This window comes from Mus caroli, unplaced genomic scaffold (genome assembly GCF_978045245.1).
Source record: "Mus caroli unplaced genomic scaffold, Mus_caroli_1 scaffold_16, whole genome shotgun sequence".
Taxonomy (NCBI): Eukaryota; Metazoa; Chordata; class Mammalia; order Rodentia; family Muridae; genus Mus; species Mus caroli.
Window position 1 is genome coordinate 91,538,439 of NW_028227271.1, and position 144,179 is coordinate 91,682,617.

The following is a 144,179-nucleotide window of genomic DNA, read 5'->3' on the forward strand; positions in this document are numbered from 1 at the left end:
CACCTCACACACAATGGTATTTCCTCTTCTAGACAGTGAGCTCCCTTAGGGCAAGGACTTGGCTTTGAATCGTTACACCCAGGATGTAGTATATGCTACAAATTCTAGTAAACCTCTGAATGCAGCGTGCTCTGAGAATCCCTAATTTGTGCGTAGGACCATTTCATGGCTGTCAATTTTAACATCTCTCAATCTGCACCCAGAGGAATTTCTGATACACAAGGATCAGTGCAAGGAGCCTGTGAGCTGGTTCAGGGCAGTGCCTGGCAACGGGCGAGGGAGCAGTGGTCTTCTTATGGATGGGCCAAAAAACATTTAACTGCAGCTAAGTGCAGCTGCAATAGTCACGACAGCATCAGGTACAGGGGTGGATAGGCCCCAGGTTTCAGCTATGGTAGATGGGTGTTTCTGCCTAGTCCAGACATTCAGCAGCTCCTATGCACTATTCCAGACCCATAAACCCTACTGTAAATTCCTGCGAGATGTCCATGCAGGCTGGGCTGCCCTCCCTCCAGTCCCTTGGAATCCTTCATCTGCATCTGTGCCATCATCCGATTGTCCTGTCAATCACACCCAAGGGACGTTCAGAGTCACTGACCAAAATGGACTCACATTCAGTTGTGCCACTGCATGATACTGGGTTGGGGTGGGGAAGAGGCAGGGCTGAGTCTGTGGTCACAGCTGTCATTCTGCTCTGATATGTCCAGGACAAGAGCTATACACACATATATATCCTCTATATATGAAGCTGTATGACTTCATATCACTTTGGGAAGCAGAAAAGGGGCAGAGGCCTACAAGTCCCAATAAAGGTTCTTGACTGGCATGCTGGACTTGGCATTACTTTGAGGGATTTAAGATTTTTAACTGTTTATTTAAAAAGCAGTTCAAAGCTCAGCAGGTAAAAGCATCCTGCTGTAGGGTGACTTGGGTTCCATCCCTGAAGCCATGTGGTAGAGAACCCCCAAGAGTTGTGTTGACCCAAATATGTGTCATAGGATACTTCACACAGATACATACACACAGACACAGACATCTCTCTTATAATTCTAAGTATCTTCCCTTGCATTTTGGTTTTGCTTCTACCAATGTCAAAGAAGACATGCTGGAAACAAGTGGCTCAAAATGAGTTCTTCTCCCAGCCCCAGGGCTGACCCCAGCTTCCTCAGAAAGTACTAAGCAAGAACATGTGATATGTATGTATACACATGTGTACATGTGCACAACCTACACATCTTTCAGTATCTTAGCTAAAGATGGTACCTTCATACAGCCATTGACAATAACATGTTCAACACACCATGCCAGGTAATTCAAAAACAGCAATGGAAAGTGAATACACAGAACTGAATTGATTATGCTTGAGTGGTGTGTGCCGCCTCTCCCCCAGGTCTGATGGATACACAAACTCTATGGGTGATGGAGTCACAAGGAATTTACTTTCTTGCTTGTGCTTTCTCATAGTTTCAAAGTAACAATTCTTTCTGCTGAAGCTTTAAAGGGTATTTTAGCAGTAATGTATCATTATAAGGGACACTTCCAGGTCCCTAACTGGTTTTTTCCAGTCCTCCTCATCTTAATTCAATGATGCCCTTTCAGGGAGACTTCCTCTACCACCCCGATTACAATTGCACCCACGAACCTCCCTACTGACTGTGCTCTCACGTTAGCACACGAGCTCCCTGAGGTGTGGGTATGGCCTGTGTTGTTCATGGCTGCATCCCTGCATGCACTGCTGGAACAGTACCTGATACACCGTGGGCATTTGCTCTATGAAGCCTGCTGAAATCACGAGTAAAAGCACATCTGTCTTACAAGTTTTACTTTGGTTAACAAGAAACCCTTGATGTTCAGTGTAAAATAACTTTTAAAATGTCCTGTCTCTTGACTGGGAGACCACAAGAGAAGCTGCTAAGCTACGAGGGCTTTCTTCCTGACTCCTAGACCTTTGTGCCCATCCTCCACACACAGAAAATCAAATCCAACTTCAGGAGACTCGGAAACGCTCCCAAAGTCTCTCTAAACCCCAGAGAGAGAGCGCAGCTGGTTTAAAGGATGTTCCGGCTCAGCACAACAACTTCTCGCCCACTCTGATGTCTCAGAGAACAGGCGTAACTCAGACCGAGTCCTTCTCTGGCTCCAGTAACTGGTTAGAGGCTGAACAGGCTTCCCTTAGACAGGACTCACCGCACTGCTTGGAATGGGTTAACTTCAGTATCAGTACCAGATGAAAGCCGGAAAATGTGATCAATAATAGAAAGAGTAAAGCTGTTACCACAGGCAGTGGAAACAAATAATACCTGGTCAAGTGAGTATATCCCTTGCCAGCTGACAGTCTGAAGTCCCCACCTCACGCAGAAAGCAACTACTCCATAGAGCACGCCTGCCTGAATTTTATTCTTCAAAGAGCAAAATAGAGGGAATACTGCACGTCTACTAAATAGAAATCGAATACTCTGTAGCAAAGACCATCCAGCTGGATACGGAACATTTAATCATTAAGACAACAGCCGCAGTGTGGTTTGAGTTTTATTTCAATGGGCACACTTCATTCATTGTCTGAGGGAAACCAGGCTGGCTCTCGATGGGCCACAGTCCCAGTTCTCAGGAAGGCCAGGCTCCGCCACTCCTGCCCTCCTTTACTTCTTGATGTCTTCAGCCTCCTCCGGCTCTCTCTCCTGATGCTCTCGTTCCCACCTCATTTCCTTTAACTCTTGTCTGTATTTCCGTTCAATGAACCGCTTCTGATGGGCCATCTGGGGAAAGTTATCTGACACAAGGAGATATGTTTAATACTTAATAAAGGATATCCATGGGTGCAGAGGACGACAAACAAACACGCACACAGGCACACATGTAATCAGCACCCACACAGAACTGCACTTTATAAAACTGAGGCTAAGGATGGCTTATTTTCTTTTTTTACTCTTTTGTTATACACATACATACACCACAAGTCTGGATTGGCATCTCAGATTCTAATTTCAATATCTGGTGTATGTAAGAGAGATTAAAAACACCAAAACATACAGTAACTTAAAAAACAAAGTCATAAGGTTCTGCAAGATTTCCAAACAGGCAGACGCTTTAAGCAGCATTCTCTACAACGAGTGACTTCAAGGGAGACAGAAAGAAAGCAAGCAGGAATGTGGGGTTTATGGCTTGGAAAAGTTCAGGCTAAAAGCTTCCAGCAAGCGCCACTAGCATAGCCATGATTACATGAAGGAAAGTTTCCCAGAAGAGCAGAACCGTGTCAGGCACAAGGAAAGCCACATTATAAGCCCCCGAGTCCCTGACCAATTCTATCTTTAGTGCACCATAAAAGGCCACAGCTCTCTCTGCACAGGTAAGTCATGTGGATAAGGGAGGGCTGTCACTCAGTGCTACAGATAGGCTATATTTAGTTTGAGACCTGACCCCATGTAACGCTCAGACTCAAGGAAAATCTGGACTAAGATTTAGAAACTCTTCATTTCTCATTTCATGTGCAGCACAGTACTAGTGTGACCACGAGCTAGGAGATCAAGCACGGAATGAGGACATGGAATTGTGTCCTTAGTCAGCAAACACGCAGACAGGGGTCATAAAGGACACCCGCTATCTGGCAACACTATGAGAAAGGACCAGCTCTGCCTGGCCAGCTAAGGACTTTTCTGTATTTCACGCAGGAAGTTGGAGGGGAGGGGGTGTGGCTTGGGACAAAAGCAAGTCTGTTTACTTGTCTGCTCTACAGATGGAATGCGATGGAGTGGGTCTGTCTATATGCACCGGGTCAATTCTTTATCTCCCTTTTCTATATCCCATCTTCACTACAGGCTGGAGACAGGGACAAAGTGGAAAAAGCACTTGGAAGAAAGCAGTAATACTGAGTCCTTACATACTGCATACATTTTTACTTCGAATGCTGTACATACTTAAAAAAAAAACAAAAAACCTTGTCAAATAAATCCCCAGAACTCCATTGTAAAGGCAAGCGTATGCTAAACAGGCCCCATTTTCTCAGTAGATTTGACCGTGTATCTGAGTTTGTATTAAGAAGTTCCACTGTTCAGATCTACCCATGAACAAGCTCTCAGAACATATCCACAACTATGTTCAGAAAAGTGTTATGACATTATATAGTGACAAATGTAAGTGTCTGTATGTTTTTATGTATGTACACATACACTATATAAACAGTGAGAATCCCTTCACTCTCCTGCCCTACACGGCTATGTACTGATGGAGAGAATATTTTCCTTTATTTCAGTACAAGCACTTCCTGTAGCTCAGTATCGGTCTCCAATGGCAGGATTTCAACAGATGCAAACTTATCACACTTGGATATTCAGGAACTGCTAAACTATTGCCACTAAGCCAAATACAGCTCTCAATTGGTTTCTGTAAATAAAACAGACACATGGACATTTGACACCACCTGTGTCTGTGTACCACAATGTCAGAATTTAGTGTAACTGAGACAGATTATGACCCTCAAAGCCTAAATCTGTGCAGCTGGTCCTTCACAGAATGCGTGTGCCGATCCTCAGGACAGCGCTCACTTAACTATTACTGTGCTGCTCCACATTATTGAACTATGCTATTATATACCAAGTAGTCATGAACACTGCAGCCTGTGAGCTGTAGCTCAGAATCCAAGTATCCAGAACCTGAAGTTGGGTTCCTAGAAACGGAATCAGGACCAAAAGGTAGAAACTTCTTTAAGAATGGGACATGATGCCAATTTACTTTCCTGCATTTAAGCAATTCACTCCTATCATCCTCTTGGGGGATGTCTGTCTCAAAATTAGTCATTTTTCCAGTACTGTTTTATAGCTGACTATATGCATCAGAAGTGGGGGTGGACTCTATTGTTATAACTGGAAAAAAGAATCCCACTCTCCTTCAATAAATGACAGTGCATTTATACAAACAATCAATGAAAACATTCTCCAAGAAAGTCAATGCAAAACTCTCAGTGTAGATTCTACAGATGCAAGACCCTGGCTTCTGTCCCCACTAACTACCCTCCCTGCCTCTGAACAGTAAGCCACTTCCGCTGACTTCCACTTGGCTAGAGGCCCTCTAACCTCTCCTGGAACCTCTCTCAAGCTTGAGAATCCTGGGACACTTCACTCTGAGCCTGTGCATTCAGTGTCCCCCACTCCTTTAGCTGGTTCTCGAAGCATTAGCATATTGTGCCCACAGGTTCTTCTGTGAAGCACCAGACCTCGGAGAAGACTGGCCCGTACTCGTGCCTTCAATTTGCCAGCCTAGGCAGCTCTCTACACGAGCAACTGGCACCTGAAGTCCTTCAGCATGGGCTTTTCACTCTTGAGACAATCCATCTTCAGAATTAAATGCACCACAATCTAGATGTTTATTATAGATACTGAACGAACGAACACACACACACACACACACACACACACACACACACACACACGCGTGCGCGCGGGGGGGGTGGGGGGGGAGAGAGACTCACACATGTGAAGTAACCACAATAATAATAAGAAAATAATAAGAAAACCATCAATGAAATATGGCAATCCACAGTAGGAAATAGCATGCAAATATTAAGAAAGACAGAATGGAAGCCACTCTCTATGCTCTCTCTATATATATGCAGAAGTATGTAGTTGCTACCCAACTTAAATAAGATAATGGTTAAAAACTACACAGAGAAACAAATGAGCAAAAAAACTTCCCATGTATATGTTTATGCCTACACAGATTTTTTTCCCCCCAGATAGGGTTTCTCTGTAGACCAGGCTGGCCTTGAACTCAAAGATCTGCTGCCTCTGCCTCCTGAGTGCTGGGATTAAAGGTGTGTGCCACCACACCCAGCTTTCATATTTTTAATTTTTATTTTGTTTGTTTTGCTTTGAGGTGAGCTCTCACGTGGCCCAGGCTCACCTTGACCTCACAGTGTGGCTACAGGTGACCTTGACCCCCTGATGCCCTGAATCTACCTCCCAAGTGCTGGCACTACACAGGCATGTGTCACCAAGCCTGGTTTATGTGACTATGGGAGGATGGGGAAATGTAAACCACCCCCAGGACCACCTTCGGAAACTGCAATCTGCTCCATCCATAGCACACATTCTACTGTGCTCGGTACGGAGGAAAATTATTAACAAATGATCGATCACATTTTATCAAAACTTAAGACACCTCTACTTCATTTCCTTCCATGAAGGAAATGGAGCTGTAATTGCAGAAAAGGAGACAGGCTTACATTTCTCCAGTGCATCCATTGCTGCTCCCATCTCCGCCTGCTGAATGCTGTTGAAGAAAATACAGGTGAGGTAGACTTTCAAGGCTTTCTTCTTCCAAAACACAAATTATTAATGCTGATCTACATATCTTGTGCATAAAATTTCATGTGATTACTTCCATCACACACCGAGTTACACGGCTAGGAACACACACAGGAGCATGCAGAAATGCCTTTCATTTACACAAAGCTCTTTAAAGTATCGGTTCCATACTAATACTGCAACAGAGTCCCTGCCGTTAGATTAGGGCTGAAGTAGTTAAGTCTGAAATACTCCATGTAAAGGTTAACCACAAAAGGTAAAATACAGAGAGAGACACGGGCAAGACAGAGATTATATACTTAATTCTTTATCTTGAAATATGGTACGCATGCCCACTAAGCTCAAGTGATCGGAACTGAAGCATAGACTAAGGTGTCATGCACACCCCAGCACACCTCCCACATCCGCTGAGACTGAACTCAGGTGGAACTGACTCGTTAGCAGCTGATGATAGTGTTCTCAACAAGGCCTGTATGATGGCATGCCTGGCCCAAGGCTAACTACCAAGGGTCTCAGCTGGCTTAGAGGGGACGTTAGTCCTCCAGATTCATTTTGCTATAACTGAAGACACTGCTACACACACTGCAGAGGTAGGAACTTTCCTAAACACAGATATAAACTCCATGAAATTCAGTGTTTTCTTCTCATACCTTGGTCCTTTCCCACAGCCTATTCTTTCTCCCTTGAAATAAACAGCCACAGTGTAGGTTCTCGCATGGGATGGCCCCACTGTCTGCAGAGTCCTGCAATGAAAGAACAGTAATTATGATACAATCCTCAATTATTTTGCTATTATATAAACTGACAAAAACAAAAAACAAACAACCCCAAAACCTTGATTCTTAATGCCAGAAAGAAGAACATAAAAATAACAAGAAGTATGGAAAAAGAATGTGATTCAATTTTGGATTTGCTAACTTAATAAAATCTAGAGCGTTAAAATAGGAAATTAAAAATAAAAAAGTGCATTGTAGTTTTATGTTTTTCTCACATAGGAATAGTACCTGAGGGTTCACAGTTAAGTACATGACCCTTTAAAACAAGTTCTCAGTATGAGTGTTCTAGTACCACAAAACTAACAAACTTTCATTAGGAAGAACTGCGGGCTTCAGTTTGTTATTTTACAATGCTCATCACAGCGAAAAGCAATAAATGAGTAATAACACCTCGAGACACGCCTGAATGGTTTCACCCCCTTTATGGATTCCGTCTAATGTCTAGTACTTCACCTAAGAGATCAGAAAATATATTTAATTTCTGAAACATCTGTGATCATTTCAAAGATATGCTATAATGGCAATCCTATAACACAACCACTAAAAAACAAAGCTGCGGGTACTCTGGATTTAATGACAAGGTGCAGATTTCAAATGTAAAAAACCTGATAACATGGGAAAGGGAAATTAAAAGTAGCCAAGAATGACAATGGAATAAACACAGTAATCAGGAAGACCGTGTGGAGTAACCCTACCATCTTGATAACAAAGAACAAAGTCTCCATGGATTTCTGTGGAGGATTCATGGGCAGAGAACACAGTAATTTCCTTTCTGTTTACATACTCAAAGGTGACTCTGACGGCCTGAGGTGGTACTTGCTCATCAGCCCCGTGTTATATAGAAGACACGCACTGTCTTTAGTACTGACCCTTAGTAATCGCTCTGATGGGGAAAATCTTGGATTCAATCATACGACATAGCTTAGACATTCATTATGCTTATTAGACAGATCGATAAGCTGTTTCTACTTAGGGATTTCTCCAATAAAGAAAATAGTTTTATACTGACAGCTTCTTCCCATAAAGCGACTAGTGTTCTAGCCTCTGTTTAGAAAGCGCCACAAAAGCTTGTCAACTGTTGGATTTTTCTTTTTCTTTTTAATATTTTGGAGTTAGAAAAGTCCAAAAGGAGGGGCTTTCGGGAGGAGCACACCTGCCTCAGTGTGGGTGTTCGAACCCTCTGTTCCCAAAGGCATGGAGGAAACAGGATTGAAACTGGACCTTTTTTTTTTTTAATTAATAAGAAATACATGTATGTGTACGTGTAGGTGTGTTGGAACGCAGTCCAAGAATGGAGTCTGTGAGAATTCTGAGTGCTTGTGAGAAAACTCCAAGAAAACAAAACAAGAGTACTGTGACTTCAAAACACAGAACTCTTGGAATATGTCTGTGTGCTCCTCCCAGATGTAGCAGACAGCAGAGTGAGTTTACTTCAGCTGTTGTTTTTCATGTGCCTCTACAGAGGAAAAACAATGTTTTTGCTACGTGTGGCTAGTCCCTGAGAGCGAGCGCCTTGCTCGAGATTCTCCGTAACCCCAGAGCATAGGCTGTCTGATGCATTGAGTAAAGTTGGCTACTGCATGAGACTTTAGCCCAGCTCGTTTTTAGGAGCCCGCCCTCTCAGGGTCATGCCACCAACTAGAGGTAAACATGTGCAGGTGCCCAGAAGCCAGAGGAGCAACCGATCCCAGGAGCTGGGTTACAGGTGGGTGAGGGCCGAGTGTGGGTGCTGGGTCCCCCTGTAAGAGCAGCCGTGTTCCCAGTCTTCTCCGGCCCACTGAAGCTGGATTTCCGAGCATCCCTAACCCAGCATCAACAGTGCCTTGGGAGGCAGCCATGGACTCTAATCATTCTTTAACTCTGTGATAAACCCCTTCTCAGGTCACACACGAGGTCACAAGTGGAAGGCAACTTTTGATTCCGATTCCGGGAAAAGCAAGGACTTGGGTAACGAAGTGGCAGCAGTAAACATTTGTTCCATTTCTCTCCAGCTTGGGAGACAGCCTTTCAGATAACAGATGTCAACAGGGGCTCCGGGGAAAGTACAGGTAGAACCCAAATATTGCTAGGAGCAGCACACAGTCCGTTACTCATCCATGAAATCAGACAAATAAAAACCTATACAGAAGAACTACTTCATGTTGGGGCCTAAGAGATAGACAGCTCAGGGGATAAGAGCAATTGCTGTTCTTACAGAGGACCCAGGTTCGATTCCTGGCACTCACATGCAGAGATCACAGCCATGAATACATGTTAAAGATCAACACATACCACAGGCACATAACTGCTCTACCTTGACCGCAGTGTATCTTTGTGCCAGGCAGTAGTCAGAGGAATTTACAGATAGGAGAAAGCAGAGACAATCAAGAAGCACCCTCTTACAGCGAGGACAGAGTGCTTTAGGGCCTAGCTAGTGTCACGAGAAGTCCCTGCGTCTTCCATTTAAGCACACGGGTGATAGCTAAGCACCCTGCAGCCGATGGCTGGCAGACGGCGAGCACTCACTTGTATAAGGGGATGTCAGGCTCTTTCCCTTCTGTCCTCAGGGTCAGGCAACACTGCTGCAGCTGCGACTTGGGGTCATTCCAATCCTGATTCAGAATGAACTCCTGCGGGAATCCCCCAAAGCATTGAGTAGTGTGTTTCAGAGCCATCCGAAGCCAACGAAGCAAAGTGTGAGCGCACTGATGGGAACGTGCGCACACTGGGAACGGGGGCACTTACCTTCAGCCGGGGAAAGAAGCAGACATTCATGAAAGTGTGGACGTACTCCAGGTCCTTGTCGATGTACAGCGCTGCAATAAATGCTGAGAAACAAGTGAAACAAGCAGCCCACCGTTATTGACCAGGAACAGCATGCGCTGAGCATCCCTCCTTATCAGTCTTCATATGTGATTACGTGTATATACGTGGGCTAACACGGGTGGCAGGAACAGGATGTGGGTCCTCCACAAGACCCATCAGTGCTTGTAACTGCTGAGCCACCCAGCCCTAAGGGTTATAAGCTTTTAAGTAGTATTTTCACAAGGCTTTTGACTCCTAGACACTCTTTTCTTTTAAGCACAATTATTTTTTTCTTCAAATCAAACAGCACCCTTTATCAGTAAAGCACCAGAAGCACCAACACAGATGTGTGATTAAGATGAAAAATCACAGAGCAGACACCAAACTGCCCTTAGCCAGTGGCTAAGCAAATAGTCTAACGCAGAGGTTCCCAACCTCCTAACACTGCGACCTTTAACACAGTCCTTCATGTTGTGGTGACTCCCCCTCCCCATCCATAAAGTTACTTTCATTGCTGCTACTTAACTGTAATTTTGTTACAGTTAGAATATAAACATATAATGGTCTTAGGTGACCCCTGTGAAAGGCTCACTGGACCCCCAGGTTGAGAACCAGTGGTCTAAAGTCTATCCCAATACTGTAGTGTGGATCAGGGATGAGCCCTGGGACCATAACCGAGCTAATCTCGTGAGAAGGGAACAGGAAATGCCAGCTGTGGAGCACAGACAATGCAGGGGCAAGCACATCCCAACTGTATCCTGACATCCACCACTCATGTGTCCCAGTTACATGGTAAGTTTCATAACCAGAGAAAGAAGTGAGAAAATTCAAAGATTTGACCTGCCCAAATTAAGAAAAACTCAACAAAAACACAAGAATTTATGTAACTGAATTGATAAGGGTCAATTCCAAAGGCGGGCTCACTTAAAAGAATTTTAGCCAAGTGGACAAACGGTGCATTTATTTAAAGGACTGCAAGAACCTTTTATTGAACTAAAGTAGAAATGGCAGTGGCACCCTTCACTTCAGCTGGATTTTACTTTCCTTCAGGTGCCTTGGTCAGACTGCCTTCATAATCCGTAAATAAGTGGGCATACACAGTAGGCTTTAATATTTTACATAATTTCGATTCTGAAAAATACTATATCATAAAAAGCTCTAAGGCCCAGAGATATTCTAGTTCTTTTGAAGTAATATTAGAAATAATAAAATTATGTGCATAATCCCTTAATTAACTATAATGGAATTATTTATGCTTCCAGACCATATCAGAACATGAAAAAGATGGTGTCTGTTCTCACTCAAAACAATAGGTGGCAAATTTGGTATTTAGTGAATAAAATATCGTTTTTTTTTCCTATGTCCCTTTATGAAGAGTGCTGGGTAGCAAAACCAACCAACCAACCAAATCAAAGCCACGACTGAGATTCTGAATGACTGATCTTTACATTGTGTTACTGTTTCACACAAAGGGACTTGATGACTACCCCCGAATACAGATCAAACAACACAAATGTATTATTCACGTGGCTTAGTGAAAGGCAAAAATAAATAAAAAACAAAAACAAAAGAGGTTACTCAGACAGATGTGGCCATCCAAGCATATAATACCAGGAGATAGAGGCAGGAGCGCCCAGGAGCTCAAGGCTACATTAGACTACACAGACATTTCAAGGCTAACTTGAGCTATACAAAACACTGTAGAAAAGAAGTGGAAAAACACAAAAGAGGTCCTTTAGCTATAACAACAGCATCATCACCATCACTATCACCATAAAAAGAGTAAGCTCTAGTGGGTTTAATGTAAACATTGGACCTGCAAGTCAAAAAGCTTCACCCTGTAGGCAGGACTCACATTCCAAAAGGTCTGCCAGAGTCTTGGTTCTTAGGGCCACGGGTCTCTTGGTTTTGTCGTTGGTGATGGCATACTCCTGCATGCCCAGTTCCTCTGCTACCTTGGCTTGCGTTCTGTTGTTCACTAAGGAACTTCGTAACAACTGGTAAGAAGGAAATGGAGTACGGTTAGAAACCACATCAGCTCTGGTCTCTCTCTAGCTCCTGTGTTGAACCCAACCACCACCCGTCACATGTCACAAAGGGACAGCAGACAAGTGACTGTCTGTCTCTATCCTCAGGTGACTGCAACATTCCCCAAATGCTTTAACTGTCTCCTTAATGACTAACCTGCCCCCCACACCCACCCCACTACCTGGATTTAACCAAGCAGTTAGATACCCAATTACTTATTTAGTAGCAGTAAGCAGGATTTTGGGAGGGGATATACAGCAATCTGACTAAGATATGACTACTGAAAAGCTTAAAGCTACCAGGTCAGGAAACATTAAAACTTTAAAAAAATAATTTTACTTAAATATAACTTAAACTCAGTAAATTGTACCCCTTTTGTGTACAATTAATACATTTTGAAAACCTTCCCCATTTTTACTACCACAAACAAACTTTCCATATCCTGAAATATTCAGTCTTCGCCAATGATTACAGGGGTACATCTCCCAATCAAACCTGTGCTTCAAGCTGTCTACAAGAAGCATATTTCAGGACAAGGGTCCTAATTCTGATACGACATGACTTAGGGAAGAGATGCTTCAGTATTATTAAAACACCTACTTACTCATATTGTTATTATTTCAAAGATTTCCATCACGTGCCCTGTATCTCAGTCTTTTCATACTCAGACCCTTTATCTTTATCTATAGTCTGTGTATGTGCTGTGTGCATACATGTGAAGGCCAGAGGATGCTGGGATTCCCAGAGCAAGCAAACCGCGATAAGCCTCCCCACAGGGGTGTCAGGAACAGAACTCAGATCCTCTGCAGGAGCAGCAAGCTCTTTAAACCACTGAGCCCCAGCCCCAGATTCCAATTTATTTATAGACTTCAACCTCAGGAATTCAAAACAGAAATGTCTACCAGTAGCTGGAGACCACTAACAGCCCTCCAAGGACTATTCCGATAGTAATGTTAGACACTGCGCCTGAACATTATACAACAGATCCATTCCAAGTGTCCCCAGAACCAACACTTAACACACTCTGGGTGAGAGATGGGAAAGGAGACGAGGGAAGCAGGCAGATTCCACGATGGAAAGTTACCAAACTTTTAAAAAACTGACATAATTATCCCCGATCCCTAAAACTCGGGGGAATAATGTCCTTGAATCTATGTTTCCTTACCAGGAGCATAAACAAATAGTTGACTTCCTGAACACAGGACAGGCAGAAGCAGCTGGGAGCCCTGCTGGCATTATAGCCGCCACTGCTCCACAGAGCACTGTGTTTATTAGATGCAAGCTTTATGCTCTACGGCTCCACAGTGTCAACAAAGCTTATGAAAATCAAGATTTATTCTCAATGCTTGATAGTGAATCCTTGACAATAGATAAATAAGGAACAATATGTTCTTAATTTGTCTGACAATGATTCATGAAGCAGAAACACAACTTGATCTCCATAAAACTTGCCTGAATTGAATCTTAGACTGTAACTCTTTGCCTGCCTCTGCTCCATTTTCATTCCCAAGTCCCCCTTAACTGCAGGTTTTCTTCAGTACACTAATCCTTTAAAATTAATATATGCATGTTATTTTGTACAATTTACATATAGTAATAACTATACATATAAATTAAAACCCATAAGGAAGTTTAAAAATTAAATGGTCAAATGTGACATGAGTACATGACTCAAACAATAGAAGCCCACGTCACCAACGTCATGAACTCATGAGCTGGAAGCGCTATCTTTCTGTGGTTTGGATTTCAAGTTGAAAGACCCTGCCCGGAGAGGGCAGTTATTCTGGGAGTATGGTTATGTTGAGCACACTGAATCCAGGCTTTGGATAAGGAAGCTCCACATGCTCTGGAAATGGTGTGTTCTTGCCCCAGGACCAATGGGCCCAATGTGAACCTGAGCACACAGCAGTGATGACACCCTGCTGGCCACCAGGCCACAGCGCCACCTTCCAGCCTCACAGCTCCTCCTGCAGGGCCACGTAGTGACTCTGTATGACGGAAGGGAGGCAGAGTAGATAGAGACAAGAGATGCTTGAACCAGCTTTGCTTTAACGCAAGCCCTGGCAGGTCTTAGGGCAGGGACATAGCTAAAAGGGATCTCTGTTAAGTTCTTGCTCAGAGTAAGAAGTCAACGAGGAGAAGGAAACCAGAGACTAACCTTACTTCTGCAGTCCACCTGACTTTGGAACACGAAGTAAAACAAGGTAAGGCAGACTTTGCTCTCTACCTAATCATGAAAGCCCAAATGGAGTTCATTAAAGTGATCATTTCCATCTGTGTCCTCGGCTGAATCCAACCTCAGAATAAATCTATTTGGCAAACCACGGACACAGCCAGGCTGACAACAGAAACAAAGCTGCGAGGTTCTGGGGCTAGCGCGGTGGCAGTGCAGGCTGATGGCTTCACCAGGTTGGTGCTGAGGACCCAGCAGGATCAACAGCATCCTTTTACAGTGCTTCAGAAGGGACCCGCTCCTAAGAAAGCCATACACCAGTCAGCCACGACAATCACCGGACTGATGGAGATGCGAGCAGACGCAGGAACATACAGCTGCAAATCTTACCCAAGCTGTCTAGAGAAGGTCACGTAGGAAACCCCTCTCAAGAACATTCTAGTCAACTTCGATACTGAGGTCTAAGAGGCTTCTCCAGCACTGGTGCCCACATTTCTCCAAAACACCAGGGATCAGAATTTTGAACTCTGGACTAGGGATGCGTGCTTTTTGAAAGGTTCCCATGGATTCTAATGAACACAGAATTTGACCTAAAGAAGACTAGGGTAGTAAATGGGAAAATGGCTGGAGAGGGTTTTCTAGGAAAACTAAACATTGTGGAAAAAGGAGGGACTATGATATAGCAAGGTGAACACAGTGGGAACTAGGAAAAAAAAAAGAGAGCCAGGTGAGGGAGAACTGGTACAAGCAAGGGCAGCAGGAGATGGGAGGAGTTACATGTCCCTGCAGAGAATAAGAAACCCCAGACGCTGATCCTATAACTGCTATTTTCCAGAGGTGTTATCTACAGCCGCCATCAGTATTGGGTAAGGTTTGCTTGCTCCTCAATAATAGGGAAAGGATTCTAGAAAGCTGTAGAATGCCTCTAGATTTTACTTTAATACAAAACCTTCTAGATGCCCTTTTCCTTACTGCCTTCCAAACCCTCCCCTTTACCAAATAGTAATCTGTCCCTAACAGCCTTTCTTGCCTTCACTGAAGTTTAATTTTAAATCAGAAACAAGAAAGAGAAGCATAGTCAAGGCTTTGTAAACCTGACAGAGGGACTGTTGATCCTTGGTGCAATGGCAACGGCCAGTACATATTCCAAATCTCAGATTCTGCCTTTGAGACTTCAAGACGTTCCCTCAGTCTCAACAGAGACGTCTCCTGCAATTACTTTAGACTTAAATTTCCATAAGAACATGAAGATTGATATTCTTCCTTTAACTTTCCTAGATGCTCTTGGTTCTAGGGGGAAGCCATAGTGAAAGGCATAAGCTACCCAAGAGGGCCACCTAGTGTAAGGCAAAGGCACAGACTTATTATTTTGAGGACTTCAATAGAAGACAATAGTGGAGCGAGAGCGAAGTATACAATTAAAATTGACAGTGATATGCCACACAGGTCTTTTATACCGAGAGTGGTGGCTAGATGGTCTCCATTTCCCATGATAATTAAAGAAAAGGCACACAAATGATAGCCGGCAGAATGCAGGTCAGACACGAGGAGCCAAATTATGTCAGTGATAGAGAAATCCTCTGTCAGGGAGGCTGGGAATCTATCTTCTCAGTGCGCTGTTAGATAGGGTACCTGCCTGCCTGGATGATTTATACTCTCCACTGTCGGGAGGCAGCAGGGCAGGATGAGATCACCGCTTCTCAAGTGTGTTTGTAATCCCTGCTCTCTCTCCTACCACCTCGCACTGTTTCTCTAAAACCAAGCAAAACCCTTCCACACGTTCATCTTGCTGGTGCACTTCACCCCGGACACAGCACCTGCCACACAGCAAGCACAGAACTAGCAGCTCGTGCTAGCTCAGCAGTGGAGCGGAAAGCTAACGTCCCACGTTATGGCTTCCCCCTAGAACCAAGAGCATCTAGGAAAGTTAAAGGAAGAATGTCAATCTTCATGTTCTTATGGAAATTTAAGTCTAAAGTAATTGCAGGAGACGACTCTGTTGAGACTGCGGGAACGTCTTGAAGTCTCAAAGGCAGAATCTGAGATTTGGAATATGTACTGGCCGTTGCCATTGCACCAGGGATCAACAGTCCCCTCTGTCAGGTTTACAAAGCCTTGACTATGCTTCTCGTTCTTGTTTCTGATTTAAATTAAACTTCAGTGAAGGCAAGAAAGGCTGTTAGGGACAGATAAGTATTTGGACGTAGGAAGGGAACAAGTTTGCAAGTGTCGTAGGACAGGCATCAGTTTCCTTAGAGGCTCTCTCTTCACACTGACCGCACCAGGGAGCCTTACCCTAAAGAAGAACTTCAGTGTGCAGACAGAGCATCTTCCTTCCCTAGGCATCCCAGTGCACACTTGACTAAGCTGCGGTATCTGCATCTATCTGATTCACATTCCTTCCTGAGTACTCAACACAGGGCAACACTTTTCCTCTACACCAGCACCATTTGGAAGACACAGTTACATTTGCTTGTTTTGTTTTTATTATTTAGAAAGCAAGTGTGTACCCAACCGGCTCAGTGTAAGCTTTCCAATGTGATTAACTGCCACTCTGTGCCTTTAATTACAAGAAGGGATCAATTGCTGTCCTTCCAATGCAATTCCAATAATCTGCACACTTCATTTTTTTTTTTTAATCCTTAAGCATTTCGAAGTAAGTTTCCCGTTCACTTTTGGACATGAAAGTAGCAGGTCGTTTCTCTACAGAGCCCATGTTCTGCCCTCGATGTGGCAGTCCCTTCTGTAGCTCCCTACTCTACCTCTTTACCAAGTCTGTACTGAGAACCCAACATATGCTAGGGACTGTGGGGCTGGAGAAGAACTACAGCACACTCTTACAGGACTTCTAGTCTAATGGGGGTGGGCAAGCTGAAATGGAACCACGCTAGGATATTCTAGCAATAATAGAAAGGAGCGAGGGGTTTAGACGTCAGCGGAGTGAGGGGTCAGTCAGAGCTGCCAAGCGAAGGAATGCTAGTGGATACTCGGCAGCATAAAGAAGTAGGTGCAGAACAGCCTCCAGACAAGAACAGCGTGTGCAAAGGCAACGACAGAAGGATCTGGACCCAGCAGGCTGCTGCAGAGTAGAAAGAGCACAGGCGGGGCGCAGGGCTGAACAGGAAGGCAAGACCACTAAGGGTCATGCTGGTTCTCCAGCCACTTCCCAAAGAGGAACCAAAAATCACGACTCTAGGCTGTGAAGATCATTCACCCAAAGAACCTGGTTGCCTTCCAAAACGATCGGTCCCTTTAGAGGCTGCAGCTCAGTGTCAAGAGGGCCTGCTTATCACATACAAACCCTGGGGTTCAATCTCCCAACACTGGAGACAGAATTCTTCTATATACTCTACCAAAGACAGACTGGAGAGGAGGCAAGGACCAGACCCGATGGGAGAGGACGGCTGTAAGTCAGCCACCAGCACAGGCCCTGAAGCTGGTGCTGGCTCGCAGAATGAATGACGAAGGTAAAGTTGTCAGGATACATATGCCAGCGTTGGGGAGGTGTAACAGGAGACAGAGACAGCACCAAGGATGATCCTAAGGCTTCTGGCAACTGAAGAAACGGAATAACCCTATGGGCAGGAAGGATACTGAGAGAGAAGCAGGGCTCAGGGTGGAAAGGAAAACTTTAGACACCTTGGTCAAAGGAGCCTGCTAGAAATGTAATTCAAGCTTTGCATGTTCTTACACCCTAAGTATCTGAGTAGTGCTATATCCCATACGTATGAGTCTAGAGTGTGAGGAGGGGATCTGGCTTTGGGCATAAGTCAGGAAATGGCATACAGATGTTTTCAAAGTCGCAACACAGAATGAGATCACCTGCGGTGCAGAAGTCAGAGGAAGGGGAAGGTCTGACAAGTGAGAACAGGGACGACGGTTTTGATGGTAGCAGATGGCGAATAAACAGCTAGTTGGTGCAGTTACTGGGGAGCTCTTGTGAAAAGACTCTCGGTTCAAACACATAGCATGGATTAGATTGGGGTACAAATTGATGGAAAAAAAAATGACTTCATGTCATCCCGAGATCTGGGTCTCCTGAAAGATTTCTGCTTTAAACTGTCCATCTCTTAGGCCAAGGACAAAAAGTGCCCTCAAAATACCAAGGAAAGCTTTTCAGAGTAGCAGATAGTGCGGGGGAGATCTGAGGACCGCACTCCTCTTGCAGAGGGATGCTCTACTACCCCGAGCCTTGTATGACCAGACCCACAAGTTCCCATCCTTCACAACTGTAAGTGCTACTGCTTCTAAATGGGCCTCCCGGTCAGTGACATTCTTCCTATAACCCCCTGACTGCTATGAAGAACTCCCTTCAGTAACCCAGGTGATCAGGACTGGGACAGCAGCTTTCTGTGATAGCGAGATTAGGTGGTAACAAAAGGACACACTCCAGAAATACCGGAGTAACCCTGTTAGGACTTGGGAGGACGAGAGGCCAAGGAAGGACACAGACAACTCCTAGTCTCTGATACCCAGTACGGGATGCCTGATACTGTCAGCAACCAATACTTGGGGAAACTTCAAGAACACCAAGGTGGGAAAATATTGTATTCCCTCTTGACACCTGGCACTGGAGCTCAGGACAGAAGTGAGTCTGAAGAGATCTGCTGCAAGTTTCCTGCCAGGAAGGTAAAATTGCTGACCCACATGGAGCGGACTGTCTGAGCGACAATGTATCAGCAGGAGACATGCTCCAGCAGTGACCTCTTAGATGCTGATGTATTTACTAGCTGGAAAGAATAAGCTGAAGATGCTAAGGATGCAGAAACACAGTAGTTAAGAAAAGAGGGATAGGAACATTCAGAATACGGTGTGACAGAAGCCAATGGAGATGCCATTCAAGGAGGGAGCAGCACATCAATGTTTAACAGCCTTTGAAATATGTGCTTATGACACATCATCTCTGTCTTGCCAACAGAGCTGCTGGCACTATTCATTTCTCTCAGAGCTTTCTGTAACAATGCTTTGTAAAACCTCCACATGGATCCTAGTTTTCTCATTTGATACTACCAGTTTGATAAAAAGCTCTAATTTTAAGACAGCAAGGCTGATGTACTCATTTGTGTAAGCTGTACTTCCGCAGCACCCACAGTGCAAACATTTGGAGACCCAGGCAAGAAGATTGCTGTGAGTTTGAACCCAGCCTGTTCTACAAAACAGAACCTCACATCAGAATAACAAAACCAAAGCAATCCCACTGCCAGCTCTGAAGGGATAGTGGAAAGAAGCCAGGCCCTGAACACGCCGCACTGCCCTGAGTTTGCTTCATCAGCTCACAGTGTCCATGCAGTACTGGAGCCTGCTAGGGCAAGAGCATCCGAAAGCAGGCCCCATCCCTAAGACCCTAGAGGATAACTCGGGAAGAGCAGGAGGAGGGGCCTGTTGAAGCACGTATTTTCCAGAGTCCCCAGGTTACCTGGTATGCTTTGGCTCCTTCTCACATAAACCAGGCACTTCTGACATGTATAAAGTCTCTTCTGTAGCTGAGAAGACTCAACACACAACGGACTGCTTTCCTAAGCAAGATGAGAGACACTGGCTCCCCAAAGGTTCATATTTTCTAAAGAGTTCAAAGAAAGAAATCCTTGTCTTTCTCTAAGGGCAGTTAATTTTTAATGGCACTCATCCAGCTCATTTACAACTAAAGAGGTGCTCTTGGCCCTTGTCACAGCACGTGGCAGGTGACAGAAGCTCAGTCCTCTCTCACCCCGTGAGGACTGAGTTGAGAAATACGGCTGAAAATTTCCACCTGAACTCCATGGTCTCTGCCAGTGCCTAACAGCTCAGAGCTGCGATTCATTTCTAGTCAAAGAAAACCACACACAACAATTTAAAAAGTATGGAAGAATTGCTTTTAGCGTCAACACAGTCAAGGTCACACTGAAAAACACAGGGTGCACAACCATCGTCCACCTAACAGAGCCCCAGCTTTCCCAACAGGCAGTTCTCAAGGGGCTACAGAGGGGTTAGTCGGAGGTCTTTCAAAGTCAGGAACTGGTGGACAGGCTCCTCCCACCCTCCGAGGTTTACTACCGACAGGTTTCACGGTAAAACTGGACACAGGAAGAGGAAGCTAATACAGTCTGACTCTGGACGGCACAAGTGAGGTGGCCGATGACTCGAACTTTACCTCTGCACTTCCCTTCCAATTCTGCCCCAGAGACAACGTGGCTCCCCACTGCCCCTTTGCCCATTCATTTCCCTTGTTTCTCTGGACTCAGTGTGAAGGAGTCACTGCACACTGTCTATGTGTATGTCTATACATACACCACTTACATCGCAGAGTATTCCCCCGGGGAAGAAAAGTGACCATCACAGTCACCAAGAGTCACTCACGGTCAAGTGTCCTTCGTGATGGTCCGGGAAATGAATGAACAAGTACTCCGTGGCCACCAGCTGCATTATGGAGTCGCCCAGAAATTCCATCCTCTGATTGTGGCCTCTGAAAAAGAAATACCACTAATAAAGATATCAGGAACTACTTGTGGATTTAAAAAAAAAAAAACAAAAAAACAAAACACCTAATTTTTAAGATTATAACCTAAAAATATAATTTGTTCATTTTGTTTTAAAGCATAAAACTAAATACAGTACCCTGACATCTTCAACTCTGGGAAAAATCTGAAAATGAAATTTAAAAAAATGTAATTTTTTATCTAATCATGGGTATGTGTAGTGTTTGTGTACAGGTGTGTGCACATGAGACCAGAAGATCACCTGATCCAGGTGATTTATTTTGTACACGACTCTAGCCAAACTCAAGCAGTAACCATTCTTAACCACTAATCCATCTCTCCAGCTCCAAAGGGACTACTTTAAGGATAAGTGACTACTAAATTAGGATCAGTGAACAGCACCTGGCCAAAAGCAGAGTGCTATTAATTGAAAAATAAAGTAAAAAAAAAAATATATATATATATATATATATATATATATATATATATAATATATAAACTTGCAAGAACAGAGCCCCTAACTTTTTTCTAAACTTAATATATATGTTATTCAAATCTGGAATTTAATTTTCAAATGTTTACAGAATCTATGTCTTTAATCTTACAGTTTAAAGAGAATTGGGGATTTTCCATTCAAGGGAAGGGGCAAACGTTTCATAGACCATGACCACGCCCACACACTCACACCTATAGTTTTGCTACTTTTCTCAGTTTTTTCTTCCCTTTTTTGCTGCTCTGAGAACTGAACCCAGGGCTTTAAGTCTCTAGCAAAGTTTTTCTGATTTTCAATTTCAATAGTCTCAACAAATTTATCTAAAGTAGAAGTTAGAAAGCTGTATCCAGATGCAGACTGTTTGAAAGTTTTACTAGAAAGCGGTCACATTTTTTTTTTACATCTATGGCATTTTTTTTAAGGTATTACGACAATCATGACAAACAGACCACATGGCCCTCAAAGTGTTTAACTCTTAATCCACGTCTCAGTGTGGACAAAGGGCTTACTTCCTTCAGATCTCATAAACTTTAAGACATCAAGATGCATAGCAATGGAACCCAAAGCTTGGGACAGACAACAGTCCCTGATCTACACCAACGCCTGGCTGCTGTCTCGCCTCGAGATTCCCCTGCAGTGTGTCTGCCCTCTAAGTTCCTCTGAAGGTCAGGAAGGATTGGAACCCCCTCCTCTACACGGTCAGGTAGGGCTAGCTGTGTGAGCACTTTCCACTCACAGGGTCAGGTGGTTAAAGCCCACGGTTCTCAGGGTGAACGCCCTTGCCAGAAGCCGGACGTGAGTGAAGATCACTCCGATCGCTTCTTCAAACTCCGTAAGTTTCTGTAGAACTGGGGAAGTTTCAATAAGTTGCCGATCCGTATTTGGCTCTTGTAGCTTCAGAAAAAAATAGAAATAAATTAAAAATCACAGTTTTTGATACAAGAGTAATTATCAATTCTTAGACACTGTTCTATAAAATTCCATCTCCTGTGGGCAGAAATTTTGGAAATGCCAAATAAAACCTGAAAGCCTCTTTCTCATCTCTTAGAATAGCAAACAAACCTAATATTTAAAGAAGGCTCAAACAATATTTTCCAATCTTCATTCAAATTTCAAGGCCAAGTTCTGTACATAGATAGTTCAAAATCTCTGGTATTAGACTAACTCTCTAAGGAAGACGAAAGCTGAAGAACAGCTGCCATATCCATGCGCGTCAGTGTGTGTGTGTGTGTGTGTGTGTGTGTGTGTGTGTGCGCGCGCCTGCCTGGAGCAGTACTGGGAATTGGTCTTTCTGACAAGTTACTGGTAATGGGAACTGCGGTCTGGGAGCTGCCCTTTAGGAGCCTCTGACTTTGGAGTGACTGGACTACTGCGCATCTTGAACATACTATGCAAACTGTTTTGGCAAATGAGCCTCATTAAAACTGAATTTACTTCCGGTGGATATCATTATTCCTCTACACAGGTGGTGCTCCATGTAACAAGCCTTTAACAACTGGCAAAGAGAAAATTTAAGAAGTATAACTAAGATTAACATTTTCAACAGTACTGGGTAACTCGTATTTTCACTAGAATCTTCTTACAGCGCTGAACTGCCGTTTACTATCATAAACCCTCGATGAACATCTGATCACTAGGGACTACTATTTATGTTAAATACATATTCACATATAACGTGAGACTAAGGGAAATATACATATCTTAAACTAAAGCAGAAAAACTTTTAAAGCTAACCGAGGGAAAGCACGTACTATGTATAGATCTTTTAAATTCCTAAATCCCAAGTAAAAAGCTATCATACAGCACTAAGTCTTTACTGTGCAGTAAATATTATACAATCTGAATCAATTTCTAAAGCCCAAACTAGGTTAAAATTTAGCAATATTTATTTAGTATTTGTTCTACTTTCTTAACTATGCCTAAGATCGCCTCTAACACCACTTTCCGTCCACGGCCAGGCACGTGGCGTGCAAGAACCAGCACTGTGTGAGGCACCCACTGTGTGGAGGGCTGTTCCTCCACAGCCGCAGTTGTCTCCTCAGGAGCACCATCCCCATGCTTGCCCAGCCACCTGAGCACACGCGCGTGCGCAGTCTACTATTTATTTCTGAAATTTCCCTGACGCGCACCATAAAGTCATAGTTCTGGGGAAGAGAGTCAGAGACTACAGGTGGTCAGGGAAGGGAAAGGTGGCCATGGAGTTTCGGGACTCACTGCAGACACGGTCGGTCATACTCACTTGGAGTGGGTGGAGAGGATAATTGAGCCAGACTTCTCGCAGGTCCTGGAAAATAGAATGATGTCTTTAGTGCTAAAGAGAGTCATTGAACACACTCCAAAGCACTAAATAAAATGTCATTATTTGAAATACTGAACTATTTCACATGCTGACTCCAGTCACTGCAAATTCAATAGTGCTAGCAAACAAATTTTTAAAACTGTATTCACCACTCAAACGGTCTGTAGTGACTGTAATTAGCCTATTAAGCGGGGGAGGAAAAGAGCCTTTTAATTAATTAATTTATTTATTTTGATTTTTTGAGACAGGGTTTCTCTGTGTGGCTCTGGCTGTCTTGGAACTCACTCTGTAGACCAGGCTAGCCTCAAACTCAGAAATTCACCTGCCTCTGTCGCCCAAGAGCTGGGATTAAAGGCGTGCACCACCATGCCCAGCCGAAAAGAGCCTTTTAAAACTAAATTCCATGTTTGCTGAACCCAATACACTGGATTACATGACTGTTGCACTCACTGTCACCCCAGACCTGGGGATCTGCAGCAGTGACTGCCACCGTGTGCGCCCTCTGATTTCACTTTATTGTCACAAGCCTGTTTCAGAGGGAGTGGGAACACACATCACGTTCCTAAGCCCTTACAACTCTGAGACCCTGCTTTAATGTGGCTCACATAAATGCTTACTTGAAATATGATAACAAATAAACTTTATGGAAAATTCAGGTGTATTATCTCATGGCTGAGTTAAATCCAGGAGCAGCTAGAATTCCGATTTCCTTGGGGAAAAGTGTTTTTCCTGCAGGTTCAGACTCTAGGGAACCCGTGCCTGGATCTACTGTCTGCCCTTGGTGCTGGGCTCTTTTAAATAAGCCAAAAAAATAACCTGAAAAGAAATGTTTTTCTCAAGTTTGGTTTTTGGCAGGATATAGGAAAATTTAGGATCATTTGTGATATTAGGTGATAAAGGAAATAGAAGCTCAATGGTCCTGAACAACTTCTTAAGAAAGCAAAGAGGTTCTCAGACAATTTAAAGAAAGGGTTTAAATATCAAACCGTTCTTTACAGGCACAAGAAGGGACTTCTGTTAACCAAATCAATAACCTCTCCCCTTTACTCTCCAGAGTGTCAGCATACACACGCACGCACACACACACACACACACACACACACACACACACACACTCTCCCGGTGTTCTCTCCACGTCTTGTTCTCTCCCCACCATGACAGGATGGATGCTTCCCATCTGCCTCTGGCCACCTGTCTCCACTGGAGTGCAGCCCCATCCTTACCGCCCTTCACCCTGCTTCTGTCTGGATTCTTTTATTCCGCTACAGTGACCTCTCATCTAGGCCATGACTGGGAATACCTTATGGGCATCCTTCCCTCACACGCACTCAGGCAGTAACCATCCCTTCCCTTTACACACTAAGCTAGGGAGTGTGCAGGCTCTGGTGAGGAGGCTAGGTTTAATTCTGAGTGCCTGTTGGTAACTTATTTATTCTCCCCAGCCTCTATTCCCACAGGTATAAACTGAAGCTAATCCTAGGACCTCCTTCCAATCGGCCTCTGACAGCACGCAGTGGGTTAGCACACTGAGAGCGTTATGCCCAGTGCGGTCAGGGAGCGCACCACCATGATCAACAATGCCGCAGCAGCACTCATAGGTCAGCTTTCTCTTCCAACCTTTCCCAGTGTCTCCAGAACTCAAGACCCACGTGACACTCCAATTCTTCCTTCTTGCTGCTTCATGTTTTTCACTTAAAAGCACTTGTGATTTCTCCTTGGATGTCCACGGCCACCCAGATTGGTGCAAATTTATGCCACCTTACAACCAGACAATTTCACCCACATCTGTTTCCTTTTATTTATCCCAATGTAGTGCTACATCTAGACTGGGATCCCAGCAACACTATTAATTAATTCTGGGACTATGGCTAGCCTCTAGAAGATGCTCAAGATTGGCTGGGTCACTCATTAAGACAGCATATTGATATTATGTATTAGGTCACTAAGATAAATAGGATACAAGTCTGTCCTCAAAGAGGCCTAATGAGGAATAACAGAGGTAAATAAACAGCTTACATACCTGCACCAGGTCCCTTAACAGTGAGAAATCATCTTAAACTACACCCCATCTGCCCGTTTCTCAGACAGATTAAATCTCTTATGAACAGAAATGGTTGTACTTGAGGTAGGTTCACTGGAGGAGGTCAGGCTACACCACCAAGCTGGGGGGAAGTGGGCCCCAGAGGAGAGGCATCACTCTTTCCAGGGTGTTGAGACAAACCTCCAAAGAGGACTTGAAGAAGACGGAAAATCTAGCAAACCCCAGCGGAGGGTGAGAACCAAACGTCCATCAGTGAGAGGCAGCAAAGAAAATGTCTAAGGATGGCATGAAGACATTGTGGACAAAAAAGGAGACTGACACAGGCAGAATCATCGGGGGAATTTAACCCCAGCACGCAGACAGCGGAGGTAGGTGGCTCTTTGTATGTTCACGGCACCCTGTTCTACACAGTGAGTCCCTGCTGAGCCAGGGCTACATAGTGAGGCCCTGTTTAAAAGAGCAAGGAAACCCCACCAAACCTTCTATATCTTACGTTGTGTAGACTTTGGTGGCTAGAAACCAAATATCTTAAAACTGGAAAGCCTGTCACTCACTCAACACTGAGGGATGATGACGGACAGTTAACAGGCGAGAGAGATGAGAGACCTTGCGAAGAATGCAGGGCAGCTGCAAGGGAAGCAAACCCAGAGTCACCCAGTCAAGTGATGAAAATTTAAAACTGAACGAATATGGGGGAGGGGGCAGCTTAGGGCAGAAAAGAGCTTGAGGTTTGTGATTTAAGGATAAAAATAAAAGCAAAGTATGTTCGAGACTAAAGGTGATGGGGCCAATACTAAACCTGTTAAAATAGCAAGTCTATGGAAGACCCATACCAGGCTGCTCAGAAGCAATTTGAAGAGACACCTTTTCCAATTTCTCGAATGCCAGAGAAAGGCCTGGGTCAGAGATGCTGGGGACCGATGTACAATGAGAAGAGAAAAGAGAGAGAGTGACGTAATGCCTCTCCGCTGTTGCCAGGGCCAGGGGCAACCAGACTGAAGCTCTCTCCACACAGGCAAACGCACCGGGACAGGCCTGGAGGCTTATACAAACTGAACGCAGAGAGTTCTTAGAAAGAAGTCAGGAGAAAGGGCTGGGCTGAGAACACAGACACGGCCAACAGGGACGCTAACAGGAAACAAGGCCTCCTTCCCACGCACCCACAGGCGAGGAGTCAGAGGACCCTCTCTGTGAGTCCTTCTGCCATCCCGACTACATTGCTCTCTCAGCTGCCTCGCTCTGCCCCAGCCCCTAGACAGCAACCATCGGGACGCTGGGCTGCTAAACCCAGTTTCAAACTAAGCCTTCTCTTAATTTGGTTGCACACGGAGCAGCTAACCAACACTCTCAATATTCAGCCCCAGCCTCGGCCGCAAAGGCCGCCTGCCTGTCTCCTCACTAACACAGACACCCTAAGTTATAGAGTCCATCAACCTGCATTACTTGTCTCTGTCTTTCCCCTTTGTGTTCAGCTTATTACATTTTCAACACACACACACACACACACACACACAGAGTTTGCCAATGTTTCAGCCATTCAATAGCTCGTAGATTCAAGCCAATTTGGAAATGTCAGTCAAGTTAAAGGGCTCCAGCTTGTACACATGGAAATTCTGAGGCAGAGAGTTATGTACAACTGAGCCTTACTCAGTTTTACAAGAGACACGAAAATGGATGCCGAACTCCAGCCGTTCCATTTGTAAGATGATGATGCTTGGGCCTGGCTTCTCCGCTCAGACACTTCTTCATCCCGCCCTTTACTAAGTACTCAGCGCTGGGCAGGCCAGCACCACACTGGGTGCTCACTGGGAGTGTAAGATAAGCTCACTAAGTAGACAAATGGGACAGAGAAGTTTAAAGGGAAAAAAAAGTCTGCACACAAGCAGATCCGATTAAGAACACAGGAGAGAGCTGTTGGGAGGAGCCCAGGAGAGGGTGCAGGTTAAGTCGGGACAAAGGAGCAGCGACAGCAGAGGTGAGGGGAACACTTAGGAAGGCAGGAGAAGGCTGCTTGAGCTGCCGACAGAGGATAAAAGCTGGAATGAGGATATTTTAAAATTCGAGAAAAAAGTCCTAAAATACACACCATCTGCTACAGACACAAATCAAGATGCACAGTTGTTTGTGATGTAGGGCAGGATGGGGGCCCGGGGGGCCACAGATAATTCTTCTATTACAAGCAGATAAACATAAAAGCCATCCCACCTCTGGAAAAACAAACTGAACAACTCCCGGACAGACCATGGAGGGCACGTGTTTAAAAGTCTTGACTTTTAACCACACAGAGTAATGCAGTCCTAACACCAGTAGCGTGTAAGGCGAGGGCTTCACCTGGCTCACAACACTGGCACCCTGTGTTCTTCACTCCTCAAGGGCTACTTCATTCAATTGTGATGCCATTTCAGTGTAAAATACAGAGCTGCCTTTCACTTTAATACTACACTGACTTGTTTTGGTACAGAAAGCATTTAGGACGCTCTAGCATATGCAGGAGGAGAAGGGTATCTCTAGCAATATTAATGGCTTAAAACGTTAGTAACGCAAACCATCGTAGAATCTTAAAAAACAAACAAACAAACAAACAACCCTATAATTTGCTTTAGAAAACAAAAGTTCTAGATTATTTATTCACAGGTCCATCAGAAACTCCTGTCTAAAATAAACATTTTCCTCTAGTTTACATAATTTACAAACACAACAAAATAAAACAAATCAGCAACAGACTAATATTGTTAACTCAGCCTGCAGGGGGCAGGTACTCACATACTTAAAAGTGTAAGATCATAATTAACATTGAAAATCTACAGAACATAACAACTCCTATTGTATTTGTAATGCACATTTAATCTAGGAATAATTAAATGATCATTTAAAAAAACATTCTGGGAAAAAAAAAGTCCCAGAACACTCGTGTCCGCAAGAGCTGATGGAGCTGATGCCGACGGACCTGACATCCACCACCTACGGGAGGCTGGCACTTAGTTTTTCCCACAGTCTTTCCAAGAAACAAACTTCTGCACTGATACATAGGCAAGGAAAAGAAGACGGCTGAACATAAATACCGGATCATTAAAGAGTAAGCGTCCAAATAACTGTTTGGCTTCCTCTAGGCTCCCCTCCAAGTAAACAGCTCCTAGATGAAAGGAAGCGGGTGTCAAAAGCAAGGCTGCATTAATATTCAGAGAAAATTACACATCTCTATAAAAAGCAAAAAGGCAAGCTAAACCCAGTCACAGCAGAGAGCCTAGAAGCTGAGAGCAGACTGTTTTAAAGGGAACACTTCCCTGCCCTTAGCTATGTTTTTGTGCTAAAATCCAGACTGCAAATATAAAGTTAATTCACTAAAATGTGTAAGCAGAAGAGGCTAGATATAAACTCTCATGGAAGATATAGCCTATAACCTATTAAGGAGACAATATTAACCATTCTAAAGAACACACTTCAATTCAGTTTCTGTTTTTACAGTGCATGTCTTAAAACAAACATATATGTTAACAACAACAACAAAAAATAGATACAACCAGAAACAGACCAATGAAGGCTTCTGGAAACACAAGCAAGGACAAGCTGCACTTCTAATTTGAAATAATGAAGCACTGGAAATGCACAGAATCATGAACCGTGCGCACTACAGCAACATCTTAACTTGGTAGCAAAATAAACCTAGAGTAGGAAAGTCATACTTTCTTAAAATCAAAATTTTCTGTCTTCAGAATGGCTACATTTCCATATATAAAGTTAAAATGCTAACCTAGAAGGCTTTGATCAGTAAGCATTACTGAATGTATCAATAGCTATAGCTAGATGGGTACAACAGCAACCGTGGCTCTGCCTGGCAGGCACCAGGGTCGCTGCTCCACAGTTCTCTCTGCCCCTTCTCAGGGCAGCTTGGGAAAAGCGTCGGGAGATTCTCGAGGTTCGGTCTCAGAGCTAATCAGTGCAGACTCAGCTCTGTGGAACTCGACTCTGGACCTGGGTGCTGCAGGACGAGCATGACTCTTTCAAGAACTCCCTGGGGCAGTGACACTACCTCCATCTCTGAGAGGGAGTGAAGATCAGGGACTGCATTATCTGCCAGAGACACCTATCTGACAACTGATGGAATCCTGTCTGCTCAAGCCTGAACCCAAACCATAACCCTGCCAAATTATGTGGACAGGGCACAGTAACTCCACGTGATAAACCTTCTGGAAATGCACCTACTTATGAAACACACAGTGCTTGGAAAGAGTGGAGAGATATTAACAGAAACTGATGGTTGACTATAACATTTTATCATAATGTGTATTTCAATTACCAGCTAATTAATTCTCCGTTAATTTCCCTATACCAACAGCTAACAAGATGCTGTAGATATAAAGCCTGGGTGAGAGGTGTCTATATATTAGTCTTCCTTTTCAAAATTAACAATAGTTACACAGATTCAAAACCTAGGATTAAAAAGATTTTTTTTCCAAGATAAAATCAGAAAATCCTGCAAACAATTTAAAATGTGTTCAAAAGCCACACTGGGACATTACTAGCAACTCAGTTCCTGTTTTCTTTTGTGTGTGTGTGTGTGTGTGTGTGTGTGTGTGTGTGTGTGTGTGTGTGTGTGTGTGAGTGGTGTGTGTGTTCACTCCAGGTCGGGAAACGCCAGGCATGAGGTCAGACGCGAAGAACATGGTAACTAGAAAGCATGATTGACTCCCCAGAGACACCAAGGTGCAGACAGCACAACGTGGTGAGCGTCCACGCGATTCAGGAACGAGCACGTGCACTGTAAGCTTCCACGGTGATTTTCATGCACTTTCCAACAAGCTCAACACATACAAGAAACAGATTTGAAAGGGAAATTACCTATCAAGGCTTCAAAACAATTGGCCATCGCATGGCGGAGATCTGATTCTCTACATAGGTCGGGCCCATGGGCATACAGCATAAATCGATCCAGTTCAAGTTTCTATAAAATCCAAAAATGACAAAAGGTGAGAACACTTACCAAAACAGCCCCATACATCACGGAGAAGGGAGCAACGGTGAAATGTACAGGCCTTATGCAGGTTTATCAGGCGCTTAGTCTAACACTCACGAGAAATCCACATGGGTCAGTCCAAATTCCAAGAGTCAGATTTGGGGTCAGAAATGACAGATGTGACTTTTCAAATCGAAGTGCAAACCAAGTATGAGACCTCACTAAAAAAGATGCTGCTATAGGAACATGGGTGTTTGGATTCACTTAGAGGATGCAAACCTAACCCAAGAGTCCAGTCTTTGATCTATATTAACACGCCATGCATGATGTCTGGTACCACACAGAGCAAGTGAGGCTCCTTCACCTCGATTTCCGTATCTACTCGTTCCATATCCTAATATACAATTAAATATAAGACCTTTTAGAGGTAGACCCAAACAAATAAATGCTTCCTTATAAAATTCCTGAGACTTTCATAAAAGGAGAAAGATAAAAATATTATATATATGTATTAAATCTGTTTCCATTTCCATAAAGTTAAAACTTAAAATACTTCCTGAACGCCTGAAACATAATATGGAATAAGACACAAGCTAATGAACAAACTAACAGCTGCAATCTCATCAGTCTTTGGACTAGACATTCAGACTCCATCCATCTCCACTTGGATTGGAATCACTGCTATGAATCTAGAGTATAAAACATATTCAAATCAGTTTTGCCTACCACAAATATAACAGCACAAAGTTCCTTAAAAAACAAAAAAACCCAGTTGATCCCAAAGTGCCAGAGTTTATACTAGACTATGTAAACATCGTCTGTTTCACAGCCTCACTGGGAAAATACAATTGCTTGCTATCTCTAGAGTCTTGCTTGAGAGTAGACTGCAATTCTTCTAGGGTGTGGTGGAATTCTAACTCTTCTCAGCCTTGACTGTCTACATAGGCTTCAGCAGAGCTCGTAAAGGGGGGAGCACTGGGATGAAGCCCTAGGATGCACAGTGGCTGCCAGTCTTTCTCCAACTCCATGCTCCCCAACAGCTGCAGGGCTACTGCCCTAAAAAAAGGTGGGACCACCACAGCCTTCTGCAGGAGACAAACACTCCAGGGAAGAGAACTAGGTAATGTCTGGGGAACTCTGTAAGATAATTTATCACATGTCTGCTTCTACAAAAAGATTTATATTTGAGTATATATTTGGATGTGAAATAAGTAACTTCAGAAATCAAAGAAGAATATGGCTGAAGACACCATATTCTTGGCACTTGGATTCCAAATCAGAGAACTGTGCTAGGATGGATTTGGTGACGTAAGACCATATAGCAATTCCTAAAGGGAGACGCCAGCCAGTCATTCTACGTGGCTCTGGATAGCACCCAATGTGTTATGTAATGGCTTGCTTTCAGGCTAAACCTGGTAAATATCTTCTCCACTGTCATCCCAGTATCTGTAGAATAGTTAAAACAACTTCACTATGGCCCAAAATAGAAAGAAAACGAGGATGGAAAGACTTAAAGTTCTTGGTTACTATGTACTTCCAACCACAAAGCATGTCATACCAGCTAAACACCAAAGCGCTTTTCCATCGCACTTGGACTTCATGCACTATAAGGCTGCTAAGAGCAAGTGAGCTCTTCTTGTTGCTTATAGTTTTTCATTAGGCACTCTCAATTACATCCTCCAATGCTACCAAGGGTGGTTTGCAGAACACCACTGTAACTGCGATAATGTACAACACAACATGAAACCACAGGCTGGAATTTGCTATATTTTGAATATTATTAACAGCCTTACAAGATCAAATCAACAAGCCAGTGACAAAACTAGTCTTTTCCAACTTTTATATCAGAATGAAAGGAACTGGGAAGAAACCACTTAAGGCAAAAGCAAAGGAAAGAAAGCTTTTCCAGTAAACACGGAAACAAGGAACTTCAGAGCCTTCATTCTTTCTGATAAACACAACAGCCTTTAAAATGTGAGAATTTATTGTAAGAACAATGATAAACAACACTAAAAATATCTAGCTGCTACAAACTCATTTACATCTTTGTATGATTTCCATGAACAAAGATCATGAAACCCACTTTAAATAGACTCATGAAAACTCCTAATGTCATTTAATTCTTAAAACCAGCATGTGTGTGGAAGCTAATGCAGATCCCACTTTATATATGAGAAAGCTGAGGCTCTGGGAGAGAACAACTGACCTATAGCCACCCAAGATGCAAAAATAGGGATGGACAAAACCCTAAGGGGTCAGCCAAAATGACCATGTTCCTCTCTGGTATGAGTTACTGTAAAATATCAGATAAAAATGGCAACACCCGGTCAGACCAAGGTTATAGCATCCTAGCATGTGTCTGTTCTGTTAGCCACTCAGCTAAGACAAGGAGGCATGCATACAGCCTAAAGCTTTAAAGCCTAAAGCTTAATTAATGGGATTTGTGATTTGGAGATTCTCAAAGGTCTAAATAAGAAGTATCCCACATGGATACCCAGTTCACAAACTGTCTGAAATATTCTGTTCAGAGCTATAATTCTGCCTGTTAACATAAATTAATAAACAAACATATTATAAAAGTGTTTCATTTCTTTTGCATGGCTCCTGTGTTCCTTTGCCCCAAATGCTTAGCCGTTCATGTCCATCTGTCTGTTTCTTACTCTTCTGTTTTCAAGTTACCTCACAGCTGAGCTTATTAGCTGCTGGTGAAACTCACAAAGGTAACAGACCAAAACAAAGAAACAAACAACTCCACCATGGTCCATAACACCTGACTCCCCAGCACACGATTCACCGAGCTGCAGAATGTGGGCTCCAGAAGACAACGTCAGACTCTGTGATTGCTTCCGATGCCCAACGGTACCTTTGCAAGCATGGCGAGGTGCTGATTCTGAACAATGGCGGTCCGATAGGTCGCCAAGCCCCCTTCCTCCAAGCTAGGAAACAGGTAGTACAGGTGGACACTGCAGGAACAAAGAGCAGAAAAGAGCAGATAAATATGCATCATGAACTCTCTGCAGCTCTGCAGCACAGAGGTGATGATACTGTGCCTGCAACAGATACTGGTCAGCTGCACTGAACTAACCTAAAGAGTAAGTTATTTACGAACACACAGAACCCTAAAAGCAACATTTACTCATATGTGCATATGGATTTCTGTTTAAAGATTTCTCTGGGGGCAGACACAGTGATAGTCATCTGTGATCCTAGCATTCTAGAGTCAGAGACAAGAGGATCACTGTAAGTATAAAGCCAGCCTGGTGTATATGGTGAGTTCTACGCCAGTCAGGATTAGATATTAAGACCATGGCTCAAAAAATAAAAGCAAATAAAAAGATTTCTCTGAAATCTGATAATGATACAATCTGTCACGCTTTTGTGACTAATGAGAGCAAACGTCTAAAAGTCCAAACTTGGGCGTATAAACAGATGCCTTTCGCTGGGTAGGACTCTGGGAGGCCCCCGAGGATAATCCGGGGAAGCCCTGAGTAGCAAGTGTCAGGAATACAGCAGCCAGGAATACAGCAGTGCATGGCATTTGGCAGGTTCTACACATTGATGAGTGAGGGAACTCCAGGGCAAAGTGTGGCCAGGGTAGTAAGCTGCCCACAACACATCTGGACCACAGCTACAGCTGCCTGTTCCCACAGCACTCTCTACCTCATCAAACCTGCTGCCCACCAGAAGAGCTAGTCTTGGAGCTTCTCTTTATGTTCTTCTTCGGAAACAAAAAAAGATGAGAACAGCCCAAGACAGTCCCAAGGGGAGCAGTGTCACCTCCCTTACCGAAAAGATTGTAAGCATGGAAAGACAAAATGCACTTTCCAGTCTGTAACCCAATGAAAAATCTTAGAAAACACACACACACACACACACACACACACACACGTCATTAAAACTACTTGGAAGCTTTACTTCCCTCAAGATTAGAAAGACAGAACAGGATCAAAGGCAAATCCTGGAAGATGAAATGACATTTTAAAATATCATCCTTTCCCTTTCAAATGGAATATAAGCTCTGAAGCATCTAGCCCAGGACCAGCTCATCTCCTGTGGCTGTGAACAACTTTAACACATGCTTGACAGGACAGAGACACCAGCCTTTCATCTTGTAATCTCACTCATTAAGGCAGCGGCAAGAGCGGTTGTCAGGGCCAGAGCCACAGACGTGGGGCTTTTAAGCTTTCAGAGGAGAAACTACACGGCGTCCCAACGCCTTGCTCAGAACTGCTGGCTAATTACAAAGGAGGCAATGCTCAGCAAATGCAATCACTGGGAGGGAGATCGGGCGGGCAGGTGGACGGGGCTAGATGGGGAAGACCTACTTACCTGGTCAGGAACTCAACAACAGCATCTCCCAGGAACTCCAACCTTTCATTGTGATTAATCCTACAAGGAAAACGTAAAGACCAGTTAAGACATTAGGGTCACGGAAACGGCTCAACAGGCAAAGACGCTGCCAGCAAGCCTGATCACCTAAGTATGCATCCCAGGGCCTACGTGGTAGGAGGAGAGAATGACGCCAGACAATCTGTCCATGGATCTCCATACACGCGAATGACATGGATGGACGGACTGACACACACAGCAAATGTAATTTTAAAGCTTTTATTTATAAAACAAAACAAAAAGACAAAATAAAAAAATCCCAGCACATTTACTTTTTTTCCCCTTCTCTTGAAACAGGGAAACACAAGGTTAGTTCACCAAGTTACCCAACACCTTCTAGGCCTCTCTCTCATACCCAAGAGCAATGATTCTCCTATCTTCTCCTGAAGCCACTCAGATCCCACATAGTAGGAAGGTGTAGTGGTTTGAAGAACGGCTGCACAGGCTACTATATCTGAATGCTTAGTCACGGGGAGTGGTACTATTTGGAAGGATTTTAATGATTTGGGGGTGGGGTAGGGGGTGGCCTTGGTGGAGGAACAGTGTCACTGGGGTTTGAGATTTCAAAAGCCCATGCCAGGCAGTGTCTCTCTCTGCCTGTGGATCAGATGCAGCTCTCAGCTACTGTTCCAGCACCTGCCTGCCTGCCGCCATGCTCCCCACCATGATGATAATGGGCTAACCCTCTATAACTGTAAGCCAGCCCCATTTAAATGCTTCCTTTCCTAAGAGTTGTCTTGGTCATGGTGCCTCTTCTCAGCAACAGAGACGTAACTAAGAGAGGTGGGGAGGATGAGGTTCAGCCCTTCATACTATATGGTCCCAACTTTCAAGCTTCAGGCTTTCTTTCCCTAGAAACAAGACTTGAAAACCTTCCAGAGAAGTCAGCTATCACAGTGACTATGGTGAATAGCTCTATACTGATCAGGAGAATCAGAGAAAAGAGAGTGTATTCCAGAAGGGTTACCCAGACAGCATCTCATCTCCTCACCTCCAAACTCAACCTCGGGTCTAGTCTTTTAAAGCAGGCCTAATGTATCTGCCACCTCGGTGGTCCCAGCTATCCTCTCCCACCTGTGTGATGGCCTCCTACTCCAAAGCTCTAGATATTCTCCAAAAGGGGCATGCACAGAACGGTCACTGCTCTCTTTAGGCCAGCCCTTCTCCCTCTGCAGAACTTTCCACTCTGCTCCTGTATACTCAGGTACAGTGGAAATCCACTTTAGCTCTCAAGGGTTCAGGAAGAAAATTGATGAAATTCTGCCTGATGATGCCATGCCTCTCACGAACATGAATGCTCACCTCCCCAGGACACAGATCACACTCTGTTTATATGATGAAGCAACATCTATAAAGAAGTCACCCTCAACACTCATCCCAGTTGATGGCTTATATTTATGTGAAAAGGAGATTCAGTTGGGGTTGTAGCTCAGAGGTTGAGGCCCTGCCCTGCACATCAGGCCCAAGGTTCAATCCTCAGTATTGGAAATGGCATTCAGGAAAGGAATTAGTTGTCAATAATGGGGGAATAAAAGGGGATGGGGGAAAATAAAGAGATGTATCAACTTTCGCCTATGCTGAGAACTTCCTGATCTCACTGATTTCTTAGACTGTAGATGTATTACACTTACAAACCTGGTGTCTAGTCCTTTAAGAGGGCCTAATGTATGTGCCACCCACGCTAGTCTCTCCCACCTGTGTGACGACTGTTCCAGCCATGTGTGCACATATTACACACACAAAGCAGTAGGCCCTATGAACAAACTTCTCACTCTGGCCAAATGGACACCTGCTTAAGGGATGCTTGGGGCTTGGCTGCTGTTACTTTGCTACTCCATTAGCCAAGGGTGACTAGGAGGGTTACATGTTATTTTTTTTAATTGAGCCAAGCAGGGCGGTGTGTGTCTGTAACCCCACACTCAAGAGACTGAGGCAGAAAGGGTTTGAGTTGAAGGCCAACCTGGGCTATTTAGTTTAGGGCAGCACTGGCTACAAAACAAGACTCCGTCTCAAAAACAAAAACAAAACCAAATCAAACATAAACCACCAATTTCCAAAAGTGTCTGCCAATGATTCTTCCTGAAAGCATCAAGTAATAAAGACATTATTTAAACATAGACTCAGACAACCTTAATAGTCCTCTTGGTGTGTGTGTGTGTTCTAAGTTACTCAGTTGTTGTTCTAAGAAGAAATAAAATTCCCAGGTATAAAGGCTCACACCCATAATCCTAGCACTTGGGAGACTGAGGCATGAGGAATGCCCTTAAGTTTAAGTCCATCCTGAGTTACAGAATACCTTGTCTGTCTATCTGTCTGCCCTGGGCATATCTCTCTTCACACACACACACACACACACACACACACACACAAATTTAAAAAGGAATGGTAAATTTTCTAAAAGAAAATAAGTTATACTATGCTATTCTGAGCCATGAAAATAAAAGTCCATTTTCTTTAATAGAGATTTTTTTTTCTGACAATTCAAAGTATTATACAGCAAAGTCTATTTAATGTGAAACATAAAACTCTTAGGAGTGTGGGGTTGTATGAGAAGACAAGCTATATCTGAACTATAGGCTTTATTAGAGAATAACAAGACACCTAGTCAAAGAACAGGAGCTGCTTTAAGCCATATGAGTTTAAATGAGGTCTTACTGCCATAAATTTTACCTTAATTTCTTTTATAAATTTTCACAGACACAGAGACTTTGTCTAGTATTTTAATTACGAGAAACTTGATTTTAACAAACTTCAGTTTGTTAAAATCCATGCTCACAGTACTAAAATAGCTTGCTCAATAGTGAATTTACTATTCATTTTTAAAAATTACCCTGATCTGGCTTTAATTTTTTAATTTCTACATCATGACTAAACTAGCGATAAGTCATAAACCCCAAAATGGGGACTAATTCCACTCTAGCTACTATCATGCAGGTCAGTTCCTAACCCAACAGTTCATCTACAAAATGGACTAAGAGTGGCAGTTTGCATGAGAACAGCCCCCACAGGCTTGCAGATTTGAACACTTGGTCCCCAGGCCATGGAACTGTTTGGAAAGGATTAGGAGGACATGGGCTTTGAGTATCTCTCTGCCACTAACTCCTGTGCCACGCTCCCTGGCTGCCATGCTCCCACCAAGATGGCCCCCCTCTAGAATGGTGACCCTCATATCTAACTCTTTCTTTTATAAGATGCCTTCTGTCAGTGTTCTGTCACAGCAGTATAACAAGCTCAGAGTAAGGTACCGGTGCTCACAGCAGCAGCAAACCTCCTGTCCCTTTCACCATTTCTGCTTTAAGCACCTTCGTTAACAATAAAGCAAGATCCAGGGTGAGACGTCTGCCAAGTAGTAAACACTGTTGTGAGAACTGAACTAGCATGCGTACGAGATTGAGATTATCTGTCACATTTACACCTCCAAATCCAGGGGTGAACACACATTTTTCACACAGTCTCAAGCAGTGACTGGTAGGGTAAATCTATAGGGACCTTGAAAGTCAGGGAACCGCCTTCCCACCTCAGCAACTTCTCCCACTCTATGAGCTGGATTTGAGGGAATGAGAGAAGAGGACACAGCCATCAGATCTTAGGCTTGCTGGACTAGCATGGTCGTGTGGACAATGCTGCAGAGAGTAACAGAGGAAGATACTGACCTTTGGCTTCCACACACACACACACAGGCACAAAGGCATGTGCATCTGTACACATACCTACACATATACCACACACACACACACACACACACACACACACACACACACAGAGCAACTATTGTAAGCCGTAACTTTTTTGTCTTAATACTTATTTACTGAAGTGTCTGTGAAAAGAGTTGGCTACAAGATGAAAGGGGAAGAACAGAGCAGGAACACAGACTTTGAAACCCTCACTGTTGAATAAAGAAAATTAGCAGCCGGGCGTGGTGGTGCATGCCTTTAATCCCAGCACTCAGGAGGCAGAGGCAGGCGGATTTCTGAGTTCGAGGCCAGCCTGGTCTATAGAGTGAGTTCCAGGACAGCCAGGGCTACACAGAGAAACCCTGTCTCAAAAAACCAAAAAAGAAAGAAAGAAAGAAAGAAAGAAAGAAAGAAAGAAAGAAAGAAAGGAAGGAAGGAAGGAAGGAAGGAAGGAAGGAAGGAAGAAAGAAAGAAAGAAAGAAAGAAAGAAAGAAAGAAAGAAAGAAAGAAAGAAAGAAAGAAAGAAAGAAAGAAAGAAAGAAAGAGAAAATTAGCTCTGCTGCATGATCAGAATACGCAAAATAACAAGACAATGGATCACCGGCAGGGCTTCACAAGGCCACCTGGGTGCACTGGAAGCCAATATAAAATGACCGTTACCAACATGTGAGGAAGAAAGAATGCCCGGCAACTCAGACAGCCTGTGGCTCTCCTCATGAGGAAGACATGTCTGCAAACATGGTCCAGGGCCAGCTCACTAGAGCTGCGGCTGGCAGGGGGCCCGCTCAGCCTCTGCTCAGTTGGTAGAAGCTTTGGAGCAGACAACAGCTAAGACTGAAAAGTAAGGCTCAGAGGTAGCAAGTTGTCTAACACAACAGCAGCTCCAGGGCGAACAGGCAGAATGCTGAATGTAGCCGGCCACTCATATGGTACTGCAGGGTGGGCGCAGGGGGTAGAGGCACCAGAAGCAGTCTGGGAAGAATTCAGTGGACCAACGTGCTGGCTTGGTCCTCCCTTCTGCTCCCCTTGATCAGCACTAGAAACATTCTCTCCCCAACCTCTAGCTCGAGATCTAAGCATCAACTCTTACTCTTGGGAAGTGTGCTTCAAAGATAAGCAGACGCTTCCAAGAAGCAGAGACAACTGCATCCCATTTCTAACAGCAACTAAGAAACAAGCAAAGGAGAGGGCAAATAGTTTAAAGTCAACTCAATTATTCAAGTGCACAGTACAAAACTGACCTATCATCCCGAAACAACTGCCTGCCCTATCCTGAGCCCCTTGGCGGCGGTTTGCACAGTTCACTTTTGATCTTCACTAAAGCACTTATCAGAGCCTCTCCTATATAATTCAGGTTTCTAGCATCCTCATCCTACCCTAGGCAATCATGCCTCCCGAGGACTGGGGGTTTTGTGGTACTTGGCTTTGGATCCCCTAAAATACCTGCAAACTGCCTCAGCCTAAAAGGCCCTGGATAAAGGTCTGCTGAATTAAATTTGTACGAAGCGTCTTAAGTCGGGCTTCTGTGGCCAAACAGCTCAGAGGCACAGGCAACAGTCAAGCAGCAGACCCTGCAGCAAGGCCAGGGGGCTCTTTCGGATCAGACACTTGAGGTCAACTCTACATCCACAAAGCCCACAAATCCACGGTAGAAGTCAGAGAATAAGAGAAGCTATTAGTGCTGTCTGCGGTACCACGATTCTGCCTGCATCCTCCGGGCGGCTGCTGTACTCCGCCATCTTAGATCTTAGATCTAACTGCTTTTGCTCCCTCAGTTTTAGATTCTACCTGCTGTCTACTCTGAAGCTTCAAGAAATGACGTATTTCTAAGATTTCAACCTTTTTGTTCCACCTACACCGCCTCTCCTTTTCTGTCCTTCTCCCCTCCCCTCTCGTTCACAGCAGCACACATTCAAGCTCACACTCCTACACACTCTCTAGCAACGGAAGCCAGAGTGTTATGAATACCAGGCATGCACTCCCAGACAGTCACGTCCACACAGAAGGAAGAGGAGGAAGGGAGAGAGGAAGAGGAAAATGTGGAAGACAAGAGCAAGAGTCCTCCTGAACAAAGATGGACTGTACATACAGACAACAGGGGTGGGTGTCATGTGCTTTGTTAGGAACTGTGCAGGCTTCCTTGTGTTAAGAACTGGTCGTCAGGAGCTAGAGAGATGGCTAGTGGCTAACAGCACTGGATGTTCTTTAAGAGGGCCTGGGTTCAATTTCAGCACCCACATGCTGGCTCATTACAGTCTATAACTCGAATTTCAGGAGATTTGACACTCTTCTGGTCTCTATAGGGACCAGCCACATACTTGGTGCACAGACATGCTTTCAGGCAAAACACGCACATAAAATAAAAATTACCAACAAACAAAACCAAAACTGGTCATCTCAGGCCAGTGGATGGCTCAGCAAGAAAAGGCACTAAGTGTCAAGCTTGAACTGGACAACACCACTGGATACCTGGACCCATGTAGTGGAAGGCAAGAACCCGTTCCCTGCTGGCTGTACTCTAACGTCCACACGCAGCACACTATGTGTGTCCTAGTCCCCTAAATGAAAATGTATTAAAAATATAAAAACCCGGTCATCTGGAGCCTATGACATAGGGTAAAACAGAACCAGGGCCATTTTATCTCCCTGCGTGTGACTAGGTACCTCTGAACTAGTTCTTCTATCATCTCAGAAAGAATGCCACAATTGGACACAGACAACATTTCAAACTAGAATTTTAAAGTTCTGCACTGCTTTTCTTTGTACCTCCCGTTGTTTGTTTGTTTGTTTTTCAAGACAGGTTGTTTTGTTTTTTGTTTTTTGTTTTTTTCCCTAGCCCTGGCTGTCTTGGAACTTGCTCTATAGAACAGGCTGGTCCTGAACTCACAGATCAGCCTGCCTCTGCCTCCAAATTAAAGGTGTATTAAATGTGGGATTAAAGGTATATGCCACCATTGCTCAGTTTTCCATTATACCTCTGAACTGAAGAGGAACAAGAAAAATAGATGGAACTAGGACAACATCAAATGGAAGAAATGTGAGTCAAGACAGAAGGAGAACTGGCACATGGGCAAGCATCTAAATTACAAACCTAGCGTCACGATTCCCGACCCCAGCAGTTCTCGTTAGCTTCATCTGTCAGCCTGAACAGAGCAGAGCCTCCACCTAAGAAGTCTGGGCTGAGGGACTGTCCAGACCAGATCAACTGGAGACCATGTCTATGAAGGAACGTCTTGATTGTTAAGTGACGTCAGATGGCCCAGCCCACTGGAGGCAGCCCTGTCCCTGGGCAGACAGTTGTGAGCTGTGTAAGAAAGTTAACTAAATAGGAATCAGTGTGTGAGTGAGCCAACAAGCACTGTTCTTCCACAGTTTCTACTTCAAGTCCCTGATAGACTCCTGCCCCGCCTTCCTTCAATAAGGGACTTGAAAGCTGATACTAATCCTGTCCTCCCCTAAATTGCTTTCCGTCAGACTGTTATTACTATTTTTATTATTATTTTAATCACAGCATCAGAGGTAAAAATAGAACACAAAACTTTTCAAGCAATCGTCTCAGTGCTCCCAACATGTCTTGGGTTTGGGAACATTGGCCTTTTGGGCTGAGCTGCTCAAAGTGATGCAGTGGATGCAGTATCCCGCATGTTTAACAGATTCAGACGCTGAAATGGTCTTAGATGTGTCTGGTCCCAAGCAGTTCAAATAAGGCATCACCACGCTGTATGAAGTAAGACAGAAAGCAAAGCAGTGGAAGGAGGCAGCCTCTGAAGCTACTAGTGCCTTAGCTGTCATCTCCCTACTCAACTAGAACCTGGTCAGAGGGAGTCACAGCCAAGACCAGTAAACATTGCCACCTCCCATTCTAAAAGGGAGCGTCGCTCAAGCAATGTTCTCAAAGGGCTTTTAAAATACAATCTGCTCTACTTTACACACCAGTAACTCTCCCAACAGCAACCACAGTGTCTCACTGGCCAATGAGACAGCAGTCCTACTATTTATTCAGTTTACAGGGTACGTACCACATACCTGGCAAGAAGCAAGCTGAGAGGAGGGGTCACTGTGGCTTACAGTTTAAAACAGATACCGTACATCACTATGTAGAAGGCGTGCCATCAGGAGTGTGGTAGCCTGTCCAGTGGCTCCATCAGGGAGTACTGATGGACAAGAAGTGGGCTATAAGGCTTATTTAGTGTCTCATTTGCTCTAGTAAAGAGCCACTTCTTAAAGGTTCAACAATTTTCCAAACAGTGCCACTAGCTGGGGACCAACTGCTCAAACACTCAAACCTATGAAGGACATTTCACCCTGCAGCCAAAACATGATGTAGATCTCATATAGATTCAGCCCACTTCCTTCCCAGAAAGGACTCAAAGCCAAACAAAAATGAAGATGTTACTAAAGATATTGTGGTGGTTTGAATATGCTTGGCCCAGAGAGTGGCGCTATGTGGAGGTGCGGCCTTGTGGGAGGAAGTGTGTCACTGTGGGCGTGGGCTTTAAGATCCTCTTCTTAGCTGCTTGCAAGCCAGTCTTCCAGCTGGAACTCTCTGCTCCTCAAGCCCCATGCCTACCTGGATGCTGCCATGCTCCCGCCTTGGTGACAATGGACTGAACCTCTGAACCTGTAAGCCAGCCCCAATTAAATGTTGTCCTTATAAGAGTTGATTTGGTCATGGTGTCTGTTCACAGCAATGAAACCCTAAGACATATTTTTTGTTTTATCAAGAAATAAGGGAAAAAAAAAATCAACCAATGGCCAATATCGTTACAAAAAAAATTATATATATACATATATATACATATATATATAATATATCATGGGAAAGAAAAAAAGCTATCAACCAGTATCTCAAAACTTCCTACAAAGCTATCAATCAAGACAGTGTGGCACTGGCAGAGGGTAGACCCACCCACATTCACAGAAGTGAGCCTTTAAAACAATACTCATATCCTTAACAGGGCACCAGGAGACTCCTCAATGAATGCTGTTGGAACAACTAGACACCACGAACAATACAGTGCGGGTGGTCTCTACATCACACAACATCCAAAGTAACTCAGAACGGATTAAAAAATCTACACAAATTATGTAACACTGTAAAAACTACACAAGAAACAAAAGTGTGCGCACATGCATGTGCGCACACACACACATACTATGAGTACATACACAATATTACTACTACTCACACACACCAAAATTTTACACTTAGGAATAGTTTTCTTGGCATAAGCCCAAAATTACAATCAATAAAACTAATAAATCAGAATTCATTAAGATTTGTTTGTCTCAAAGGATATCAGGAGATTAAAAGGCAATCTTTAGAACAAGGAAAGATTTTGTAAATCATGTATTTGATAAGCGTCTCATCTAGAATGTAAAAAAAGTTGATTTAAATTATTAATTAAAAAAACTAAAGATGTGAGACAGCTATGAACTAATATTTTTCCAAACATCCAGTAAGTACAGGCATCAGTACTGAACATCATGACACATCAGGGAAATAATGAAGAACTACATCCAACTAGGATGGCTAGGGTCTGAAAGAGGCAGATGCATCAATACAGACAATTACATAAAAACCCCAGACAAGGCTGGGGCTGGGGCTCAGTGGAAACGTAGACTGCCGTGAAAACACAAGGACCTGAACTCAAATCTCCAGCATCCACGTGAGCAGTCAGGCACAGCTGTGCAGGCCTGCGCCTCACCCAGGGGGATCCCAGAGCTCAGTGTCAGTCAGCCTAGCAAAAGGACAGGCTTTTGGTTTGGCTAGAGAGCCCATCTTAGTACAATAAGGTAGAAAGCAATAGAGAAAGAGCACACACACACACTATGTATACAGGCACTATACTAAACCACACACACACAACACACACACGCACTTACACAAACCAAATTTTTAAATTAAAATGTTTTTAAGAGACATAGGAATACTTATACACTGCTATTGTGAAGTTTTAAAGAAAGTTCCTTAAAAGATAAAACAGTTACCATATGACCTCAAAATTCCATTCCTGGATAAATATCAAGAAAAGTCAAAGCATATGTCCACAAGCCCAACAACCACTGAGTGAATAAACAAAATGTGTTAGATTTCACACCATGGCATATTATTTAGCAAGAGAAGAAATAAGGGATATCTGTTACACACAAATCTTATGCCAAGAGAAGTGAGGTGCAGAAGACACGGAGTGCAGCGCTGCTCACAGACTGTGCGGAAAGGTGTTAGCGAAGAGGTGACGGTTGTTTAGGGCTGGGGAGCCTGAGAGCTACCAGGACTACTCGTGGGCATAGGGTATTGGATTTAATATGAAGAAAATGCCCTGAAATTAGACACCTACAGTTCAAGAATTTCACGAATATACTCTCCAAACCATCTGAAGTCTACACTTGAAGTGAGTAAATTGCAAAATATGTACATTACTTCTCATAAGTCTGCTTTTTAAAAATTTACCTTGAAGGAGTTGGATCATCTTGGCCAAGGCGAGACATGATATTTATCAGAGTATTAATTCCTATTTAAAAAAAAAAACACAAACATATAAATAAATAATTTAAGAGCAATCTTAGAAAATCATATGATATATAGAAAGGAATTCTTCTTACCCCAATTGGACTTTATTTAAAATATGTGACAGAAGTAAGAACATTTTCTAAAATATGTGTCCACGCCCAAAGTGACTGTTACCCAGGATGCATGAGGCACAGAGCGAGGGGGTCACAGAGCCACCAGGAATCAGCCCAAGGATGGGTGGCTCTGGGCCTTAGGAAGCAGCACAGAGCAGACAGTAGTGTTTTACTGTCACCCAAACACACCTTTTTTCCGCATGTGCATGTGATGAACTTTTCTGTCTCCATATTTGGGTTGTCGAATTCCACAGTTAGACAAAGAATTCCTGGCATGGTCAGGATTCATTCCAAAATTTAAATGGTGACTCGGATGAGTCATGGCCAGCTAGAGTTGTAACAAAACAAGCTCAGTTTAAAAACTCAGCCCCGAGACTCATGATACTCCACACCAAACACAACACTGCAGGCAAGCCTCGCCGCTCATGATACTCCATACCAACCACGGCGGGCAAGCCTCTCGGCTCCTCCTTCAGAATGAAATCTGCAGAACTGGGCTGCAAGAGTTTCTAGAACAATCCCAAACCCCACCTGTTCCAGGGAGGATTCCATCCAGGCCAAGGCAGGGAGCACAGGGAGGGTCGGTGCTTTCTCAGTGCCCCATTTGTACTGTGCAGGGTGAGCTCGGCCAGCCTCACTGTGGGCTCAGAGGGATCTATAACAGCACTGCTTACCTGGAGCAGACAACGGTCTTGGAAAGTGTATCCAATCAACTTGTCCAAGTGCATTAGGCATTGATGGTACCGGATGTGATGGGTCAGAACAGGCAGCATCATTGCATGCTGGGGGGAAAAATTCAGTATGTTTAACTCTATAAAAATTCATAGAAAACAGCATTTATTCTACAACAAGTAAGAACTATTTTCTCACCCAACTCCATCTCATAAAGTCCTGAAGCAGTTTACTGGCTATGTGGCAGCCTGCAGAACTGTCTGTCAGGGTGCTGCGCTACAGTTTCCAAGTGCCTGGCTCTTGTTCTACCACTCACTCACTCACTCACTCACTCACTCACTCACTGTTTGACTTGGGGCTACTTTATTCTGCCCTTTCCTCACCTCTAAAATGAGGATACCTACTATAGCTAAGCTCAGACAGTTAAATGAATAAAATGAAAGGGGAAAAGAAAATCATGCTTTTCCTCTCCTTTTGTGTGTGTGTGTGTGTGTGTGTGTGTGTGTGTGTGCAAGTGCTTGTGTGTAACTGTACTCAATGTGTGTGCATATGTGAAGTCCCAAGGTCACTTGGTCACTCTCTTCATTTCCCTGCAGGTTTCTCACTGAGCCTAGAGTTCACTGCTTTGGCTAGATCACCTGGCCAGTAAATCCCAAGGACCTGCTGGTCTCCCACCCATCTCCTGGGGTTACAGGAATATGTTTCCCCACTCAGCTTTTACATGGGTGCTGGGGACTTGAATTCAGGTCCTCACGCTTGTAGACTATTTTACCCACTAAGGCATCTCTCCAGCTTGCATTTGTTTGTTTATTTATTTATTTACTTACTAACTCACTTATTTCTTAAACCCAAGGCTTTGCTAAGGCTAACATCTAAGGCTAACTTGGAATTTGCTATGGTGAAGGATGGCACAATCTTCCTGCCTCAGGCTTCTAAGTGCTCGGATCACAGGCATCTCCTAAGGAATAGCTCTGGGTCTACAAATACTCAGCAAAACAGCCTCAAGTAGGCCTTTCAGTCCCTCCCTGTCTCTAATTCCAAAGGAATAAACTAAGACTCATTTGTACACTTTAGGGTCAAGATATTTTGAGCCTCAAATAAATAAAAAACTTTCTCCAGAAAGAAAATTCTATATATGCAAAACTTGTATGCAATTTTAATGTGTGCATAAACCAAGCCTTATCATTATCCTTCCAGACTATCTCAGTCACATGGTGTACAGTTGCTAGCCTGGGTCTAGCATTTTCTGATCAGCCACGGCAGGAGCGGATTGGGAAGTTAAGGCTCTGCTCCAATCCCTCTCCACCCTGCTGCAGAGTCCTTATCGGGAGATGATTTCACGAAAGGCGTGTCTTTTTCTTTTCTTTAATAATGATTCCCTGGAAGAGAATGAAGGCATCATTCTTATTCATCAGAAGCTGGAGGGCGGGCACAGCTCACAGGATGACTGACACGCGCTTTTCATTTTGGTCTCTGAAGTATTTTAAGCTCATATTATTAAAAATATACATGAAAATGGGTCTACTTGAAGCTACAGAAATCAGTCTTATCTTATTAACTTAAAGAGAAACACTAGTTCTGCCAGATAGGACTTAACCAACAGAAAGCCTTTCTCGCCAGGGCAATTCAGTCAGGTATCTACTGAGCACATACAAGTGCAAGGCCTCCCTGTATCTGTGGAAGGTTAAATAAAAAAAAAAAAGGTGAATGCACAGTTTTTGCACCACAGGCTTCCAAGAGACACACCATTATGATACATATTATCGGCATTTTGTCAATTTTACTTTTCTAAGTACAGTATTTTAAAAATATGACAGTTTGTTCACAAAACATGCAGCTAATAGAAATACCATTTCCAGCCACCTAAACTTCATGTAGCTTAAGAGAGCTGACGTGAACAGCTCAGGGTTAAAATACAATTATTAGCATCTTACATGCATGATGAATACATGTATTTATTTAAGAGAGAGAGAGAGACCCTTAGAAATCGTGTGAGAAAACAGTGATGTATGGTTTTCACATTTCAACTGACTATAAAAGCCAAGCTCCTGACACTCCCTCAACACCTAGACTGGCAGGCTAATGGCAGTTCAAGGATGCTGAAGAAAGGTCATTTGTTCCTTGGTAGGGGGTGAGGGTAGGGTGGGGTGGGGGGTGTGCTGTGCCACTAGAAGATGGCTCTATACTGTGGATGGGCCTGGTGCTGTTTGTATTTGATGCTCATTACATGCTCCCGGGAGGAACTGCAGACAAAGAGTACTCAGGTGAACCAATCCCCTAATGAATACAGCAACCAATCACTGGGCGAGTAGGCGGGACTTCCGGGTTGACCCAAGGAAGAGAAAAAGGAGGGAGGGTTAGAGGCCTTTTGGAATGGGGATAGCAGAAGGGCGAGATGTAACTACTAGAGTTTCCCGTATCATGGCGGATCCTCAGGATCGCCACCAGAGGAGTCAGAGTCAATAGGGTTTTCATTGCTGCGTCCAGAGACTGAGCTACCACTCTTTCTGAGCTAAGTTTCTGTGGTGGTTTTTTCTCATGGCAATTCGGCTGGGTTCCAGAGAGAAAGGTATGGCGCAAACCGTGGGTTTGTCTGATGTGGGCCACAAAGGCTGTGGGGATTTTGAAGTCTGGGGGCTGGCCTGGTAGCGACCCGTTAGTGGGAACCCAGCGAACTGGATGGAGAGATTCTGGAGTTCCGAGCCAGAGATTCTCCATGAGATAATAACAGGTCGGCCATTGCCCCCCAATGCATGGCCGGCCAACCCACCTGGGCAGAGTTGCCAGTGCCCCGCAGTAATGTAGGGGAGCTTGCTGGCCGAATTTTAATATTTCCCACAACAGCTCTACACACACATACACACACACACACGGGCTCTTCAAAAGTTTTGTTGGAAAATATACTTTAATGTTATCCAAAACTGTAAGTTTAAAAAAAAAAAAAAACACTGGCTCTGGAGCCAGAGGGATCTCACAGCTAAGAGCGCTCGCTCTTCTTCCAGAGGAGCTGAGTTCAGTTCGCAGCACACACACGTGGGCTCCAAACTATCTGTAACTCCACTGCAGGGAATCTGACATATTTCTGACCATCAAGAGCACCACACGTGCATGTAGTACACACGCACACATGCAGGCAGAGCACACCGACACATAAAATGTTTTGTTTTTTAAAGCCCCTTAAACTGAAGGTCTCAGAGATCTCTTCCAGCTTTGAGCATCAGCATCCCATGGTGCTGGAGGAATCCTAGGATCTCATGAATGTGAGGCAAGCATTCTACCAACTACACTGTTAACACCCAAACCCAAAGGTTCGTGGTTCTTAAATAATCAACTGTGCAGTGTCACTGAGACCAGCATTATTTTAGTAGCCTGCTCATCAGTCTGTTCATTATTTATGACAGCATCTTACAACAGTATGCTTGGTTCTGGAGAAATACTACCAACCAGAAAAATTACGTGATGACTTCAGATAGTCTGAGGGAGAATCAAAGCAGTAAAATCATCGCGTTTTAAAGAACTGACAGTCAGATATTGTCATGCTGGCCATGGAGGTGCACTGCATGGAATCCAAGAGAGGAAGCCGGTCAACCTACAAAACACCACGGCCGCTGCCTATCCCCAGCTATCCTCCAACTATCTCCAACTCCATCTTACTGCAAAATTAGTTTGGACTACTACTCAGAACATTAATTTTTTTTAACAATATTTTCAATAGATTACATAAAGACCACTGTTTAGTTAAATGGCAATGTGAATTTTTTTTAATTCATTATAACGAAATGAATACCTACACGTGCCTGAACTTTTTAAAATACATACTACCATTAAACAGACATGGAAGCTTGAAGTATTTTTTGTAAAAGGCTGAATGGAGCAAGCCGTCCTACCTGCCCAGTCTCTATGTTCGGTCCCCTCACTTCTCACCTACCAGAACCAATACCAACCATGACAAAGAATCAAGTAAAAGGCATGGAATGTGCCGCTGTGGTGTAGCATCAAACTCATGTGACTTTAACTACGAGACAGAACACAGTGCTTTCGAATGAGTCAGTGGCAAAAGGAGAAACATTTCTCTCGCTTACCCCAGGGAAAAGCACTGTGCTTATTAACACCATCAGTTCTCTGCAGTACATTTGGGTCCTAGATCCAGAAACTTCCTATCCATCTGGTGACTATCTGTATGGCTGCTGGGCTTCCTCACAAGTATCTATGCATGCACCGTGATGGGGAGACTTCTGAAGGCAGACTTGTCTTCACCTGAAGAGACTGACTTTAACATTGCACTTACGCTCCTCCCTACTTACTGCTCCTCCATACTACACTACCACACACAAACACACACACACACCAGAGCGTCAACACAGAAAATAAAGACAAAACCTAAACAGCTAAGAAGGAACCTGTGCTTGGTGTTTGAGTTCACATCAGAGTTATCCACAGAAACTTCTCAACTAGAGGAAAGCTCACTGCCAACGCCTGAAGAAGACATGTGGGTGTGACTGTTTTCAGAGAGGCATCATCACCTGACAGACATCAGAACGAATGCCAGTTTTCCAGAATCCTTGGCTACTCAGCTCCACGGTGACTTCTCGCCGCATCGTGTTCTTCTGCCGTATTTTCTGGAGTGCTTCCTGGAACAGAGCTCACTGTAAGTAACTCAGCATCTCGGAGCAATGCTAAGCCAGGCATCAAGCATGAGAAGATAAGAGTCCCTCAACACTTCCTTACATTCAGGGACTAAATCTTCTCTACGCAAAAGGACAGTATTTAACCTGAGGTGAAGGCCAGTATGTGAGACTCTGGGTACAAAGCAATCCTCCCTAATAACCCATGACAAACATTCTAGACTCCATCTTACTAGCCCAGCATGTCTAAACAAAATATGATTTACAAATGAGAAGCAATATATGGCTTGGATTCTGAAATCACCATGTAAAAAGTATATTTATATCCAGCCTTACATTAAGCATTTCCATTTAAGAAAGACAATCACTCAAGCTGATACCTACATGATTCTACAAGTTCCCTAAAGCCCTTACAGTCTTGCTACAGAGTACATTGTAGAAGGGGGATGGGGGGGCAAGCCAAGAAGGGTTCAATGGTGTGCACAATCAACTCACAAGGTTTTACAAGACGACTGCAAGTTAGACTGCAGCCTTAACTATAAAGTGACACTCGACTGGAAGACAGATGGAAAAGATGAGGACAAGGACCTCAGACTTCCCGGTGAGACACAATCAGAAATCATGTCTTCCTTTTTACTACCCTTCATGTATGTAACTGTACAAAAACATTGTATTTGGATGCATACAATTTATTCAAAGTCCAGAGTTCACAATGGAAGAGTGACTACCACCACCTCTACCACTGAGTTCCACTAGAGGCTACCTTCCAGGAGATGGGTAGTCAATGGCACAGAGCCACTAGATGGCACATTCCATTGTTGAGAAGTGCATTCAAGCAGCGTTGGCTTTACAGGGTACACAGCCAGCCTCTTGGCCTTAGAGCCTTCCTTTATAATGGTTCTGATTGGCTCAAGTCACAATGAGGGACAAAACCAGAATCCATATCTTTCCCCGGCTTCTTAGCCTTGTACAGTAGAATAAAACCTCACGGAGAAAGTCTGGGTTGACACTAAATTTATTCTTACTTGAAAACTGAGACAGAATTCTAGAATATAGAGTATGGGATGTGAGATGTCCACTTTACAAAGTAAGCTCACTGTTTGGCTAAAAGAATTATGGGAGGATGGTCTCTGACAACCATAATACCCAAAAATCTATGACCCAGTGTTGTGCAATGTAAGGTTAGGATAAAAGCTGATTTATAAACGTTAAGCTTTTTCTACTTCTATAGAAGGCATATTTAAACACCAGGGTAACGTGCTCAGCTTGCTGTAAGTGCTTAAGACTCTGGGTCAGTCACCAATACCAAAACAAACAACAGATACGTGATTTCTAAAGAGAGCAACTTACCAGGAAACCGGCCTTTTAAGGGTGAAAATGTCCTACAGTGGATGTCCCTACACCTCCTGAAAATACCAGCAACACCAACCAAACCCAGGGGTAAAAAAAAACAGGGGGTGGGGGTAGGGGTAGGGTGGGTATGAAGTTATAAGGAAGACCCGTCGAGAAGGATCTGGGAGCAGCTGGCGTGGAAGGACTAAGGTGGATGGGATCAAAACACTGTAGCCATGTATGAAAGTCTAGCACAAAGAATTTTCCTAGACTACTAAAAGATTTTTAAGAAGCAATCAATAATACAGGGAGGAGTAACCCTAATTATTTAAAATCTTACCCTAGAACTATAGAGTAACGCAACAATCTGAAAATGCCCCAACGTGCACCCTCATCAGTTGCCAAGGGGTGGGTTCAATACCGACCTCCCTCTGAGCCAGCTTCTGCTTGTCAGTTTGTTTGACTTTGGGACTGTTTGCTAGGAGGTGGCGAAGTTTCACATAGCTTTTCCATAATTTCTGATACCTAGGAAAAGGACAGAAAGTTATCTTAGACAAAGAGAAGATAAATCTACTGTGAATATCAAACCAATTATTCTACTAAGCCTGCTCAAACATACATCCCTTCCTTAGTGGCAGAAAACGCTCATCCTAAAGCAACCCAGAGTTGGAGAGTTCAGGAGCTGGGTGACCTGAGTCATCTGGAGCTTGAGGATTAAGTGACTGGTAACTTATTTGGATTAAAAATGAGGTTCAGACTAAAAGGATGAGTGTCTGGAAAAACAACTCCACAGAAGGCTCACAAAGCCACTTCAGTCACCAGACTCATGTTCCATTTCTCACTGCTACCTCTTTATAAGTGATGTGTTTATCTAAATTTAAAATATGTCTCTTGTGAAAAAAGAATCCCTTTTTAAAAATAGAGATGGTCGATTCAAGAGCACTCCGACAAAGAACCCCTTAGTGCTGTGGCTCAAGCCACTCAGGTGTATCCATTTGCCTGCTGGAGAGTGGGGAAGGCAAGGGTAGGTACCAGTTTGTTTAGCGATCTGGGGATGTAGAGACTACACAGCCCTTTATCAGTTCACGGTCCTGCCATGAGAGTCCACGAGAGCCTACTCACATTCTACTAACACTTTTCTGACAAGGAGAGCTTTGAAGACTTCCTGCCATGTTGAAACCACTCCTTTCCTGGCCTCTCTCCTTGGTCAACAGTTTTAGAGAAGGGAGGAAAGAAAGAAGTACTTACACAGGGCCTGGTTCACTGCTTCACACTTTTATCCAAAGAGGGAAAGAAAAGAATAACACCCTTTAGCCTCTTCTAATATATGACAGCCAGAACTGCAGTTAGGAATGGAAATCTCCCATGCCCTTCTCTCCCATTTAAATTAAGTCAGGAAATTGATTATTTGTCTAAAAAGTAGGAAATCCAAACACACCTGAAAGGTCCTATCTATCTCCATTCCCATATACCCTCATCGTTTCCCAGAAAGATATTAATGTGCCAGCTGGAAAAAGCTCACATCCACAAGGTAATATGGATTCTAAGGGTGGGAATACACAGCTCCTACATCCCACACAACCCTGGACTCCAGATGGGATCGTCCAAATACCCCATGCTAGAAACTCAGACAATGCTGCCTGCCATTCAGGGAGCTGAGCAAATTCAAAACAAAACGAAACAAGTAGATATTAATGATTCTAGGCAAAGGAAAAGCCCCCCAAAGTTTAAATCCACTCAGGACTCTCAGTGACGAGACTGTTGGGGACAACCTACTGGGTAACTTAGTGCAGTCACTGTGTAAAGAAACTCACTCTTCACAAACTACAAAACCTATTCTGTAATGAGGAAGAAGCCCGCTGAAGGTATCCCCTGGTAATTCAGCTGTTAGTAGAAGGTGAAACTGGCCAAGACAAACACCGAGAGATATCTTACTGTGGGTCTCCTGCATAACTCAACTGTGCGGGGCGGATCCCAAAGTGAACGATAATCGGGAAAGTGATCACTTCGGGGTTGAACTGTTCACGATCCAGCTGATCAATGCGGACAGAGCTCGGTTTCTAGGGAGAAAAGAACAGCGGATCATTCATTACCGACGGAAGGCCTGAGACACCCACTTTAACCTAAGTAAGGGATTAATCACATTTCTTTTCTCTAGGCAAGCCTTGTCTCCAAACAGAAAAACCCTTTAGCATAGAAAACCCTATTCTGTGCAAAAGCTGTAATGTCATCCCTGCAAACAAGTCTTCGCCACTTGGCATAATGAACAGTGATTTTTGTCTCATTTTATTTTGGCAGACTACACAGATACCTTTAAAAATTAAACTTTTCAAAGAACGCCTGGTCAGATACATCTTCCCCTAACATCTTACAGGGGCATGGGTTCCACCTCACAGAAGGACTCTGCAGGCTCAGTCTGTCAGAGCCTCATATTCAAATGACACTGATGCCTCTATGTATATTTTCCACTGTACTGTCCTGTACCTTTATAGTCCCTAATTCTCACTTAGATTAAGTGCTATGATGACACAACAAGGAACTGACTTTCACTCTTCCTTTTTAAGATTTATTTTATGTATATGAGTGTTCCATATGCATGCATGTATGAATACCATGTCAAAGCCTGGTGCCCTTCAAGGTCAAAGTGGACGGATTCCCTGGAATTGGAGGTAGGCTAGTTGCTCCAATTTAGCCTGCTCAACCAGCTGACAATTACAAAAACGAGGACAGGTTTGTATAAATTCATTCACGTTGTTAAAAAAAAAATCATGAAATGTTATAAAATGGATGTCATCTAAAAATAAAAAAATCTTACTACTAGCTTGAAAAAATTATCTTTGTTCTCAAAAAAAAATTAGACGATTTTAATTATAGGTAAGCTAAACATTAAATTACATGAATGCCCATTAGCAGCAGAAATGTGTCATTTAGGTCTAAAAATGATTTGTTCAGGCATATGCTGTTTTTTAAAAAACTGTGTAAGGAATGATGAGTTATTTCTGTGCCATTCGACTTACATCACTACAATCTACAGAAGCACTGAGGACCCAAGATCACTTGAGCCTCGCCATTCAAGACCAACCAGAGCACAGAAGCAAGATACCGTCAAAAGTCTCCCGGCAGCCATGTGTGATAGCACAGCATCTAATCCCAGCCTGGGAAGTGGGACAAGGTGGGTGAATCCAGAGTTGAAGGCCAGCCTGGGCTCATAGAACCTCATAGAACCTTGACTCAAAATACCAAAGTTAATTTTTAAAAATGAAAAAAATCATCTCTAAATTATGAGGACGATGGGGTAGGGAATGAAGTAAATTCTAGACTTCGGCCATAGCCTACAAATCTATCATTGCATCTCTCTCTAAGAATTTAAAGCCTTTTCACTAATGACCAAAGTGTTCTCAGGCAGAGGCAAAACTGTCAGGGAGGAACATTAATTATTTTAAGTCTGCAGCAAGAAAGTATTTAATGTGACCATAATGGCGGGGAAAACTCAATAAATTTCCCAATGTCCTTGCCACTAGGCAATCTTTCAAATGAGTCCTGTACAGAACGGAATGCAGAGCCATGCCTACTCTGCCCTGGGACATGTACACGTCTGAAGAGTACGGAGTGAAAAGCGCCTCTGTAACAATAAACTATCTGTGCATAAATAGTAAGAAAGTATAACTGACTTCATCATCACGTCCCTAAGCCAAACACCCATGCTCACTTTCCAATCTATTTCTGATCATTTTCCAACAGAAGCCTTTGACACTCACCAGTCAAGTTTCTTTCACTATCTACAAGCCATTCACCATCTCAAAGATATACATCAGACATGCCGATCGTCGGTACAGTTTCTCCATTTCTGTGAGTTTTCACTTTAGCATTTATGGCACACTGGTCTCTGCTTAAACTGAAGGTTTCAGTGTGTGGGCTGCTAACTAATGTCCATCACGGGCTCCTTGCATCACGGACAAGCTCTGCTGGCTGTGACTCACGCACCGCCTCATCAATATACCGGCTGCATTATGACTGGGTGACAGGTAAGTGACCACACGGATGCATGGAACAAACCAGGAAGAATCAGAAGCCCCTGGGACTTTTTCAACACTGTAACTTCCTGGGCCCACTGTCTGCAATGTCTGGGCTGAATCATCAGGAGAATTCTTAACTCCTTTCAAACGGCTTCTAACTATAGGATTTCAGGAAAGCTGAACCCCGCCATGGAGGCAAGCCCAGGATGACACACTCCCAAAGAGACCACTCCAGAGCATGACAAATGCTATCTCCATCAGCTGCTCTCTGACTTAGCTCTAAAGTGGCCAGAAGAAATGAAAATATATGTACCTTTTTAAAGGGAACAATTCATTGCCATATACAGACAGGGCTCTTATATTTTTTAAAAGATACTTTATTAATTTTGTGTTTAACAGTATAGCAGCAAAACTTTTTTTAACCTTTCTAGTTTTAAACAGTTTTGGATATGTACCGATCAAAAAATAATATCTATATGACAAATGACTAAAATAAATAAATAAATAAATAAGTACCATAGAATAATATCACAAAATGGGTAATAACAATTTACTTAACAAAAAATAATTGGTAAAATAATTTAAAATATAAATTTTCACTAGAAACTAAAATAAATATAAAACTAATTTCTTCCACTACCAAAGTGGCAAAGGTTTTTTGTTTTAAAGCTAGTACGAAAGAATGAGTATTCTCATATGACCCACAATCCTCCTGCAGAGAAATCTGCAATGCACATCAAAAGTCTTAAAGGTATATATATACATCTTCAGGCAGGTGAACAAAATATGCCCAAAGTGTAGTGTTTTCTTATTCACTAAGTATTTAAAGAACACTTACCCAAAGGACAAGAAGCTAGAATACTCAAAACATGCTATGTGCGGTTACTGTGTGTGTGAACCATCCAAACAAGGAAAGGAGGCTCACTCCCAGGCCAGGCTGTGCAGGCACCAGAACTCACCGTCCCAGGGTTGGTAACGATCATGCCTTTGCACTCTTCTGCGTATTTCTGCCACTCGAGCTCCTCCCACTGGAGCATGTTAGCAATCTCCTCCTCGGGCACCAGAGCCTTGCTGCAGCGGAGCAGGTAGAGAAGGATCTGGTGCATGGACAACACTTCTTTGCCTCCATCTTGGGTGAGAATTTGGAGAAGAACAAAGTCACTCAGTTAACAGCAAAGCATCAACTCACTTCGGGAAAACAAGACAACGGCTGTAGAAGAGCACATATAAAGAATAATTTAAAATTTGCACTGCTCAGCCAGGTGCCAAACACTATGAACACCGTTTGTCTGACTGACAAACGGTGCTCATATACCATCTCAGTTACTAAAATGGGAACAGCATTATAAATGATAAAGGCTTTATTTGAGAGGTATGAATACAAGAAAGGGTGTTTGCCTAAATAAATTTAAAGTAACCCAGCGTAAGAAACCACAGTTTATAATAAACAGAATCATGTTATGTCTAAATATTTTACCATTTTTTCTAGAGTAACAGATGAAAGCTTTTCAGAAGTGATGTTCCTGTCTTCAGGAAAGTCTAAGCTTTATGAGATATTTATAGATGTTTTCAATAAGACATTGTTGCATTATGATCTAATTTGGAGGTGCTAATGTGCTGCACCTGCTACGATGATCGGAGCTGACGAGCCTGCACTGATATTACAGGAGATCGCTACAGAGCTGGAACAGGGATAAAGTACCAACTGTCTGAGGTTTACCAGGATGGTGGATTAAAACCCACAAAAGGCGCAATTAAAAGCCGGCTCAGAAAAAGACAATCTGTACTTTAGAAACCAAAGACATGAGACTCATGTGTGCCAAGATGGAGGCGGCAGGTCTCTGCCTGCTCTCTGGATTCAGCTTCACGACCAACACGGCAACAGATCTTGTACCACTTTCCTCTGACTACCCAGAAAGCCAGGCATGATGGCACACGCCTGTCACCTCAGGGCTTAGGAGGCTAAGGCAAGGTGACTGTGAATTAAGGCCAACTTGTGCTACAAAGCAACACTTGGTGGGAAAAAAGTTATTTTAAGATAGTCTAGTCAGAGAAAGCATCTTTGAGGAGATAAAATAAAAAAAGGAGAAGATACATTCAGAGGTAGAGGTCTTCTCTAGCATGTGCAGTGCTCTGGCTTTCCCCCCAGCAGTGAAAGAAATAGTAAGAGTTCCACTCTGCGGCTACCTGGGTGTCTAAACTTCCTTTCCTGTTGATGTGGTAAAATACTCTGACAGCAGCAACTTAGGGGAGAGAGGGTTTATTTTAGCTCACAGTTCTACAGGTTACATTTCATCTTGGGAAAGTCAGAGCTGCAGGGACTTATACCGGTTACACATACGAGAGCCACAGGTGAGAGCAGAGAGAGAAGGAACTGCACGAACGCTCGCACTCGGACAATTGGCTCCTCCTTTACCCAGGTGATACTAGACCAGGTAAAGTTGACAGTGGAAACCACCCACCACAACAGAAAAGAGCATCTCAGTAGAGTGAGATAGGCATGTTTCCAGGGACTACAAGACCAAACTAAACAGGAGAGGATTAGAGAGGCAGGAGGGAGGTGGCAGAACCTGCAGAGCCTTACAGCACTCACTACGAGCTCAGTATTTTATTTTTAACCACTAGGTGCCAGACCCTGTACGTGGTGCCGTTTCAGTCATGCCCACTCCACAAGCCTTGGGATTCTGTTTTGGGCTGAATATGAGCACAAGAGCATGGTCCCTCAGAAGATGAGGCCTCCTTCCTGCTGCTTTTCCTCCTCTGCATCTCACCTGCACGGATGCTTGCTGCCTTTGAACACATAAGAAGTGATGAGAAAGCCAAGATTGGTGCTACATCCCTGTACTCTAGTTCTTCAGGTGCAGAGGCAGGAGGACCACTGCAAGTTTAAGGCTACTCTGATCTATAGGGAAAGACCCTGTCTCAAAAAAGAAAATGAGAGAGACAGAGAAACAGAGAGAGACACACACAGACCACAGTGGAAGGAGTGGGATGCTGTCTGACTTGGGATCTGGAAAAGTCTTCATATATTTATGAGGAGGGGAGAACAGAACGGGGATGGGAGCAAATATAAACAGAGGCAGCTCTAAACAGCAACAGGATCTCTGCATGCAGTTAGGCCTGGCTGACTCCGAGGAACTTCAAATACAGAGAGATGGATGAGAAGTATCTAATTTAAAGTGAAAAAGCTAAAAAGAGCTACTGGCAGAGGGAAAGACTTAAGTCTACACACCATCTGTCTCTCAAAAACCTCAAGTTCTAGGCTAAATGAGTGGGTATAGGTATTGCCCAATTTAGGAGGAGGAATATCTGCAAGATAGAAACAAGGCCAGCAAATGCTTATCAAGAAGCCCACGACACAGCCTCCAGTTCAGGTTACAAGAAATCTGGCTGGTTAGAAGGTAGTGAGTTTTATAGCGGCATAGAAACTGGACATAATTAAACATGTAAACACAAAATATACATCAGGTACAAAGCTGCTGCTGCTGCTAACAGACAATAAATCCATGCTAGGAGTCTGCTGACGGCAGCTACCAGTGGAAAAGATAAAATTCAGGACAGACAAGCTGATATGAAGGATGTTCAGAAGTGGGCTGAGGCTCTGCTCCACATTTGGTTCCCAGATGAGATCGTCATGGAAGTACTAGAAGAGGCAGACAGAACCAGAGAGTCCTGTACCAGCCTATAGGGCACAAGCTATATCCCTCACACCCGCCTCACAAAGAGACAGCATAATAAATAGCCATGGAATGACTTTCTGAAGCGGATTAATCATATGGCCACTTGCCCTCATACTGCCACGGACTTACCAGTGTTAATGAATTGGCTCTTTGCGTTTGTCTGTTTTGCTACATGTTTATGTTGGCGATTTATGGAATTATGTCACTGAAGGCAACAAAGTAATTTTTATCTCGTTGGCTAGAATAAATAGGGCACGATACAAACGAGAAATTAGAGCGGGTAAGCTAAGGTTAGCAGGAATTCTGCCAGATCTGGGCTTGGAACCGTGACAACGGCTCATTATTCGGGAAGAAGTAGAGTTTGTGTTTCAGGGAATGAATCCGGACAGTCATTAATGAACTGACAGACTTTATAAACTGTCTCTTAGAGACCCGGCTCCCTCGCTTTATACTGCTTGGTTATTTATTGGCTATATGGGAGAGAGGGACAATTTGTTAGGAAATCTGTGTTAAATGTATGGCTGCCCGAGCAAGTATTCGTCAATTATCTAACAAACAATTCCCCTTTCTTTACACTAGCATTAACTATATACTACATCTTCCACATAATCCCACCAAGATGACTTGGAATAATTTTATTTGCTAAAGTTGGTATTCACAACAAGGATTTCTTAATTTCAAACTACACAATTATAATTAGGAGCTGAAGATGGCTCAGCAGTTGGCAGCACTTGCAGAGGCAGACATCATCCCACTCCTTCCACTGTCTTGGACCCCACAGTTCTTCTAGATTAAACTCAGCACATCTTCAAGTTCATAAGCCAAATAGTAGTGAACTCATCCTTGGTTCCTGGTGAATCTCCTCAGAGTGGCAGTTACTGCTCAAGAGTTCGAGGTCTCCTTCATTCCTGCTTGTTCTGTATGGAGGCACATGCAGTATAGCCGAATACTTGCTTTACAGGACTCATATGTCCATAGATAACCCCAGGTCAGAAGGATCCAATGTCCTCATCTGGCCAAGTCCTATATCAATTGAAGTTCCCCCACTCCCAATACACTTGCTCCCTAGAAATGCTGAAAACTCTTGACAGCCATACAGGACAACTGCTCCCGATAAGGCAATTTCCAAAACTCATTTGCTAGACCGACTATCTCAGGACTTCCCAGCTCACTCGGATGAGGATGCAGGCTCTCCTCTCCAGTTACCTCCTGTCCCGATCAGTTACGGTTAGAAGAAAAGCTTACCCTGGGTCTATCTAGCTCCTCCCAGTTCTTTTGAAACTAGAGGGGAGAACAGGAGGAGAGAGGAACAAATGAAAGGAGATTCCTATAATCTAATGCAGCAACCGCCGTCCGTTTGACTTCTGGTGAACAGGCATGCACTGAACAGCACCTAGTTTACCCTATCAAGCCGGGGTTTGTGCATGTATGAAAGGCAACTGCAACGGAAATCTTCAAATTAGAAAAAATGGAGACAAAATATGATTGATAAAACTTTAACATTCAATCCAGTATTATAATACGCTGATATTAACAGACAGCAAGTCAGGCGTGCTGGTGCATGCCTCTGATCCCAAAACTAGGGGAGCAAAGGTGGAGAGTTATGTCGGGGCATGGGGAGAAGTAAGTTTGAGGCCACCCTGGTCTACATGAGAGTTCCATGCTAGCCTGAGCAAAAAAAAAAACAAGTAATAAATGAAAAGCGTTTTATAAAAATCTAAGTAGAATAAAAAGTCCACAAAATATTGGCAACTCCCCAGCCTCTGAGAAACTCAAAAAGTGCACGCACACTGACAAGGGCACTGTCTTTGTGAATGAGATGGACGAAACTGGGAAGCATGCATAGCAATGGTCCATCAGCAGGTAACTTTTTCAAAAGAATATTTTCACAAGAATTCTTGGCCAGAAGTACCAAATGGTGTGTACTTTTCAAGAGGTAATCTGGCCACTTCTTATTTAAAATGTGTATGCTCTGTTAACAAAGCAACACTATTCATAGAATTCTATCTTTAGAAGCACACAAATGCAAATGGACAAATGCACAGGACTATAGCTGAAGTCCTCTATAAACTGGGCACAACAGGAAACCCTCAAACTTCATCACTTGAACCATTGCCCAAAAAGTCAACAGCCATCTACATTACAGAATCCTCTTCTTCGTCAGCATTAAAAATGACACAGAACATTTACACAGAAAAGTGTCTCAAGCATTTTGGAGGAAAAAAGGCAAGGTATGTAGCATGCTTGATATAATGTCATTTGAAGAGCAAAGCAAAATGCACCTCACACATAGTAAAGCGCGAGCAGAGGAGTGCGCTCAGTGTTCAGTGTACACTCTCAGGCACTGTCGGTGCACAGTAGTCAAGGGCACATCTCAGGCACTGTTTGTGCACACTAGCCAAGGGCAGATGACAAAGGCCCTCCAATACTGTGAAGAAATGTCTTTAATAAATGGTAATAGCTGGAACAACAATATGAACTAACCAGTACCCCCAGAGCTCGTGTCTCTAGCTGTATATGCATCACTGGGAAGAAAGGCCCCTTGGTATTGCAAACTTTATATGCCCCAGTACAGAGGAATGCCAGGGTCAAGAAGTGGGAGTGGGTGGGTAGGGGGGCAGGGCTGGGGTAGGGTATAGGGAACTTTTGGGATAGCATTTGAAATGTATATAAAGAAAATATCTAATTAAAAAAAAGGAAAAAATAAATGGTATGTGGTAACTGATATCTACACTGAAAAAAAATAAAGAGGTTTGGCCTATACTTATATATCTTATATACTTACTATATCAATTATTAAAAACTATTAATCTAAAATAAAGCCACTATAGCCATGAGAGAAAAACAAAAATGTAAGCCGGAGCTCAGCCTTAAGATTAGGAGTTTACACAACTCATGAAGAACCACTCAGAAAGTGTGGACAGACAACAGCTCACATAGACAGGCAAACGGACCTGTGCCTACAACCCCAACAACTCAGGAAACTTAAGCAGAACGATTAACAGGGAAACTGAGGCAGAACTAACAAAAGTTAAAGACCAGCCTGGTCTACACAGCGAGTTCTCCGCCAGCCTGGACTACAGTGTGACAACTGTCTCAAAAGAGGAAACAAAGCGGGGCTGGGGAGATGCTTGGCAGACAGGCACAAAAGCTTCAAGACCTAAGTTCCACAAGGTCACAGAAGAGAATCAGCTCCTGAGATGTACCCTGTAAGTGCACACATGTGCTGTGATGCATGCGAAAGACAGACACACAGACAGACAGACAGACAGACACACACACACACACACACACACTTTAAAAAGTGAAAATAAGCCGGGCATGGTGTGGAAAGAAGTGGAAGGTGTGAAGAGAGTGAGGGCACAAATGATGGCGAGAATGTGAACTACACACTACTGCTGGCACAATAACTTCTGAGAACTGAACAAAATATAAACCTAATACAAAATACCTATGTATAGCTCAGAAGCTATGTAGGCAAAAGACTCGGGTCTTCTGTCTCCAAAACATTCTGAACAAAAGAGAATACAGAATTCCAGTTTCTATAGTTCAAAAACAGGCAGACCTAGTACATGGACTTGCAGGCCAGTGCAGCGGTCTCTATGAAGGTTCTGGGCAGCGAACGGCAGGTAGACCCAGAGCAGCTTCTCGGACCCTGGCAGGCTTGATCTGGGTACTGAAGCAGAGTCACACACAGCTCCTTCAGAAACATGCACTGAGTACTATACTTAGGACAAGTGTATCAACTGTGTCACAGTTTGGGTAAAGCTTTATTCTAGAAAAATGAGGTATAGTCTAAAGTCCTATCACCCCAAACACACCCAATCTGATGTGCTCTTGGAAACTAAACAGGGTTGGATCCACTCAGAACACGGATGACCCAGTCAGACCACAGATGGGAGAAAAAGGAAAGACAAACAAAAAAAAAAGATTTGGTGATACATGTCCATAATCTTAAGAGGCTGAGGCAAAGGGATAAGAGTTTTGAGGCCAGCCCGGGCTACGTAGTGATTTATGAGGCAACCTGGGCTACAAAATAAGAGTGTCTTTTAAAAGTATTTAAAAATAAATAAACAAAACTAAGCTTGGGCAATAACAAAACTGTTTGACAGGCACCTTCAAGAACAACTAAAACATTATGTTACACCGAGAAGATTGCTGAGTGTTTATTACCCAGCTGGGAATGTCTCCCAACTATCTGTAACTCCATTTCCAAGACATTTCATGTTGTCTCCTGTCCTCCTTGGGCACATAACACATGGTGTACATACATGGAGGCACTCACACATACATATAAGGTGTCATTATGACCACTGAATAAGACCAGTACGTAAGTCTTTATGGAGCCCCTGACAAATGCCAAGAATCACAGGATCATGGTAATGCAAAAGGCAGGTGACTTAGACATGGTGGAGCACACCTGTGACGCCTGCACTGGGAGAGACAGACATCAAGAGTCAAGATGGAGACTCTGTCAGAAGAGGGGACAGGAGGGACAGGAGGGTGAAGGAGAGTGCAGTCTTTATTCTTGACCTCAAGGAGCAGCTGGTTGAATGGTTTTTACAAAGAAGAAAAGCACGCAGGAGGCAGAGGAGAGGAGGGAAGGGCCAGCCTGGGCTTAATGTTACAGAGGAGGGGAGGGAAGGGCCTGCCTGGGCCTAAAGAGCAACAGCATCTTCTCCACAGCTACATAAACTGTAGTGCTTCCTCTGATAAGGAATTTGGCAGCACTATAGAACTATAGAACCTTAGAACAGAATGCTTAAAAATATCCATCTGCTCAATGAATTATTTAAAAATAGGATGTAAGACTAATGTGGTAACTGTACTTTTAAAAAAACCTCATGCATAGAAACATGGAAATACATATCAGATGTGTCTTTGAATTCACTTCTTTAAATGATCTTTAATGAAGCCACACTGTGAAAAACAAATCAACCACATGCCGCGCAGGACAAGAACATTATACAGTGGGCACTCTTGTGTAGCCTTTGGAGCTTCTAAAATACGTATATTTTTAGAGGCAGGTTTAAAACAAAAGTGAATCCTGTTTAAAAATAAAGCAACAGACCTTTTCATTTATGACAACCTAAATGTTATCCTGTAGTTATGAGAAGCATTTTGTACACTGAAATCCCATAAAATAAGATTTTTCTATATGACGGTTTTAAAACTGCCTACTTCCTTCTAGATTTGTTTGGTCATAAAATGCCGAGAGGCAGAGAGGTACAGAAAGAACAGGCTTTCCAGTGATGTCTCTCTAACACTATTTTCTAAGACGCTTGTTGTTGAAGCCCCATTATGAAATCAAAGATGCATTCACTTGAAATGAAACCAGAAGGAACAAGGCAGAAAGCTTCTGAATGCATTTCCTAAACTGAAGTCAACAATAACAATGATATTAAAACATAAGCAATGCTCTCCTGACATTAAAATAAGCCAGTGTGACAGCCTAGATAAAGAATGTCCCATACTCAAACTCTCCAGGGAATCCGGGGACAAATAAAAGCAACTAAGGAACCAAGAGGAAGAATAAAAAAGCCAAAGCCAGATGGAGTCAAGAGCGAGGGGGGGGGGTCAGGAGTGTGCAGCACTCCTGTGCAAGGCTCTGCAGGAAGCTGGCCCTGCTGTCGGACGCTTCAGTGCACTGGACAGGTAGGAGGGCAGCTGGCACTGAGGCAAAGCTTGCCTTGAACAGACGAAGAACACTTGAGGAGGCCAGCATGCCAGGTTCCTAGGAAGGTTCTGGAGCATGGAGAAGACCAGGGAAAGCACCTCAGAACAAGAGGCAGGACGGAAGCATGACTGCAGGGCTGCATTTTGTATAGGCCCAAAGGAAAAGCAGCAATTGTCTCCTGCCTCAGATTGCAGAGTGGTCCGCACATTAGAAAAGGCTGGAAAGATGGCGTGGGCGGTGGCAATGGCACAGGTGGCCATACACATGAGAAAGGATGGAGTCCACTGAGACAAGAGGGTTAGGGAAGATAGAAGATGTCACCCCCAGGGTGAAATGCTGGATCTGGATTTTGGGACGGCTTCATGTAGAATGACAGCATGGTCCAAGGTTTTACCCAAGGACTCGGTGGCTGAGTTGTAGCAGTGCTTCGAGTAGAAAAGCGGAAACCGTGATCTAGCTCAGGGAAGAACGGAGAGGCGCTCACGAGCTTGCTGGTAGCAACACTTTGTGAGGCTGCACAGCCCTGTGCTAAACAGAGCAGGTAAGTGCAAGGCCAGAGGAAGAGACTGGGTGCCGGAGACTCCAGAGGAGACTCCAGAGGAGACTGCAGAGGAGGCTTCCAAAGAGTTCGTTAACAACCCAATCGTAATGAAACTAATACTGACAGACCTTACAAGTCTACTCTTGAAAAAGAGCAGAAACACGTAAACATAAACTAAATTACTCATTGACTTATGATGTTCATTTAATGGGAGAACAAATTATTATATATCCTTTTGCACTGCAAAATAATTAAAAGCATATCTACCAAAATAGAAAATAATCACCTATAATCCTATCACCTTGACATAACTATTATTGTAGTAATTTTAGCATAGCTATAATTTATAAATTTATTTTATAAAATCTAAGTTTTCACTAATTGTTTTCCAGTTGACCGTATGCAGTATTAAGCACCATGCATTCTTCCATATAACACTTACATGACAATTTACTAAGTGCATTTTCAAAATGTGTAAATCATCCATTGCCCAGCAAATCGGGGGCTCTGATAAATTATGAATTATAAATCAGCATGTAAAGGTTCCCATTTCCAAGTTCAGCCTGAGAAGTAGATAATTAACCGCAGCCACTGTGGGAAAGCGGTTCCTAAAGACCGGAAGGAGAACAGCAGGCGTGTTTTCAGACACAGTCACACCAGGTCACTGACAAGCCAAAAGATTTACCTGGAAGAAATCTGACAAAACGTGGCATGAAATGAAATCTCGGACAGCAGGGAGGGCTGTCTTCAAACAAAGGACCTAAGGCACACAAGGAGAAAGAAAGAAAAGAGAAATCAGACCGCCACGGAAAGCACACATTGCAACTTAATTCCCAAGATTTATGGTAACCACAAAAACCAGCCCCAGAAGCCGGGACATAAGCAGGACCACTTCCCCCACTCTGCCTCTATAGCGCAACCAATATAGCAGCTGTCTCAGGTGCCAGCCAGGACCGCAGTGAGGGGCCTACAGCTACTCATGGCAGAATGGAAGCCAAGGAGTTCATGCACACAAAAAAGGTCACTCTGTAAATTAAAAAGTGTCAGCATCTTTGTTAGAACTGAAGTACAGCATTGGACGATATGTTTGTATGTTAATTCCGTCGGTTTTCAATCAACACACTAAAAAATGAACCAATGCTGCTAGCTCAGGAAACCATTGGCCAGTGTACTTGTTTTTTAAAAGCTCCTCACTCATTTCATTTAAAAACCACCTTTAAAAAAGTCTTCCTTCCATATACAGGTTTAAAAATAAACAAATTAAAAAAACCTGCTGGAACACAGGCACTGCGAGGCTGCATGTTTACTCTGCATTTGCATGTAAGTTTTAATGACTAATTGCTTCTCTAATTTAATAAACTGTTATCTTACAAAGTTGACTGCAGTGATGTCACTATATTTAAAATATTAACCACTGAGATTTAATCCCTAATATACATAAATCAAGGTAGTTCTACTAGTAACTGGAACCATTCTTGGCTACCAGCAGGCACTGACAAACTGCATGAAGACAATCCACAACAACCCATTCATGTTGACTGATAGCAAGCATTCCTATAGATACACAGTTTTACTTACATATTTACAAAATAAAAATGTCAACTATGCCCCCACCAAGTCAGGAGAGTTTTTATATGCACTGTGATTTGCATCTTAGAAGAACTGCCCTAATATTTACCTTTAAGATTCCAGTCATATAATTCCAAAATATCTCTGAATAGGAACAATGAAAACAGTTCAAGTCCTTTCACACAAAAATTCTGAAAAATAAGTCAAAATCAAATTACTATAGATCTGCAAATACACATTAACTTGTCCTAGCCAAGTATCTCAAAACTGTTTGTGGAAGCCATACTAAAAGCTTTCCCTACAGGGCTTGGCCACTGTCCTAAGATGGCTTGCCAATGTCAAATAGAAATGAAGAAGACAATACTGCCATTAAGACTTCTATAAAAATGTCAATTCAGCCCTTTTAAGTGTAGCAATAAAAAAAAATACCCAAAACTTTAAAAGTTTTACCTCTCTCATGCTTTTCTCATCTCATTGTAAAGTGTGTAAGGATCTCCTGGGAACATTTTGCTAACTGGGGTTACATGCACAACTGCAAGCTGACTACCCTGTCCCCCACTCCCACCCCTCCCTACCCCCACAACCCAGGAACACTGTTGCCACGAGACCAAAAAGCAAAAGACCTCTGTACCACAAAAGCTTCAAACAGGCTAAGGACTAAGAAAAGTACAGAATGCTACTGCAATTCCTCCCATAGACAAGGCCAACAGACGCACATTTGCAAGGGAGTCTTGTCTCCTAAGGCTTCTGCTTACTTGTTTTGTTCATAAATCACCCTGTGTGAGATCACATCAGAAGTTGTAAAGTTTTACAACAGAACTCCCTCCCCACAGGAGGAAGGGCCAGCCCCTTAGAATGACCAGGACTCAGTAACTCAGCATGAGAGTCAGGCCATCAGGCCATCGGGCCATCGAGCCCTCCCCACTGCTCCCTGCCCTTCCATGACAGTGCTTCCCTGTTAAACAGATTCCAGGAGCCAAGGGCTCCAGCAATCACCCCAGCGCAGCAAGTACACGAGCTTGTTGGCTGTCTCATTGTTACTTCTTAGCGTGATTTGTTGACAACACTAAAGTCCACACCAGGCAATGAATCACTCTGAGATTCGCATTAATCTTACTTTGGAATTTAAAGTCCCTTGCATATATTTAGATAAATCTGCTGTTTAGCAGCTGCAATGAAAAACAATTAGGAAAAAAAATGTAAATATATGGGAAGAGAAATGAGGCAAGCCCTGATCTTGTCACTAGAGATAATGAGTAAGATTATTCCGACAGCCCTCAGACTCAGTGTCACTGTTCCAGTCCTCCGTGACACTGGCCAGTGCCCACACTCTGTCCCCTAAGCAGAACTGAGGACAGATGTACAGTGACCATAAGCAGATGCATCACGAGCAGATACGGGCTCAGAAATAGGTCATTGAGTTTACATTTCTTAACCGTGGCACCAGAGCTACATCATAGTGACCCTTCTGACAGGGAACATGGTATTTTAGGGGTCTCAAGTGGCAAAAAGCTGCAGCAGACCAACTTCAATTATGGTTTGGTTTTGTTGTTGCTGTTTTTCTTTTTTAAGAGAAAAATCTTATGAAAGCGGAGTAAATACAGGAAGCTGTTAAGCAGCCCTCTCTCTTACCTCAGGCATCATCTCTTCAATAAAATGAATCGTGTAGTCTATGTTGAATCGAATCACTTTACACAGTGGAATCTGCAAGAAGAAGAGCTGTTGAGTCCCCAGCGCGTCTCGGCAGGCTAACAATGCAGGGTTTGCTGTCTGACCCAGAGCCCAGGAACCAGATCAGGTTCTACCTTCACTTAACCTGGAGCAGCCTGGGCAAAACATTTACTCACAGCTCCTGCTTTCTGCTTTGGTTGGTTGGTTTCTTGAGATAAGGTCTCACTCTTTGACCTTTCTGTTCTAGATCTCCTGTGTAGACTACTAGACTAGGTTGGCCTCAAATTCAGAGAAATTTGCAAGCCTCTGCCTCCTGAATGCTGGTATTAAAGGCAATCAATGTGTCACTACAGGTCCTAGGCCAAAACTACCCCATTCGAATGGCAAGACCCTGGCTTTAACCAACCTTCTACGAGAGGGGGAGTAATATGGGTGCTTCACTAATGTGACTGATAAAGCAATGCAAACTTGACAAGAACATACTAGAGCCAAACATGCCACCTCTAGAAAAATAATTAGAAAGCCAATCGTGTACTGATTTTACCGTAATTCTTCACACAGCTCCTGAATGGCAGTGCAAGAGTTTATCAGTTACATCCATTTAGTTCCTTCATCAGTTCACAATGCACGTCTGTCATTACAACCAGTAAGTATAAAAACTAACCGGTAGCATTTGCTAGGCCAGGAGCTGGTCTAACTCTTGACTGTGTTGACTCATGGAACTGTCTCAGGTGCCTCTAAAGATAGTTTTGTCCCTTATGTACTTGGAGAGAGAAAAAAAACGAAGACTGGGAACCATCTTGCCTAAAGGAACAGGCGGCCGGTACCATAGGAATTTTTTTTTTTTTTAAAGATTTATTTATTTATTATATGTAAGTACACTGTAGCTGTCTTCAGACACTCCAGAAGAGGGCGCCAGGTCTCGTTGAGGATGGTTGTGAGCCACCATGTGGTTGCTGGGATTTGAACTCTGGACCTTTGGAGGAGCAGTCGGGTGCTCTTACCCACTGAGCCATCTCACCAGCCCAGGAATTTTGATTCTAGACCCAACTCTCACCTACCAAAGAGGGCAGACCTCATTACCTCTCCGAATACACAGAGCATGTGAGGAATGGTAGACTCTCGAGTGAACTAACCCACAGCTGTCTTCTCCTCCCAGAGTACCATCAAACACTACCCTAGTATCTAGACACGAGAGGGTTCCAGGAACAGATTTCTCAATGACTAGAAGAATGGGGAAGGGAAGGAAGAGGTTAACTGAACTGGCTAGCTGGACACAGTAATTGAAACCAGAGGCCCTGTAGATGTGTTACACAGTCTTTCTGGCTTAGCAATCTGTCCATGAAACAATGTAATCACTTTTACAAACCACAGCTGTCAGAAAGAAACAAACTTTAATTCTCTCAGCAAAAGGGATAGGAAGAATATAGAAAAAAAACAGTCTTACAATGCCATCTACTGGGAAGAAATTTTAGCTGTTAGATATTCTTCCTTTCTTTTTTTAATACAGTGGTTCTTTAACTTCTGTTATAATTAACTTGAATATGGGGTTCATTTTCAATGTTCTGGATTTATTATGTCCTCAGTCCTCAGCTAAACACTGCAATATACTTAATACACTATTGTTTTTCCAACCTAATTTAACCCCTTAAACATTTAAAAATACTTGGGAGTTACAAAGTGGTACATGATTTAACCTGGTTTTAAAATACCAATACTTTACTAATACCTGTATAAGGTTCAAGCTTTCAAATGAGCCACAGGCCCTATCTTGAAAAGCAAGGATCTAGACAGAGTCCAATAGTGTGGAATAACTGTTCTAACCCTAAAGCTCCTGAGACCGATGGGAGGAGCGTGAATTCCAAACCAGCCTTAAAGCACGAGACTCCACTCCATCTCAGAAAACGAAGGTAAATGTCCCCATTTCTTCTAGACAGAGAATGACCAAGTCATCAGTGGTCAGAAAAATGGGAAACCAATCAAGTTCTTGATCACGGAAGTGAGCATGGGATTTTCTTGTGCATATGAGAATGTTATGTGATGTTGTACAATTAGTACACTTTTCCAAGCTTTACACCGTCAAAGCCACCGCCAACACTATCAGGGATCTTAAGTACCCACAAGTAGAACTACACAGCAGGATAAAATCCCCCCAGAACGCTACACACTTAGTCAAGACAGCTCTCAGTCCACTTCACTTCAAGGCCTTAAGTCTAGCTGCCAGCTAGCTCAGGTCAAGCGTCTATGTGACCATAACCTGTAGGCCCCTCCCGCTGATGGGCTCAGTCTGAGAAATGCATCAGTGATGTAGTTTAGAAACCTTTTTGTGTGAGCGTCTATCTCAAATTCAAGAGCTCGTTGATGATGGTTCTAGGTCCTATGAACTTCAGAATACTCAACTTAAAATTTTATTTCTATTATCAACATCACTCAAAAAGGGTCAGGGCTCTTTATTTTGAACTGAAGCCCAGATATGGTTACACATGCCTGTATTCTCCAATCAAGAGACTAAGGTGAGAAGATCCAGGTTTAAAGACCCTGGGCTAGGCAACAAATTTCAGGCCAGCTTGGGCTACCTCAAAAATAAAAAAAAAATAAAATAAAAATCTGCAGGATGATATAATGTAGAAGAAAAATAAGAAAGCACTGTTTTAAGTTAGTGTCAGTACCTAGAATTCCATCTACTTAATAAAGTAAAAAGTAATGACAGAAGGAAGCAAAATGGAGCAAGATTTGAGACTCAGCCTTCAGTGGAAAAGTTCTATAAGGTGACTTTCTGACTGCAGGCAAGCAACACAGTGAAACTCACTCACTAGGTTCCACAGGACACTCAGCCCAGGTAAAGTACTGCCACGTTCCTCCCAATACTGCTACAGCAATCACTGATCAACCTAAGACCAGATGGGCACTGCAATTCCTAAGGCTGCCAACTTCAAAAGGGGAGGATTCTGATGCAATCCAAAGCATCCATTTAGACTGACGCCCAGAAAACCATCCCCAATGACCAGATAACCATCCCAAGTCCTTGTGTCAGACCAAGTCTCTGACTACAGATACAGCCCTGGAGTTCAAAAGCAGAGACCCTATGCCGTCACTCTGGGCTCAGTGTCCTGAACAGGTCCTGATTCTCCTCCCTTTATTCAGAGACATCTTCAAACTTCAACTTTGAAGGACAAGAACCCCAAAATAGTTCATCACATCACCCCACAGTTTACCCTCCTTTTCAATGTTTCACACTCTCTAAATGTTACTCTAACACGTTTACTTACACCGTTTAATGCAGCCCAAACCTGTGACTCATTAGCAGGCTCACAGGCCTGCCTGAGACACAGCTGCAGCCACCCTGCAGTTCACATGGGGGAGATGCAAAATAAACGGTATGAACACATAAAGGGGATTTAGTTTGATTTGTGGAAAGATAAAGGCGGGGGGGGGGGGGGGGGGGGAAGGGGAGTCTGAGGAAGGAGACAAGAGCCAATACTTACATTGGTCAGAGGGGCATGTGCAAACATAGAAAATCCTTCAAAGATATACTCGTGGTCATCGTATTCTATGACTGTTGGCCTGTCAGTCTAAACATGAACAAGAACACAAAATAGGAATTGAATTAATACCATTTGCATATGCAGGAATTCACCCAGTGCCAGAAGCTCAACCCCACAGCTGATGGATCCCCACCCTCCCCAAGGAGAAGACAACCCACCAAACCCAGGCAATGCGAAAGGCGGACTTCAATGACCTAGAAACGGAATCAATGATGCTATGAGCTAAATGTCAATCTCAGCACAGCACACTCTCCTCCTCTGAGGAATTCTCTGTAGCCAATTCTTTTGATATTAAATGCCAAACGTCGAGCAAATTATAAAGACTGGCAGCCTAAAAACTACTTCTTACCTAGATACTAAACATCATCATTTCACAGATTACCTAGATGAGAACCGGGAGACGCTAAAGAGTATTTATAGACATGGTTTTCTTTTGTCAATGTAACTGTCACTTCCTATTGGAGTGACCAAATAAGACTAAATTCAGTGTAATGAGAAGATTCTGATGAACAAGGATTAATAACAGCGGTATAATCACTCCGACAGACAGGCTGTTGATTGATGTATTAAACATAGCACATACATCAACAATCTCAGTCCTGAGTATACCAAAAGATATCAAAACATAGTCATACAAATGTTGTCTAATAAAATGTAATTACAATATAATTATATGAGTTCCCCCTTCCCTGCCCTTTCGCCTAATCCCTCCCTCTTCCTATTTTACTTATTTTATTTTATTTCATGTGTATCTCTGTACACCACGTGTATGCTTGGTATCCAGAGAAGCTAGAAAAGGGAATCAGATGCCCTAGGGCTGCAGTTACAGATGGCTGTGAGCTGCCACGTGAGTGCTGGGAACCAAAAGTGGGTCTTCCCTAAACTGCTGGGTCATCTCCTCAGCCCCACACTCATACTCTGATCATGGAAACAACCCAAGGTCCGTCACCTGAATGAATGGATAAATGAAACCTTGTAATCATACAGTTCACACACACACACACACACCTGAATGAATGGATAAATGAAACCTTGTAATCATACAGTTCACACACACACACACACACACACACACACACATACCTGAATGAATGGATAAATGAAACCTTGTAATCATACAGTTTACACACACACACACACACACCTGAATGAATGGATAAATGAAACCTTGTAATCATACAGTTACACACACACACACACACACACACCTGAATGAATGGATAAATGAAACCTTGTAATCATACAGTTTACACACACACACACACACACACACACACACACACACACACAGAGTATTATCTGACCATAAATTTAAAAAAACAAAAACAAAACACTCTAAAGGCTGCAGGTTACACAGCTGTATACAGAGTAGGTAAGTGTGTAGTTCACAAGAGAAGCTGGGTTAGATAAAAGGAAGAAAGAAGAACATGGGAAGAGAGGGGAAAGAAATACTGACACATGCTACAACTCGGGCAAATCTTAAAAACCAAAACCAAAAAAAAAAAAAAAAACCTATCTAAGTAAAAGAAACAAAACAGAAAAAGCAGCTACTATACGGCCCCTAGGAAAAGTATAGGCTAGGCAAGTCCACAGACACATGCCACCTAAAGGAAATGAAGTTCCTTTTAAGATAAATATTCTAAAGTTAGACTGTGGTGGCTTTGCAAGTCTGTAATTATGTTAAACATCACGAATTCCACACTTTAAATGGGTAAAGCTGATGACACAGGAAGTCTAGCTAAATAAACTTATTGAAATATATAATTATGAATGATCTTGAAATCAAGACTTTTCAGTGCATGTAACCAAAAGTAATAAATTTCATGATGAGAGGCAATGCAACTGAACAAAACATATAGACATGTACCCTGGAACAGACTCCCTGCTTCAGGGGACTTCTAAAAGCCACCATACGTAGTACCTGAGCTACCACTGCTTAGCCTAGTCTATAAAGTATGAACTAAAGTGGGTAATATGGATAATACACAGATGTGTATAGTAAAAATTAGTTAACTATGCTCCCACTTAGAATGATGCCAGAACACAGTTCATGTGCATTCTAACCATATTGCCATGCTGTCATATTGTACAAATCTTCTGATTTGGTCCCAAGACAGTAAGCTGTCTGCTGACTTTTAAAACCTGTGGAAATGCCCTACTTCCCACGTCACCGCTCCAATGGACAGCACCATAATTAATTCACTGGCTATACATTTGGTTATTTCATGGTGCCAATACAAATAAAAAAGACATAATAAAAGGAAAGCTGAAATAAACATTAGCATGATAAAGTTAAATTCTATCAACATAATGATCTTAAAAACAAAAATGATGTAAGAACTGAATCAGAAGCTAGTGTGATGGCTCAGGCCAATAATCCCAGCACAGTGGAGATGAGGCAGGGAAATGCCGTAAGTTAGAGACCAGTCTGCAATACACAGACAGCTGTTCCAGGCCATCCCAGGCTAGACTATGATCATGAGTAACTTACTAAGAAGTTGGTAGGCGGGGAGACGGTGATCCGATAGTGGAAAAGCCGGCCAGCGTTGTTGGTCATCGGACGGCAGGGCTTGATTGCCTGGGGAGTAGGGGAAATGAAAACACTTTACAAATTGAGAATCACTTTCTTTTAAAATAGACTACACTGTCAGCTTCACATCTGACTACTGCTTTGATGTATCCTCCTTAACAGACCAGTAGGAAGAAAACACTGCCTGCTTTATTTACTCTATAGTAACTAACTGAATAAAAGAGGTAGCTGGTCACTGGTTCTCAACCTTCCCATGTGCGGTCATGAAGCAGAACCGGGCTGACCTGTGATCAGTAAGTGTGTTCAGTGAGATCAGAAGTATCCGTAGGCCTTGTGTCCCCACCAAACCCATCATCTCAGTGAATCAGTATCTGTCATCAGCTGGGTACTTGGGGACATCACTATGTACAGTGGGACCCATTACTGGTATAGTCTGGTTCTATTCAGTACAAATAGGTAAGTAAGTGACTTCAGCATCCAAGAGGGCTTTGAAGAACTCATGAAGCTTGCCATCTGGGATCCCCATTGGGCACAACTATCAGTAAAGACTGCCCTATCTATCAATCCACAAACAGCTGCACTGGGTCTCTTCATAAGGCGATGAGCCTGAAAAGGCCTCCAATGCTCCAAAGCAGATGGACTATTATTGTCAATTCTTTACTGGATCCTTAGCCCTTCCCAGGGCAATTGGGCCCTGAGGAGCCTACTTAACTCTAGAAGCAATGCTGTAAGATCCACAGCATGTTTAGCCAGTGGTGGGGTACCCTTTAAAAACAACTGTAAAACATCTGACCCCGGGGTGACCTGATGAAGGCTTTCCCAGTGTGCTCTTTGTCCTGTGGAGATAGCACTTGCGAACATGCACTGGGACGGGCCTGTCCTTCCTCACTTGTAATTGCTAAATGTGAGGAACCCAGTGCCAAGGTGCAGTCCACACACAGGAGCAGAGTAGAGGAACATTCTTACCACTTCTGTAGCCAGCCACCAGCTGTGGTATTTCTTGACCTGTGAGCTGCAGACGCACTCAGCTGGGGAAATACCTCTTTGTGGTGTCTAAGCTGAGCCAACTGTGTGTGTGGCAGCTGATACCTTAACCTTGCCCTAAGTGGTGAATAACAATGCCTTACTCTGCATAAACCCTAGAGATCTGGGGCTCCTGATCAGTCAAGCAGAGTGATGCAGTTCTGAGGGGAGCCTGACAGGCCTGAGCATACTGTTTGGTTGTGTTTGTACATAACAGATGTAGTCTGCAACTTCCCCTGAAGAGCATGCATGTGCTGCGCCGCAATAGCTGTGGCACAGTGAGTACAGCACCCACAGACCCCGGCAGGAATCACAGCGGGTGGCACTCTACGAAAGGCCAAGCGCTCAGCAGGAGTGAGTATGGGTGAGGTCTAATGATTCTGTGGGCTTCCAGGGTTCATCAGCAGATACACATCTAGATTCCCCCACAGACAACAGACAATAAATGTACACTGTCAGCAAGTTTTTCCTTAGCCTTCTTGTTCAGCGGCATCATGATACCAAGACCTTTCAGAACCAGCCACACTCCCACACAGCAGGAACTTCAGGCACAGTGTCACTTTGAAAAACAGAAGCATACTTCCCATCCAACAATAGCATCCAGACCGTCCTCCAGTGAATCACCCACCACAGAGGAGCCCAGAGAGCTCTAAAGAATCATTTTGCCACATTGTGCCTATTAGAAATTTCCACGGGCTAGTGAGATGGCTCAGTGGTTAAGAGCACCGAATGTTCTTCCAAAGGTCCTGAGTTCAAATCCCAGCAACCACATGGTGGCTCACAACCATCTGTAACAAAAATTTGATGCCCTCTTCTGGAGTGTCTGAAGACAGCTACAGTGTACACAGATATAATAAATAAATAAAATATTTTTTAAAGGGGGGGGCTGGATAGATAGCTCAGCAGTTAAGAGCACTGACTGCTCTTCTAAAGGTCCTGAGTTCAATTCCCAGCAACCACATGGTGGCTCACAACCATGTATAATGGGATCGGATGCCCTCTTCTGGTGTGTCTGGAGACAAGAACAATGTACTCACATAGATAAAATAAATCTTAAAAAAAGAAAAATAGAAATTTCCATAGAAGAGACAGAAAGTACCCGTAGAAAGCTGACACAGGTCAAACAGCAGAACAAAGCCACCACACCAACTCTGAAGTGGTCCAAATCCCCCGACCAGAGCCGGTCACCATCACTCTCCTGATTCTCTCACAGAAATCAGGCTGATGACTCGCTTCGAAGAATCCCACCTTCATCTCCAACGATCAAGCTCAGGACTCTTGGGCAGTCCCAGCTCATCTGCACCCCTAGGAGTGAGTGGTTTCACCTTGGGTTCAGTTCCCATCATTGAGCCCAAGGTACCGCCCAGCGCTCAGGCAGTTTATCTGGGTAGCACTACCATAAAACACACCACCAAAGTGGGTCACACACAGCCCTGGGACAAATGACTGACTGACTAGAAGGGCCCCTAACATGAATCTGTTCTTGAAATCTGGGACATCGGTCCTGCTTCCCTGTACCTGAGGCAGCTAGCAGTTGTCTTTCTTTTAAGAAGGTGTAAGCTCTTTGAAATGGCTGTGCAGACGTTTCAGAAGGCTGCATTTGAGTGTGTGTGTGTGTGGGGGGGGGGGGGGGGAATCCAGACCTGAGTCGTATAAGACCAACCTTGCATCTGAGACAACTTAGCTCTGTTTCCAGAGAAGCTAATATATAGCAGAGTATTAAGAATAAGTAAGCTAAGGAAACGGGAACAAAGACGACATTTCCGAGCAGAGCCGACTTTCTGGCTAGCAGAGCCCCTATCACTAGTGGTAAGCGCAGTACAAATGAGCCCTGGTATCCGGCGGCCAGACAAATCCCATTTTCACTCTGAGAACTGGGCACAACTGGAAGAGCTAATACAACATACCAAGTATTTAGGACTATAGAGCAAAAAATAAGGATCGCTGGGGGAGGGGGGGTGGCACACGCCTTTAATCCGAACACTGGGGAGGCAGCAGTTGGTGCATCTCTGTGAATTCGAAGGCATCCTGGTCTACAGAGGGAGCGCTAGGACAGCCAGGGCTACACTGACAAACCCTGTCTTGAAACCACAGCAATTTTTAAATTTTTAAATTTTTTTTAAAAAGAGAGGGGAGGGGGTTCATGGATTTTAGACAACCCTTAGCATGAAATCCCCCGTGGGGCTTCTAAGTCTCAGCATATTCCCTGGCGGCTGGTGGGGCTCCCAATTAGGCTGAACACTGTCTGAAGAGTTCACTGAGGAGGCTGTGGCTCCACAGAAACCTACTATCCTATGTACAACAGAGGACGACAGTGGCAAGTCAAAGTCAGATGTGAATGCCAGCGGGCTTCCTGAAGACACAGGAAAAACTTCCCTCGCTTGCAGTGAGACATCAGAAAAAGCCAGCAAGCCAGAGCTTACCTGAGAAACAGCCATAATTCAAGGATAACTGACAGTCAACCAAGGGAGGTCTGTTATGCTAAGGTCGGGGCCCTGGAAACCTGGGACAGGGACATTTACATTCAAGTCCCCAGACTCCTCTGAACCTCCTGACTCTGTAAAGAGGGCACATCCCTCCCTGTTTGGATCACTCACCTGTATCAGGACAATGGGAGAGCCTGTCAGACAGCAGTGCCCACCATACCTCAGCCCACCCACAGTACTCAATCAATCAGCCTCCTTGCCAACAGACCTACAGTGAGAGTGATTTCACAGCATAGCCCGGTTGTATAGGTGTCTGGAAGGAAGGAGCTGTAAGAAATAACCAGCATACCCCAGCAGCCACAGGCGTCTGCAAAGGGCCAGATGGGGAAAGCACCCTGGATTAAAGAAGAACTTGTTGCTAGCACAGTTTCCGTCAAGGGTAGGTGGAAACAGCAATGGCACAGCTAGGTGATGCTGAAATCCTAAGTGTCCAACCGAAGACTGGAGGAAAGAAGTAGGTATTCCGCAGAGGAAGGACCGACAACCAGGAAATAGACAGATAATCCCCAAAGGACACACAAAGAGAAATTCACTAGGGAGGAGTACTGTACCACCAAGAGCAGTGGTGGTGTCCTCTGTCAGCCAGGACAGACAGGGACCAAGTGCCTGAAGGCAAGTTACTCCCTCAACAGTCATCCTCTCCCCAGAGCAGCACAAGCTTCATCAAGATGTTCAGACTGAAAATCCATTGGCTGGGAAAGTAATCTGGCTCCAGGGACCAAAGTGACTAAAAGTGGGGATAAGCACCTGTCTCTCCTCCCGGGGACTTCCTAAGGATATTTCCTTGACAGACAGTTCAATGAGTATTGGCCACAGTAGCCAATAACCACTGGTAGCACAGACTGCATATGCTATCCTTGCACGGGGTAAGAGTAGCCAGGATGAGGGGATGACAGCCAAGTTCGGTTTAGTAAGTCTACCTCAGATCTCCTCATTTCTCCCGCCCTTGAGTAGCTCACTGGAACTGACATAGCTTGGCATGAGACATTCCCTCACTGGTTCCTAACGGGGACGGAGAGCACCACAACAGAATGACCAGGAAAAACCTACTTAAATCAACACCACCACTCCTGTAGCCCAAGCACCAAAACCAATACTGCTTTACAAGGAAAATGGAGACCCAGGCCACAGTTCGGGCTCACAGAGGTACTGGTACCGTTGAATCCACCAGCGTAGAGCCTAAAGGACCCTGGAAGGTGATAGTGGGCTACCATGATCTCTCCGAAGCAGCAGCTCTGATGGCAGCCACTGTGCCCAGTGCTGTAGCTCAATGAGACATTAACCAAACTTCACGGCAACTCATCCAGTCGGTGTCTCCATCCCAACCAGAAAGGAGGACTGGGATTTCTCACTACATTATATCTCCAGCATAATATTCAGAGGTCCCAATTGTGCAGACATACTACAGACCAAACTGCTCCACTATCTCTGTGGTATTATGTTATTCAAGCTAGAAACCTTAATGAAGACATTATGTACTATAGAGGATCAGAGAAAAACCCTGCAAAAGTTCAAGAACCTACCACATCCCACAGTATTCACAGTATTCCAGCTATCTAGGAGCTATCAGGACATCTTCTTCAGAGTAAAAGGTAAACTATTCTAGCATCCCCTTCCTACAATGAAGAAAGGACCACAACATCTGGAAGTTCTCCAAGGGTTCATAGGGCAGCAAAACCCACACCCAAAAAGACTGCTCTGGCCATCACACAGAGGCACAAGAGGCTGCGGAATCAAGTGGGGCCCAAGAAAGATCCCTTAGCAAGTCTAGGTTAAGGACAGGCACTCCTGTCGCCATGACCCAACAATTCAGCAGATCCTGTGGCAAGGTTGGGAAAAGGTACCAAGGGAATCCATGACAAATCACACTGGCAAATCACAATGCTGGTGCTTGGACCTAGGCCTGGTCATCTTTACTAAAGAATCACATGCCTTGGGAGTGTGGGGGGGAGGGATGGAAAGGTAGGGATCTCACTATTATGGAAGGACTGGCTTTAGGACACCAGAACAGCCCATCGCCAACAATTAAGCTGAGTGGCAGAGGCAGCCATCCACCCTAAAGGTGGCACGTACAGAATCGAGCACACAACAGGAGTAAGGGGCAGACAGGCCAGCTGGCAGGTGGCCCAGACCCCTCCTGGCTCCAGCACTGTGGCAGCAGCATCCCTCCCTCCTCAGCTAACGACTGAGGATATTACCATGAAGTAGAGGGAAAGCTCAGGCCTGGCTCACAAACAACTGACTGCACTATAGTCCTTCTCTGCGTGAGGGGACATCTCTCCTGTGAATGGTTCCAGGTACTCTGAGTGGAAAAAGAAGTAGCCTCAAGGGCCCACAAGGAGAAAAGACCAAAAGATCAATCAGGAAAAGGTCTTGGGAGTGATTTGTAACTGGGCAAGTGGAGGAAGTATATCGACTTCATCATCAGCAGAGGACAGCTTCTCTGGAAGAAGCACAGGAGTCCCAGACCAAATGATAGGGCAATCGTGTCTGTCCCACCTAAACCAGAACTGCCAGGGTGGGCACTTGAGTAACATGAGCATAGTGACGAGATGGCCACCTCACACGACCGCAACGCCAACAGCACAGGCCCCACCTAACAAGACTAAAACACCAAGCTAACCTCATGCTAGTGACCATCTACTCAAGTGGCTAGCTACCGCTGGTACCATCCCTTGAGAACAATCTACCATCAGTCACAAGCTGGCTACCTAGCCCCTTTCTACCTGTACAAGAGCAAACAAGAAGAATACTGCCCACAGGCAGACAGCTGATGCACTGCCCACTTAGTCTCCCACCCAGGAAAAGCTACTACTTACTGCCCAGCTATAGAGAATGAATGTAGTCAGCCTGCAGGCTGCAGCTGCTGGTCCACAGGGTGGCTCCTAGGAGGCCATCCTCGGCTACAAAGCACCCTCTTCCAAGTCATGTGCTTCCTGAGAAAGGCTCCTCTGCAGACCAGGGGATGAGAAGGTATGAAGGCCACTCCAGCCACACAAAAGAAAATTCTGTTAGGGTGGTTTTATCAGGCCCACAGAGCAGCTGAACCACCCCCTCTACTCTGACCCCACTTCTTCTCAGATGAAGATCCCTAGCAGGAGGTCAGACCACCCTACCTGAGGCACAGGATCAGATGCCCACAGATAAAACCTTGTCAAAACTCCTTCCTACACTACCTGACCTTCAACAGTAACTAAATCATTTAAATTACCAGGCAGTCTTATAGCTTTATGAGAGCCTCAAACAAGCTTTAAACAGAAATTAAGGACTTACTGTGGAATCCTAAGATGGTAATCATGGGATTGATGAAAATAACTTACAAACTGACAGGTAGTGAGGGGGAAAAAAAAAACAAAAAAAAATCACAAGAAACTAAAGGGAGAAGTTACAAGTGACTACAGTCGGACCATGCTCTTCAGTCAAGCCTAGCGTGTCTGAGAAGCCAGGGCTGGGGCATCCAGTCACTGGGAACTCACAGTTGGTAGAGACAGACTGTGACCTGTACCACAGAGAAGATAAAGAGCTACAGTAGGTCCAAAGCAGGGTGGGTCCCCAGAAGGAGAGAAAATGTACCTCACAGCTTCGTGGGGACACTTCCCTGGGGCAATGCATACTCCCTGCCGGCGAATACCAGAAACTAAACCACCATCTGTACCACAGTGCGTACAGTTTGAAGACACTTAGTGATTGTACATATGACACACATGAGTCTTCCAAACTCTTTAGTTTCCTTGACAACACTCTGTAGTCTACTCAAAGGCCACATATTAAATATTCCTTCTCTATAATTGTCAGTATATATATATATATATATATATATATATATATGTAATAGGGAACATGGAAACGGTATTTCAATGACCTTATTCCATTTAACAGAAAAAGAATAACAATGGCACGGCTACTTCTGAGTCCTTGGTGCTTCTATAGATCCTAACCCAGGCCGGTTACCTCTTCTCCGGGATAAATGCTGTGCCGGATTCCGGTGCGTCTGGCTTTTGCACTGCATTTGCAAAGCGGTCCATCGTTCATCTGTCAGGAAGGGAATGCAGGTCAGTGTTACTGAGGGAAATCCGCACGCGGCGCGAGGACGCCTCAGAGGCTCTGAAGAGGCTGTCTGATTAGAAGATTAAACAGATGTTCCAAAACCAGGAAAGCTGACAACTGTCTATAAAGCCCGATAAAAGGAAGCTATGACAGACAACCCAGGAATCTGAAGTCGTGTGTGCAGCCAAGCAGGAAACACCAGTATCAGTCAGCACACTACCTGTCCCATTGTCTCCTACCTCTCCGCAGGACTCTCTCCTCTCTCTTATTTCAGGGAAAAAAAAATAACGTTACACACAGAGACAGATGTATTTCATATTCTAAAGGTATGAAGGCTTTGAATTAGTCTGCTCTGAAGATGACCTACAGATTGAATGTCTTAAAAACTGAAGTATGTATGAAGCCGAGGGGTCGGGGGAGTGTCCAGGAGAATACACTCACACACACACACACACACACTTTTAACACAACCTCTTCCGCTGTCCACCTTGTTTCTGTCTACTCGGTAAGTAAACAGTAAGTGCCAAGCAGAGGGGAGAAATAGCAAGTGCCCGTGAACTCAAGTCACACTTCTAGAAAGAAGAACAAATGATAAACTTTTGATAAAGTGTTGAAAGAGAAAGAAACTCCATCTAAATGGACATACCACTGGAGCTGCTGTGGTTGGTTAGGCCAGGCCTAAAGAGAAGGAAACAAAGAGCTGAGCCATACAGAAAAGCACAATGGGTATTCCACACAGCATCAGACTTGGTGAGAGAAAGATGGCGGTGTGACACTTGTCATACTCAGGACACGGAACCCAACAAACAGAATGGATCATGTGTGTGAAGACCAAACGGGAGCTGCATTCAAAATCTAAAAAGCCGTCACAGGTGGAAGGACCTGAGTTCAGAACCCACGTACCAGCCAAGCGAGGTGGCAAGATGAGAGGTAGAGAGAGACAGGCAGGTCCTAGAAGCTCAAAGACCAGTTTAACTTAGCCCAAGAGGCCAAGTTCCAGGCCAGGGAGACACTCTGCTGCCGATAAAGATGGAAGGTCCCTGAGGACTCAACTAGAGCTTATGTTCTAACTCACCTCCACGTACACACAAAGGCGCATGTTTACGCGCAAGCAGACCAGTTCTGGGAGTTCATCATGTATAAATGTCTTAGAGATGAACAGTTGTCTTTTCATTCCCTAAATAATACGGAGTATCACCTACTGGCCTGGTGTTACATTGTATTAGGTATTATAAGTAATCTAGAGATTGAAAGCATAAAAGAGGTGTGTGTCACTTACACTACAATTTATTCCTAAGACTCTACACCCGGGGATTTTTGTTATCTATGCAGATCCTAGAAGCAATCTCCTTAGACACCGGAATAACAATATATTGTTACAATATATTGTACTAGGGATTTATAATTCATTGTGTTCAATTAAAATATAAATGAAAATATCTCAATAAGACTCTGGCAAGAAATAGTACAGTGAAAAACTTAAATTCTTTTTAGTCTTTTGGGAAATCTACAGCTCCAGGAGGTATAGCAGGAAAATAACATTATTTCCTAAAAAATAGTGTTAGGATATTATCTGAAGTAACAGCTGGCAAATAAGAGGCTTAATAACGTTTCATCAAAAATCCTAACATACTCCTAGTGCTAGTCACAGCTTCCAGGGGAGCAGACAGACAAACGGCCACGTTCTTGTCTCCACCAGCTTCTGTGCTCCCACATGGACCCCCTCACAAGGTTCAAGTATACTGAGGACAGGAAACCAAGCACAACACACAGAATGGTGTAAAAACAACGTAGGCCTAGCAAGGCTGAACTTCCTGACTGACAACAACCACCAGTGAAAAAGACCGGGTATGGAGGAAGGTTTCTTTTCCGGCAGACAAAAATGTTCTAAAACTTGTAGTGCTGGGATACAAATCTGAAAAATATACGGAAAACAGCCACAGATTATAAATTCCTGTGTAAATCCTATCACATGACAAGTGACTCCTTCATCTGACTGGAAAGGAAAACGCTAAGTGTGGTAGCACCTGGTTAGAATCCCCCAGCACTCAAGAAGCTGGGTCACCAGTACAAGGTCAACCTGGAGTAGCTATAAAAACATGGTCTAAGGGTCTGGAGAGATGGCTCAGCGGTTAAGAGCCATGACTGCTCTTCTGGAGGTCCTGAGTTCAATTCCCAGCAACCACAAGGTGGCTCACAACCATCTGTCATGAGAGCTGATGCCCTCTTCTGGTGTCTGAAGACAGCTACAGTGTATTCATAGAAAATAAATAAATAAATCTTAAAAACAAAAAACAAAAAGAAAAAAAAAACATGGTTTAAAATACACTGAAAACTTAACTCTAAGGCATCACAAAGTATTTTTTTTCAGTCATTTCCATTATTTTAATCCTTTTCAAAACAAAAAAACAAAAACCAAAAACAACTGGGGCTGATGAGAGGAGATGGCTCGTGGTTAAGGACCCTAGCTCCTCTCCCACATGACCTGGGTCCAATTCCCAGAGCACACAGTGTGGCTCACAGCTGTAGTTGCAGAGGATCCAATGCCCTTTTCTGGCCACCATGAGCACAAGGCATACACGTGGTACACAGAGAGACCCATACACTTAAAACAAAATAATATAATAATAATAATAAGTGTAAAAAGCTTTTAAAACAGCTGTTATCTAATAAGAATGAAAAGAAAATTCTAATTAATCCTGAATGGTATGAACTTATTCACAAACTGTAACTGGTAAATTACTGTACAGAGCAAGTCAGGACGTGTCTTACTACATGCAACAAATCACATGCATAAAAGACACGTTTTCCTATGGACTATGTATTTGTAAGATAGTAATGTGTACGGGAGGCAGAGGGAAGCGGATCTCTGAGTTTGAGGCCAGCCTGGTCTGCAGAGTGAGTTCCCGGACAGCCAGGGCTACAGAGAGCCCCGTCTGGATACCAGTGTGTTATAAAGAAGCACACCCTGTGGCTCGAGCCTGTATGTAAGCCAGCACTCAAGAGGCCGGCCGGAGCAACACACTGAGATTCTGTCTCAACAACACAGTACCGATTTACATCGGATGTTACTTCAAATAACAAAATAATCAGAAAATTTTACATGTTCCAGCTGCTATGTCATTCATTAGTTTACATGCTGAACCAAGGAGAGAATTCATAAGAACTGACAACTGTTACCAACTGAAACAACGGATACTGTACTGTTCACTACTTAGCAGCAAGACAAGCCACGCCCCCCACCCCAGGCTCTTCCCTCCTCCCGCCTTTCTGAGTCTGAACAGCATGGCTTTGCTGCTCTGAACAAGGACACAGGCGCTGTCAGTGTGACTCAGGAACAGCTGTTCTGGGCTCACACCCTGCAGCTGAACTCTGCAGCAGAAGGGAAACGGCTCTAAGAAACGACTCACAGCCCTGGGAGTAAGGTTCCATTTCAATGCCAGCCAGCATGCACCTTCTCAGCCCTGCGTCGTAAATGTGATGTGTGGGCTTGCAACTCTCATAGCAAAAGCATAAAAACCCCGCACCTGGCCCGGGTCGTTGTACCAGAGTTCATCATGAAGCCGGTCAGGGTGAGCCTTTTTGCGTTTAATCTCTGCAATGACATCGAACACCTCCGAGTCCGAGCTGCTCGAACAGGTGCTGTCGTCCTCAGTCTCACATTCAGACTCACTGGAACTCTCTGGTGGACGGTGGGAGAGAACACAGAAGGAGTTCATGGACGTAACGAAACGGCTCTGCAGAGACTTTCAGACGCCCCAAACTTCCAGTAGTACTCTGAGGGGTTACTCAACACCAAACACTGCTAAGCAATGCCATGAAAAACATACATTTCAGAGTGCTAAGTCATAACGTAGCTGGAAAAATATATACATTTTATAAAGAAAATGAGAACTAATATGGCAAGTATCAAAAGTAACACGGTAATAGTGATTTCACACTGTAAAAATGGAATTGACTCAATAAAGAGCTAGTCCCTATGAGCCAGAAAGGAGAGTGGCAATTTCACAGAACGGACACTTGCAACTGAGCCACTGGACAGAAGAGGAGGCTAACAGAAGGCTGGGAGAGAATGGGGAGGGGCCATGTAGTCCAGGCCTGGACACAGGTCAGGGGCAGACTCTGAGGGGGTAGAAACACCCTTAGTATAACCCTTCCCTCGTAACTGTAACCCCAGTACTCAAGGGGATGCAGGGGGATCAAGAGTTCAAGGCCATCCTCAACTACAGAATGAATTTAAAGCCAGGTGAAATTAAACGAGACTCCATCTCAAAAAACAAACAAAAAACAAAACAAAAACAAACAAAACAAAAAACAACAACAAAACCAGAAAAAGACAGAGTTCCTGAAAGCAACTGCATGAAGACAGACAATTATGATGCATGAAGTAAGTGACAAGAGACAAACACAACATGATTCCACTTAGGTGACGTACGTGAAGCCCTCAGATGCAGAGACAGAAAGTAATGAAGGTTGGAGTGGGAGACTTTCTGCATTTTTGCTTACTGGAAGCATTTCGGTTTTACAGGGAGAAGAGTTCTGCAAACTGGTTGCTGGCAATGCACAGGTACTTATAACAAACTAGATGTTTCCAATGGTTACAATGGCATACTTTGTGTTGTGCTTCATTACAACTTGGAAAAAAACCAAAAAATAAAACACAGAAAGTAGCAGCAGAATAACAAAATCCAGTACCATGAAATTTATCTCAGATAGACAACACTGTCAGTCACATTTTACAATGGGAAAACGGAGACAGGGACAGTCACTTAACAGGTAAGGAGAACAAGGAGGAGTCTTTAACCACTACTGCACAGTATGCGACAAAATGAATCTGGGCAAGGGAGGGCTAGACAGAAGTGGTGGCACATGGAAAGTCTCACTGTGACCACTCCCCACCTTTTGGCCAAGATCAAGTGTAATAACATCTCAGCATGGCATTATGCTAGGGGAAAAAGCACTCCTATCCGCAGACACCGTCAGCACCTTGCACCTGCAACTCTTTCTCTGAAGGACAAGCAAGAGATCAGCCATGAGGTCAAGTCTGGCCTGGGTGAGACATTAGCTCTCAGGCTAACTAGACTGCAGAATGAAAGCCTGTCTCAAAAAAACCAGAGTGGGTCAGGGGGAGACTCTCACCGTCTGATTCAAACACCAGAACTGACACTTAAAAACAGACTCTGAAGGGGAAAAAATCTATGTCAGCAGGTAGAAGCCTTCACACTAGAGTGATGCTTCCTCATCAAACAAGGAGTAGCCAGCAAGGGAAGTGTCGCCTGCCCATTTTCAAGAACTTAAGGCACAAGCCCCTGCTTTTAGAGGGATGCCGGAATACAATGCTTTCTGATTCTGAGGCTAGACAACTCTGTAAGAGACAGACAGGTTAGCCTGCCTTATAAAATAAGATCTTCTGCATTCTGGAAAGTAACTGAGTAAGAAAGACCACTGTTGGGAGTCTCCAGGCTCTTTCCCCAAAGGCTGGGGTGAAGCAGAGCTAACACAGCGGCCTCGAGCTCTCCCACTCACCTAAATCTTCATCCAGCTTTGTCTTCGGAGGCTCCCACGGAGGCCGGGCAGCTTTGGCCTTCTCTTGCCTGTTCCCCAATTCTTCCTCAAATTTGTCATACAAATCACGGAGCCTGCTTGTCCCTACGACAGTCGAGTCTCCCTTTGCAAAGTAAAGGATCAGGGTGAGAAGTCATATTCACGATCATCAAGAAAATCCCTTAACTACAAGATGCCATTTTTAAGTCTCCAATGCAGTCAATGTTTGAAAAGGAAAGCACCACACACCAGCAGCAAGTTTCGGAAGCAAACACACACTGTATGCCTGGCTCACTGAGCAGTGTGGGAACTGTTTGCATATGCCCATTACATGTGACATTAAAAAATACCGTGACCCTTGGAGCAAAAAGAAAATCTCCTCCCTTCCTCTCTCCCCAACAAGCACACCCAAGAAGCACGGGGCTTCTACACCAGGGTCTTAGAGGAGCCCTCGGCCGCTGCCCAGTCTGCTTCTACAGTGAAAATCAGTTTGGCCAGACTGGTTGACCTAATGACCGCAAAATGTAAAAAAAAAGCAGACCTCTCATACTTTCTTTTTTTTTTTTTTTGGTTTTTTGAGACAGGGTTTCTCTGTGTAGCCCTGGCTGTCCTGGAACTCACTTTGTAGACCAGGCTGGCCTCGAACTCAGAAATCCACCTGCCTCTGCCTCCCAAGTGCTGGGATTAAAGGCGTACGCCACCACACCCAGCCAGACCTCTCATACTTAAAAATAAAACTAAGACAAACTGTGAGTCACCTGTCACCCTGACAAGGAAGCCCCTGCTGTCCACCAATCCCTCCCCATCCCCTTGACAGCCCTGCCATCCTTCCCACCTCCTCTGTGCACCGTGTGTGCCTGGTACCTTGGAAGCCAGGAGAGATGTCAGGCTCACAGACGATTGTGACCTGCCGTCTAAGCCATCTCTCCAGCCCACTTCTCTTTCATCTGTAAGTGTATCATTAAAAGGGAAGCTGACAAGACACCGGCAGACTAGCACTTGGCTTAGAATATTCTTGTCTCTGGCAGAGAAGGTGGTAAGAATGTCAGGGCTGTCACAGAAGAGTTTCAGGAATGAGGGAAACTACAAATGGCTACCGATAGTGAGGAACCCACAGGAGACATTGGGCAATCAAACAAGAACCTCTGCTCAATAGCTACAAAAGACAAAACTGCCAGCAACATAATGAGAAAAGATTTTCTCTAGAGCGCCAGAAAGGAACGTATTGCCCTTCTGACACCTTGATTTAGGCAATACAAGCCAAGCTGAACTGCTGACCCTTGGAGCTGTGAAATGATAAACACTTGTTTTTCAAGCCACACAGCTTATAAAGCTTTGTCATGGCCACAGAGAAAAACAAACTCCGTGAGCATGAGTGACACAGCTCTGGCAGAGACGGCAGCGGACCTTGGAAAAGGTCCATGCTCTCTGTGTCCTGTATGCAGACAGAGGTAAGAACACAACGCCTGCACAGTGCCATTCGGGAACTGTGGCAGATTCTCCAGACAACACTGGATGCTGTCCCCAGCCACTCACCAAATGCTGCCCATAGAAGGATAACCTCTAGTTACACTTTATCAAGTGTCATACCACTATCATGGATTCCTCAAGCCTCTTTTCTTTCAAAGACAAGGAAACCTTTCAAGTTCTACACAGGTAAGAACCAACGGAAACAACTGACAGTCCAAGAGCAATATGTACTCAGTAGAAGCCGTACTTCAGGGGCAGTGAGATGGCTTAGCAGGCAAACTGCTGCTAAGCCTGACAACCTGAGTTCAGTCCCCATAACCTTCTTGGTGGGAGGACAAACCAGCTCCCAGAGCTATCCCATGATCACACACACCACCACACACATATACAATAAAAATAAATGTTTGCAAATATATATATATTTCAAATTGAGGGTTTTACTCTTTTCCCAAATTACCAGCTGCTGTGTGACCGCCTCCTGAGAGGCTGCTCTCAGGTCTGTACGCCATTATGAAGAGACACACCCTACACTGTCTCATACTATGCTGCCAGGATTTCTTGGGTGCCTGTTTCAGAGACTTTACCAGAGCTGCTCAAGACTTATAAGACATACTATATATAAGATGATTTTTGTCCAGCGGCAGAGTAGAGCCCGAGTGATCTGAGCACACTGGGTGCAGAGCAGGGTTAACTGTGACATCTTGCTGGGTATATTAAGAATAACTTGAACTAAAGACATCTTCAACTTACAACAGTGTTGCTAAATGCAGCCCTGCTCTAAGGCAAGGAGCATCTTTATATTTACAAAATCTCCAAGAGCAAAACCCCATCTTACCTAACTTAATGCCACACTAAACGTCACATGGCCGACTTCCTGAGCCCCAAACCTGTAGGGCGTTGTTCCACTCAATCATTCAATTAATGACCCTTTTTCTCTACCTTCCTTGTATCAAGTATGAGAATATGAGGGGTTTTTTGGGTTTTTTTTTTTGTTTGTTTTTGGGTTTTTTTTTTTTTTTTTTTTTTGGTTTTTTGAGACAGGGTTTCTCTGTGTAGCCCTGGCTGTCCTGGAAATCCCTCTGTAGACCAGGCTGGCCTCAAACTCAGAAATCTGCCTGCCTCTGCCTCCCGAGTGCTGGGATTAACGGCGTGCACCACCACTGCCCAGCATGAGTCTAATTTATAATTAATTGGGTTGGCATAATTTTTACAGAAAAGAGAATGATATACTTTATTATTATGTAGTAAACCCAAAAACAAAGAACTAGAGGCAGGGTGAAATATAAAAATTTCAAATATAAATATGAAACCCAAATCTTTACCTCCCATTTGGGGAAACACACACAGAAACTCGCACACGCAAGCCACTGCAGGGCTATCAAGGGGATGGGGAGGGATTGGTGGACAGCAGGTGCTTCCTCGTCAGGGTGACAGGTGACTCACAGTTTGCCTTAGTTTTAGTTTTAAGTATGATATATAGGTTAAAGGTCACGAAACTACTAGTATTAAGACCATTAGCATCAAAGGATGCAGAATGCTACTTTAAGCAACTATATACTCTTGACCTTGGTGTTTTTAAAAAACCTTTTCTCTGCAACAGTGATTCTCAACTTAGGTTGATCTCCCTGAGGGAATGTTGCAATTTGGATGAGAACTTCCCCCAGAGGCTCCTGTATAAACACCTGCTCCCCAAGTGGTGGCGCTGCTTGGTGAGGTACAGACTAGCTAGAGGAAGACTGTCTCTGGAGGACGGGGTCTAAGGGTTTATAGCCTCACCCTGCCTCCAGTTCTTTGTCTTTGGGTTTCCTACATGCCACTGCGATGTGATCTCTTTCCCCACCTTGTCTGGTCTCAGGAGACAAGCAGGTAGTGGCCTGGTTAGTACTCTGATGTCGTCCTCGGCTTCTTGCTCCCGCCAGCTCCCACCATGCCCACCCCAGCCACTGTGGACTATAACCACAAGCCAAAATAACTTCCCTTACGTTTTTTTCTGGTCATGGTATTTTATCACAGCAACAGAAAAAGAGTTATCTGGCCTAAACGCCACATTGCTATGGTGGAGAAAGCCCGGTCCGCACAGTCTCTGCTTCAGACCTACCACCTGATCCATGGGGTCACTGGAGTAATAGCTTTCCGAATGTGTGCAGCGAATCCACACGGGCTTCAGGAGTTCTTCATCCTCCTCCTCCGCTTTCTCCGGAGGCGCCTCCTCTGCCTCTTTTTCTTTGATGGACGTATAGTTCTTCTCTTTGCCAGAGCCCTGGCTGTCGCTCCATCTGTCTTTTTCCTCCTCCCAACGAGCTCTCTTCTTCTCCCTGCTTGGAGAACGACTTCAAAAGGATGGGGGAAAGTTAGTTATTGAAAACAATGTTCTTGGTCTAAGCTACCTGCTGTGCTTTCCACCTGCATGCCAATGCACCACGCCCATGTGCCATGCCAAATTTCACCAAACCAGTGATTCCCAAATGCTAGTCTGCTAGCATCAGGATCACCTGGTTTATTTGTACAAAAATACAAACTCCCAGGCCCTACCAGATTTACTTACTGATTCACATTCTCCGAAGGCGGGGCCCAAGACTCCGTAGTTTTAATCATCTCCCCAGGTAACTCTGGTGTGCACCCAGCAGGCTCAGGAGCAACTGGTAAACCGTAACTCCTAGGAGAAAAAGACACTCAGAAGATATCTGCACATCTCTACTTACGGACAATTTCATCCATGAAAACCATAGTTTTGAATCTTTCACATACTGCTTTGCCAAAATAAAATTTGTTTAAAGCTTCCCAAAGCCTAGCCTGCACTCGGCTATGGATTTAGCTGACAGCCTGACAACTAACCCGAGGGAAGCAGCACTAACACTCCCAACCCTGCTCTGGAAAAAGATTTAAGGAGTACACTGAGTCACTCCAAACTGGGGATAACTATGGTCCTCAAAATACTAATGTCAACTTAGTTAATAAAGACGATAAGAAATCTACTATTCTTGAATTCCTGGGGCTTAAAATACATAGATTAATCCTATGAATGGACTTAGAGGAAAAAAATCTATAGGGTAGTTTCTAACTTAAGCCTACTAAATTTAAATAAAACCTACAATCCTTCAAAAAAGACAGCTAGTGAGAATCATCACCACATTATTAAATCAGTGTTCACCCATTGTCCACTGATAAAATTACTACTACTCAATAAAGTTTGCCTCTAGAGTTAAGCGAAAAATTATTTTGAGGCAGACATGGTGGCCTGTGGTCTAAATAAAAATGATCCCATTAAATCATATGGAGTGATATTACTGGAGGCATGGCCTTGTTGGAGGAAGTGTGTCCCTTGGGTGGCAGGGTAACACTTTGATGTTTCAGAAGGGCAAGCCAGGTCTGATGGCTCACCCTCTCTTCCTGCTGTCTGCATGCTGCCATGCTTTCTACCAGCCTAACTGACAATGGACTGAACCTCTGAACTGTGAGCCAGCTCCAGTTAAATGTTGTCCTTTATAAGAGTTGCCATGGTCATGGTGTCTCTTCACAGCCAGGAAACCCCAACTAAGACATGGTTCCTGCCTGCAGTGTCAGCACTTGGGAGGCCAAGGTAGGAAGACTGTTTCTAGACCTCCATGTCAGCCTGGAACAAATCTGAGACCCTGCCTCATAAACTTCTATAAATTCTAGACACATGTATTACAACATGCATTAGCTTTGTTACCACAAATCAAAAAGCTCTACTCAAAAGGAAATGTGTGGTGCCAGTTAGATGGCTCCGGAAGTAACGGTGCTTCCTGCCAAGGCCGACAGGTGTGAGCCCCAGATCCAACGTGGGCAAAGGAGAAACTGCCTTCCAAAGGCTGTCTTCTCGATCCTACGTACACACCGTGGTATACTCATGGATGTATGTAAGCACGCCCTCCCATACGTACACACACATACATATACACACACACACACACACACACACACGCACGCAAGTCTGTTCTCTGTAGAAAAACAAAACATAGGCAGGCAGATATCTAAGTTCAAAGCCAGCCAGGGCTACACAGAGAAACCCTGTCATGGGAAAAAAAGAAAGGAAAAAAAAAGGAAACACAGTCTGGGTGCACTGGTGCAAGCCTCTGATCGCAGCCCTGGGGGAACAGAGGGGGAGACTGCTGCAAGCCATCTACATAGCAAGTTTAGCCAGGCAGAGTTACACAGTCAGACCCCAGCTCAATAGCAAAAAAGAAAAAGAAAAAGCAAAGAAAGCATAAACATATTAACAAATGTTATCTAAAATACCACTTACTAATAACAATTCTATTCTGAGTATTTTTAATATTCTTAATCAAGTTTATTTTTAATCTTTTTTATATTAATTAATTAATTGTAGTGTAGGCTAGCCTCAAACTTACTGTGTTTTATAAGATGCGAGGAAAGCTTTGAACTCCTGATCCTCCTGCTTCCACCTCAAAAGTGCTAGGATGAGAGGGTGAACGGCCACTGGTGTGTGCTCTCCTCTCCCATGTGTACAACATAACATAACTTAACAGATCTAGTGGTGGGTTAACACTTCCCCTGCTGTGAATACATTTGTCAGATCAATTACCAAAGTGTGCGTGTGTTCCCTCTCCATACACCTAGTACAGTTTAAACTACCCTCAAAAACACACACAAGTTCCCATTTCCACAGATCACATCAAAATAGTGTTTTAAAAATCTTTGACGTAAGTCAGAATTTTTTTATTAAACTTTATCTGATGGTTGCATCCATACATATAATGCATTCTGACTATCCTATCCACCCCTCCCTTGTAAAGCGGTAGAGTGCTCCGTGAATTTACATGTCATTTTTGCCCATGGACCATCATCTCTGTATCCCTCTGAGTCCTCTTGTGAGCACACAAGTACTACACCGATACCGTGACTACAGTGTGTGTCTTCCTTGGTGAACACTGGTCATCATGTCACTGCCCCAATAGAGCTAACCTTCTTATCTCTTGCTTCATGTCCCCCTACTCACAGTAAGGGACACCAGCGCTCAGGGCTGCAACTGCTATCTCTTCCCTGCTCCAACAGTTCTCGAGTCCTGAAGATGGGGTATCTTACTCATCTACCCTCATTACCACTGCCGCCACCGCCATGGCTGCCACGATCTAGGCCATAGGATCACTTCTGCCGCAGACCAACACAGAAGCCTTCACAGCCGGCTTCCTGGCCTCCAGGATGGACCGTTGGAGCATTTCTCTACAGTAAGTCCTGGGCGCATGCTCTTCCTGCTTCCCCTGTGGTCCTCCTTCCCTACCCAGCTCCTTCAGGCCTCGGCACGACTTCCCTAAGTCTGTTCCACACCACCTTTCACTGCTCGGTTCCCAGAAGATCATGGGATGGTCCTCAAGTGAGTATCACACTCAGGACAGCACAATGCCCAGGGGACACAGTGCTGCTGTTTGTAATTTGCTGGTAGGAAACAATAACAAGCACCGGGCACTCCTTCTCTTTGTTCTTATTTCTATGGGAAAACCTCTGGGTTTCAACAGTAAGCATGGCTCTCTCGAGACAGTATAAATCGTGTCCATCGAGAAAGGCTACTTTTCCTAAATGACCATTCTTTCATAATGGTTTTACTAAATGCTGGTTTTACTTTAAATATTTAATAGGAAAATACTGACAATATAAACAAACAGATTTTTAACATAAAAATTCATAATACTAACCTATCTACATGTGTATTCTTGGAAAAAAAAATCTATTTACTAAAAACTTGCTAGTATTTGCTCTAACTGGTATTTCTATTCCTGAGACTGAGACTGCCTTGTAGCTTTCTTTTTCTTGGTTGGGTTTTGCTGTCTGGATCATTTCTGCAGAATCACCAGCTCAACTTCCCTTCTTCAAGTGTTCTAGAACACTTTAAAGCCTTTTTTGTACCCCCCCCCCCAAAAAAAAAAATCAGCTTTTTCCATGATTTTTGCCTTAGTAGTTTTCTGCTACTTGTGTGAAATTTATAAATTTGTTTTCTTAAAACTCAACCCATCGCACTCAAATATTTAAGTTTAAAATAAAATTTGTCCTCACTTCATTTTGTAATTTTTTTGGAAACTTATTTCTTTTTATGTGTATGTGTGTGTTTTGCCTGCATGTATGTCTATACACCAGATGTTCCCAATGCCAGAGGCCAGAAGGCTGTATTAGTTGCTGGGCAACTGGAGTTAACAGATGGCAGTTAGCAGCCTTGCAGGCACCAGGAATGGAACCCAGGTCCTCTGGAAGAACAGCCAATGCCCCTAACCACTAAGCCATCTCTCCAGCTCTCACTTCGTAGTTTACTTCTCCTGCATCCCTATGGTGTTCTACATCACACCTGGCATTTGCTACTATTAGGTACTGGCTCTTTCAAAGAACCAAGCTTTGCACTTATTTACAAATTTAGTTATACTGCTATAATGGGTTCAATTTCCTTAACTACTTACCTTCCAGATCTCTTATACTCTTTCTTGTAGGACCTTTCCAGAGATGGTGATCTGCGGGCCTCCCGGTGCCTGTGTCTCTCTCGATCCCGCTCTCTGAGAGGAAATAACACACAGCTGTTTTCAGCGGAGAGGCTCAAAGTCACCATGTCTTCACTGAACCTTCCTCTGAAGAAATGGCCACATCTAAAAACGTCTTAGGGACTACTCCTACTTATTGCTCCTCAATTACTGACAGACAAGCAGGCAGGCACAGTCTCTCCTTCGGCAGTTAGATGGAGTCCCCAGTGCTCACGTCCCTCATAATCTACTCAAGAACCTCGAATCAGCTAACCTACAGCAAGAGAAGGCCCATAGTAGAAAACTGTTTAGTTAACAAACCAATGGGGTCTAAAGGTTTTATAGCAAAGATCAGAACAAGCAGTCTGATATGAGAGCCCTAGGCCTTGGCTGCAGCTGCCAGCGCTCAGTGACCCGCCAGACTGGGACTTCAGCACGTGGGTGCTATTTTCCTCTAGAATAGCACCCCAAATAGACGGATTTACCTCAAGTGAGATGAGAGACAAGAAAGCTTTCAGTATAAACCTATATATAATATAGTAACAGTTTGAGTCTATCTGACAGACGCAATAATGACCTAGAATAAAATCACCATCCAATGTCTTCATTGGAGCCACCAATCTGAGGGAAGAAGTCACCACCCAACTGAAGAAGATAGCTGACCATCCATTATTTGCAGTTTTCAAGTTTAGAATATTTACCAACCTTACAAAGCTGGGTATCCCCTAATTTGAAAATCTGAAATACTTCAAATTCCAAAACTTTCTGAGCAAGATGTAACATATTGATTTTTCAAACGAGGGCTCAACAAGAAGAATAAACCTAAAATATCTGAACTCAAAAATAGCACCTACCCCCACTTCTGATATCCAAGAAATGGCCAAACAGTAAAATCAAATCAGTCCAATTCAGCAGCTACTTAGCAACCCTGACACAAAATATGTTTCACTTAACGATTACCCCATTCTTAAGAAAGATTACTTCAAATAATACGATTCTGGGATATACAATCCTCAGGTGAATACCAGCAAAGTAAAACACCCAGAGGTGGGAACATGTTCTCCATCTGAACCACTTCTTTTTTTTTTTTTTTTTTTTTTTTTTTGGTTTTTCGAGACAGGGTTTCTCTGTGTAGCCCTGGCTGTCCTGGCACTCACTTTGTAGACCAGGCTGGCCTCAAACTCAGAAATCCGCCTGCCTCTGCCTCCCGAGTGCTGGGATTAAAGGCGTGCGCCACCACGCCCGGCTGTCTGAACCACTTCTAAAACCATAGTTTACACTGAGAGCAGCCGAGACTACAGAGTGAGGAAGAGGTGATGCAGAACAAAGCCACGAGAGGGCAGCTGCTTCTACTTCCAAAGTTAGGAACCGAACCGGAGGGCATTCTGGGTATCTTTAACATCTAGCCAACAAATTTACACCTGGGAATAATCTGTCATTCAATTGCTCCCTCTGAGGAGCAGGGATTCCAAAGACCGATCTGGATATAAATCCCATTTACTGAATATAAATGGATGATAAATCTACTTAAACTAAGCAAGCGCGTGCGTGCGTGCGTGCGTGCGTGCGTGCGTGCGTGCGTGTGTGTGTGTGTGTGTGTGTGTGTGTGTGTGCGCGTGCGCGCGTGTGTTCCTTGTATGCAAGTTTCCCTAAGATCCTCCTTTCTTACAAACGCTAAGCTATTCCTGTGAGCAGAATAGCCTGGGAGCTACTGTGCATGGTAGCACTGCTTCGCTAGGCAAAGCCAACGGTGTGATGCTCTGCCGCCCTGCAGAACGGCATGCTAGCACCTCATGCCTAAGTTCCTTTCCCCACTCCTTAGAACAATCTGCATCATTCATGGTAACAAGTACATATTACTCTTTCTGGAAAGTTTGCCTTGGAGCAGTCTTGCAGGTGCTCTTTAACTATATTTGGGGCACAAGCAGGCAAGCATGTTTGTGTTCCGCTGTCTCTGCTCTGACTATGGATGTTGCAAACCCCTGCCTGGTATTCCCAGTGACGGGCTATAACCTGGGACCGGAGGCTGAAATAAACCCTTCTCCCCTAAACTGTGTCTGTAAGCACTTTTTATCACAGCAGATGTGAATTTGGGACAGACGGCCTCCTTTAAAGATTTTCTTTTTTTTTTTTTATTTAGAAAAATTTGGTACTGGAAAAAAAAGAAAACATGAATCTACAACTAAAGAGTATTTTTCCAATACAACTTTCCTCCATGAGAACATTTCAGCGCAGGACACCAGGCCAAAGCTATCTGGGAACTATAACCTGAATAAGTAAGTCGTCTTGCTTCTCTCTAAAGGCAACAGTGTTAAAGGGCCCCTCTGAGCAGCTCAGCGTCTGGGTCGGCAGTAGTGCACACACACCACCAGTTTGTAAAGAACACAGTATCGAACCTGAAGGTGACCACGACAAGCAAACTTAACCCTAGTGATTTAAAACAATATGAAAGCTTTCATGCCGTGGGATCATCAATAAAACACAACCGTGTCATGGAGAGGAAGGCCGCACTGGTCCACACAGGTCACTTTGGAATGCTTCCCTAAACCATTCTGTTTTCTTTACAACCAACTTACTTGTCAGTCTTCCTTATAAAAAGACTAAACTGTGCTTTTTTTTCTTTTTTTTTTTAATTAAAAATCAAAGTTCATACCAGGCAGTGGGTGGCACGTCCTTCAATCCCAGCAGTAGGGAGGCAGAGGTAGAAGAATCAAAGCCAGTCTGGTCTACAGAGTGAGTTCCAGGACAACATGGGCTATACAGAGAAACCCTGCCTCAAAAGAAAACGGGGTGGGGGTGGGGTGTTGTGCACAAGTTTTTGTTGCCCTGCAGACAGCTTTATTAAGGAACTTGGCATGGGCTCACCTGCTCCTTTCATAGCTGCGGTGGCGAGGCGGCGGTGTTCTCCCCCGATCATACTCTGAGCGGTAGCGGCTCTCGGGTCTTCTCCTTTCAGGGCTGCGGCCACGCTCCCTGCGCTCCAGGGAACGATGCCTCTCACCTCGCCCGTGACTGTGATCTCGGTGCCTGTGGTCGTCGTAGTGCTTGAGTCTTTCTGGGGACCGCCTCTCACTCTGAGCCTTTGGGAGTGAGTATGGTGGGAGGTGTCGAAAATGAGGAGTGCTGCTGCTGTTAGCACTGGGCGGAAAAGAGCTGGAGTTGTTCTGGTAACTGTTGAAGCCGGGCGGTGGGAAGCTATGCGAGTACCCAGGGGGGTACTGGTAATTAACCTGCTGCGGCATGACGGGCGGGGGCGGGGGGTGTGGCATGGAAGGAGGGGGCACCATGAAGGGGAAAGTGCCTTGTCCAGGAGGTGCTCCGGAGGCGGGCGGGTTATTGGGACAAGGCATCGGAGGGGGCATGGGTGGAAAACAAGGAGGCACCGGGAAAGGGTGTCTCATCTGGTGGTTGGGGTAAGGCGGCCTCACTGGGCAGGGAGGGAGAGGCCCTTGGGCCGATGGCGCCGCTGGGGGAGGATAAGGGACAAAGTCTGGCCGTGGGGGCAGAAAGCTAGGGGCCTGAGAGTTCGAGTAGGAGGAAGAGGGGGCGCTCGGAGGCTCATATTGATACTGCGCAGGCGGCTGTTGGGGATGAAGAAGTCGCAGGTTTTGGGGCCTGAAAGCTGGTGCTGAGGGTCTGGCTCCGTGTCCTCCTCGGCCCCGGGGACACCCTCGTCCTGGGTGGTACGACATTCTATGACTTTTTAAAGAGAAGAGGAGAAATCAAAACATGGGCCTCACCAAGACCCACAGTGTGGAGGGAAGTGATTCCTGCAAGCTGTCTCACACACACACACACACACACACACCCCTCGCGCGCTCGCGATCTCTCTCTCTTTCGCACACACGTGCACACACACGCGCGCGCTCTCTTCTTTCTCTCTCTCTATCGCACGCGTGCGCACGCGCGCGCACACACACACACACACACACACACACGCGCGCGCGCGCGCGCGCGCTCTTTCGCTCGCGCGCGCACACACACGCAAGCACGCACACATGCACGCACGCGCAAAACACACATATGCACACACATACACGTACCTACGCGCTCTCGCGTGTTCTCTCTCTCCCCCTCTCACTCTCACCCTCGCGCGTGCGCGAATGCACACATGCACGCATGCGCACGCACACATACACGTACCTACGTGCTCTCGTACCTACGTGCTCTCGCGCTCTTACTCTCTCTTCCACCTCCACCCCCACCCCCTCCACTCCCCCCCCCCCTCACGCACGTAAACGCACATACGCACTCGCATAGGTACAAGCATGGATGCATGCGCACGCTCACGGACTATAAACGTAAATTTTAAAGTAAAATTTTAAAAACCTCATGAGAACCCAAGTTCGAGCCCCGGAACACAACACTAATCAAAAAGCCAAACAAGGTAGATGTGCTTGCAATCCCAGAGCTGGGAGGGCAGAGACAGGAGGATTCCCGAGGCTCACTGTCCAGTCATACAGTGAAAGATCCTGTCTCAAAAATAAGGTGGGTAGTGCCTGAGGAGAAAATTACACAGGCACACACACATCACTAGGTACACACTATGCAAACAGGTTTCCTAAATACCTAACTACCTGTACACAATTAATCAGTACCACCAAAATATTCAACCCATATAAAAGAATTTTTTTTTTCCTAAAATCTTTATAGCCAGCTGTTTCCCGTCTCTTCCACACAGCCCACCACTACAGCCAATCCCTGGACCCTCCTCCTCCTCCTCTCCATTTCCTACCCTTGCCCACATGTCCCTCTAATCTTGCCCAGCGTCTTAATGGCTCATTTGTTAAAACAGCCTATATAGCTCTGACCCACTCTGCTTTAGTGGGCACCACTAATTGTTTTCTGGGAGCACAAAGAAGCTGTGTTCTAGAGATACCCAAGGTTGTACCTCATGCTGCGGCTGGACTTGGTAATGTGTAAGAGTCACTCAGGTGGTACTGCTTGTGAAGGAATGAAGGGATCATGGAGAGAAGCTGAGGCTTGGCACTGTGAGAGGTCATGGAAGGCCATTGGAGAAGGTGAAACCTCAGCTGTAGTTGATGGCCCAGGACTAAAGGGGTCATGCAAAGGATTTGAGGCTTGGCACCCTGAAGAGAGCCTGTGAGAGGCTATTGGGGAAGCCTAGTTGGAGTGGAATACCCCAGTGTATTGGAGATGTCAGTACCATGGGATGATCACCAAGAACAACAGCCATAGTGGAGTGGATCAACCTGAGCTTAGAGTGCTATAAAGGGCAGAGCTGGAAAAGTGATGCCAGCCCTTAGGAGGAGTCCAAAAGATCAAGTGGAATCCCAGACACTGAAACAAGAAGCTGTAACATTGAAATTGCCTTGGAGACTCAAAGATGTTAAAAGATGCCAGAGCCATGGGATACATGCTGAGGAAAGCTGCTAACAGGGAATGGAACCAGCCCAGGAGAAAGCAGTTTGTTGCAGTCAACAAAGATAAAAAAAGGAGTGGAGATCCAAAGACCGCTTTGACATCAGCCATGGAGATGCAGAGTTTGGAGTTTGCCTAGCTGGTTTCCTGCCTTGCTTTGGGGATTACAGTTAATTAAGTTGAATGAATCTCAGAAGAGACCTTGAACTTTGGACTTTTAACATTGTTGCGACTGCTATAGCCTATGAGGACTTTGAAAGTTGGACTAAATGCATTTTGCATTATGCTATGTTTAAGTATGGCACCCATAGACTCATGTTTTTGAACAAGTCTATGGGGACCAGGGAGTGGAATGTGATGGTTTGTATATCCTTGGACCAGGGAGTAGCACCATCTGGAGGTGTGGCCTTGTTGGAATAGGTGTGACCTGGTTGGAATGGGTGTGTCACTGTGGGTGTGGGTATAAGATCCTCACCCTAGTTGCCTGGAAGTCAGTCTTCCACTAGCAGCCTTTGGATGAAGACGTAGAACTCTCAGCTCCTCCTGCACATGCCTATCGCTGCCATGCTCCCACCTTGATGATAATGGACTGAACCTCTGAACTTGTAAGCCAGCCCCAATTAAATGTTGTTTTTTATAAGATTTGCCTTGGTCCCGGTGTCTGTTCACAGCAGTAAAACCCTAACTAAGACACTGGGCATCCTTCCTCACATCTCCATCCCCCCTCACTGTTTACAATACCTCTCTTCTATCACAAAGAAACACCGACCCCATCAGAACAGGTACTGTATCAACGCACCAACTCATCTGCATCCAACCCCATCTCCAACTTCCTGCTAGCAAAGCTTATCTTGCTAGAAGCACCTAGGGCTCCATCTCCAAATACAGATATGGGACTAGGGGATCACTCTCCATCTGCCAACTCACAGTCTCTCCCTGCTACCCGACCCTTCACATCAGCATTTAGATGCCCAGTCAGTCTATTCAATGCTTGCCTTGGCCTCCACTTCTCCCTCAACTTCATACTGCCTCATCTTTTTCATGCTCAAACTCCCTGAAAATGATGGGACGGACTAAATGTTTCCTCAAAATCCTTATATACCTGTGGTGATATGGGGAGGATGGAGCTTGAGGAAGTAACTAAGATTAAAGTAAGTCATGGGTGTTATTGATGTGAGTCATGACCATGCTGGTTAGAATGAGAAAAGACCCCATAGTTTATGTATTTGAATGCTTGGTCCTCAGCAAGCAGAATTTATTAAGAAGGGTTACAACTGTTGGAGGAGCTGTGTCACTATGGGTAGGTTTCAAAAGCCCACACCAGGCTGTTTCTCTCTCTCTCTCTTTCTTTCTGTCTCCTCTCTCTCTCTCTCCTTCCCTCCTTCCTTGCCTGCCTGCATGTGGTTCAGGATGTAAGGTCTGAGCCCTATGCCTGTCTGCCTGCCTGCCACCATGCTTCCTGCCATGAGACTGCTTCTAACAATCCAATGATGAGATTAGTGCCCTTATGAAAACAGAAGAGAACCTGGTCTCTACCTGCTGAGGGAGGATACAACAAGAATACCACCTGATCATCAAGACAACAATCTTCACCATGAGAGCGAACCTGAAACTCGATCTTGCTGACTCCCTGACAAAAGTCTCTAATCCTTCATCAGTGCGCAAGCAGGATTCGTGCCAGGACCTTGATTTCTACAGTTCCTAAAAAGCAGGAACGCTAAATTCTCTTCCCAATAAATATCACTTGTTGAGTATCAAGACACATACACATACCAGGAGTCATCCCGAAACCTTTTTCTCCTTTACCTCATTACTAAAACTTTATCTCAAAACTGCAATAATGTATGTGTCGCTATATCTTAATAAAAAGGTTTTGGTCTTGGTGTTTTGCTTTGGTTTGATTTTGTTTATTTTTTGAGATACGGTCTCATTCTGCAACCCTGGGCTGCCTGGAACTTGTTATGGTGCAGGTTGGTCTGGAATGCACAGAGATCAGCCTGCCTCTGCCTCCCCAAATAAAAAATTCCTACCATTTTCTTTGCAAATGCTTTAATAATACTTAGTAAGTACTTCTTTAACTAGCTACCGTAATATTCTTTCCAATCTTTCAGCAACCCCATCACCACACTGTTTGCCTTGTGGGACCAAGCAACTGCTAGATCCTTGGGCTTCCATTCACAGCTGCTGCTGACCATTGTTGGGAGTTGGACTGCAGACTGTAAGTCATCAACAAATTCCCTTACTATACAGAGACTACCCATGAGATCTGTGACTCTAGAGAGCCCTGACTAATACAGAAGTTAGGCTCCAGTGAAGGAGTGGACTTGCTTACAAGGCAAGAGCAAGCAGGCAAAGAGCAGGAGATTCCTTCTCCCACACCCTTATAGAGGCTTCCAAGCAGGAGGTGTGGCCCGGCTTCCACACAGGTAGATTAAAGATGCATTTTCCCCCTCAAAGATCTGCATCAGAAGCAGATCTTCCCACTTCAAATTAAGCAAAAATCCCCTCAATTGTCGCTTCTATTTTTGGGTTTTAGTTCCAGATTAGTCAAGTTGACAGTGAAGAGTACTCATCACTAACTTCTGTCTTAGTCAATGTAATAGCCATTCAGGGTCGACTTCTAGTCATTCGCCTTGAGGGATGTAACTGAAGGCTGAGCCAGAATATAAAGCTCTTGCTTTTGCATCGATCTGCATCTCAGCGTCTCACTGTGTGTATGTGTGTGTGTGTGTGTGTGTGTGTGTGTGTGTGTGTGCGTGTGTGTGTAGGGGGTGGGGGGGTGATCTCGAAATAAGTACACTGACCAAGGGTCGAGGCCTTACAATAGGAGGCTAAGAAAGGAGTAACAGTGTTAGGAGGGGTGATAGATCCATGTTACCATGGGGAAATTGGACGGCCTCTCCACAATGGAGGTAAGAAGGATTATGTCTGGAGTGCAGGAGATCCCTCAGGGCATCTCTTAGTACTACCATGTCCTGTGATTAAAGTCAGTGGGAAACTACAACAGCCTAATCCAGGCAGGCATGCTACAGGAGGAGCTGAGAGTTCTGCATCTTCATCTAAAGGCTGCCAGCAGAATACTGCCTTCCAAGCAGCTAGGATGAAGAGTATTAAAGCCCACACCCACAGTGACACACCTACTCCAACAAGGCCACACCTCCAAATAGTGCCACTCCCTGAGCCAAGCATATACAAACCATCACAGTTAGCTAGAAAAAAAGGTAAGTTATTCTAACAAAGTCTTCTTATAAAATGAAGGGATTCACTGTATAAATTCTCTAACTCTAGAGAACCCTGACTAATACGCCTTCCTCAGATTTCCTGTTCTTACAATACTCTCTACGGCTTCTCAGCAGGTCCTGCAAGCATCACAGTTCACCGATCATTACGTAAGCTCATGGTGGGGGGTGGGGGGGACTCTAGGATGTTTCTTTGACTCTTCTGGTCTGGTTCCTAGCTGTACTCACAAATCTCTGAACAAGTTATGACCACAGATAACAGAATGAACTCAGTCCCTGCCCTTCCCCTGTATCTGAACCTTTCCCACCCTCTCTGGCGCACTACCTTCCCTCTCTTCTCTAGGCTCTCGAAACTGCCATTCCTAGAATACCACTTACCACGTATTGCCTTGCATCTCGATGCGTCCTGTAGAAAGGCTACATCTTCCACTCACGATGTAAGTTCTACAAGACAGAAAAGGTTTAAACACGTTTCTAAAACTGCCAGTGCTAAAAATGAGAGTAGGAGGGGGCATTTTTGTTTACAAAATTTATAAAATTACCATATCAGTAACTTTAGCCTATTCACAAAATCAGGATTTGTATTCACAAAATACTGAGCTATTGTCCATTTTCCAAGCAAACTGCCCACTGTCCTTATTAGTTGGACAGTTGTGTTAGCCCAAAACTATCCATTGCTAAACTGACCAAAAGCAGCCACCTCCAGTCTCTGGTTTAGTAAAAGACTTCAGGAAAGACTTCCTCCATCCTCCACAGACAAATTTCTCTTCACTGTAGAGCTAGGATCAAACCAACACACACAGAAAAATCCCAGTGAAACCTGAATTCTATTTCAAATACAGCCACAGCCCGACTAACACACAGTGACCATTCTTTTTTTTTTTTTTTTTTTTGGTTTTTCGAGACAGGGTTTCTCTGTGTAGTCGTGGCTGTCCTGGAACTTACTCTATAGACCAGGCTGGCCTCGAACTCAGAAATCCGCCTGCCTCTGCCTCCCGAGTGCTGGGATTAAAGGCGTGCGCCACCACGCCCGGCACAGTGACCATTCTTAACTACGTTCTCAGTTCTTCCCACAGAACACTGTAAACACAAATGAACGTCCACAAAGTGCTTTCTCACACACACTCACACACACACACACATATTGGGCTATCCCAACACTGGAGAGACAGAAACAGGCAGCCAGCCTGGTCTACAGAACTAAAATTCCAGGACAGCCAAGGCCCAATAAAAAACAGCTACCAAATAATAAGATGAATGGCTGCTCCTCAAGCCAATACTCTCACGATTAAACTTGGGACTCAGAGCTACTGCTGGTACCACAGGCTACTCACAGCCAAGAGAATTGAGTACAAACACCACGCTTGGCATTGGAGGCCCTGCAGAACCTGAACCCAAGCTCTCCCAGGCTTATCACCTGATTTCTTTCCCCACAAAGCCCCTCTTAGCCCATACTTTCCAGGTCAGTTAACATAGCAAGCACTAACAGGAAACGCTCTGCTCTCCCTTACTTGGCCAGTGAATTCCTACCCATCCACCAACCTCTTGTGAAGAACTCCTGACTCCCCTTAGGATTGCAAGCTCACTGCTTCTAGATTGCTACTACTTAGTGTAGACTCACTTCTTTTACGGAACTTACCAGAATCTGCGGTCTGTGACAGTCCTGTGTGCCCATGTTGAACTCCTCCGGCATGTCCGTGAATCAAGGGTTCATTCAGTCATTCCTGCAGTCTTCACAGTCTCTGCACACAGTAAACCGCAAGTTTGACTCTCCCTCATTGTGCATGCCTCTAAGTCACTACAATTCCCTTCCACTGCTCCCCACAAATACGAGTTTTCAAAACCACCTGGGAGGTAAGCAGATTCACCGATTCCATCACTTACTGAGCCATCACATGTGAGACACTTTCCCAAGCTCTGTAGGCTCAAAGATGAATAAGGCACACAAGCCTGCAGAGTTCAAGGATCGCAAAACCCATATACAAATGTTTATATAATAATAATAATAATAACAATAATACGATGTCCCGAACACTATAAAAAGAAAAACGCGAAGTGATAAATACAAGAAAGTAAGGATGTAGAGAGTCCTGGAGAACAAAAAGGACTCTACTGAAGCTAGAGGTGGACAACAGTCAGGGGAATTAACACCTCTCCACAGTGAGAAAACGGCACACTCCGTTAGAGAAGCTAGACAAAGGCCCGGCCAGTGGTGGCGCACGCCTTTAATCCCAGACCTTGGGAGGCAGAGGCAGGCGGATTTCTGAGTTTGAGGCCAGCCTGGTCTACACAGTGAGTTCTAGGACAGCCAGGGCTACACAGAGAAACCCTGTTTCAACACACACTCCCCTCCCCCCCCCCCAAAAAAAAAGCTAGATACTGTACCACTGTACTATGGATGCGAAATTCAAGTCAATTAATTTAATACAAGTGGGAAATACCTATTCTTGGGATGCCCTTTGAAAGCAGGGAAACCGAGGGAGCGATTCTGAACAGTTTACTCGTCCAGGACCGACGACACACAAGACTTGCAAGGTGTGCCTTGAAGTCACTGAAAACCCCGCACTTTCCCCAGGTTGAACCTGCAGCCAGGCCTCCTGCTGGATGAAGAGCAATTGCACGTTGGCTGGTTTGCATCTCCCGCCAGCCTGCGAGGTAAGTGCGGGACTCCGGGACTCTCCTCCCCCCGCAAGCCGGGCGGCCCCGCGCCTGGACCACGGCTCGCGCTTCGCAACTAGATGAAAGGCTTCCCATCTACGGGATCTGTACCGGGTCGCTCTTTTCCCCCTGGCCGCAGAGCTGCCCCGAAGCCACCCAGACCCAACTCCCAGGATCGTTTAGGTCGATACTCGTTCTCCGAAAACCCATCAGGCGCTCCCCGTCTACCTACAGAGAATCCCGGGGTCGCCGCCATCAAAGCCCAGCCTGGTTACTATAACAGCCTCCACGGCTGAGGAGCCACCCGCGCCTCCGGAACAGGAAGCCCCGGGAATTAAAAGGCAAACCGGAGAAAGCTGGGCCTGGGGAGGGAAAACTCTCCGGAGCGCGTCGCAGTACCCTTTGCACCGTGATTGGCGGATCAGCGAGAGTGACGGACGTATAGACCAATCGACATTGTCTACAGGTCTCACACTCGCCCTTCCACCGTGTCTTCCTCCAATCCGGAAGCGCAACCGGGTGAGCGCGGGTTTCCGCTGCGATCTAGCCGTGGGGGCGCGCGGCTTCGGGCTGCCGGGCTCCTCTCCCGCGTGTCCCGCGGCCTTCCTGAGTCGCGCGGAGACATGAGTGACACCGGAGGCGACCGCGCGCGCCTCAGGCGCTACCCCAAGCTCCCGGTGTGGGTGGTGGAGGATCACCAGGAGGTGAGCGGGCGACACAAGCCACGGAGCCCTGGCAGGAGGGATTCGAACCCTGGCAGCCAGCAGAGGCTTGACCAGCACCTAACGCTGGCTGCAGCCTGTCCCCCACCACCACCAACGTCATCATTCCACGGTTTAACGAGAGGGTTAGCCAGGACCTGAGGGACCATAGTCGTAGCTCGTGTCATATGAAGAGGAAAGCCTTCAGCGTTTATTAATGTACTACATGGCAGTGCAGTCGTAAAGTGGGTAGCTTAACTACACTTCTGGAAGACGACCTAGCAAGTCTAGATTTGTTTGTAGGACCGACCCCTGGAGGGTCTCTGGATATAAAACAAAAGGGATCAAGAGTGAAGCTCTGCGGTACACCCTTTCCCCCAGGAAAAGTGGGTTATTTACTGATGGAGAAAGTTAAAGGAGGAAAGAAAGAAGATCTCTGTCTGAGACAAACCCAACTTTGGGTTACTCGGTGCTTTTAAATTTGTTGGTAAACTTGGATGTATAGCGTGTAGGAGGAAAAAGCCATCTAGTCCCACTTAGCCATCCTAAAGGGACAGAAAATGCCCTAAAACTTAGAGTGCCTGGAACACAGTTTAATGCTAGAGTGAGTGGTTGGAGATTATCATCAGAAACCATCTTTGGTAAAGCTATTTTTTTAATGTTCCCACGTTTGACAACTTGATGCACTTCAGGTTGGTGCAGTTTCTTGTTTTGTTGTTGTTTTGTCTGCCCTTGACAGTGTGCAGTTCTCACTGTGTGTGTCTGTATTCCAGGTTCTGCCTTTCATATACAGGGCCATAGGTTCGAAGCATCTTCCTGACAGTAATATAAGTTTCTTACATTTGGACTCCCACCCAGACCTCCTTATTCCTGTGAACATGCCAGCAGACACTGTGTTTGATAAGGAAGCACTCTTTGGGTAATGTGATTTTTTTTTTTTTTTTTTTTAGTCATCTTTTATGTATTTGAAATACAACATATAGCACATGATAATAGATTTTGCTACACTCACATTTGTATTTTTTGTTTGTTTGCTTGCCTTTTAAATTTTTATTTAGAACTTTTTTTTCTACCCACTAAAAGAGCCAAATAGGGGTCAGGTGCGATGGCTGATCCCTGTGATCTCAGTCCTTGGAACGCTGAGGCAGGAGAATTACAGTTTGAGGAGAGCCAGGGCTACATTGAAGCCTATTTATGGTTAAGCATTGTCAAGATGCTTGGCAGAGTCTAGAATTATCTGAGAAGTGGGTTACAGGGCTTGCCTATGGAGGATTATCTTGATTGGATTAATAGAGGCCACTCCCTAGGCCTCTTGTGAGTTTTTGGGTCCATTCTTTTTGAAACCCCCACACATTCCTACCCTTGATAACTAATATCTTAGTGTACTGGTGGGTTTTGTGTGTCAATTTGACACAAGCTGGAGTTATCACAGAGAAAGGAGCTTCAGTTGAGGACATGCCTCCATGAGATCCAGCTGTAAGGCGTTTTCTCAATTAGTGATCAAGGGTGGGAGGGCCCATTGTGGATGGTGTCATCTCTGGGCTGGTCTTGGGTTCTATAAGAGAGCAGGCTGAGCAAGCCAGGGGAAGCAAGCCAGTAAGTAACATCCCTCCATAGCCTCTGCATCAGCTCCTGCTCCCTGACCTGCTTGAGTTCCAGCCCTGACTTCCTTTGGTGATGAACAGCAATGTGGAGGTGTAAGCTGAATAAACCCTTTCCTCCCCGACTTGTTTTTTTGGCCATGATATTTTGTGCAGGAACACAAACCCTGACTAAGACACTCTCCCACTGAGGCCCAACAAAGCTGCCCTGTTGGGAAACAGATTCCACCGTCAGGCTACAGTCCCACCCCCACCCCACCTCCCAGTTGTTGGGGATCAACTTGTTATATAGCCAAGGCCAACCTTGAACTCCTGCTCCTCCTCCCAGTGCAGGGACTGTATGCACGTGCCACCATGCCCAAGTGTCTGCATTCTTTTATACTTTCAAAAATCGAGCCTTGGAAATAATGAGTTGTGTTGTATGTGTTTACTTTCCTTAAATTAAAAATGAAATTTGTAAATGTTCATTGTAAAATATTAAATTATTATGTCTACATAAACAAGTTTTCTTACTTTAAAAAGGTACATTTATAAAGCTATTGCATGGCATTATTTAAATTTTTTAAGATTTCTTTCATTTTGCCCTTGTAAATGACACCTGACTCTCATCCGTTTCATTCAGTCCATTGTTTATGTCATTTTGATTGAAAAAGTTATGATGAAAATTCATGCTCTTACAAAAGGGGTTAGAAAACAAGATAGTAGTGTCACTACTAACTCAGATAAGTAGTGTCCTCCACCAAAACCCCCCAAGCTTCTAAAGCTTAACTAGGATGCAGAATCCACCAGGTCACGCTGTCTAAATAACCAGTTAATTGGTCTTTCAAAGAAAAAATGATACTTATTTCGCAACTCTGTGATGGATGATTCAAGAACTAATTTTGGAGGGGCTGGGGCTTTTTTCTTGAAGCAACTGTTGTACTTCACAGTCTATAGCAGTTTTGGTGTAGTTTTTTGCTTCACAGAATATTTTCAAATATCTACTTAGGAGCAAGAATTAATAAAACCGAGAACATTTTTCAGTAAAACTACCTTTGGACAAGGGTGATTGCTAGTTATAAAACATGCAGCGACTACTAAAAGACCTCGCGCGGCCTGGCTCTTAGGCTACCGACCCACCGCGATGCTTGTGTGCAGTCAGTACAAATGCTCATGCAGTAAACAGAAATCGTGTTTCCATGGAAACAGCGTTAACCTAATAGTCTCAGGGACCATACTTTTAAAACTTACTGTCTTAAAATGTTGGGGAAAAACACTGATTAATATTTTAATGTTTCTTGGGTTTTTTTTTTGTTTTTTTTTTTTTTTCAGAGAACTGAGTATCGAAAATTGGATTATGCCTGCAGTTTACGCTGGCCATTTTTCTCAAGTAATCTGGCTTCATCCCACATGGGCCCAGCAAATCAGAGAGGGCAAACACCACTTCTTAGTAGGCAAAGACATTTCTACCACAACCATCAGGTAATTTCCTCATTTTCAATGAGTAAGGAAGGATTTGAATTCTTTTCATTATACTTTGGATTCCTGTAGTAACTTCCTACTACAGAGTCACGGTAAGCCCCATCCCGTCCAAAAATAGTTCTTGAATCATCAAAAACAGTTTTAATTCTGTTGATCTTCTTCATGTGGCCTTCTGCTCCTGATGCAGCTATAGTGTGTTGAATTTAACTCTTAGAAGTGAGCCAGGCAGGGGTGTGGCACCCACCTATAATCCCAGACCTTGAGAGACTAAGGGTGCTCAGAATTAAGAGTCAGCCTGAATTCTAGAGAGAGACCCTGTCTTAGGTGTAGCTCAGGAGTGGATCACTTTCCTAACATCCCTACAGCCCTGTGTTCAAGTCCCAGCACTAAAGAAAAAAAGAAAAAATGTAAGCTTACATGGGAGTTGTGGTCCATATCTATAATCACAGCCGTCTGGAGGTGGAGGCAGGATGAGCTAGAGTTCAGGGTCACCCTTTGTCTCTAACAAACAAAAACAGCAAAATTCACTGGGTTTGCTTTCATCTGTAGTAAGTCCGTGTCTGGGTTTACTTAGGTTTTACATTTATTGATGTGATTTTTGGTATTTATTCTAAGTTAAATTGTTATGCCCTCTGATTGGAGCTATATGTGTATCAGGTTTTTTTTATGTGCAGTACTTAACCAACATCCTCTGTCCTGGGCTACTACGGTGTCATCTTTAGAAGTAGCTGTCAAGGTCTAACTTCTTGGGATAAGAGGAACTCTTTATGAGTGTACACATAACTTTCTGGGCCCTAACATATAATGAAAATTGTGCCCTTTATTTCTGTTTCTGATTTTATGACAGTATTATCTTTGGTGGTGTGTGTTTTTGTCATTTGTGTGAGTAGCATCATCTTGATTTATAAAAGTCGTACTTACTATATAATTTTTTAACGTAATTAGAACTCAACATGTAACAAATATTGTACATAATATTGGCCTATATGAGATTGAGTTCAATATGTTGAGAGGACTTCATAGAACCTATGAAATCAAAGCATTTCATAGATTTTTGTTGCTGCTGTTATCTGACAGACAACAACAGCCCTTTTGTCTCTCAAATGCTGGGATTAATGGTGTGAACCACTGTGTCCAGCTTGATCGGGATATGTGTGTGTGAGAGGTTTTTTGTTTTTTACTTTGAGACAGGTTCTCACTTACATTGCTTTACATAGCCTACAGCTCTATGGAGACCAGGTTAGACTTGAACTCACAGAGGTGTGCCCCCCCCCCCAAAGTGTTCTAATTAAAGACGTGCATCACACAGCTGCCATAGTTTTTCTAAGACAGGACCTTATTCTGGCACAGAGCAACATAGATATTTTTGGAAACTCAGTGCATAGTAACAGTTTGGAGAATATTTTGCTAACCTCATGTTGTTAGTTAATCTACAAAGTAAACATGTGTGTACAGCCAATTGCGTTGGAGAGCCATGGATCTGAGTTTATTTGCAGAAATAGAAAAGGTGAAATTTGCTTTACTAAAAAGATGATACGGCTGTGTGGAGAGCTAAATTAGTAACATGCTTACAGTGCAAGCTGAGGACCTGAGTTTGCGCCCAGAACCTGTGTATGACAAAGCTAGGCACGCAGCACATATGTCTAATGCCAGTTCTGAGGAGACAGAGACAGGCAGATCTGTGTGCCTACAGGCCAGCCAGTGCAGCCTACCTGTGAGCCCCAGACCAGCAAAAGACTCAAAAGCAAGATGGAAAACACTCGGGAAATGCCCCCCAGGGTGCCCTCTGACTTCCATGTGCACACACTAGCTTCCATACCCACACGTGGACTATAAATTTAGGTTGGGGTTACAGTCTTTGTCTTTATTAGGATGTTACAGTTTTTAACAAGCTTAGACTTACTTTTTTTTAATGTCGTTGATCTGTTTTGAAAATTGTCTTTAATTTCATAGCTCTAGGGGCTGGGAGCCTCAGTTGGGTATTTGGTTAGTATGGTTGAAGGCCCAGACTCAATCCCCAGCTCATATATGTACCAGTTATGTTGGTACATGCCCACAATGCCAGCACTCAGAAGATGGAGACAGGAGAACCAGTTTCTGGCCAGTCTAGGCTATGAAAGATCCTGTCTTCTCAAGTAAACCTAAAGCTGTGTGTGTTAAGTGCGGACAGGTGAGAAATAAATTATATCATTTTCATGTAGTAGAGCATGCCTCTGAAAAATGTATTTGAATTTAGTGTTCTAAGTCCTTACCAAGACATAATATAGTCAAAAGGCTGAAAACATACCAATATTTCTAGAATCAGAAATCTTGTCTACATATGCCTGTTGTCCAAGAGTCCAGGGCTGCTGAGGCAAGATCGCTCGAGCGCCAGAGTTAAACACCAGAATGAGCACCATGGTCACACTATGTCTCATTACAAAAGAAAGAAAAAGAGTCAGGGCTGGAGACGTGCTCAGCAGGTAAGAGCACGTAATGCTTCATCAGAGGACAGAGACGGGATCTTAGCAGCCACGTTCAGGAAGCTCGCACACACCTCTGTGTCCAGCACGCTGAGATCCTGGGCTCTTGCATGTACATATATCAAGCCGGTGTAACAACTGCCAAGTTGTCCTAGCTCTCTGTCTGCTATGTCTCACCTTCAGTGTGTGTGTGTATGTGTCCCACTTTGTAGCCCAGGCTAGCCTCATTAGCCCTGCCTTAGCTTCCCAAGCTCTGAGATTATAGATGCGAGTAAGCACAGCGGGCTCCCAATCTTCATGTTCCCCGATCTCTTGAGTCCTCAAAGGAACTTTCCACTTTGACGGTCACGGCTGGTCAGTAGGGACAGGGAGAGCACTGCGCCATTCACCTGTTCTGTCAGTCACTGACCAGAACTCCCATGGCAGCCATATCTAGCCGAAAAGGTGCGCTGCAAAAAACATGGAGTCTTTCCTTCAGGCAGTAGTGTGCGGGCTCGGAATATGGAGAAAGCTGACTTCTGAAGAGAATGTGCCGTGGTTAAAGCGCCTTGTTTTTCTCATGTGTCGTAAGTGTACAGTGTCACAGCATAATGTCAGCTCACGTGCTGTTCCTGACAATATTTTTTCCTTCGGTCCAGGGTTACGAGTACAGATTATTACTTCCTAAGTGATGGCCTCTTTGTCCCTGAAGACCAGCTAGAGAACCAAAGGCCCTTACAGTTAGATGTGATTATGGTAGAGCCTTACAAACTCTGTAGCAAACAAGATGACAGTGACTCTGTGTCTTCTACAAAGAAGCCCAAGCTGGCACTGGGAAGTGGAGAGAGCAGTGCTGCGGCTGATGGGGACTCTTGCTCAGAAGGACGTCGAGGAGACGCAATGACACCAAGGAGTGACCATGCTTGCCAGGAGCCGTCCTGCTCATGTTCCGGAGGTCAACAGAGCCAGAACACAGCCAGCGCTGGGGCGATTCTGGACATACTGAAGACGGGAGATGCGTTTGTTTTAGATATTGACTTGGATTTTTTTTCTGTCAAAAACCCCTTCAAAGAAATGTTCACTCAGGTAAATGTGGTAGCTTGAAAACATAGACCCTGAGAGTTGCATAGCATGTCTCTGAATTATACATAGCAAGCGCTCTGCAAACAGCCAGATGGTAATTATTTTAGGTTCAAAGGCCATGTTTTCTGCCACATGGTCTGTTCTTTCCCAGTCTTTTAAAATTATATCCTAGTTAAAATTCCAAAATCTAAACTACTTCAAAATCCAGAACTTTCTGTGAACCATGATGAAGTACACCTGTAAAGTCCCCAGATATTCCAGCATCTGAAAGACTCTGGGATTTGGTAGGACTTCTGCTTCCAAGCATCTCAGAGAAAGGGATCCAATCTGCATTATACTTTATAATTTACTAGCTGTATTTTTTATTTCTTATTACACAGATTTACTTTTTAGGGGGTGGTACATGGCTACAGCTCACAAGCACATTCAGAGGACAACTTTTCAAAGTTGGTTTCGGAATTATCAGGCTATTAGCTCATTTGTATATTGTATTATACCCAGCTGGATAAACTTGTCCTGATAAATTAGGTCTGCTTTGGAACTCTAAAGAGTACAGTATGCCTGTTTAGAATACAAAAGTAAAGTATACAGTTCTCTCAGACAAACCTTTGGGTGTTACCTAGAACATTCCCCTTGTATCACAGACAGTGTTGGACACTCCTAACCTGGGGGGCGCCCAGTTGGTGGCATTGTTTGGTAAATTTTTGGTGTTTTGTCTTACAGGATGAGTACAAAATTCTACAGGAGCTTTACCAGTTTAAAAAGCCTGATAGTAACCTTCCTGAGGTAAGCCCTGCCCTTATCTACCACTACATCCTGCTGTCCTTTTGTTTACACAGACTCTGCGTAGTTCTAGCTGGCCTCAAATCCAGCCTCCTGAGTGCTAGGATTGCAAGTGTGGGCCACCTGACCAGGCTCTAATGACATCTTGTAGCGTATTTAAATGTTCTCAACTATCCAGGTTACGTGTGTGCATAGATATAGATATAGACACTGACGCATGCATGTCTGGGTGTTGGGGAATGCCCCTTAGTACACAGAAGATATTTTTAGCTAAGTGAACTGCTATTCTCAGCATAATAGTATTTTTCTTGGTTTTATTTTGAAGGGGTAACCGTAACCTTGGTTTTCCATGTTTTTAAGGACGGTTTGGTGGATGTTGTTGATGCTCGAACTCATCAGTTGGAAGATTTAGAAGCAGTCTTTGCTGATTTGTGTGACGGTGATAGTGAAGAAACCGTACAGAGCTGGGCTTCAAACCCTGGGTGAGATCCCTAAACCTTTTCTTCCCAAATCATGAATTATCCATTCTACATACATTTCCAAGTTTGTCGGTGAGTGCTCTGTAAAGTTAGAATGAAGGATTAGGGGGCCGCTTGCTTAATCAGAGTACTTGCTACATCACCGTGGGGGCCTGACTCCAGATCCCAGGCATCTATTTAAAAAGCCAGCCTCCGCACGCACGGCTAGGCAGGTGGACACAGGAGCATGCTTGTAGCTGCCACAAGAGTCAGTGAAAGACCGTTTCTCAAGAAGTAACTAAAGGAGAAGAAGTAACTAAAGCTGGCCCTGCCCTCCAGCCTTGACTATTAGTTACGTGCTCTCTGTCAAAGGATGTGGAGGTAGAAACAGGAAAATTGGGAGCTGAATATCATCGGTATATTGAGTTACAAGCTCATAGTTTTTTCTAAAATAACAGTAAAAATAGTAATTATATTAAATTTTACTTCAAGAAGAAAGAACCAGGGCACAGTCACAATCAGATCAAAGCAAAGCCAAACTCCTGCACTGCAAATAATCCAATGTCCAATAATCCGGAATTCACTCACAGTCTTCTGGGCTCCTCCGAAGGGCTGGGGTCACTTCTCCAGCTCCCCCAGTAATACACAGTCTGCCTTCTAGGCTTCAGCTGGCTCTACTCCACTGCTGCTGCTGTTCTTGGTGGTCATCTCATGGCACTGGGATCTCCAAAACTGCTGGGGTTCCTTGCTGCAACTGAGCTGTACTTTGACTAATAGCCTCTCCGGGGCTTTCTTCAGGGACTCCAGCCCTGCCCCTGCCACACAGTGCCAAGTGTCAGATACCCTCCATGATCCCTTCAACACCTTCAAAACCAGCATCACCTGGGTGATTCTTCCGCTACCAAGGTCAGCATCCAGCACAAGGTACAACCTTGGCCATGTCTGGAACACAGTTTCTATGTGCTGACTCTTGGGTAACGCTTTTCAGAAGATTTCACCTTAGTGATGCTGGTCTTTTCTTAATTACCACTAATTTCTCAATGAGCTAACCAGCTTCAGGTGTCCCAATAAAACAAAAGTTCCTGGTCTCTTATTAATCACAGCTGATTGTTCGGCTTCTGCTAACCCCACAGATTCTTTACACAAATGCTTTCCTCTGGAACATCACCCACCAGGCCTTCATCATCTGCAGTGTCCTCAACGTTTTTTATTTTCCAAGTGCCGACAGAATGTCACACTGAGTGCTCAGTGCCTTTCCCAGCCCCAAGTCCCCAAGTCTTTTCAAAACCAGCATGGTCAGGTCTGTCACAGCCGTCCCCCACTGTGCTGAAACCAGCACCATAACAAAGCAAGTGGGGAGACAGGGATTTATTGAGCTTAGTCCTCTACTTCACATCAAAGGATGTCAGCACAGAAACTCAAGCAGGGCAGGAACCTGGGAGCAGGAGTGATGCAGAGGCCTTGGAGGGTGCTGCTTACTGGATTCCTCCCCAAGGCTTACTCTGTTAAGGTTCTCTCCTCTCAAATGACTTTAGCTTGTGTCAAGTGGACAGAAAACTCCAGCACACTCCTAACCCCAATCTATGGTAAAAGTCATATCTAGGATACCATTGGATGCCAGTTCTACTCAGGGTTATTGTAGGTAGTGACTGGTGGCTCTTTTCCAGGATGGGGTCACTAGTTCCACTTGTACAGAGTTTGAAAAAACGGATGGAAGTACCAGACTATGAAATGGTAAGTATTTTATCATTGTAAAATTGATGCTTTATACAGGTAATTTTCTGGGTGAAAATTTTGTTAAACTGGCTCATTCTGTTTATGTTACTACTCTCTGAATTATTAAAAAAGATATAATGAGTAGTGAAATATATACTTTTTAGAAACAAGAATTTAAAAAATATTTTTCTAGCAAAAAGATCCTTATTTTATCTAAAAAGCAGAGGTACCCCTGAGTCTTACTGCTCTTACTATATAATTTGAGACAGGGTCCCATGGAGCCTGTGGCCTGTAAAACCCCACTTCCCAGTTCCGTTTTTTCAGGCAGGCACCACCACGCCCAAATGCTACCGTGTTTTTTTTTGTTTGTATTTTTGCTGTGCTTGTTGATCGTTCAGTTGACCTCACCGTCCATAAGTTAGTCTAGAATTGCAAATTTGAAATGATCCACTCATTGATTTTCTTTTTTTTTTATTTTTCTATTTTGTGGCAAGGTTTTACTGGGCAGCTCTGGCTGACCTGGAACTTGCTATGTAGACCAAGCTGGCCTCAAACTTCCTGTGGTGAATGCTGGACTAAAGGTGTGCACCACCACACCCGGCCATTCGTTCTTACTTAGGCTTTTTCCCTTTCTCTGAAAACTTAACCTGATCATAAAAACCAAAAGAGAAAGAAACAAACTGTGTTTGATCCAAGAATTTAAATGTTTGTCAGTCGAGACCTGAGTGGAGAGGCAACAATATTTCTAATTGTTATCTCTAATTGGAATTTCTAAGTTCACGTTGCCTTATTTAAAGCGTGTATTTTCCTCTTTGATCCCAAATTTGACAAAAATTAAAGATTTAAAAGTTCAGTTGAAGCCAGGAAGGGCATCACTATAGTCTCCGCCCCTGGGAGTGGAGGTACAGTAGCAGTTTTCAGGCTATCAACTGCATGATTTCTCCAAAGCCAGTCCGGGCTGTACAGCCAGGCCCTGTGTCAAAACTCAGAGTTCAAGTGCATTTGTGAGACTGTTAAGAAGCCACCGCTGCCGAGACTCCAAATGCTCCACCTCTGCCTCTGCCGCTCCTGTCCCATCAGCGAGGGGGCCTTTAATGCTTTCTTAGCAGATGGAATGCTGTCGTACCACTTTATTGGAGCTGATGCTTACTAACTTAATCTTCACTTATGGAAAAAACAACAGCAAAAGAATATCATGATCAATGCTTGCCGTGCCAAGGCGGTACTCTTTTCTGGAAATGGAGTTTGTTAAGAATAACAGATATTAGAGCTGGAAAGATGATTCAGCAGCTAACAGGACCACTGCTCCTGCAGACTGAGGATCAGTTGCCAGCACCCACAAGATTGCTTACAACCATCTGTAACTCAAGTTCTGGGGGAGCTGATACCCTCGCCTGGCTTCTGTGGGCACTGCACACGTGTACTGCACAGATATACATGGAGGCAGAACACCTATACATACAACAAAAGAAAAAAAAAAAACTGATAGACGCATGATACTCAGGAATTGAAAATGTAATGTTTGGGCAGTGGTGGTGCACACCTTTAATCCCAGCACTCGGGAGGCAGAGGCAGGCAGATTTCTGAGTTTGAGTCCAGCCTGGTCTACAGAGTGAGTTCCAGGACAGCCAGAGCTGCACAGAGAAACCCTGTCTCAAAAAAACAGAAAGAAAAAGAAATGTAATGTTGATTTATAATCAGATGTATGTTCAAGTAAGTATGCCTGAAGCATAGAGCGTGCGTGGAGGGGGGCGGGAGATATGGGGGTGCAGATATAGTGGTCAGACTCTATAGATGGTTCTCCTCCTCCGATTATCGAGGTTCTTGAGATTGGACTCAGATCCTGGCTTTTTGGGGCAAGCATTTCACTGCTGAGCCATCTCACTGTCCCATGGCCTCTATTTTGAGATATGTCTCTGACTGAACGTGAAGCTCATTCGCTTACCTTGGTTCACAGGTCAATGAACTTCAAGGATCTGACCATCCCCTCACTGTCCATTGTCCCTAGAGTCGTCTGAAGTCAGTGAAGTCTTAGAATGAATGTCCTTTAGAAGTCTTGTTTTCAGTCTGGACCATGAGCCCAGTGCAGTGCACACTAAGCACACAGTCTACCCTTGAGCCGTCTCCCCAGCTCATTGCATCATTTTACATTTTATTTATTGTCAGGTCCACCAGGCTGGGCTAACCTGCGATTATTCAGAACTTCCTCATCATATCAGCACAGAAGAAGAAATTGAGTATCTTATTCAGTCTGTGTATTTGCTATTAAAAAGTCTACCAAAACCTACTCTTGTGACAATTGCAAGGTAAGTGTGTGGCCCATCCAAGATGTCCATACCCTGCTCTCTGGAACCTGTGCGAGTCTTGTCTCTGTGGCAGTAGGGACTTTGCAGTGCAGTGGATGTAAGGATTTTGAAATGAGATGATCCTAAATTACCTGACTGGAGTTAGTATTGTCACAGGATGCCTAGAAAGAGGAGCCAGAAATAGCAGAATCAAAGGAGATAAAGTTGGAAGATGCTGTCCTGCCGTCTTTGAAGGTGGGGAACAGGGCTGTCAGTTTAGAAGGCAGGTAGTATCTGGTTGCTAGGAACACTGAAAGAACAGGACCTCTCCTAAAGCTGTGTGTTTTAAACCCCACTCACCCGTGGCCCTACCCCCACCACACACGCACAGAAGAGATGGCTGAGCAATGAAGAACATTGGCCGCTCTTGGAGAGGACCCGAGTTCTGTCCCTAGCACCCAACATTGGATAGCTCACCACTCCAACTCCAACCTTAGGGTATCCAGTGTTCTGTCCTAGACTCTGGACACCGGCACCCATGGCTGCACATTTATACATACAATGCAAACACATAAAAATAAAACCTTAAGAAAAAAAAATGGCCTTACCCTGAAATACAGCCCTTTCTCACCTATGTGGAGATGGTGAGCTTGCTGAAGGTGATCTGGGGAGATGGCTGAGGGTAAAGTACTTGCCACCCAAGGATGCAGGCCTGAGTTCAGCTGTGGTAGCCATGCTTATGATAGGCACTTAGAGGCAAAGGCAGGAAGGTCACAGGAACTGTGGGACCTTCCTGGTCTACACAACCAGTCTGAGGCCTTGGAGTCTGCTTAGCAATGTCCCATCTCGATATCAAATACCAATCCTTAGTATTATACCTGTCCTATAGAATATCATTTTAGAAAATAATAAAGGGCAATTCTTATAAAGCACCAAAAGTGGGGTAAGCATCTCCCAGCTCTCAGCTGTGATCAATCGCCTGTGTGGCCCTCGCTGGCAGCAGCGCACTGGCTGTGCCTCCACATGGACGACTTTGTTCTCACTCTGCTCTGCCCCCTTTCCTCTTGGTTTCAGGTCCAGTCTGGATGATTACTGTCCTCCGGAACAAGTTGACATGATTCAGGGAAAGGTCCTCGACGTGCTGCACTCGCTCTACGGGACCCTGGACACTCACCTGGTGTACTCAGAAGAGTCCCCTTCGAGCTGAGACCATGCTAGGCTGCTGTGCAATTTGGCACAGTGATAGACCAGGCTTTTGTTTCTGGGCTTCCAGAGTGCACTTTCTTGTTAACTCTCAGTTGGAGTCAGAAAGATACTTGGAATCAAATCTCCACGCAAGTATCAGTGAACAACCACGTATAACACTTGGGGTAGACGCAGGGGTTCTTGTTTGGCTTTATTGTTTTTACATCAAATCCGTTACCCCGGTTGATGGCTGTTATCTTCCTTGCTTCCCATCGCTGCCTTTGATTCTGTAAGAGGTTTTTGGTTTTTTTTTTTCTCTTTCCCCAACAAGGGTTTGGATGATATGAGATTTATTTATTTATTCGCTGATGTTTATTTAGCACTTTTGAGAGCCAGGCGCTGTTAAAGACAAGCTGCTCTGCCCTCGTGTGGGAGACCTGTGAAGCAAATAAGGGCCCACAGCAGTCTCAGGGAAAAAGGGAGCGCCACGGCTGCGTCTGGAGAACTGTCGGTTCTCAGGGCCCCCTGGCCATAAGTGTAAAGTAACATTCGCAAAAGGCATGTCAAAGACCCTTGCCAGGCCATGACCGTGTTTGCAGAAAGTCTGCCGCTCTAAGAGTGTTGGAATTGTGCCCACGCGGTTGCTAAGTCTTCTCCAGACTAGTTTGTATGCAAGGGGTGTGGTTGAATAGACCTAAGCAGACAATGTTGTTGTTGTTGTTGTTGTTGTTGTTGTTGTTGTTGTTGTTGTTGTTTTGGGTTGTTTGTTTCTTGTTGGTTGGTTTGGTTTGGCTTGGGGGTTTTGTTTGTTTTTTGTTTTTTTCCAGACAGGGTTTCTCTGTGTAGCCCTGGCTGTCCTGGAACTCACTCTGTAGACCAGGCTGGCCTCGAACTCAGAAATCTGCCTGCCTCTGCCTCCCGAGTGCTGGGATTACAGGCGTGCACCACCACTGCCCAGCTGCTTATAGTGGAAACGCCTTTTGGGAGTTTTGCCTTGGTGGTCATTATGGTCCTCAGTTGGCATTTAAGCATTTAAGCACTAGGTGTCATTTTCTTGGCAGTCAGTCAATCAGTCGAGCGGTTAGAAAGTTGCTAAGCGGTTAAGGGCACTGGCTGCTCTTGCAGAAGGCTGCAGTTCAGTTCCTAGTACCCATATGGCAGCCCACAACCTCATAACTCCAGTGTTCTCTTGTGGCCTCCAAAACCACACATGCATGCGTGTACATACCCACATGTAAACATACAAACATAAAGTTTTTACTGGAAAGACCTGTCACAGCGTAGAGAAGAGAATGTTTTCTGCTCCATGCATTGAAGATGGTGCTTCATATATTTAATGAGCCAAGTTTGCCCTTAGTGAGCCAGAGAGTGGCTGCAGACACCCACCCCACCAGCCATGAACAGGACCGTCTTTATCCTGGAAGTTAATTTCTGTTTGCCTGTTCCCTGCACTTTTTCTTCACTTTTGTTCAGTAATTACTTTCTAACTACTTAATTTCTTTAAAGGGTAAGATGATATGTAAAGAAAAAATAAAATATCCATCACTCCTGGTGAGCACAGTAGTTTTGGTCTTCACAGACCGTTTTCAACCCTCACCTGCACGTGGGCCTGGAGAGGGGAGTAGCCAGGATCAGAGTGACCTACCTCACTGCGGCCAGTTCTCCAGGATGCCTTACCCTTGCCCTGCGGGGCATCCTGTTCCTACAGTGCTCATGTTTTCCTCTGGCGAATTCTCTTGGCACTGAGGAGACTGACAAAAATCCAATACTATGAACGCTTGTTTGTATTGTGCAAATAAACCCAACTGATAGCCTTCCATTCTGATAATCAAAAGATTTGTATTCTTCCAAACTCAGAATTGTAACATTGTTTTTAAGCTCTGAAATGTCTTGTTAAAGAGTTCTGTAGCTAGACATTTCTAGGAATAAATTAGTCTATGTGCAAAATGAAATGAAATCATGTGTTTGGAAGCTTTAAGGGTTTCAGGTCAAACTATAGAACTAATTATTCTTCGTGTCAGTGTGTGGACTTAGTAGAGTTTTAGCTGTTTTTGTTTTCATTTTTTATTGTTGATGGGTTACTGTAACTCCAGTGGACTCTGATGTGATTCATCATTTTTTAAACCTGAATTGGATAAAACTTTTTAAATTACTAAATAAAATAAGCATCTACTAACATTTTTAAATTTTTATTATTTTAGTGTGTTGCATGTGTATATGTGTACCACATGGCTTTAGTGTCCATGGAAGCCAGAGAAGGTGTCCAATCCCCTGGACTTGGAGCCAGTACTCTTAACTGCTCTGCCATCTTTTCAACTCCCTAAGATTTAACTTTTATTTAAAAATTTTTATATACAATGTATCTTGTATAACTCCTCCCAGATCCCCCCTACCTACTCCATGTTCTATCTCTCAAAAAAAAAAAAAAAAGGAAAGAGAAAAAAAAGGTCAAAAAAGTACCAAAAGTCACACACAAAAAACAAGAGCATTTTGTGTAGCCAGCTGCCCCTCTGATGGTACTTGCCACTAGAGTCATAGACATGCCCAGTAGCGCTCCACTGGAGAAAACTCATTGCCCCTTTCCCAGAAAATACCAAAAATAGATAGCTTTTCCATAGCAGGTAGGGCTTTGTTCCTATTTTCTCTTCTCAGTGCTGGGATTTTGTCTGCTTTTAACCTTTGCGGGTCTTGTGCGTGCTGCCAGTCTCTGTAGTTCCCATGCCTGTCAGCCTTCTCTCTTTGGTGTCATCCACCACTCTCACCATCTTCCCACCTCTTCTTCCACGCAGAGGGCAGGGGGGTGATGGAGACACTCCACTGAGGGCTGTGTGCGCCGAGGTCTCCAACTCTGCCCATGGCTCAGTCATGGATTTCTGTATTAATTAGGACAAAGGAGCATCTCTGATGGGAGCTGGACAATACTCTGATCTATGTGTATAGCAGTGTGTCATTAGGAGTCATGTCATTGCTCTGTACCATTGGCAGAATTCTAGTAGGTTTCCCCTTAGGCCTATGACCAATTTAGTTCCAGGTATCTTGCCACTTGAGCAGTGCCAAGCATATCTTCCATCTTAACAAAGTCTTAAACCCAATGGTAACACTTGCACCACTATTGAAACAGTGTTTGTAAGTTGTAGGGTTTGTAGCCAGGTGATGCCAGTGACCACTTTACTCCTCCAACATGCAAAGTACCTTCCGGCACTGTGAACAGTAGTCAGTAGGGATGAAACTTCTGGCTGGGCACCAGTGCAGGCCAGTTCTGCTGCTGCCTTCGGTGTGTTCAGGCACTGTAGCTCAGCTGCCTGGCATGAAAGCGACCAGGTTTGTCCAGGCTTATCCAGGCCGGGTGGGTTTGCAGGAACACACTTGTCTTGAATGCCGGTGGGGGGGTTGTGTTCTGGGGGAAGAAGCCTTCTCTGAGGCAGTTTTCAGTGTTACAGCTTCTTAGGGGTTAATAAGGGCTATATAAACCTTGGGGAGTGGGTAGCAGGTTGGGTGGATGTAAATTATTAACTGGTGCTGAGGTTCTGGGAATGCTTCATTTGCATGAAGAGGAATTCCAGGGGCTTGATGAGCATGTCCTTGTAGGCAGAGAGCACATTCCTACTGTAATTGGCCATCAGGCTGCATGGCTACCTCAGTGGTGGTGGAGGAGGGAGTTGCAGACCCTGAAGAGGAAAGAAGCAATCCTTACTCCTGCCAGTCTCAAGATGAGTTTTGGGAGTTTCGGGAGTTTGGACATGTCTCAACTTCACCATTGCTCCAGGCCTGCTCTGCCTCTCTGTTCCTTCCTGGGTCAAAAGAGTAAATGAAGGAACATGGGATCTTTTCTTCTAGAAGGATTTGTTCTGCTGTCTTCATCCTCCGATGCAAAGGTTTGAAAGTAGGCCTATGATGGTTTCTATATCCTTGGAGTGGCACCATCTGGAGGTGTGGCCTGGTTGGAATGGGTGTGTCACTGTGGGTGTGGGCATAAGATCCTCACCCTAGTTCCCTAGAAGTCAGTCTCCCACTAGTAGCCTTTGGATGAAGGCATAGAACTCTCAGCTCTGCCTGCGCCATGACAGCCTGGATGCTGCCAAGCTCTCACCTTGATGATAATGGACTGAACCTTTGAACCTGTAAGCCAGCCCCAATTAAATGTTGGGTTTTATAAGACTTGCCTTGGTCATGGTGTCTGTTCACAGCAGTAAAATCCTAACTAAGACAAGGCCCCAAAAAAGTAGCTAACAGGGTGCCAGTGGATGACCAACTCCACCTTAAGAAAGCTGTTGCTCAGAGCTGTAATCCTGTCCCTTATCAACAGCTGTAATGGTGATGGTGATACAGTTATTTAGAAAATTAAGAGAGAAAGGTGATGTCATTTGGGCCTCAAATTGCAATATAACACTCGCTTTGGGGCGGGGGGATGAAATTCTGACCAGAACGATGAGCGGGAAGCTCCACCCCTGAGCAAGCAGGTTTCAGGCTGGGGGAGGGGAGTCTACACAAGGCCATCAGGTGCTTGTGTTTAATGGTTGCCTCCATCATCTTCATTTGCATCCTCTGCCATTCGAGGCCCCACAAAGCTCTTGCTGCCTCCCTCCTTCCCTTTCTAGGCCTTATCTTTATTGCCCAGGTATTGGGATTGCAGGTGTGAGTAACCACATACACCCAACGACGTTTTCACTTTAACTCATGAAACTGATTTTACACTTCAGATGTATAAGTGAACAGAGATACAAGGGAAACCAGGAAAATATTGAAAAATAAACATAACATTATATACTGAATGTGTATATTATGTATAATTATGTTAGTTAAAACAAGGCAGTATAGATCAGCAGGCATAACCAGAATAAGGTACAGAAATAGACCTGTATTGATGACATAAAGTATATTTATCTAGTTTAGCAGAAACATAGCTCTCACGCTAAATAAACATTTTCATCAAATTCAAAATAGTCTCTGTTCAGTAGGCTCCCTTCTAAAACAAGGACTTTGGTTGTTTTGATCTTTTTTTTTTTTTTTCTCCCTTCCCTTTCCCCTCCTTGCTCCGGCCCATAGGGTTTTTTTTTTTTTTAATTTATTTATTCATTTCTCATTACAGATGGTTGTGAGCTACCATGTGGTTGCTGGGATTTGAACTCATGACCTCTAGAAGAGCAGTCAGTGCTCTTAACCACTGATCTTTGACTAGCATCTTGAACATCTAGCTTCCAAGATTTTCCCCAATACACTTCCCATTCCCCCTCACAAGAAGACTGAAGAGGGCAAAGAGAACCCTTGGGAGGCTTGGAATATGGTCGCAGTTCCCAGCTGCAAGAAAAGATGCTGTGGTGGGTGCGGGCCTGTAGTGGCCATCCTGCGCTACACAGAAAGACCATATCTCTAAACAAATGAAAGGCTGGGGCTGGAGCACTAGCTCATGAGTTATGAGCACTGCTTACTCTTCCTGAGGACTTGGTGGTTCACAACCTTCTGTAACTCACATTCATGGGATCAATGACATCTTGGCCTCCGCAGGCACTAGACACACACATACCTCACAGGCATACAGGCAAAATACCCATACATATAAAGGACAATAACAAGATAATTAAAATGGAGGTCATGCTCATGAATTGGAAGAATTAGCATTATGGAAATGGATAGCCTACCAAAAGCAATCTACAGATTAAATGGCATCCCATCAAAATTCCAATGTCATTTTTTACAGAAGGAAGGGAGGATCTTTAAAATTAATTCAGAAGACCAGGAAGAAGGACCAGCTAGCTGCTAAGGGTTTTCCACTAAGCCTGACAACTTCAGTTCAATCCTGAGCGAAAAAGAACAATACTGCAAATATCACCATATCTGTTTCCAAGGTGTACTCCTGAGTCATAGTAACAAGTACAGCATACTCCTGGCACAGAGCGACAGGTAGGTCAGTAGACTAGGAGAGAGGATACAGACATAAGCCTGCATAGGTACAGTCACCTAATTTTTGACACAGATGCCAGAAATATACTGAAAGAAAAACAGCCTCTTCAACAAATGGTGCTGGCAAAACTGGATATTCATACATAGAATGAAAGTAGATCACCTTGAAAAAAAAAAAAGAATCAGCTCCAAATGGAACAAAGGCCATAACAGAACACATGGAACTATTAGAGGTTAAACTATAGAAACACCAAGATATTGGCATAGGCTAGGACTTACTTAAATAGGACTCCAGTCAACCAGGAAATAATGCTAACAATTGACAAATGGTATCTCATGAAACCAGAACGCTAAAGGGAGGAAAGCTGTGCTTACTGTGTGTCTGACAGGATTTATAGCTAAAATATACAAGAATTCAACACGCTAACAAGAAACGCCATAACCCGGTCAATGAGTGGGGGGTATGAACAAACAGTTCCCAAAAGATAAGTACAAATGACCAATTTACATATGAAAAACATGTTCAACGTCACCAGATGTCAGAAAACCAAAGTTATAATACATTTTTTTTAAAGTCCCTAGTAAGGTGTGGGGCAGTGGTCACAGACAGCCTGGTCTTCAGTCAAGCAAAGGTCTTGAACCCCGGGGGACCCAATGGTGGTGATTTTCCACCTACGTGGGACGGAAGGTATTCAATCATGTCTCCTGGACCCCTGGCTCCTATTGAAGTTACCGCCCTCACAGCCCCCACAGGAGAGATGTGTGACTATCAGTCACACAGACAATGTCCCAAGCTCCTGGAATTCTGGCTAGACTCCACCCCTACAGTTACCTGACTATAGCCAGATATGCTCCTCCCCACAGTTACCTGGCAACAGCAAGATAGCCCAGCCCACTATAAAAGGGGCTGCTTGGCCCCTCCTCACTCTCTTAGCTCTCACCCTTTCTTACTCTCCTTTCTAGCCCTCCTTCTCTCTCTTCCCCCCATCTCTACACATGGCCATGGCCAGCCTCTCTCCCTCATTCTACCTTCTTTCTTTCTCTCAGCCTTTCTACAATAAAGCTCTAAAACCATAGACTGTCTCTGTTCATCAAGGCCTGCCATGCTTGAACGATGGGATAGGTTTCCCCTAACCAGCAGCATCTAACCTCCTGCTGGAAGACCTTCCTGTGCTGCAGCCTTGGACTGGACCAAGGACACTCACGCATGTGGGAACCCACAGTGCTCCCCTCCCCCTGCCCTCTCCTCCCTTTGGCTCCAGGGCTGACTGAGCTGCCCCTCAGGACCCCCATTCTGTTCTCAGCTCTTCCACAGTGCCCAGTGGTGTCTGGGATGCCCGAGGCTGAGAACCTGGTACCTAGGACTGTCCCTTCTCCACCACCCACCAAGCTGAGGTCCATGGCTTCCTACAGCCAGACACCCACCCAGGGCCTCGGGAAAACATGCAGCAGTCCTTCCTCGTCTGCCCGCCCAGAGCACTGGAACTCTGGCAGGACTAGAGTTTTCTCCCACTCCCTGTTTCCCCCTCTACCCACTGCCCAACGGTAAGGCATACAACATCCCATTTTCAGTTCAAGGGTACAGATGCAGAAAACTACAGAATGTTACAGCCAAAAGGAGACCTAGAAACAGTCTCCTCGACTCCCTTCTCTCCAGATGAAAAGATTGAGATCCAAGAAGACCAGGACTTGCTCAAGGCCAAAGCCATCCAATAACAGATTTGATACTAACACCCGAGTCTCTGGAAACCCTCTCCAGAGCTCTGTGATCTGTGAAACTGCCTGGCCTGTTTAAAAGACATCTCCCGCTAGATCTTCAAGGTCTACGCAAGGCAGGACTCACCGGAAAGAGTAAGCAGATCATCCCAGCATGGAAAGACGGGGCCCCTCCCCCCCTCCTTCCCTCCCCTCATTTTGACCCATTTTTCCCTCTTTCACCATATACTCAATTAAATAGAGAAAGAAAGAAAGAAAGAGAGAGAGAGAAAGAAGAAAAGAAAGAAAGAAAAGAAAGAAAGAAAGAAAGAAAGAAAGAAAGAAAGAAAGAAAGAAAGAAAATCTTCCAAGTTGAGTGTAGTGCTGCCTGCCTGTTCGGGCAGTGCTGAGGGGACTGAGTGCTGAGGAGTTTGAGGCTTCGTGAGCTACACAGGAAGACCCTGTCTTGTGGGGACAGAGGAGAAGGAAGGAAAGGGAGGGAGGGAGGGAGGAGCAAAGAAGACCCTTTTTTTCTGCTAACAGCACTGTTTTGGAAACAAATCGTCTCAGAGTGGCACAAACCCAGGAACACCCGGTCTCACCTCAGTCAGAATGTCAGTCATTAAGAAAAGAAGTCTCATGGCACATGCCTGAGAGCCTGGATCTCGGGAGGTGAGGGCATAGCCAGCCTCAGCTACACAGCAGATTTGAATCCACTTGCAGCCTTTTGATGCCTTATACCAAAGTGAAAGAAGAGCACCACACGTCAGCCTGATGGATGTAAAGATGGATACAAAGGTGTCATTCTCACAGGAGCCGTGTAAGAAGATAAAAGGCTCCGCGCTGTCATGTCAACATCACAGACAGTGTCAAATCAAAGAGGACACCTCAGACTGGCAAGGAGGCCACTCACTGCCAACGTGATAAGATTCTAAACCTCAGCTCCATACTCAAAACACAGGCACGGAGGCATGGAATTCCTCATAGGTCGCCTTAGGAGATGAAAGGGCTGACTCAGAGCTGAAGCCTCGGTGCTTTCACTGTCACTTAGAAGGTGGAGACAGGAGCTCGTAGGTAAGTGCTTGCCTTGCAGACGTGAGGACCTGTGTTCAACCCCGGGCACTGCTGTGGAAGCACAGGCATGGTGACTATGGAATCCCAGGGCTGGAGAGAGAGAGAGAGAGGCAGAGAGCTGGCAAGCCAATGTGGCAAGTTCCAGACCTGTGAAAGGTGGACAGCACCTGAGGGACAATGGTGGAAGTCCTCTGGTTTCCTCATGGACACACACACACCAACACACACACACAGACACACACAGAGACACACACACACAGACACACAGACACAAAGGGTTGGAAATATAACTCAGTGATAAAGAATTTGTAAGGAGCAGGGCTCAGTCCTTAGTAATGCAAAATACATACATACACACATACATACATGCATACATACATAGACAGACAGACAGCTGGGGAGATGATTCAACTGCCACAGAGACATGGGGACCCAAGCTTGGAGGCCCATAATTCACATAAATAAGAGATGGGCGTGTCAGCCCATCTGTAATTCCAAACCACAGGAAGTAAGGTTATGGAGTCACCAAGGAAACTGGCTACCTAACTGGCAAGCTCTGGCTTCCATGAGAGACCCTGTCCTGTAGCTTCATGCTTGATGTCAGGGCCTATATGGCTCTGCCTTTCCAGCTTTGCTGCCTGCAACACAGTTCTCTTTCAGGCTGGTTCCATTCCTCATATGCAGCTCTCCTAGGCAGATAGCCCACAGCTCTGGCACCTCTAACATCTTGGGATCCACAGTGCAATCCAGACTTCACTTTCCTAGCTTCACACGATGGCCTTTCAAGACCTCCATGCAGGGATTTCCCTGCCACACACCTGGCCTCAGAGGCTGTCCTTAACCTCATAGGAAGACGCTCAACCCCTTTCCTCATGCATCCATCATGACGCTAAAGCCAGAACCACATGGACACACAGGTACTTTGACTACCTGCTGTGGATGGATCCCTTTCAGAATGGTAACCTTCAGTCTGTACTATTGTGTGTTACAAGTCTATGATTTGCCTTTTAAGTTTACATGGGAGTGACAATTAGGAGATTCCCTTAAGTCTCAGAAGAAACGTTTAAACTATACTGAGACTATGAGAGACTACAGGAACTTCTGAAGTTGAACCAAATGCCTTTCACATTATGATATGGTCATGAGCCTATGGTGGCCAGGGACTAGAATGTGGTGGTGTGAATGAGAATGGCCCCCACAGGTGCCTATATTTGAATACTGACCCCCAGTTGGTAGAACTGTTTGGGGAGGATTGAGAGGTGTGGCCTTGGAGGATGTCACTGGGATCAGATACATACACACATACTTACATACTCACGCAGACAACCTCTAGCTTACACATATACACACATATACACCCACACAGATAACCTATAGCTTACACACACACTCAAACACACACATGTCCACATGCATACAACATACACACACATACCATATACACGTATACATGGGTTTTTTAGAGTAATAACCACAACATAATAACACCAGAGCTCAAGGTATAATCTAATAACCACTCCTCGTTCAAATGAGTTCTCAGGAGCTTCTGTTAGAGGCATTTCAGTGCCACGGTTCAGCGGACAGCAGTGGGTGCAGTTCAACCCGCTGGCAGTCCTGGCTGCATCATCTGGAGTCACTTATTTCAGGACTCAGAGGAAGTTAGGTCTCCTGACTTAGACCATGGGACAACATACCTCAGGGCAAGTCAGCACAAAGCATTAACAAACCTGCAGCTTAGTTATCACCTGTCTCCCCCTTCCCTTTTGGTCTCATACAGTACAAGCTGTCCTTGAACTCCTGTCTCTGTCTCCTGAGGACTTGCATTGTGACTACACAGCACCACCCCACTCAGCTCTGACAGAAGGTTTTCGGAGCCAAGTCCTGTGATCCTAGCACTGAGGAGACAGGGTGACACAGGCCATGGTGAACCACACATAGGATCTGGCCAGGCTGGGCTACATAATAAGACCTTGATTTAAAAGAACAGGAAGGAAAGAAGAGAGGGAGGAAGAAGGAAAGAGAAGATTTGGGTTTAAGCAGAGGCATTAAGAAAGCAGAAGAGAACCACGCAAGCAAAGGACAGTAGAACACACCCTACTGTGGGCTTTGGTTCCTCAAGGGAACATAGCATTCTTAAGAATAGCTATATATACAGTTTTTGGTGACTATCCAAGTTACATGGTTCAAAGCCTTTAAAAGATTAAGTAAGAACATCCTGTTATAGTTATTTCTATCTAAGGAACTTGTCTTTAATGAGCCGAGAGCTCATGGTGGCTCTTGGGTATTATTCTGTTCAGGATAACAGCCTGCTCAGATAAAGCATGTCACAAAAGGTACCTGACAAGGTAAAACCAACCACTGTATTTGTGGTGTTCTGGAAAGGCAGAGGAACACTAAGGAAAACCCAAGGCCTTCATCTTGTTGGTTTTCCTTGGATGTTTTATTAGCACACGCTGTCGACATTCAGAGAAAAAAGGATGCTGTGTTTTATAAATGCTAACCAAGGAGGACCCTGTTTATCAACCACCATACGAAGAGCACTGAGGAACAAGCCATTAGAATCTAGGGGATGTGGACAGGAAATGTGACTATGTGATAAGGCAATGCTTGTCTGGAATGCAGGACACCCTGGTTTTTTGTTTTTTGTTTTTCCAGACAGGGTTTCTCTGTGTAGCCCTGGCTGTCCTGGAACTCACTCTGTAGACCAGACTGGCTTCAAACTCAGAAATCCACCTGCTACTGCCTCCCAATAAAGGCGTGTGCCACCACTGCCCCGCTTGACACCCTGGTTTTGATCACCAGCACCAATAAGCAAATAAATGTCTAGTGGATGTCATGTGGCCACACTGCCCTGGCTGGCCAATGCGGGCCTTCTCCTGGCACCAGTGAAGAATCAAGAATCAACATAGACTTGTTTCATTCCCCTTTCTGTAACCCCGTTAGGAGTTAACTTTTAAAAAGTTCTTATGAGTTTAATTCTGACCAATGTGTAAATAAAACCATGTCCCTAGTAAACAAGGCTCTCTATTTAACTTGAGAGATGGAGGCAGGAGAATCAGGAGTTCAAGGCCTCAGCTACAGAAGACAGGATCTCAAAAAAAAAAAAAGACAACAAAAATCATACATGTTTTCTATGTTATAAAGCCGTATTTGGTCTCATATGCCCACTTCGTTGTTGTTGCTTTGTTGTTTTTTGGGTTTTGTTTGGGTTTTTTTTTTTTTGTTTTTTTGGTTTTTTGGTTTTTTTGGTTTGGGTTGTTTTGTTTGTTGTTTTTTGGTTTTGGGTTTTTGTTGTTGGAGGTGGTGGTTTGGTTTGGTTTGGTTTAGTTTAGTTTATATACATAATGTTTCTCTGTGTAGCCCTGGCTATCCTGGGACTCACTCTGTAGACCAGGCTGACCTCATACTCAGAGATCCGCCTACCTCTGCCTCCTGAGAGCTGGGATTACAGGTGTGCGCTCCACTGCCTGGCCAGCACTACTTTTATAGTCAGTGAGTTTACTAGTTAAGATCAATAGTGTGTATATGGGGGGACTTGGGGAAATTCTAAACACTTAGTAAACACTTTTAGACATGGTGACAGAGACGTTTCTTTTTCTCTTCATTAGTTCCACGTCACAAACAAGGGCACAGAAAGTCAGACTTACTGACTGCCATCTGACTGAATATAAGTAATATGTCTATTCCCAGAAAACAATTAATAGATTCTTCGGAAGGCAAAATAATGCTGTTTGCCCCAAAGAGGATGTTAGTTTATCAAACCTATAAACAGGCCGTGCTATACAGCTGGGGAGGACTGAGGTTGCAGGTAGAGAGCTGAGACAGGAGCATATCCTGGTGATGGGCCCAGGGTAATCAGAAGATCCTCGTAAGGGGACGGGGACACAGTATCAGAACGATGCACCCCAAGGACGATCCCATTCCCCCCACAACGGCCCTGCAAACCGTGAAGGGACCACCAGACAACACAGGCGACCTCGACAGGCGCAAACTTCGGCAGGCTCTGAGAAGGAATGTGGGTCCTGCTGATACTTTAATTTTAGCCTGCTGAGGTCTATTTCAAATGCATGATTCAAATGCAGGATTATGAAACCGCCTGGGTTGTCTTTAAACTACCAAGCCTGTGATAATTTATGGCAGCAGTGTGGGGACTCAGCAAATGCCTCCACCAAGCGGTGCTGAGCACTTTGAACTAAGGGAAATTGGAAGGCCTAAGAAGAATTAAGGTCCCTCGTTGTTTCCTTCCCTGACAGTGCAGGGAGAAGCTTTGCTCTGCAGTTCCCTTATCTCCCAATCCGCAGGTCCAACAACAACAAAAAAGCCACACAGTTACCTTCAATCCTCTTACTGAAATTTCATTAACCAAAGAAGATTAAATTCATCAGAGGAAGAGACTGGGGGGAAAAAATCAAATACCACATGTAGAGCCCAGTGAACTTTGACCCAAGCCTTTGACTGTGTGTTTTGTAGGCCATTCAATTCTCCGTTTTAAAAATGTGCTACCCCCTCTACAGCATCCCTCAATTCTCCTCTGCCCTATAAAGTCAGCTACATTGATGTGTGAATCTTTCTAAGGTGGTGGGTACTCACCTTCCTGCAAAGCCCTGGTGTGTGTAAGTACACACACCTTTTTTTTCATCTGTTGCTAATTCTTCAGCCAATGGAAAGACTAGGACCCTAGAGAAGTAGGAGAGATTCCTTCCCTCTGTCCTTTAACAGCAATAGTAAATTAACTTAGTACCTTTGCAAATGGCACTACTTCACTGTGTAATTGAGGAGTTTGGACACAAGGTGGCAGTAGACTACCGGATTAAGTAAAGACACTATTTCCTGTTGCTCATGTTTGCTATGTTGTTAGAGGGTTGTGGAGGCCGGTTGTGTGTGTGTGTGTGTGTGTGTGTGTGTGTGTGTGTGTGTGTGTGACATGAGTAAAAGAGGTTCCTAATAAAAATTTGACTCTTCTCCAATTTACCCTTCAGATCTTCTCAGTGCTGTTGGTCACTCTCTAACTCAGTCTTGATGAATTTTCCTTTTTTGTGAAATAGTCTCTGATGGGCTGATGAATTGAACCTAGGGTTTTGCTAAGATAGGGCTCTACCACTAAGCCACATCCCCAATACTTACTTTTTGAGGCAGGATCTCTATGTAATCCTCTTGGCTTTTGATCTCTGGGACTCTATAACCCAGGATTGTATTCCTTCAGTCTCAGCATCCCTAATAGCCAGAGTTTACAGACCAGAACACCAGTTCCATCTTGAACTCACTATGAAGCTCCAGCTGCCTTCAACTTGAGATTCTCCAGTCGCTGGGACTATAGGCTTGCACCACCACATCTCACTCACCTTGAAGCACTTTAAAACTGATTTTTTTTTTTTTTGGCAATATTGTTTTATATCCAAATGATGAATTGCGAGTGAATGAAATCACAAGAATACGTGTCACAACTGTAGAACGTTGTTTCTAGCACCTTGAATGCTGATGGCAGCCCATAGCAGATGCCCAATAAATAATTGAATAAAAGAACATCTTGTGCCCTATTTGCATGTATAAAGTGTTGGTTAGGCCTCTTTTCACGCTAACCTGGGTAATCTGGAACGTGACATGAAATCCCTTTTCCGGGACTTTCAAACGTAGCACTCACTATTCAGGGAGTACTTGTTCGTTGAAGTGGGCTTGCAATGCATTCTTGGTGCTAGACACAAAAACAAGCCCTTTCTTGTTCTTCATAGCCTGCTTTGCCCTCTCTCCAGGTGTATCCAGTTTTAATGCAACGTCCCACAAGTTTTCTGTACCTCTCTCCTCATGTGGGAGTTATTTGTAGGGATCTTGTGGTCAGTGCAACAGTGAGCCAGAAGTCAAACACCTGAGGACATAAAGGACCCTGCATTGTTTAGTGTCCCCTGTGCATACTTTGGGTGCACTGTGCTAACTGCTTCCTCAGGATGAGAGGGACAGGGACCTCTGAGGACCTCTCCTGCCTCCTGACAAGCTCTCCACGTCAGAGGAGAAAGCAGCTGTAGCAGTGGTAAGACCTCTTTTCTCTATTTTTCATAGCTAAACTGGAACTCCCTATAATAAAAGAAAAATGAACAGGAGAGAAGCAGGCATGTTTATTAACTTAAATCCCTTATGCCTTCCGTATATGTGGAAGAAAACAACTCTCTAGAGTAGTTTTTTGTTGTTGTTGTTGTTGTTGTTTTAAAGCATTTAACCGTCAGGCCTAAATACTATCAGACTTTGAAACAAAGACTAGAATAAAGGATGACCCAGTTAAGACGGCACGGCCTGGAAAAGCATCCTAGAACAGATGTACGTTGTTATGTGAATTTAGGTCCTTCTTTTATTCACCGTGAAGGGGTCAAGCCCAGGCCTTGCATGGGGGGGGGTGAGCCCTCCCTCATGCACACACACACCCAACCCGACTGCCCCCACTCCTTTCTTCCAGGTAGAGAGGAAACACTTTACAAGGGAAACCTGTTTGAGAAGCATAACTTTCTCTTACAGATGAGTCGGTCTTCATGTTACTGAGGGCAAACCCAAGTTAACCTTCTAGCTTCTCTGCCTTTCAGAGACTTAAAGGTCCCTAAGTCTGGAGCTCAGCGGGGCAGCCCATGGCTAGTTTCCCACTCACTTTATCATGGGTGATGTCTCTGGCGTGTGGCTGAAGCCAACAGGTACCCAGGTTGGTTTCCAGGGACTTGAGGACTGTTGTTACTGAGAGCCTCGACTTCATTTGGGCCTGCAGATTCTGAAGGGTTACCAGAACAAGGAAAGGCTTAGCATCTGTCTTCATATGGTGTCCATCGCCTTTGCTGCCTCTGTCATTTATGAGACTCTCTTTAGTTATGGAGGTGGATTATTTGGTAAGTGTTTTGTTCAGAACTCTAACGCATAATCAGCATAGACTTGCCTTGTCTCTCCCTCATGGGGTTTCCTTAAAGGCTTAAGAAACCTATCAGGCTCTATCGGTCACCTATCACATGACTATAGTATATCCTGAGACTCCAGATACCCTAAAAACTCCCATTCTTTCCTCTTCTCCCCTTTTGTATTGTTTTATAGCTACTTGTGTATGGTGATACAAGATAATCACTTCCCATCGATTGTGGCGGTACATGACTGAGATCCCAACACTTGGGAGGGGGAGACAGGAAGATTAGGGAGGAATTCAAGGCCATCCATGTTCAGCTACATATCAAGTTCAAGGCTAGCCTGGGACACTGGAGTCCCTGCCCCAAGAAACTGAAAAAGAAAATTTAATTTCCTGTAGAGAAGGTGTGTGTTATCCTTTTATGTATTTGCAAGAGTCGGCCAATAATGGCAACAATGGAAACACTTCTGGAAAGAGGGGAAGGAAGAAGGATGAAGGCTTCAAACAGATGCCAGATATGCTGATCACAGCAAAGTGCCATCAGCCAGGCCGTCTCTGACGTTCTCTAACTAAGCCACTTTCTTCCAGAAGGGATGCTCTGCCATGAGCTTGTCATGTCACTAGCTGAAGAAACATCTCACAGGAAAGAGGACTTACATTCTATGATATGTATATTCTTGGTTTTTATGTTGTGTTGTGTTGTTGTTGTGTTTGAGATGAGGTCTTATGGAGTCCATGCTGGTCTCAGATTTGTGCTATCGTCAAGACTAGTCTTGAATTTGGAGCAGTTCTGCTTCAGCTTCCCCATCACTGGGGTTACAGGTGTGTATCCCCTGCTTATCAAGGGGGAGACTGCAGTGTCTGCCTTAAAGAGTGGCAAATCACTCTCTTTTGAAGGAAGAAATTACAAATTGCCTGCAAATCCCTTCCTTATCTTTTAAAAGGTAAAAACACATTGCTTTTGGATCTCATCCTAGTTTTTATTTCCAGGGTTCTGCAGACAGAAACCAGGTGGCCCCTGTCTGCTAGATGGATACATGTGCCTCACTTTACCATGATTGCACCTGCACTGGGATTTCTCCGGAAGTCCCAGACCCCCGTTCTTCACTGGTACCGTCTCCTCCGAGAAACACTTCCATTTTTTTCCTGCAGTGTAAAGCAGGATTTAAGCTCCAACCACCTGGCCTTTGGGGCTTCTTCCTATTTTGTGTGACTCCAGTGTGCAAGCACATAAACACATGTGCATGCCTGTCTAGACCTACAGGTTCAACTCTCAAAGCTTTGGAGGACAGAATACAAGTTCTTGTCATTCCTGCAGAAGGGCGGGGCTCTCTTTACACTGGTCTCATACGTCAGATGTGAAACTAACTATTGCTGATTTCTTAATACCCAAATATGCATGCTTATGTATGTTAACCCAGAAGAAAGAGAGAAAGAAAGAGAGAGAGAGAGAGAGAGAGAGAGAGAGAAAGAAGCGAGACTACTTTTTTTTTTTTGGTAGAATTTCTGTCTGCAAACCCTTGGAATAAAAACTAGGATGAGATCCAAAAGCAATGTGTTTTTACTTTTTAAAAGATAAGGAAGGAATTTGAAGGCAACTTGTAATTTTTTCCTTCAAAAGACAGTGATTTGCCACTCTTTAATTTGATAAAATTCTTTATGCTTCAAACACAGACTCAGGCTTTAAATATTAATAACTTCAGAAAGTGGGAATGAAATCATCGAGCTTTCATGAATTAATTATCACAGTTTTAAAACTCTAATTTTACAAAGTATATCACAAAGTGAAGGCTGGCTTTTCCAAATCTTCTCTGCTTTCTGGTATTAATTCATGATTAAATAAATTTTTACTTATATTAAAGTATGTGGCAATGTATACTTGGAAGGTTCCCATTTCTTGGTATTATACAATTCCAACTGTACATTTTTTCTTTGCATTCACTAACATAATTATAATAATTAGTGGGTTAATTGTTGGTAGAGCATTTGCCCAGTATTCTGCAAGGCCCTGGGTCCTGTCCTCAGAACTGCAAGAACAACAATAATAATTTTTTTTTAAAGATTTATTTATTTATTATATGTAAGTACACTGTAGCTGTCTTCAGACACTCCAGAAGAGGGTGTCAGGTCTCATTACAGATGGTTGTGAGCCACCATGTGGTTGCTGGGATTTGAACTCTGGACCTTCAGAAGAGCAGTAGGGTGCTCTTACCCACTGAGCCATCTCACCAGCCCAACAATAATAATTTTAGTTAAAGTGGTATACTTGAACATCAAGAAAGATCAAACATTGATACTCATATGATTTGTAAACAGTCCCCTTTTATAATTTCTAGCCCCTCTCATTTATTAAGATAACAATTTTTTTCTTTTTTTTCTGTCTTTCTCTTTTATTCATTTTTTAAAACACTGCTTTCACTGCTTTATAATATTTAGAAATTATGTATCTCTCTTTTGTATTTTAGTTTTGTTTTTACTCATCTTCTCATGGAAATGTATAGGTATGGCTTTTTTTTTCCTTCTTGATCCAGCCTCTGATCAAAGATTTTATTTATTTATTATACATAAGTACACTGCAACTGTCTTCAGACGTACCAGAAGAGGGCATCAGATCTCATTACAGGTGGTTGTGAGCCACCATGTGGTTGCTGGGATTTGAACTCAGGACCTTCGGAAGAGCAGTCAGTGCTCTTAACTGCTGAGCATCTTTCCAGCCCAGTACTGCTCCTTTATTTTCTACCTTCCACTTGAGAAATCTGATGTTAATTGGATTTTTGGTTTGGTTTTGATTGTTATTATTTGGTTGTCTGTCTTAGGGCTTTACTGCTGTGAACAGACACCATGACTAAAGCAACTCTTATAAGGACAACATATAATTGGGGCTGGCTTACAGGTTCAGAGCTTCCGTCCATTATCACCAAGTCAGGGACATGGCAGCATCCAGGCAGGCATGGTGCAGGAGGAGCTGAGAGTTCTGCATCTTCATCAGAAGGCTGCTAGCAGAGTACTGGCTTCCAGGCAGCTAGGACAAGGGTATTAAAGCCCACACCCACAGTGACACACCTAATCCAACAAGGCTACCCTTCCTAATAGTGCCACTCCTCAAGGCAAGCATATATAAACCATCACATTGCCCATAAGTTAATTCCCATCGTGAAAGTGCCTGACGAGATAGGAAGAGGATGTCAGATCCCCTGGAGTTACGGGCAGTAGTGAGCTACCCCACGTGGGTGCTGTGAACTGAACTCAGGATTTCTGGAAAAGTATCAAGTGCTCTTAACTATTGCAGTCATCTCTCCGGCTATTAAACATTCATTCTAAAACTACCATCTTGTTTTGTTTTATAGATACAATATTCTCCCCTACTTCTCTGAAAATAGTAATGGTTCTTTTTTTTTTCTGATTTTTTTTCTTCTCTCCATCATGTGATCTTTCTGTGGGTTTCTTTGTTAAAAATAAACAGCCACAAACCTAGTTTGGTTTGGGTCATCAGGTAAAGGTGTCTAAGCCTGTAGACCCAGGTTTGATCTCTGGGATCCTCATGGTAGAAGGAAATAATCAATTTCTTCGAGTAGTTCTCTGACCTCCTTTGGCACGCACACGCGCACGCACGCGCGCGCGCACACACACACACACACACACACACACTTATACACATAAATGCAAAACAAAATGAAACATTTACTTTCTGAAGTATAATGTATATACAATGAAAAGAATACCCACTTAAATTTTTCATCCTTTCCTTTGAACTGATCTAAATTTCTAAAGATGAATTCTGCTCTGTTCCAGGAGGTGCAGCCCTGGCTTCTAGTGTTCTAGAATCCGGGGAATTAGAAAGCTAAGTTGCTCTATGCTGCTGCACCCAGATCGCCAGATCTCTTAACTCCTTTGTTTCCAGGAGGAGGTCACTCCTGTGACCTAAACCAAACTAGGTTTGTGGTTGTAGAGCAGAGGCGATGCTGTAACAGCCCTTATGCAAACACACGGCCTTGAAAGCCTGGGGGTGGTGGTGGGGGGGGGGAGTTCTATTTTGAGACAGCAAAGAAAGAACTGAGAGGACTCTCTGGGGGTACGGGACAGCTTTTATTACTCACCCAAGCCAACGGCCCACGTGGTGCCTATAAGCAGCCGAAGTATTTATACAAATGCTGAACTAAGAGAAACAGAGTCCGAGGGCTCACGGCAGCCCTCACCTCTTACAGGAGCAGCCTGCTGGTCCATTCCACCTTAGCTTTGTTCACTATCTTCAAAGGAAAAGAGCCAGCATCCCTCCTCCCACACCGCTACATAAAATCCACAGAACACCCGCCCGCAAGGGCGAGTTCATGGCGGCCACCTCAGATGCTGACGCTGAGATGTTTCTCAGAGATTCCCCGCTCCATTTTTCTTTTTCTTTTCGTTTTCCTTTCTTCCATTTTTCTTTTCTTCCCTTCCTTTCTCCCTTCCTTTCTCCTTTTTTCTTCCTTGTTCATCATGATCTCTTACGTAAGTAAAGATGCCCTGAAACTCCAGATACCCCAGCTTCTCAAGGGCTCTGGTATAGGCATGAGCTGCCACACCAAGTAATTAGTTATTCAAATTAGCTAAGCAAGTTTCTGTCTTTTCAGCCCAACTTCCAAATCTTTGGAGTTTTGTGGTATAAGGTGGGCTGGCTACCTCTCTCCTTTGTTCCCTGCCAATTGGAAATTTGTATTCTTTCTTGCTTTCTTGATTTATTTATTTTATGTATATGAGTACACTGTGGCTGTGTTGTACTGGTAGTTGTGAGCCTTCATGTGGTTGCTGGGAATTTGAACTTAGGACCTCTGCAGGCTGTGGTCAGCTGTGCTCTCTCCGCTCAGGCTTAAAGATTTATTTTATTATTATATCTAAGTACACACTGTTGCTGTGTTCAGACATACCAGAAGAGGGCGTCAGATCTCATTACAGGTGGTTGTGCGCCACACAAAGGATGCCACACCGAGTGGTTGCTGGGATTTGAATTCATGATCTTCAGAAGAGCAGTCAGTGCTCTTAAACACTGAGCCATCTCGCCAGCTCCAGAAATTTATTTTCTTGGGTCTAACTCATTTGCCACTTTTCCATCTCCTTTCCAGTATCCTGACATTTTTACTGCCATTATTTTCCTACATTTTTGTGCATTTTTGTTTGGTTTTGCTTTTTCTACGAAACAGCCTCACTCTGTAGTCTAGGCCAGTATTAAACATGTGGCAATCCTGCCTCAGCCTTCCAAGAGGAAGTGTTCAGGCATGAGCCCTCAGACTGGACTCCACGTTCTCATCATGGGCTTCTCCTTTCATGAGACTTTTATTCTGGGTTGGAGCTATAGCTTAGTGGTGGAGCACATGCCTAACATGTGCAAGCATGTGCAGCATGGCAAAAGTAACAATAGCATTTACTATTACTTCATTAATCATCACAATTGTGCCAGACTAAAGGAAAAAGTTCATGAGATGCATATGACTGTTCTCCACTCTCTGTAACCTTCCTAAAATTATATAAATCATGATCTAGATATTTTATTTAAAAAAAGAAAACCTTGATTATTTATCCCTTAGTTAATTACTGTTTATTATAGTTTTATCCAAAAATAATCACTTGGGTCCTGTAAGGACTGGTGTTTGCCGCTGTCCTTCATCAAGATGGTGTTGGTGAGTCTGAGTCCTTTGCAGTTCTGTATGGAGTCTATGAAATATCTTCTCCCATGGCCTAAACCACTCTGTTGAGATTTTGGTTGACTTTGGCTTTCTAGATTTATTGGAAGGAGTGGAAATCTTTGTGATATTGAACCTTCTATCTAGGAACACAGTGTAACTTTATGAAGTGGTTTTGGTACGGCTACAGTTTCTCTGCGACTCTATTAAGCAGTCTAGACAGGCGGATGTCCAATCCTATATGCTCAGCTCTCTGGAGGCCAAGGCAGGATGACTGTGAATTCAAGGGCAGCCTGAGCTCTACCCTGAGACCCTTTTCTCAAAGAAAGGAAAACCAAGAGGAAGAGCCCGGGCTCTGGGCTGGCTTTGCTATTCGCTTTATTTAACAGGATGTGACAGAGGTGAGTTTTGCTAGTCCCAGAGCTGGAAGTGACATCATTTCTGTCTTCAATCTCTTGGCATGCTGCTGCCTGGCTTGAGAACACCATACCATGTTGAAGTCCCTGATAAAAGGCCACATGAAAAAGAGAAGCCAGGCCCAGCCTGTGAGCCAGGAGAGTTCAGCACCAGCCAATTGAGTCATCAGCTGAGTGTGTACATGTCAATTGAGTCATCAGCTGAGCGTGTACACGTCAATTGAGTCATCAGCTGAGTGTGTACACGTCAATTGATTCATCAGCTGAGTGTGTACACGTCAATTGAGTCATCAGCTGAGTGTGTACACGTCAATGACCCCAACTGAAAGGCAGAGACTGCTGGGGCTGCTCATAGAATTGTAGAAAATGGTAAAAGCTGCTGTTGATTTCAGCAACTCGGTTCCATGGTGAGTGCACTACACCAAAGACGTGACTGACTCATGGAGAAGAGGTTCTTAACCTTCCTCATGCTGCGATCCTTTAATACACTTCCTCGTGTCGTGGTGATGCCCCCCAACCATAACATTATTTTTATTGCTACTTCATAATAGTACCTTGGCTATTGTTATGGGTTGTAATGTAGTTTTGGAGGCTCTACTTCATAATTGAAATTTTTACTACTGTTGTGGATCGTAATGTAAATGGTTTTGGAGATAGAAGTTTGCCAGAAGGGTCATGACCCATAGGTTGAGAACCGCTGTCATACAGGGATGCTGCTATGGTGAAATTCAGCACATGAAGCACTGGCTTACAAGACAGAAGGAGACGTCGGGGAGGTTAGTCAAGCACTAAGGAAGATACCACAGGAGTCTAGAAAGTGAACACCCAATGTCTTAGGTGAGTGAAAATCAACAAAACCTTTGCTTGGGATGACTAGGAAGACGATGTGTTAGTTCCTACCTGAATACCTCTGTTGGGAGAGAAGATTTCTTCCCTAACACCAAGGATCCTGCCTAAGAGTCCTGTGACCAAAGGGCTACACACTAGCATGCTTTGATGTTCATCTCCTCCCAAATTCACATTGAAAACTTAATGGCCATTGAGACAGCATTAAGAGACCAGGCTGAGGGAATGGTGCAGGGTTTGGTGCACACGAAAGGCCCAGGTCTGAGATACAGCACCAAAAGCAAAGAGGACACACCTTTATGAGGAGAATAGGCCTGAAGGCTTTGGCCTCATAATTAACTGATATCATTACCAAGGAAGTGAGTTTATGATGGGAGAGTTTAGTTCCTTTACTCTCTCCTGTGCCTTCTGTTGCTTTCTGCCATATGGTGATGCTGCACGTAGTACATGCCTTACGGTACCTCAGGTTTCCCAACTTCCATACCATGGAAACCCATCTTCTATTCCATGTAAATCATCCTATCTATGATAACTGCTAACACAGCACAAAATGGTCTAAGTCATAAACAAATCTACGTAATACAAAGCTTATGTGACAATGGCGCCATCAGAAATAAAGTCTCCACTGGCTGTGGCAGCACATACCTTTAATCTCAGCACTCACCTGCAGAAACCATTCTGGTTTATAAAGAGTGTGGGGACAGCCAGTGCTGTTACACAGAGAGACCTCAACTCAAAAACAAAAACAACAGTAGCAGCAACAACAACAACAAAAATGAAGTCCCAAAGAAACTGGAAAATGGGCGCAGTTTTAAAGACAT

General features: G+C 44.3%; 2 protein-coding genes across 4 annotated transcripts; one reads left to right on the plus strand and one right to left on the minus strand.

Annotated features, from left to right (window-relative positions):
- Positions 1 to 2,373: 2,373 nt before the first annotated feature.
- Positions 2,374 to 107,544, minus strand: Drosha (drosha ribonuclease III). 3 transcript variants are annotated; one of them, XM_021182954.3, is made up of 35 exons: positions 107,417 to 107,544; positions 106,166 to 106,268; positions 104,905 to 104,970; positions 98,771 to 99,604; positions 95,849 to 95,941; positions 91,966 to 92,076; positions 91,519 to 91,750; positions 87,933 to 88,074; positions 85,934 to 86,088; positions 82,311 to 82,391; positions 74,812 to 74,898; positions 72,261 to 72,347; positions 68,737 to 68,808; positions 67,214 to 67,295; positions 66,221 to 66,295; positions 56,597 to 56,766; positions 53,581 to 53,681; positions 52,047 to 52,146; positions 50,188 to 50,295; positions 45,667 to 45,774; positions 45,182 to 45,320; positions 44,820 to 44,880; positions 34,632 to 34,691; positions 33,166 to 33,265; positions 30,188 to 30,290; positions 28,411 to 28,481; positions 23,248 to 23,292; positions 21,745 to 21,902; positions 20,397 to 20,502; positions 11,715 to 11,856; positions 9,800 to 9,882; positions 9,581 to 9,684; positions 6,950 to 7,042; positions 6,218 to 6,264; positions 2,374 to 2,770 (listed from the first exon to the last, which is right to left on the minus strand). In XM_021182954.3, the coding sequence occupies exons 3-35, from the start codon at positions 104,919 to 104,921 to the stop codon at positions 2,640 to 2,642; spliced, it is 4,098 nt and encodes a 1,365-aa protein (XP_021038613.1). In that variant the 5' UTR covers positions 104,922 to 104,970; positions 106,166 to 106,268; positions 107,417 to 107,544; the 3' UTR covers positions 2,374 to 2,639. The 3 variants fall into 3 exon arrangements, with proteins under 3 accessions (XP_021038613.1, XP_021038611.1, XP_085687511.1); XM_021182952.2 differs by having other exon boundaries at positions 53,557 to 53,681; XM_085831385.1 differs by lacking the exons at positions 95,849 to 95,941; positions 98,771 to 99,604; positions 104,905 to 104,970; positions 106,166 to 106,268; positions 107,417 to 107,544 and adding an exon at positions 93,794 to 94,157 and having other exon boundaries at positions 53,557 to 53,681.
- A 172-nt stretch (positions 107,545 to 107,716) lies between these two features.
- On the plus strand, positions 107,717 to 121,213 carry CUNH5orf22 (chromosome unknown C5orf22 homolog). Its single transcript, XM_021183687.2, has 9 exons — positions 107,717 to 107,888; positions 108,659 to 108,804; positions 110,798 to 110,947; positions 114,048 to 114,474; positions 115,195 to 115,257; positions 115,615 to 115,736; positions 117,380 to 117,446; positions 119,595 to 119,734; positions 120,788 to 121,213. Exons 1-9 carry the CDS (start codon positions 107,808 to 107,810, stop codon positions 120,918 to 120,920), a joined length of 1,329 nt encoding a protein of 442 aa, XP_021039346.1. The 5' UTR covers positions 107,717 to 107,807; the 3' UTR covers positions 120,921 to 121,213.
- Positions 121,214 to 144,179: the final 22,966 nt, after the last annotated feature.

Coding starts and splice junctions, on each gene's coding strand:
- Drosha (XM_021182952.2), bottom strand. Junction 95,942..98,770: donor CGCAGCTATGAAAGGAGCAG/GTGAGCCCATGC, acceptor ATTTCCTCTCAG/AGAGCGGGATCGAGAGAGAC. Junction 68,809..72,260: donor CACATGCCCCTCTGACCAAT/GTAAGTATTGGC, acceptor TTCTTCTTGCAG/ATTCCACTGTGTAAAGTGAT.
- CUNH5orf22 (XM_021183687.2), top strand. CDS start 107,808: ATGAGTGACACCGGAGGCGACCGCGCGCGCCTCAGGCGCTACCCCAAG. Junction 107,889..108,658: donor TGGTGGAGGATCACCAGGAG/GTGAGCGGGCGA, acceptor TCTGTATTCCAG/GTTCTGCCTTTCATATACAG. Junction 117,447..119,594: donor AAGTACCAGACTATGAAATG/GTAAGTATTTTA, acceptor ATTTATTGTCAG/GTCCACCAGGCTGGGCTAAC.